We start from the raw sequence: 121,970 nt of genomic DNA, 5'->3' as shown, positions 1-121,970 counted from the left end.
CGGGAAGAATCAGAGCTCACACTGTGACCTCAAACACACAGGTGAGGCCAAGGCTGAAGGGGCAGCATCCCAGTCAGTCCCAGCCCAGGAGCCAGCCCCACAGCAACCCTCTGGGGCAGATCCAGAGGGGCAGGGCCACGAGGCCCAGCTTTATGCCAGCAACTTTCCTGGCAGACTCACCAGTCGCACTGTCACCCACCCCTGAGAACAACAGCAGGTCCCCTTCGCTGTTCTAACCCTCTCCCAGGGGTCTGGCCCAGAATAGGCTGGGAAGCTTCGAGTCAACTCATTTATTTCCAAACCCCTGGGTGCCCCCGGCTGAGAAAGCCACTTTTCCATGGTGCAGTGTTGCCAGGTTTAACGGGGCTGTCCCTCCGCTCACCAGTGCCCTGGGGTGAGTGTCACAGTCCTCCCGGGGCTCGGGCTTTTAATAGGCGGCTTAAGTGTGCTGGGTAATTCCAGCCCAGCCTGAGCTGCCTCTCACCTCCTTGTGACCCTAGCGGGGGCTTCCCCAGGGGCACCGTGCCCTTTGCTGATTCCAGCTGAACGAGGTCAAAGATGCCTGAGAGGTTGATTTTAAACATATGTAAACTTTGACACAATTTACTTAATTGAATTGGCATGGAGTCTGAGTCCCCTTTCTGGGTTTGGTTGGGAGACAGACATATTTTCTGCTTGTTAGGATCCTAGAACCCATCAGAATATTTCAGGAAGTTTTAGACCTGGAGGAACCCAGGGATTTTGAAGGGACAAATTAAGCTCAGAGTCGTGGCCCTGTCTTCCTGCCTTCGAGTCCTGCCTTCTGTCTTCACACTGAAGCTTCCCAGCTCTTGTGCCCTGTGCCCATTTGCACAGGTGGGTGTTTAACTGAAAGCAGCTGAAAAGCAAAGACTAAATCTTTGCACCATCGTGTTTTCTTTCACCAGCTCAGGCGTTAAACTAGTCTCTGGGCAGCTGGGCTCTGTGGGCCACGCCCCTGGCACAACCCCCGTGGGGACGGGCGGGGTGGTGCTGAGAGCCTTGGGAACTTTCCGTCTCAAAAGTTTCCCACATGGTTACTTTTTTACAACAAAGGAAAGACAGTTTATTAGTAAGCTGGGCCTGTTGGCAGTGCCTGCAAGGAGGAGGCCGAATGGGGAACGAAGACTGTTTTGAGAGCCACGGTGGGTGTGAGCAGAGCCTTCCCTGTTGTTTGGTTGGCTGTGTGTTGGGGCCAGGACCTCTTCCACGCAAGATGCTCTTGGGGTGGGAATATAGCCTGTAAATATGGACAAGCTGCTTCCTCTCCCCCCTCCCCCCAACTTTCTCTCTCTTTCCCGTGAGAAGGAAGGACCAAAGACGTGTCTGAAAACATGAAACTGCTTAGGAATTCTTTGCTTGGGAATTTTTTGAGATTTTAGGAAAGTGGTCTTACAGACTCCACTTCTTTTGTTCTCTCTTTCCTGCTTCATTTCTTACCTCCTGAGCGAAGTGTTTCTCCATTCTTACGGTGCTTCGGAATCATCCAGTGAAATTTTTGAAAATACTGATGCCCGGGCCCCAGCCCTGGGGATTTTCGCTTCAGTCAATATGGGGTAGGGCCCAGGCAGCTTGCTTGCTTGCTTGCTTGCTTGCTTGCTTGCTTGCTTTTTCTTTCAGGCTTCACTGAGATATAATTGACATCTAACACTGTGTAAGTTTAAAGTGTGCAATTGTTACCGAACCAGGTACGTTTGGCTGATTCTCAGCCAGCTACACGCTGAGACGTGGTGGTTTGCAGCAGAGAAGGGGTTTATTGACCAGGCAGCCAAGCTAGGAGGGAGCACGTCTCAGATCTGCCTCTGGGAAGTCGGAGGCGAGGGGCTCGGGGTATTTAAGGGATAAAGATGCAGGGTGTCTGAGGTGTGGGGAGTGTGGGGAAAGGTGATTGGAGAGAAGAAAGAGTGAGGTGATTGTCATTCTTGGCAGGGGCAGCTAAGCTACAAGCTTTATCATGGGACACAAGTTCAGAAAACGGGGGCCTTAGCACGATCTGAGAATGGAGCGTTTGGCCTTCTGACGTCAAAAGGTCACTGACCGGACACTCACGCATGCCCAGTGGGAGGATCGGTGGTCCCAACCCATCTCAACCAGCTTGAGCCGGGCAGCAGCAGACTCCAAGTTCCTGAAAAACAACTTGGGCAAATATCTTATTGTTTCGCCTACATAATGCTTGGAGGACGTGCAAGTTTTTATAAAAACAATTACAGTGAGCTTGATCAGTGAAGGCGGGTTACAGTTTATAACGTGTTAAGCAAGCTAGAGTTTAATGGAGCTAAGTGATGACTAGTCCCAGTTTCACAATGTATTGTTTGATACATTTATATATTGCAAAATGATTACCACCATAGCATTAGCTACCACCTCCGTCCAGTCTCATAATTACTATTTCTTTTTTGTGTTGAGAACATGTTAGACCCACTGTCCTGGCAGCATTCATGTATATAATATAGAATTATTAGCTATAATCACTGTGCTGTACATTAGATTCTAAGAATTCATTATTATTATTATCATTATTATTAATGTTATTAATGTTATTGCTTTTTAGGGCTGCACCTGCGGCATATGGAGGTTCCCAGGCTAGGGGTCTAATCGGAGCTGTAGCTGCCGGCCTACGCCACAGCCACAGCAACGCAGGATCCGAGCCGCATCTGCAACCTACACCACAGCTCACGGCAACACCGGATCCTTAATCCACTGAACGAGGCCAGGGATCGAACCCTCCTCCTCACGGGTACTGGTCAGGTTCATTACCACTGAACCACGACGGGAACTCCACTTTCTTTCTTATGTCTGAAGAGCATTCCATAGTGTGTGTGTCTCACATCTGCTTTATTTTCTTTTCTCTCTTCGCTTTTCTCTTCAAGTGATTCTAATGGGTGGCCAAATTCTGAAACCACAGTAAAATCAGAGGTTTAGAAAGTGGCAATGTCTTTGGCCCTGCAGGCATCCAGCCTGCCAGTTCTCCCCATCGGGCACCTCTGGCGTGTCCTGGATTGGGGACAGAGACTGACTGAGGCCAGGCACTGGAGTCCAAGAGGCTGGACTCAAGTCCAGGCACTGTTACTTCCTGGTATGTGGCCTTGGAGCCATTTGTCAACCTCTCTGAACTTCCCTTATCAATCCAGTGCGTGTGTGTGCGTGCCTGCGTACGTGTGTGTGTGTGTGTGTGTGTGTGAGAGAGAGAGAGTGTGTAAGTGTGTGTTGTACATGTGGTAGGTGAGTGGGAGGAGGATGACAACACCAACTTTAACCGGGCTATTGTGACAATTAATGAGCTAATTCTTGCAAGTACTTAACATGAGGCCATGAGCCTAGGAAACCCTTGACAAAGGTTGGCCGTTATGGTTCTGGAGTCATTGCTCTAGGGGCAGCCGGGATCAGGGTTTGTGGGCTCTGCAGCTCTTGGAGTTGGAAGAGAGGGTGTACTTTGGCGATGGGTCGGGGCCGAGACCCACTGCTGGCCTGCGCTGAGCTCGTTTTAGAGGCTAGAGTGTGTGCTGCCCTCTGTGCTGGGAGGCCAGGGCTGTTCTCACCACTGGGGACCTGTCATCATACCAGTGACCTTCCGCCTTCTTCTTACCTGACACGTCCCTCACAGCCACCCCCGGCATCTCTCTCTCCCACCCCAGGAGAAATCTGGGAGCTCTCTTCTCCGTGCAGCCTCTTCCCTTCCCGCCACACCTCCTCTGACTCCCACCTGGGGGCAGAGTGGCTGGGAGGATCTTGGGGCACTTTCTGGCTGAAAGGTTTTCCTTACGTTATAACTTGGATCTGTCATTAAGGATGGGAAGGAGGGTCGCCTTCTCTCTCCTGGTGATGGAGGGAGGAAAATGCGCCCTGAGAATGGAAGACCAGGGAGGAGCCCGCTTCTTCTTTTTTTTTTTTTTTGTCTTTTTGTCTGTTGTTGTTTCTTGGGCTGCTCCCGCGGCATATGGAGGTTCCCAGGCTAGGGGTTGAATTGGAGCTGCAGCCACCGGCCTACACCAGAGCCATAGCAACGCGGGATCCGAGCCGCGTCTGCAACCTACACCACAGCTCACGGCAACGCCGGATCGTTAACCCACTGAGCAAGGGCAGGGACCGAACCCGCAACCTCATGGTTCCTAGTCGGATTCGTTAACCACTGCGCCACGACAGGAACTCCAGGAGCCAGCTTCTTAACGGAGTGACTGCCTTGTTCTGGTCTGTCATTCTCATAAGGGAGGTTTTGTTTCTCCCATTTCCTGGTGAGGAAACTGAACCTCAGAGGTGCTTGATAAGCCACCTCAGCTGGTGCCTGGGGATCACTGGGACTCCTATTAAAGTGTAGGCTTGGATTCAGCTGGTCTGGGCGGGGCCCAAAATGCCTCATCAGCCCCAGGTGACATGGATGCTGCTGGTCTGGCAGGGTCCACAGATTGGGGGCCAGGCCCTAGGACCTGGATAAGGAGTGGCTGAGCTTGGATCTGCACTCAGGTCTGTTTGACCCTAAAGCCCCTGATATGCTCCAGGGTTCTCTAGGGCTCCCAGGTACTTACCTCCCCTTGGGTCAATCTGAGCCACTTGAGAGGACCCACTAAAATCCCATGGTCTTTTGGAGGTAGTCTGGCTCCAGAGTTTTGCCCCTTAAATCTTCAGGGTGGAGAAGGTCTGCCTGGTCTGCTCTGATCTTCAGGGCCTGCCTGCTGCAGGCACTTGGCCGTCCAACCATGGCCTCTGCTGGGATAGGAGAATTGGAAATAAATGAAGACCAACCAGTTGAGAAATGCAAAGACTATTCAGAGCTTGCTGGAGCCAGGGAGTCAGCCACGATCACTCCCTGTTTCGGCAGGGACTCAAAGGCAGGGAGAGGAGTGGGAAAGGGGAAGGATTCAGGTATGCTGTGATCATTAGGGCTGTTGGCCTGGGAAAGGTGTAGACACAGGGTGGACCATGACCTGCTGGCACCTGCTAAAGTGAGGACCTCTGGGTCATACTCTAGACCTACTGAATGAGAACCCTGAATCATCCCTACACACCCTCAAGGTCAAAAGCCTGGGCCACAGGTGCAGGGCTCTCAGTGCTCGATAGGGTTCCAGGCTAGCCCAAACCTAGGAGTCAGCATCCCTCAGAGAGTATTTCCCACATGTGCTTGATGCAAACCTGTGCTTGGGGAAGAGGGAGGGAGACGGGAGGAGGGAGGGAGACGGGCCATGGGGTGCTTGTTAAAAATCAGATTCGTATTCTCACCTATAGATCTGTCCCTGGAGCAAAGAGCCTGGGTTTGGTCTGCCCAAGATCAGACAGGCTGGGGAAGCAGCGTTCTAACCATCTGTTCCCAGCTGGGCTCCAGGAGTCCCCTGGGCAGGCAGGCAGCATAGCATCACTGGGCACACAGATTGCTCGCTAGGTGGGTGTTTCTGAGACAGGAAGCATTCAGGGGGTCCAGTTTGGTCCGCATCTTTCCTGAGGCTTCCTCAGGAGGCTAATGTTGTTTCTTATCCTACCACCTGCTGTTTCCATTGAGAAGGCTCTAACATTTGAAGGTTTTGTTTTGCTTTAATCACTGCTTTATAATTACCTCTCTGTGGGTTGACAGCTGCTATTAGCGTCACCTTGGGTTCTCCTTGAGCATCTTTACATCCAGAAAGTGATCCAGCACTTGTGTGGCTGATGTCAGAAGCTGTTAACTAAACAAAAGCTTTAACAAGTCACCAGGATTTGTAAACGCAGCCAATCCTGTCCCCTTCCAAAGAAGAAAAAAAAGGTAGATAAATAAGTGTCATGAAGGAAATTTGTTTCCCAGGGTTTCTACTTCCTTTCTCTCCCATCCATTGATTTTAGCCTCTTTGGGACATTGGCAATAACACGTAGGCGCCACCTCTAGAATGAGGCTTTGCCTGCTCTTGCTGGGAGGGTTTATCTGGAAGTCCAATGCAGGGGGCATGGCAATGAGGGACAAATATTTTTTGGAGAAGGCTTTTCCTTTTCTTTTTTTTCCCTTAATACCAGGGGAGGTTTTATAGGCCTGGAGTGGGAGGAGGCAGGGGGGGTTGAGGTACATAGAGGGAATACTTATTTTTTAAAATTCTCTTGGAAATTTTGAGTTTCCATCCAAACTAGTTTAAGAGGGATGGCTGAAATTATAGCTGGACTTTGGATATGGAAAAATAAGTTCCTTTTTGTAAAACTTAACAGAAAACTGAGAATGTCTCCCAAGAAAGGTTGGGGGTTCTTTTTCTAGCCTTCCCCTGCCCAATAATCTAAATACAACTGCAGTAGGTGTTAGAACCAAGGTTGGCCGGAGGCTCGGGGACTTGATCTACCACTTGTTGGCCATGTGTCTTTGGAGGAAAATATTTGACATCTCTCAGCCTCCCCACGTCCCCCCACCGCCCCCCCTTTTATTTTGCTTTTTAGGGCCGCATCCGTGGCACATGGAGGTTCCCAGGCAAGGGGTCCAATCAGAGCTACAGCTGCCAGCCTACATCACAGCCACAGCAACATCAGATCTGAGCCAAGTCTTCGACCTACACCACAGCTCACGGCCACACCAGATTCCTAACCCACTGAGCAAGGCCAGGGATCAAACCCAAAACCTCATGGTTCCGAGTCGGATTCATTTCTGCTGTGCCACGATGGGAACGCCCCCCACCTCCTTTTTTTTTTAATGTGTAAAAGGCGTTGAAAAAAATCCTTGCTTTGTTTATCTCCTAGGATCTTTTCTTCCCAAAGATCTGATGAAACCAAGTAGATAATTGTATTTTGAAAAAGCAGAGTGTTATGCACAAAGAAAACGTATAATTATGATTAACTCTAGCCTTCTCCCGGTAGAACCTGCTATTCCCAAAGCACTCCAATCATTGCTACCAGCTGACTGACAGATCACTTATGACTCAACATGGGAATAAATGGGAGAGTCAAAAGCTTCGTTTGCTTTTTTCCCATTTGGTATGTGTGACAAATGTAGTTATGATTGCCAGCCACATGTGTTAAAGTCTTTTCACTTTGAAAGACACAGACTCCTTCCAAGAAGGACGTCAATGCTAGCTGTGTCTGACAGCTGTTTTTAACTCTCTCCAAGGATCAAAGCTCAGATCTAGAAGGAGGGGGACAGGATCCCGGGTTCTTTTCTTAATCAGAATCTTAAGGTGCAGAGATGGCAGAGATGAACATTAAACGCAAGGATGATGGAGGATTTATGACTTCGGTGCCCCCAGATGACTCCAAAGGATGGTTTAGGAGAGGCGGGTGTGCTGCCATCTTGCAGATGGCAGGATGAAGAGATTGGCATGGTTGTCACGGCCTGCTAGATGAAGAAACGAGCCCATGAAAGCCAGGTCCCAGGGCAGTTTGATGGAGGTGTCAGGCCCCCTGCCCAACCATCAGGAGCGGGAGAAACTCTGGCTCCATGGGCTGTGACCACATTCACCACCACCCCCCTTTCTCCTTCTGTCTATTTGGTCCTTTTTCCTCCAGTTCAGGGCTCTCAAGTGTGTGTGGGTTTTTGTTTGTTTGTTTGTTTGTTTGTTTGTTTGTTTTTTGTTTTTTCTATTTCTTGGGCCGCTCCTGCGGCATATGGAGGTTCCCAGGCTAGGGGTTGAATTGGAGCTGTAGCCACCGGCCTACGCCAGAGCCACAGCAACGCGGGATCCGAGCTGCGTCTGCAACCTACACCACAGCTCATGGCAACGCCGGATCGTTAACCCACTGAGCAAGGGCAGGGACCGAACCCGCCACCTCATGGTTCCTAGTCGGATTTGTTTACCACTGCGCCATGATGGGAACTCCTCTCATGTGTGTTTAGTGGCATTCCCTGGGTCCTATGAGTGCCGCCATTCCAGCCAGATTGTCAGCTTGGGAGCTAGACTTTGAGGGTGTTTGAAATCACAGCATGTGTAACCCAGGCCACCAGGGGGGTCGGATTCTACAACCACCTGTGGCAGGGCTCGCAGACTGTCGCAAAGTTACCTTCTGCCGTCTAGGGCGTGTGATCAAGCCAGCAGTGGCCAGGGTCCTCCATAAAATTGAATTAGAGTCCTGAGTGCATTAACTGTTTGCTCCTCTGCATGCACAATGCATCTTTAATTACATTTCATAAAAACGTCTGCCTGGATTGATAGAACTTTATTTAAACTTCGGGTAGGCACAGGGAGTAAAGCATAGGGAAGTATACCATGTCCTGGTAATACAGGCTCAGAACCCACTTACTTTATGGCCGTTCAACAGACTTCGATGGGGGCTACTTCAAAATATATTACCTTTGAAAAGCGTTGCTTTGGCGGAGAGAGTGGGTGCTGGCAGCCTGTACACGCTCAACCAGATGATCAATCGACACACATGTTGACACTTAATGCTTCGTGGCACCGGCTCCCCTGATATGTGTAAAACACGGGTTTATTTTAATAAAGAAGAGGATGTATTTCTTGCAATTCCTTTCATTCATGTTGTCGGATTTATTAGGCAAGGCTTCACAGCAACAAAACAAAACAAACAAAAAAAACCTCTTTGGTCTGTCTGCCCTGCATTTGGCTATCAACATGGATTATCTTTGGTTCTGAGCTGAGTTTAGGACGTGGGGAAGGAAAAAGATGCTGCTTGTAGGAAACAGCCGCACAGACCCAAGCTGCCAAGGGAAGTTCTAGTTCATCTCGAAGACGGTATTTCTGTTTGCAAAAGCTAGCAGTGTTCCCTCCGAATATTATATTTGCTTTTTCACTCCGTGAATCCTTTTGATGGAACTAGAAAATTGTGTTTTTTCCCCTGGGGCACAACTCTTTGCTGTGTTACTAATGTGTTGAATAAGGAATGGTTTGAGCACGTCCCTTTCTGCAGCTCTGGGGTCTCTGTGGGTGTGGAGGAGGTGGTGACACCCCCAGAAAGGAGGGGGCCCCATAAGAATATATTATACACCCCTTCAATTCATCACCTATGTGGCCTCCTTTTTGTCTTTCAAAAAAAATTTTTTTATTTATTTATTTTTGTCTTTTTAGCACTTCCTCCCCCCCCCCGCCAGCCCCCCAGCGTATGGAGGTTCCCAGGCTAGGGGTCCAATCAGAGCTACAGTTTCCAGCCTACACCACAGCCACAGCCACGTGGGATCCGAGCCGCCTCTGTGATCTACACCACAGGTCACGGCAACGCTGGGTCCTTAACCCACTGAGTGAGGCCAGGGATCAAACCTGTGTCCTCACGGATACCAGTCAGATTGGTTTCCGCTGCACCACAATGGGAACGCCTCCCTTTTGTTCTTATACCCAACATTTCTTCTTGGTTTCTAATGTGAAGAAAAAGTACAGACTCATGAGTCCTTAATGGGTTGGGTCTATTGGCTTAATTAATTGAAAAATACAAAACAAAACCCACAAAACCACCGGCTCTCCCTTCCCCCTTGAGTCCAGGAAGTGGATTGGGCCCAGTGAGGACAAGGTTCTTAGTGGGGGTAAGAGTTGACCCATCTGAGAAACTGTGGAGTTGGGCTGGCTGCTCATGGCCACCAGCAGTGTGCTCTCCACGGCAGAGGCAAAGTCGTGGGTTTGAGGAAAGGCCTGGTCTCTAGGAAGGTGAAACAGTGGATGCCGCTCAAGTGGTCCATTGTGGTGGATTTAATTTCTTTTGCACAGAGTCTAATTCACATGTCATTTGGGCTAAGTGTGGGAGTTGCAATGGCGGCCCCCCAAACACATCTTTGATTCATCTGTTCCTGGGCCAGCTCAGCACTGCTTCACCTTAAGCCTTCACTGCCTCCCCAGCCCCTTGGCCTTGGCAACCCCCCCCACCTCCCCCAGGAAGATGACTTGGGATTTTTGAAGCCTTTGAGCCCTTGGGCATCACGACAGAGACACCAGCTCATTGTCCCTGCTGCCTGGGCCTAGAGGTTCCTGGGTCTGTCATTGCATCCCATATGAGGATATACTGCAGGCAGCCCAGCCCTGTCCTGGCATGAGCAGGTGCTCAGTAAATGCAGACGGATGAGGAATCATGAAATGCTCCACGGCTGAGCAGGAATCAGGGAGCCCAGGATCCCTCCACAGGGGGTGGTGCTGGCTGCTGCTTACCAGCCTAGCTTGAGGGAGGGAGGAGAACCTCCTGCCAGGCACACTCACAGAGGCATCACTGGTTCACTCCAGACCCTTCTAGGGCACTCTCTCTGATGCTGACCCCCTTTGGGATGTAATCCGCTACCTACTTCTACCTCTCATCACCGTAGCTGGGTCCATTCAGCGCCCCCCACCCCCCACCAAACCAGCCTCAAAGCCTCAAATCTGTTTTTGTTTTTGTCTTTTTGCCTTTTCTAGGGCCACACCCTAGCATATGGAGGTTCCCAGGCTAGGGGTCTAGTAGGAGCTGTAGCTGCTGGCCTACACTACAGCCACAGCAACTCAGGATCCGAGCCGCATCTGAAACCTACACCACAGCTCAGGGCAACGCTGGATCCTTAACCCACTGAGCAAGGCCAGGGATCGAACCCTCAACCTCATGGTTCCTAGTCAGATTCGTCAACTGCTGAACCACGACGGGAGCTCCAAGCCTCAAATCTTTAAGACCAAGCCCTTTAAGGGTGGGGGTGGGGGGGCTGAAGACTCAGCCTCCCCTCCCATTCTTGTGGATCTGGCCCCCATTTCTGGATCCAGTCGCTAGACTTTTTGCCGTCCCTGGGATCATACCCCCACGTTGTACCCTGGTCTCATCAGCTGTGTCCCTGTCCAGGCTCCCAGCAGCTGGGCCTCTGCAGTGTCCCTTCAGACCTCCAGGAAGCCGGCCTCTAAGCTGGCACAGGGCAGGTCCCCTTTCTGACCAATTCTTCTCCCTCTGCGCTGGGCCTCTCTGCACTGCTGGCTTCCTGAATGCCAGCCTGCCAGCCCCCCCATCCCCACCCCTCGCTCCCCACGCTGCGAGTGTGCAGCCCAGCTCTATCTCAGACAAGTGTCCTAAGGCAGGCTGTTCTCACGCACTTACCTGGCTGGGTAGCTAGACTTCCTCCCATTTCCTGCAGCCCAGGTGGTTCTTGGGGCCCCCCTCCTGCCTGTGGGTGCCCGAGCTCTGCTCTGAGGGTTCGTGCCGTTACACAGCACACATGAGTGTGCATAGATCTTCCCAAGAGGGGGGCCAGTTGTGCCCCTTCTTGGTAGTTTAATCACCTGGTTTTTTGCCTTTGAAAAGATGGTCCCTGTCACCTCTGTTTGAATAACTGGACAAGTCAGTTATTACCTGTCCAGTTATTCATGACCTGACTTTGAGCCATGGCCTATTCCTCGGGGAGGCAGCTTAGTCCTCAGGGCTCAGTATGACATGTTCTTGAGTCATGATCCATTTCAACAAGAAAGGACTTGAAGTCTATAATTTCCCCAAATGTAAAAAATCAGCTTTGCAGCAGATCTGGAGGTTTGCCCCCTAGCTCTACCCTGTGGGTGAGAATTCTTGTCTTTTGACAACCCACTGAGCTGGCACTGAATCACCCAATTACTGCAAATTCTTTTCTAAATAGAAAGCACTCCACAGCCTCCAGTGGAAAAATTCCAAAATCTGCAGCAAATATCTAGCTCATTGAGAGAAGCAGGTTTTTGGCCCGAACGCCCGTTCTTCACTTCAATTTCAACTCCAGCAGAAGTTCTGCAGATGATCTGGGTATTGAGCTAGGAGAGACTGGTGTGTGTGTGTGTGTGTGTGTGTGTGTGTGTGTGTGCACGCCTGTGCCTTACCCACATGTCCTTCTGAGCTCCAGCCCCCACCCCAGAGGGTGCAGAGAATAGGCTGCCTTGTTTGGGAGACTTGGTGGTACCCACTCAGTCTGAGAGGCACGTGGATGCGTAGGGCAGAGCATTTGAGACACGCTTAGCTGGAGAGGAGCAGGGCTGCACTGATGGGCTGGAAATTTTGCTCTTAGGGCTTTGGAGCCGAGTTGGGAAAGGAGGAAGAGGGTGGGTGGAGTTTAATCCCACCCCAGGCTTCTTACCTCTGGAGCCATCAGCTTCTAAACAGAGCTCATGATGGGCATTTGAATGCTGTGTCACTATTTAACCTTAAAAAAAAAAAAAATACCCTAACGCTTTCCAACCATTTGTGCAAGTACGTACGCTTTAGGCAACTGGAGGCATGAAACAGTCAAGGGCAATGAAATATTTAAAAAAAAAAGTTATGAAAGACAATAGACGCCAGAGCCAGGCACCCCTGTTCGAGTTTGCTCTGCCCTTTTCCTGTCTGTGTGACCTCAGGCAAGACACTTGGGAGGCGGGGGGGGGGGGGGGGGGGGGGCCGCGAATGGGCGTGGGGCGCTGCTTTGGTTTTCTTTCCGCCAAACCCTGGAGGATGCGATCTGCTGTGTTCACTGTTGAAAGACTTAAATGGTTTCATGGAGCGCATCCCAGTAAAACACCTGGCTCGTCAAGCATTCGCCCTCTAAAGTAAGGCTAGTCCTTGACGGACTAAAGACTGTCGTAATAGGGTCCAAAGTTATAGTTCATCTTTGAACCCCCAAGGCAAACGGGGATCTAGGACTGAAAACACTGATGGTTTAAGACTTTAGCAGACCCTCTGGGCAGTGCCCCTTCCAGGCCTGTCCAGGACCCCTCAGGTGGGGTTGGCCCACCCTTTAAGGGGCTGCCTGATGCTTGGCTGTCACCCTTGTCTTCTGGGGTGACTGGCATCCGTGTGAGTCAGTTGGCCCGCCTGTCAGGCCACTTCCTTCTGCTGGGGCTTGTCCTGTGCGTGGCCAGCACCGGCCTCCCGTTGCAGCCCGTGGCCCAGCACGCAGAGGTCTGCGGGGGACGCTCCTCTGCCGCCGCCCTTTGGTTCCGGGGCACGGGGGCTGCTCCACGGCTCTGGGTCCTTGGGGCCCTCCTCACTGCCGCTGCGGAGAGAAAGCACAGGTGCCAGTCAGACCCCGTCTGGCCTTCCTTCTGGCCCAGTCCGGCTCCAGTCTGTCTCTCACTGGCCCTCCCTTCTTCTTTTTCTTCTTTTTTTTTTGCCTTTTAGGGCTGCACCGGTGGCATATGGAGGTTTCCAGGCTGGGGGTCTAATCAGAGCTGTAGCCACAGGCCTACATCACAGCCACAGCAACGCCAGATCCAAGCCACATCTGCAACCTACACCACAGCTCAGGGCAATGCCGGGTCCTTAACCCACTGATAGAGGCCAGGGATCAAACTCACAACCTCATGGTTCCTAGTCGGGTTTGTTTCTGCTGCGCCACGATGGGAACTCCTGGCCCTCCCTTCTATGATGCCCACAGGCCCAGTGGAAGCTTGGTGCCAGGCCTCTGCCTTTCTGAATCAGCTTTGCTGTTGGTGCTCTCCTTGGGTGTGCCTGCCGTGGCCGGGCACCCCGGGGGCCAAGCGCCTGGCATTTCAGAGGACAGGCTGAGTCCTGTTCCTTCTTGAGGTGCCCAGATCCTGCTGCTTTGAGCTAAGCAGCTCCTGCAGGAACTTGGAAGCCAGGCCTTTGCTTTGTTTTTGGTTTTAAAGCATTTCTTCGTCTTCAATAAAGCACTCGCTGAGCCAGTTGAATTAAAAACAACACCAATAATAACAGCCCCAAACCCCCTGCCTTGCTCAGCTGCCATCCTTTGTCCTGAATGGAATAAAAGGAACACTGCTTGGCCCGGACCTGGCCTGTGGCTGCAACAGAGCTCCCCCAGCTGCTGAGCGCCACAGGGAGAGGGGCTCTGAACAGAGGGGGGCACCCAGTGTGCCCCGAGGGTGCAGGTTGGAAGGTAGTCACGAGCATGGAGCAAGCCTGGGCCAGATGGGGACCCGATCAGAGAGCCACCCCAGCTATGGTCAGCCAGGCTAGCCTCATGACAACCACGTGGAGGGAGGCATCTGGCTGTCTGGGTTCAAGTCCTGGCCCTTCCACGAACATCCGTGTGACCTGGAGCACGTTAATTAAACTCTCTGTTTCCCAGTTTCCTTTTTTGTAATCGGGAGATAGTTAGTAATAGTACTTATCTCATAGGACACTCAGAGGTATCAATATGGGATGAAGCATGGAGAACACGAGCCAGCACATGATAGGTGTCTGATAAATGGTCAGCTGTCCCTGGGCTGTTCTGTGGCGTGAATAGGAAGTCACAGCTACAAGGGACACGAGGGACCAGCCTGTCATAAGGCAGGTGGGCCCCTGAGGCTTGGAGCCTCTCCATCAGTCCGCTCGGGACTGGGCCCAGCTCCCCACATGCACAGACCAGAAGCCCTTCTCTCTGCTATGACAGCACCTTCTTGACTGTGCGGAGCGTGCCAGCTCTGTGTGTTTAAGCTTAGGTGGGATGTCCAACCAGTGGCGGACAAGTTTAAGTTTGCATCCTGATAAGATCAGAGCGGCAGGAATGCGGGAGGGGTGAGGTGGAGTGGGCATGACCACTGGTCTCCATACATGATTTTCAGGCTGCCCACCCTGTTCCTTAGAGCCAGTCTCATCCATGTCAGCCTCTGGCCCATCAAAAATCCCTGCACAGAGTTCCTGTCATGGCTCAGTGGTTAATGAATCCAACTAGGAACCACAAGGTTGCGGGTTCGATCCCTGGCCTTGCTCAGTGGGTTAAGGATCTGGCATTGCTGTGGCTGTGGTGTAGGCCGGCGGCTACGGCTCCGATTAGACCCCTAGCCTGGGAATCTCCATATGCCGCGGGAGCGGCCCTAGAAAAGGCAAAAAGACAAAAAAAAAAAAATCCCTGCAGGACCCAGCGACTTGTGGGCCAAGCCCTCCCCCACCCCTTATTTTTTTTTTCTCCCTGTTCCCCTTTGAGCAGCAGGAGGCATATGCAGAATATACTTCGTGACCCGTTGCTGCTCCCGGATTGGAGCAGCTGGCAGGAATGGGAAGGGCAGGCCTGCAGTGTCCGTGGAGGCTCACACTGAGATCAGACACATGATATGGTTCTAGAACTGTGTCTTCCTCAAAGACCCAACCAGTTCGCACATCTGCATGAGGCTCAAGCCGGGAGGTTGATTTTTTTTGGTTGCCCTATGGCTGTGGTTCCACCTGTTCCCAGACCTACTGGGGGTGGGGGGCGGCAGTGGTGGCAGGCTGCCCATGTCTCCTGATCCAGGAAACAGGGTTGGGGGGCTGGCCCAGTCCTGGCAAAGACTAAAAGCACTGTATTTAGGAGAGCAAATCTGGGCACACTGAGACCTGGCTAGAGACTGGCGCCTGTACCAGGGGATTCAGGACGTAACTGTTGAGGCTCAGTAACTGAGCTTCCTGGGGCGGGGCGGGGGGGGGGGGTTGTCTGAGGACCACACCTCATCCCAGGGCCCTGAGATCAGGAAGATATCTACACCCTTTTTTCTTAAAAAAAAAAAAAGGGACTCATGCCCAGCATGGGAGGGCTACAAGGCTCACACCAGATATGGGTCAGGTTATCTTGCCAGCCTGACTTGCCTGCAAGATATGGTGGGGGTGGCTGCCTCTGCAAGTGTCTGCTTGGGGCAACAGCTGGTTCTGAGCCATTTCTGGCTCTCTGGCACTGGCTTGCTGTCTTGCTGCATGATCTTGGGGGCACCGTGCTCACTTCCCTGGCATTGTTTCCCAGGGAAAATGCTTCTCATCTACAGCATGGCAACTGCCCGCTGCTCTTCCAGCCGGCGCGCTTCTGCTCCCAGATGCCGCCTTTACAGGGCTGGGTGGGGAGCCCGGAGGTGTGTCTGGAATGAGCCTTTTCCCATCACATCTATCATGTGCTCACAATTTCTCAGCCTGGCGCAGCTTTGAGCTGTGGTCTGACCAGGACCCAGGGGAACAGGTGTGAGTCCTTCTGTGACCTGCCACGTGGCCTTGGGAAGGCTCCTGTTTATGACTCCTCCCCCCACTTGCAAGTTACAATTCCCCCTCCCCCCACCCCATCTCTGAGTCTTGAGATTCAGGACATAAAACAACCTTTTAGGCTGCCCTAGTCCAAGGAGAAGCCTGAGAGAATGGCATTATTTTCTCCTTGAACAATTTTATGTCACTTTATTATTGCTCCTGCTGTTTTAAAATGTTAGTGTTTTTAATTAACGCCATTTTATTGTCCCTGTTCTTTCAAGCTCTTCTCCTGAAGGGCACAGTTTTAGAAATCTAATAACTGAATAAGAGGCTAGCGTGAGGAATAATACATTAACATTTATAGAGGTTCTCGGATGAAAGGCACTGTGCTGTAGGAAGCTCATTTTCGATTTAAGAAAAGAGCAATGTTACATTAAGATTCGTGCAAAAATAATCAATATTTCATTTCTTTCAAGTGGCTGGGGAAGTTTATATAACTATAATAATGCACAACTTTCCCGAGATAATATCTTTATTTAAAATTGACTGCCGAGCACTTTGTAAAAAATTACCATTTATGCCTCCACAGATTGTGAAGTCTGTAACACGCATCGCTCCGGCAGAAATTAACTTCTGATTTACACATCTGTGGGCAGCTCGACGAGAGCTAGGACTGGTGTGGGTTGAGCTGTGTCTGATCTGATATCAAGACACAGTGATAAGAGGTCCTCTATCACCGACCTCAGATTTACATTTTTCTCTCCATGCCGCAAAAAGATGCCTCTCCCAGCGTATTCTGTAAAATAACCACTTCGGCGTCTGAGCCCTTTCAATGCCCAGGCCATGGCTCTACTTTAAGTCCTACCCCACTGCAGTTGTGTGTGCAGGTCTGTCTGCATGGTCCGAGCCGAGGACGTGCAAATCAGCCGCCCTTCATGAGAAAGGTGTACTAGGAGCTCAGCCGGCCGAGGGCAGGTGGGGCAGCCCTTCTGCCTGGATTCTGCTGCTCAGAGCTCAGGAAGGCAGAGGTGGAGATGAGGCTGGATTGGAGAAGTGGGGGCAGACCCTCAGGAGTTTGGGGGAGCCAAACCTTTATATTTAATATCTCTAGGACCAGCCATTCTCAAGACAAGTCCCTTGGTGACTCCAAACCCTTGGGGAGGCATCCATGGGGTCAAAATTACTTTCCTACTGCTACTAAAATATTGTTGGCCTTTTTTGGCTCATTCTTTCATGAATGTAGAGCGGAGGTTTCTGGCCTACATGACGTGTGCTATTACAACAGATTGAAGCCCACATACTAAAGAGATTTGCAAAACTGTAAGAGAGTGCCACTCCTTTCGCTAAATTCTTTGCTGTTATGGAAAATACAGTTACTTTTCATTAGAATACATTAATTTGTGTTTACATAGAATGGGGTCATTTTCGTTATTTTTAATCAATAACTATTTTTCACATCTCTCAATTTTAATTTGTAATAGACTAAAAAGCAATAGATACACATACACAAAGTCTCCTCGGGGGGAGGGTCTCAATAATGCTGAAGAATTTAAAGAAGTCTAGGGACCAAAAAGTTTGAGCCCCTTCCTCTAAGATGCTGGTCTATTGCCATAAACCAGAAAGGACAGAAATTCGTCGGCTAGCTTCAGACAGGGTGACATGGCACTCACTTTTGGGGGCTAAGCCACCTTATTTCCATCTCCCCACCTGTACATCAAGGGCCTGTGTGGTTGGACTAACCTGATTGCCTTACACTTTCATTTGAACACAGCAGAGCCTCTTTCAATCAAATCTTTCTTGGGAACCTGAAATGTGTAACAGAACAAAGTTGGGGGCGTGGTGGCAGGGAGGCGTGACATCCTTAGACCCCTCTTCCAGCTGCTTTTCTCTTGGAGCACAGGTTAAAAACTACTGACCCAGATGATTCTATAGGCCCATCAGCTCCCCCAGTAACTGCGGCTCTGGCCCGAGGACTCCCCTTACCTGCTCTGACCAAGCGGGGCATCACACATGTTGCTGGTGGTGCCTGGGACAGGCAGGAGAAGGCGGACGCCTGGCCGGCGGTCAGAATCTGTCCTTCTGACGAAAGGCTGAGGGTTGAGGGCCCCCAGAGCCGTCCCTCGCTGTGAGTCCGCCCTCAGCCGTGGCCCCGAGCTGCTCCTCCAGCCTCCCGTGGGGTTCCCCCGAGGGACCGCAGCTTCAGGTGGCAGTGATGGTGGGGCGAGGGGTGGGTGCTCTATTGAGAACGGTGATTTAGTTTCAAACAGAGAGGAGGTGGCTGGGCAGAAAATGGAATACGAGTTCCCAGATGCTTTGGCCGTGGCTGCCTGATTGTCTTCAGGATCTCCTGTTTCCTTGGGCCCCTGACTGGGAGATGCTGGGGGAGATGGGGAGGGGCCCGAGGCAGGGGAGCTGGCTTCTGTGCACTGGGCAGGGGGGCTGGAGACCTTGGGCTGGGCGGGTGGGCTTGCTGGGGGCGGGCTGGGCGGCTTGTGCTGGGGGGGAGGGGAAGCTCGTTTTTTCATTGTTGGGGGGCTCAGCACCCTGGGGCTCACCGGAGGGCTGAGTGGTGGGCTAGGGGACCCGTGCACACTGGGGACACTTGGCTGGGTGGGTCTGTGAGAGGAGGGCAGGCTTGCATGCCTCCTGTCCACTCTGGGTGTCCAGTGTGCTCTTGTGGGAGAGGTCTTTCTGACCAGGGTGGGGCTTCTCTCTTGGTTCTGCCTTGGGGCCTCGGGAGAATGCAGTCCTCGCATTGGTCGGGCCGGGCTGGGTTCCGAGGTCCTGCTCGGTCCGGATGTGTGGCTGGAATGGTGCCAGTGCATGGCCTTCCGGGGATGCTTGGAGAGGCTCGTGGTCCTGTCTGCTCGTACCTGGCTCTGAGCCCTGTCTCCCTGCACCTCTGGGTGTCTGTTGGCTGCCGTCGGGGGGTTGAGGTCCAGGGCGAGCTTTCCGGGACCGCAGCCGCTCTTGCTGCTCCCCATCTCTGCGCTGCGGGCCCTGGGGAGGGTGGCCATGCTCTTGCTGGGCAGCAGGTCAGTGGGGCTCATGGAGGCTCTTAGCTTTGGGGAAGCCCACATTCTCCGGGCAGGGCCAGCCCCTCCCAGCCCTGGCACGTGGGTCCCTTCAAGGCAGCTCTCTGCCAGCTTGCTGCTTTCTGGGGGCTCCAGAGAGGTAAATGATTTGTCCATCAGGATTTCCAGAGGCGGTGGAGGGAGCAGCTCTGGGTTGTCCTCTGTCCCACAGTCGAGGTCCTCAGTCTCGGAGGCTTCTGCTGTGAGCAGAGGTGGAAAGATGGGCGCGAAGGGCCTCCAGCCTGAGCCCATCCTGAGAGATTCTCCACCTGCTGCTGGAGAAATTCGGGGCTTTGGATACAAAGGGGCAAGCCCCCTGTAAATGGGGAACCTGGGAGGCATGGTGGGGACTCCCCACTTCCTGAGGTAGGGGCTCAGCCTAGCATCCTTGGCATCCCCCGGTGTTCTCAGACTCTCCGTGGGACTAAAAGTTTCAATGAGTTTCTTGACTGAGGCTCTGGGGGGACAGCTCCTGACCTTCCAGTCCCTGGCTTCAAGGGCCTCACAGGCCCTCTCCCCGGATGGGGCGGCCCTTGGAAGCCCCTCAGCTTTTCTCTGCCGGGGCTCTTCCCCCTCAGAGTGGGGACAGCATTTCTGCAGGATGCTTTTGTCCTGACTTGGCAAAATGCTGAAGTTCTTGGTGAGGGATGCCTTCAGCTTGCTGATGGTGTTGCTCGGGGTGACCCTGCAGTGGGTGTCTGGCCTCAGTGCTGCTGCGCGGGGCGTCAGAACCTGTTCCCGGCTCTGCACCTGCTGTCCTGAGTCCAGGGCGTAAAATGCCTCCAGCCTCCGGCTGAGCTCTCTCTGGACCCCCCGCAGCTCCTGGAGGGTGGGGTCCTCCATGTGGCTCTTAAGACACCCCTCGGACTGGGACCTCCTGTGCCTCGAGGGGGCCCTCCGGCTGCCGCTGGCGGTGCTAGGTCTCGGTGGCACTGTCGCCTTCTCTTCTTCCTCTGTCCAGTCCTGGTGCCCAGAGGGCACAGGGACGAACTTGATCCTTTCACTGATTGCCTGCTTCATCTTCAGAATCATCTCCTGGGCCTGGGGGCTCCTCAGCCTCCGGGGGTGTGGCTGAAATGGGCTTTGGGCACCGGCAGGTGAAGATCGAGGCCTTGGAGGGGGAGTGTTTTCCTGCCACTCACGTGGACTCAGGCAGCTCCCTTCCTCTTCCTCTTCCTCCTCCTCTGGGCTGCTGTCCTCACCTCCACTGAGGGGAGGAGTGTCCATCCACCGGGAGCCTCTAGGAAAGTGTGCTTCCCCGGAAATCCCTGCCCCAAGGGAATCGGGTGCGACAGTTTGGCCATTGCCCCAAGGCCTGGAGGTGGTATTTTCTGGGCCTGTGCTGGAGGCCCAGGGGCTCCCGGATCCACCCTGTACAGCTGGCTGAACCTTTGCTATAGGGGGCCTTGAGAGTGGACAGTCCTGGGGTCCATCTGAACCCATCTGGAATGGACTTGGCTGCCAGACGTGTCCTGACAGCCTGGCCTCTGCTGTGGGTAAAATCACTGGCTTCCATTCTGCAGGCTCTGGCACCAAGTCCCAGCTGGCTTGCTTGCCCAGCTTGTCCGCCAGCTGCACGGACTCATTGTCAGCACCAATGCCACTGTCCTCGGAGCACAGGGGTAGGCCCTGCGCTTCAGGGTCGCTGTGGCCACTCGCCAAGCTCTCCAATCGTCCCAGAGCCCTCAGGAGGCGTTCCTCCACAGCCCTCTTCGTGCTCAGCTTGCTCCCCAGGTGGCCTGTGGCGGCGTGGAGGTAGCTGCCGGAGCCCTCCAGGAGGCTCCCGGTGAGCGAGGCCACCGGGCCACTGAGCGCCTGCAGCTTGCTGACTGTGTACTGCAGGAGCTGCTGCAGCAGATCGGGCTGCCCCTGGGGCTCACCTTTCCTCCACGGCCAAGCCAGATCCTCTCGAACTTCCTGGAGGAGCTCTTCTCCATCCTTGGAGATCTCCCCCAGGAGCTGGTTGACTTCCTCAAAACACAGCAACAGGAAGCCGACCATGGGCTGCAGCAGCTCCTGGGTCTGGGTGGCACGATGGGTGATGCTCAGAATTGCTTCATATTTGGAGAGGCAGGAGTCCAGATAGGTGTAAGCGTGCTGGTGGGCTTTCACCAGGGGCTCGGGGAAGTCCACTTTGCACTCCGATTCATGGAGTGGAAGGAGGGTTTGGCAGCAATGGTCCCGTGTGCCCGACCTGTGACATTGGGTCCTCTTCTCCCCTTGGGAAGTCTCCTGGGTATTACTTTCTTCGCTCTCCTCCCCAGAAAAGGCTGCCTCTTGTGACCCATGCAAGCTCTGTCTCCCGAGTGCGATGCCCGTAGCCTTGTAGCTTTGTGGTTTGTGAAGCTGCGATGGAGAGAAGTTGTTCTCTGGGATCAGTCCTTCCATGTTTTTCCTTTTGCCTGAAGTGGGATCCCTGGGGAGCTGGCAAAGACTTTCCGTGATGGTCTGGGTCCACCTTGGACTTGGCTGCTCTGCTGCTGGCCTCTGTCCCTGGGAAAAGTCCCCTCCAGAGTCATAGCAGGTGGAGCTTTGAATCAGCAAAGGGATGGCGCACCTTTCCCTGGCCCCCTGATGTCCTGGCAAAATTGCTTTGGGCTTTTTAAAAAGCTGGATGCCGCTCTTGGCAACACTGTTAACAATGTCACTGTGGGAAGGAGCACATCCCATGATGTCAGCTGGCAGTCATCTCCCACCTGCAACTCTCACGGTTTTCAGAGAATCATATTTCACATAAGAACAAAAGGCAGTCTTACAAGTCCACCCAGGCAGTTTCCAGGCCAGAAGCCTTCAAAGTCCAAGGTGCACCATCCTAAACTTGGAACCAGCTTTCTTGACTTCCTCGCTCCCACCGTGTAGAGGCAGGGATGCTGCCGTGCTGCTGGCATCTAAGTTTTCACCCCTCTCCTGCTAGTGAGCAACAGGGCAATTCTAAAGGACTTCAGTCTCCTGGATTCCGTGGATTACGGGGCCTGCATTTTGCTCGTGTCCCGACAGATGCGCATGGCAAGTGGAACTTTAAGCCTATTAGGTTAATCATGCCCTCGCCGGGCAGCACTCAGTGTGTTCTAATATAGAACTTCTCAGCTTTTACTATCTTGGGAAGCGGATTATTTTTGCACGTGCTTATGCTTTTAATTCTGTTCAAACGCCTGCCATACGAAACCTAGAGAAATGAGCCATAATTGCAAAAGGCTCTGGAAGAGACAAGAGACGTGAGGGCTTGCCGATGACAGATCCTGGAAGAGAAGTGACCTTCACCGTTTAATAAGGGCAAACCAGCTGTGTCCTCCATCCTGCTATTATGCAGAAGACACCCCCCTGCCCCCCAAAACTCACCATAGATGGAAACGGAAGAGATACATTGTTGTTTGTGTGGCTTATAAAAATACCCGCTCCTTGGCTCTAGTGGCTGGAGAACATCTCTAAATAAGACAGGGGACAAAGGAGGCAAGGTGGCTTTCCTTTATACTGGAAAAGGGAGCTAGATTGCAAGGAGCTTTGGAGGAGAAAGCAGAAAAACACTGCCATGTAAAACTCAAGGCCAGTCACAATGGACCATAGGGGCTCAAGGAGAAAATAGTCCCCCAGGAAGAGGCTTTTTATTCAACTTTTTAAATAGGAAAATCAACTAAAACCAGGTAATGGAGAGCCATCAGGGGTAGAACTCAAGGGAAAAATGTATTTTCCTTTTCAGGCACAGCTTCTGCTCAATTTGAGTGCGGTGCTCTTGTCCATGGCTGAGGTGGCAGCTGCCTATTTAAAAACTCCGTTTAAACTTTCTTTGCTGGGAGTTACCGTCATGGTGCAGTGGTTAACGACTCCGACTAGGAACCATGAGGTTGCAGGTTCGATCCCTGGCCTTGCTCAGTGGGTTAAGGATCCGGTGTTGCCATGAGTTGTGGTGTAGGTTGCAGACTCGGCTCGGATCCCGAGTTGCTGTGGCTCTGGCATAGGTGGGTGGCTACAGCTCCGATTCGACCCCTAGCCTGGGAACCTCCATATGCCGCAGGAGCAGCCCAAGAAATGGCAAAAAAGACCAAAAAAAAAAAAAAAAAAGAAAACCTTTCTTTGCCGTCAGTAAAATCTAGACAGCTGGGGTTTGGAGTAGGGAGACTTGGGTCTAAATACTGACTTCTTTTTCTTTTAGTTGGGGGAACTTCTACAAGTTATTTAACTTCCTTGGAGCAGAACTCATCTTTGAAATGGGGATAGTGGTACCTATTTCATGGCGTGCTTGTGGAATTAAGGCAATTACTACTGGGTAAATGCTTGGCTCAGTGCCTGGCAAGTGGTAGGTACTCAAAAAAAAAAAAAAAAAAGAATTCCTCATTCTTTCCCTGTGACACCTAAGCCACTTATAATAATAAGAGTCACAAGAAAATTCACTAGTTTGTCTAGCGCCAAGCCCTAATCCTTTCCTGAACTGTCTGGAAATAACTGTCCACTGATTGGCTGGGTGCCCTGGATCAGGTTTTTGCCCTTCTGGGTCTGTGCAGATGGCCCTCTGCTTGGCACACTGCTGCCTTGGGGTTTTTCTAAGCCCTCATCATGTCATTTCTCTGTTCCTAAACATGCAATAATTCCCACCAACTGCAGGAGGAAGAGAGACTTTTATTTAACCATTGCAGATTTTGGGAGTATTTTGCTGGTGGACAATGTTGACTTTTCCTAATAGAAAATTCCATCAAGCATCTCCTGAAGTTGCTGAGAATCGAGCTCTATTCTGGCTTTGCAGTTTTCATTTTCTCTTACTGTGCCCTGAACAACCAACGAAAATAACACTGTTGGCTTTAGGACTTTGGGATCCCTCTTCTGCGGAGAGCAAGCTGGCTACCAGGTTTTGCAAAGCCGAGGTGCCTATCATAGCCCTCTGCCCCCGAGTGCATAATTAATCAAGTTCTCTGATCTGTTTTTTTGAAGCAGGACTCATGGGAAACACAAAGCTTTCTCAGTGCCTGGAGGCGAACGTTGTAAGGCATCAGAAAGTTGTTTCATTTGTCAGAGCGCTGGGCTGGTCCGGTAAACAAGCACGCCACGTGGGAAGATGCTTCTCTCTGCCATTTCACACAGTGCAAAGCTCATCAGAAGGGGTCTTGGTGTAAGTTCTTCTCCTCTAGGGATTTGTGTCCTGGCTTGAATCATCTTTATGAAAACTTTTGCTCTAAGTGGCTAAAATTATTTCCAAACCAATGATGGAAATCAAAGTACTTGCCTGGAGGATCAGCTGTCAGCTAGCTCTGTGACTTAGAGACTTAGAGACTGGTTTTCTTAACTATTCCAAATAATTTAGGAGACTCTTTATTCATTGCCTCTCATTTTTCATTAAGACTCATTTTTGTTTTTCTTTCTTTTCAATTAGTGTTTCTTCAAAAAAAAAAAAAAAAGAATCAGAATTACTTTGAGTGGGAATATAAAAGGACCCAACTACTTTGGAAAAGTGACTTACAGTTAAACATGCACCCACTTTTTCTTTTAACAAAATTTTTTTTTTCAGTAAAAGGAATTTTAAAAAAAATTTTACTGACGTATAGTTGAATTCTTTTTTTTTTTTTTTCTTTTTATGGCCACACCTAGAGCATATGGAAATTCCCAGGCTAGTGGTCAAATTGGAGCTGTAGCTGCAGGTCTATATCACAGTCTCAGCGACACTGGATCTGAGCCACATCTGTGACCTAGGTCTCAGCTTGCAGCAATACTGGATCCTGAACCCACTGAGGGAGGCCAGAGATTGAACCTCCATCCTCACAGACACTATGTTGAGTTCTTAACTTGCTGAGCCACAGCGGAAACTCTAGCACCCATTTCTTTTTTTTTTTTTGGCTGGGGCAAAGAAGGGTGACTTTACTCAGAAAGCCAGGAGACCAAGGAGATGGTAGATTAGTAATTAAAAAAAACCCAAAAAACAGAAAAAAATCTTCGGCACTCACATTTTGGCCCATCAATTCTACTCCTAAGTATTTATCTAAGAGTGTTCAGCGCATAGATCCACAAAGGGAACTGGTACGAGAATATTCCTATCAGCTTTATTCATAATAGCCTCAAATTGGAAACAATCCAAATGTCTATCAATAGAGAAATAAATAAATTTGGCAGTGGACTACTTCCCAGCAATAAAAGAAACAAACTATTGAACTAGGTAACAATATACATTTTGAAATTTCACTCAGCATGCTGAGGGAAAGAAACCAGACATGACAGAATATATACAGAATAATTCCATTTACAGCAAGTTCAAGAACATGCCAACCTCATCTACAGAACTCAGAGAAGTGGCTGCCTCTGGCAAGGGTTATTAACAGGATACAGGCATGAGGGAAGTTCTTGGAGGAATGGAAACGTCCTCTGTCTTGACCTGGGTTCTTGGTCTTGGGAAAGGGTCCCTGTATTAGTTGTCTACTGCGGTATAACAAATAACCCCCACGTGTGGCAGCTTAAAACAACTAGCATTACTTCATTATGAAACATTAAGTTTCCGTGGGTCAGGAATTTGCGAGCAGTTCTCTGGATTGTTCTGGCTAAAGGTCTTTCTTGAGGTTGCAGGGAAGACATAGATCTTGTTGCCATTATTTGAACGATTGGCTGGGGCTGGTTGACTTGCTTCCGAGGTAGCTCATGGATGTGACGGTGGACAGAAGGCCTCGGTTCCTTGCTGGATGTTTGCAGGAGGCCTCAGTTCCTCACGAAGGGGGATCTTTCCATAGGGCTGCTTGAGTGTCTTCACGGCATGGCAGCTGGCTTCCCCCAGAGTGAAAAGCCCAAGAGAGAGTAAGGAGGAGGCCACTCTGTCCTAATGTCGGAAGCCAAACCCCTTCACTTGCTTCGTATTCTATTCTTTAGAAATCAGTCCGTAAGTATAGTTCATGCTCAAGGAGAGAAAAACTAGGCTCCACATTCAAAAGGTCACTAACATTTTTATTTTAAAGATCTGGACACACCATAGGTCAAACCACGACATCCAAAACATAACTATGTACAGTAGACATTAGCTTCCTAAGGGCTCGCCCTTGTCCTTCACCATGTTAAGTAAATTCCACCCCACTTTTTTCCCATGTGGTCCTGGAACTAATGGGTCAGCAAAAGATGGTTCTCATGTGGCATCGATTTTCAGCCAAGACTGAAGGTCATAAGCAATCTGTAAAAACACCTATTCCTCAAGTTCTAGCAGCATCACCAGTGAGCTCTCCTGAAACATCAAAGTTAAGAAAGATTTCCCACTAGCCAAGGCCTAGGGCACAGCTGGTCCTTCAGATCTGAAGGGATGCTCTTTGCAACACTGTTCCCTGCCCTAGATGTGAGACGTGAGCCAGCAAGGAACCACTGTGGTGAGCTGGCAGGAAAAGGGAGCTAATGGTTGTGTTCCAGACAGAGTGGATTAAGTACACATATATCATTTCACTAGCTTGCCTTCCCTGCTTGGCTGAAGGGAACCACGAACAAATTAATCGGGCTGCTGCTAGTACCTTAGAGCAATCCATCCGGAGTGACAGGCAGTTCTATCAGAAGCCAGCATGTGGTATGCAGGTGTCTGCTCTAAGGGACTTCTCATTTGGTGATCATATTAGAAACCCCTGTTTGTTTTCATTAGTTTTTGTTATGTATTTCTTGTTGTTTGAATCAGGAGTCACACAGGCCTCTCACTGAACCTATGGAGGTTGACTGCTTAACTCTTTGATGTACCTTTGCAGAAGCACCAACATAAGTGTCATCTCTACTATGTAGCCTATATTTGGCATTACGGTATCTTAAACATAGTCTCCAAATGTGGCAAAGCTTTATCCAGTTTGGGGATTTTTTTTTTTTTGATGTGTGTTATTATTGATCTTGTTTTGCATGATAAGAGAAGTTACTTTATTAAAATAGATTGAATTCTTAGCTATAAATGAGGTGTTTACCCCCAGGGTACGCTAACTGCTGTAATAAGCAACCCCCAAATCTCAGTGGCTTAGCACATGAAGAGTTATTATTGTTCGCATGACACCAAGTGTAGACGTTCTTAGCTGGGTTGCTGCCTTAAACAGCTCTCCTCCAAGTGGTAACTCAGGGATCCAGGTCCTTCCTTTTGAATCACTGACACATCAATACATGACTGCCAAGGCAGAAGGGGAAGAGAGGAGGGGGAAGGTATATCAGATATCCAACTTCTCTGCTCAGAGTTGACAGATCCATCATTTCTGTTCACATTTTCCTGTCCAGGACTGGTCACACGGCCCCACTTAGATGTACAAGGGCTGGGATATGTAATCGGTTCCTTACAGGACAGCTACTTTCCAGCAACATCTCTCTACCCTGGAGGGAACCTCAGTTTTTGTGGGCCAGTTTTCTCCTTCTCAGATGAGGAAACTGAGGTTGAAATTGTTAGATAATCTGTTCAAGTCACATAACCAGCCCGTAGCTGATCTGGGATTTGAACCTTTGTCTCTCTGCCTCCAAAGCCAGTATCATATATTTGTGAGGGTAAGACAGCCATATTTCCAGCTTCTCTTGGACTTGGCAGTTCGACTCATGTTGGCTTTCTCAGCCACTTGCTCAGAACTGGCCCCCATCAGGAGGAGGGCTGCAGGAACATGAGACATGACTTTGGCTCTGCTGTGCCACTTCCAGGTTGCCCTTCTGAACCATCTCTGTCCCTGACTAAACCCTTTGGATCGATGCCTTTGTTAGAGGATCATTGGTTTAAATTTTGTCTCTGGGTGGAGACGTTCAGATAATCCTTAGCCCTGAATTCTAGATCCTCCCCCAAGCTCCCAAGCTCCCAATCTCTGCCATCTCTGCCCTCAGCCCAGACTCCTGGGTCTCTGGCCCTCAGCGAGCTCACCTCCCAGGATTCCCTCCAGCCAGCGTGGAGGTTGGGGCCAGGGAACTGAATATGTAAATAGCTTCATATTAATTACCAATCAATACCTCTAATTGGTAAAGTAAAGTTCTATTCCCAGAGATATTTTAAAGTGAGATGTTGATTTCAGCAAGTATGTTTACATTATACATGTGTTATAATTTTTGTTTGTATTCATTTCTACCCTTTCACTTGTACACATATTTTACAAGCTGCTAATCATATTGGCATGCCATTGCATTGTCCTCATTAGCTTAAACATATTGTAAAGATTTCCATGTTACACTGTTTCACCACATTTCAGGAGAAAATAGTGATGTGCATACTCAAGGTAACAACCTCTTACCTTAACAAAAAGATAAAATAGCAACGAGTCCATACCTATAAAACAATGCACAGTTCATGAATTTGCTAACTCTTCTCTCCTGAGACAGACGTTTCTCAGAGCAAAATCCACTACAGAAATGCATATAGACCTAACCCCACACACCCACCCCGTGGCATAGGAAGATGGAGAAAAAGGTGACCAAAACACAGGATTATTTGAGAAGCTGCTATCTGCGACAAACATTTTACTGAAGTGACAAAGCTAGGACATAGACCTGGCTGACTCTTTTTTTTTTTTTTTGTCTTTTTAGGGCTGTATCCCTGACATATGGAGGTTCCCAGGCTAGGGGTCAAATCAGAGCTGCAGCTGCTGGTTTACACCACAGCTCACAGCAACGCAGGATCCTTAACCCACGGAGCAAGGCCAGGGATCGAACTTATGTCCTCCTGGATACTGGTCAGATTTGTTTCCACTGAGCCACAATGGGATCTCCTGGCTGCCTCTCCTGACCTTTCTACAGGCTCAGACTCTCTGCTGTGACAACCTCAAAATGAGAAGGTGGATGAGTTCCCTTGTGGCCCAGCCGGTTTAAGGATCCAGCATGGTTGCTGCAGCAGCTCAGGTCGCTGCTGTGGTACAGGTTCCATCCCTGGCCTGGGAACTTCCATATGCAGGTATGGCCAAAAAAAAAAAAAAAAAATGAGGGTGTTGAAGTGGGTAGATGATTTTCAACCTCTGCGCTCGGGAGCCTATGAGGGGACTGAGGAACGGCTCAACTTTAGCCAAACACCCCTACTTTTCTCTCTGTTTAATATATTGGGCTTTCCTGTAAAATAATTTGTGAAGAGATTTAGTAAAGATCTACGGGGACTTTGGTCAGTGCCCAGCTCTGGGCCACCCCAATCCCTGTGCCATTGCATAGATGATTTCCAAGGTCCCTTCTGACTCCAAAAACCTTGTCATTAAGCCTGTGGTTTGGCAATATTTTGGCCTTAAGAGGAAACAATGTATTTTTCTTCAGAGCAGTCATGTAGAAGTCTGATTGTCATCCCCTCCTTACAAGTAAATATCAGGGGACTCTCAGACCCTGTGATAGGGAATTCTCACTTGCCCCCAGTGGTCCGGATTGACTTATTTCAGCTCAAATCACATAGACATCAATCTGATTACACACTACCTCCATGCTCTTCTAATCTTTTCTTTTCTTTTCTTTTCTTTTCTCTTTTTGGTTTTTTTGGCTGTGCCCACGGCATGTAAAAGTTTCTGGGTCAGGGATCAAACCTACACCATAGCAGTGACAATGCCAGATCCTTCACCCTGAGCCACATGGGAACTCTGCCTCCACCTTTTCTTCTTGCAGCAGGTATTCATCATAATATTTTTTTTTAATCTAAAAAAGAGTTGACTGGGAATTCCTGTAGTGGTGCAGCAGAAAGTAGTCCAGCTAGTATCCATGAGGATGTGGTTTCCATCCCTGGCCTTGCTCAGTGGGTTGGGGATCCGGCATTGCCGGGAGTTGTGGTATAGGTCACGGGCACAGCTCAGATCCTGTGTTGCTGTGGCTGTGGTGTAGACCAGCAGCTGTAGCTCTGATGCCACTGTAGCCTGGGAAATTTCACATGCTGTGGGTACAGCCCTAAAAAAAAAAAAAAAAAAAAAAAAGAAAAGGAAAGGAAAAAAAAAGGAGTTTACTGTTTTTCCTTAATATGAAGACAAATCATGTACACAGGTAAAACTAAACTAAAATGTGAATAGTCTTTTTTTTTTTTTTTGGTCTTTTTAGGGCTGAACCCGCAGCATAGGAGGTTCCCAGGCTAGGGGCTGAATCAGAGGTATAGCTGCCGGCCTACACCACAGCCACAGCAACCCCAGATCCAAGCCGCCTCTGTGACCTACACCACAGTTCACGGCAATGCCAGATCCTTACCCCACTGAGTGAGGCCAGGGATCGAACCTGTGTCCTCATGGATGCCCGTCAGATTAGCTTCCACTGAGTCACGACGGGAACTCCAGAATGTGAATAGTCTTAATGACTTAGAGGTGATGATGATGGTGATGGTGACAATGACGATGACGATATTTACAGTCACGTGTGCGCCAGGCTCTGTTGCGAGCACTTTCCGTGTCTTCATTAATTATACCACATGTAGCTCATTCTGCGGGAGGAGCAGGTTGTGAAACGAAACATCCATAAGTGGAATTAACATTATTATTAGACAAAATCCCACACCAGGAAGAGAGGAAAAGTTATATTAAGTCTAGTTTTGTTGTTGTTGTTTATTTTTTTTCTGGAAGCTAGTCAGTGAGGTCATTGTAAAGAAGACTCTGAAGGAGTTCCCATCATGGCTCAGGGGTTAATGAATCGACTAGGAACCATGAGGTTGTGGGTTCGATCCCTGGCCTCTCTCAGTGGGTTAAGGATCCTGCGTTGCTGTGGCTGTGGCGTAGGCCAGCGGCTACAGCTCTGAATCGACCCCTAGCCTGGGAACCTCCATATGCCGCAGGTGTGGCCCTAAAAAAGACAAAAAGACAAAAAAAAAAAAAAAGGACTCTGCAATGAAAAGTCCTCCATGCACTGGCTGAAGGAAGTCCTTTCCTTTCTTCATTTCTGCCCTTCCCTCCACTTCCCAAGCCCAAGAAAAATTGCTAGCTCATTGCCTTTGACCTCTAGGTCTCAGTCTCTCCATCTGTAACACGGGAAAGATGAGATGGTGAGAGGAAGGGCTCCTGGCCTTGGAGTCAGAACACAGCACGAAGGGCAGGAGTTAATCGAGAATTCTTCCCGAACTTAAAGCTCACGTGTTATTGGAAGGGCCCATGGAAATACTGTGTTAACATCTGTGTAGACTGTGGGACAGCTTGCTGGTTTCAAGTAGGGAAATAACAGTAGCGTCTAATACTTGATTTTTGACTGATCATTTACCTGCGTATTTACTTTTAAACATATGTCGCCTGGGCTTTGGAAAGATCTTGGCTATTAGTTTTATCAACGTGTCAAAATGGACTCTTCCCTTGCTGTTTTTTTTTTGGTTTTGGGTGTGTGTGGCACATTTGGAGAAAGACATCAGGTGATGATGTGAATTTGTGGTGGAATATGGGTGAGAATTGAGTTTCACAATTTCTCATTGGGAGCAAAGCAAGATGAGAGAGACTAGCTAAGCGTCTTTGTAATGTTGTAGCCAACGCTGCACTTTCCTTATATTTAAATACTGTAACATTTTTGGAGAGTTCAACAAAATTGCCCTTGGACTGAAGAGCAGATAGCAGATTCAGTTCTTTTTTAAATGCTGACATCCATAAGAAGGGTTTGTCTGTGCTGACGGAGGGATGGAACACCAGCCACTTATAACCTTATCTGGGAAATTTCATTCCTGCTCACAACTTTTTTGAATACATGCCTTTTATAAATTTAGGATTCCTAAGGCAAAAATAGCCTCCAGTAAGAAATAAAATACTTGAATTGAATCAGCTGGAACTTTAATCTTGGACTTCTTCTAGCCTCCAGAACTGTGAGAGAATTAATTTCTGTTGCTTAAGCCACTCACTCTATGGTATTTTTGTTATGATAGCCCGAGAAGAGTGAGACAGATAGTATTTTTTAAGAGTGGCATATTTATTTATTTTAGAAGCAAAAATGTTTAAACAGAAACTTGTATATTAAAGTTCATAGCAGCACTACTCACTACAGATATAAGTGGAAACAACTCAAATGTCCATCAGCTGATGAAGGGATAGACAAAATATGGTATATCCATACAATGGAATATTATTCAGCCATAAAAATGAAGTATTGTTACACACTACAACATGGTTGAATCTTGGAGACATTATGCTAAGTGAAAAATCTAGATGCAAAAGGCCATATATGATTCCATTTATACAAAATATCCCAAACAGGCAAATCTAGAGGACTAGAAAGCAGAATAATAGTTGTCAGGGGCTGGAACGACAGGAGAATGGGAGTGACTGCTTACTGGCTAAAGGGTTTCCTTTTGTGATAATGAAAAATTTCTGAAACTAGATATTAGTGATGGTTGCAAAATACTGTGAATGTACTAAATGCCACTGAATAGTGCATTTTAAAATGGTCAAAATGGTAAATGCTATGTGAATTTTACCACAATAAAGGTGCAATATAAGCAATGTTAACATTTGGAAAATACAGAAAAGCTCAAAGGGAAATAAAAATGAATATCTATTCATCTCTCTCTCTCTCTTTATTTATCTATCCTGTTTCATTAAAGACAGGTTCTTGCTGTACCTACAATTTGGAACCAGTTTTTCTCTTACTTTATCATAAATTTGTACTGTTATCATCAAATATTCTTTGCAGAATATTTAATGGCTACACACTATTCCATTAAATAGAGGAATGATAATTTCTTTGGCCAGATTCTTATTATTAAACGTTTAGATTATTTCTAGTTAAACAATACTAAAATATCCTTGTAAGTCAATCTTTGCTCACATTTGTGATTATTTTCTCAGGACAAATTCTGAGAGGTGGAGTTGCTTAACCAAAGAATATAAACTTAAAAGAAATTAATTGACTTAATTTTTTAGAACAGTTTTAATTTGATCTAAAAATTGAGCAGAGAGTTCCCATATAGCCCCTGCTCCACCACTCGCTTTCCCCTATTATTAGCCTCTCACTTAGTGCGCTACCTTTGTTGCAGTTAATGAGCCAGTATTGATGTATGATCATTAACTAAAGTCCTTACTTGGTTCAAATTTCCTGAGTTTTTACCTAATGCTGTTTTTCTTTTTTCCTTTTTATTATTATTTGTTTGTGTTGTTTTTTCTTTGGCTTTTTAGGGCCACACCTGCGGTGTATGGAAGTTCCCAGGCTAGGGGTCAAATATGAACTGTGTCTGCCAGCCTACACCACAGCTACAGCAACGTCAGATCCGAGCCGCATCTGGGACCCACACCGCAGCTCACGGCAACACAGGATCCTTAACCCACTGAGCGAGGCCAGGGATCAAACCTGCATCCTCATGGACACTAGCGGGGTTTGTAACTCGTTGAGCCACAGTGGGAACTCCCCCAATGCTGTTTTTCGGTTTCAGGATCCCATCCAGAGCATCATATCACATTTAGTCACCACAACATCTTCGGTTCCTCTTGGCTGTGACCATTTCTCAGACCTGCCTTGTTTTGGTGACCTCGACAGTTTTGAGAAGTCCTGGTCCTCCAGTCAGATGTCGCTCAGTTGGGTTTTGTCTGATGTTTTCCTCATGATTAGATTGGAGTTATAGGTTTTTGAGAGGAAAATCACGGAGGTGTCGTTTTTATTATATCATATCAAGAGTATATACCATCAACCGGATGTTGCTTTTTTTTTTGTCTTTTGTCTTTTTAAAGCCATCCCCGCTGCATAAGGAGATTCCCAGGCTAGGGGCTGAATTGGAGCTATAGCTGCCAGCCTACACCACAGCCACAGCAATGCGGGAGTGGAGCTGCATCTGCGACCTACCCCACAGTTCACAGCAACGCCGGATCCTTAACCCACTGAGCAAGGCCAAGGATCGAACTCATAACCTCACGGTTGCTAGTCAGGTTTGCTAACTCCTGAGCCACGACGGGAACTCCTCCATCAACCTGATTTGGGACTGTTGATGTTGACCTTGATGTTCAGGATCATGATACTGGGTTGACCTGGATGATGCAGTGTTTGTCGGGTTTCTCAAGTGTAAAGTTATTCCCCACACCTTTCAACTCTTTGGAAGTACTCTGAGCAGCCCCTTAGGGGGAAGGGAGTTATACTCCCCCTGAATATAAAGATTTTTAAGGCTTTTGGTATAACTTGTGAAATTATTCTCCAGAAATATCATATCAGTTTGCATTCTCATCAGCAGTATGAATACTTATCTAGTTTACTACAAACTTGCCAGTGTAGGATATTATCCTTAAAAATATTGGCTGATTTTATTTTATTTTATTTATTTTTAATTTTTTTGTGTTTTTGCTATTTCTTGAGCCGCTCCCGCGGCATATGGAGGTTCCCAGGCTAGGGGTCAAATCGGAGCTGGAGCCACAGGCCTACGCCAGAGCCACAACAACGCGGGATCCGAGCCGCGTCTGCAACCTACACCACAGCTCACGGCAACGCTGGATCATTAACCCACTGAGCAAGGGCAGGGACCGAACCCGCAACCTCATGGTTCCTAGTCAGATCTGTTAACCACTGCACCATGACGGGAACTCCATGGCATCTCATTTTAATTCACATTTATGAGTTTATTAGAGAGTTGGTGTATTTTAAAGATTATATGCTTTGTTGACAATTTGCATATTTTCTTTCAGGGATTACTTGTATACCTTCTCTATTCATTTTTTTTAAATGAAGTGTTTATCTTTGTTTTGTTAATTTAAAAAACATTAACATATTGCCTGGTTGTGTAAGTTGCTATATTGCCAGTGGATTTTATTTTCTTTTAGCCTTTTAATTTTGTTTACGGTATTTTGTGGGGTATGGAAGTTTTCATTTCAGATAATCAACTCTATCAGTGTTTTTCTTTATAATTTCTATCTTTGTTGTCACATTAGAAGTGCTAAATTTCTACTTTTAAAATATCTGAACAAATTTATTTCAGGCAGTTACTACTACCACCATTACTATTACTAGGAAGCTATTATTTTTATTTTATTTCATTATTATTATTATTTTTTTGTCTTTTCTTGAGCTGCTCCCACGGAGCATATGGAGATTCCCAGGCTAGGGGTCGAATCGGAGCTGTAGCCATCGGCCTACACCAGAGCCACAACAACATGGGATCCGAGCCGCATCTGCGACCCACACTACAGCTCACGGCAACGCCAGATCCTTAACCCACTGAGCAAGGCCAGGGATCAAACCTTCAACCTCATGGTTCCTAGGCAGATTTGTTAACCACTGTGCCATGACGGGAACTCTAGAAGCTATTATTTTTAAAGTCAAGTTCCCATGAAATAGGAGAACATGGCTTGACGAAATTGAGCTTTGTCTCTGAAACAGCTAATGATGGACGCATTTCAACATGAGTAACTGGGAGTTCCCATTGTGGCACAGTGGAAACAAATCCGACTACTATCCATGAGGATGTGGGTCTTGCTCATTGGGTCAGGGATCTGGCATTGCCATGAGCTGTGGTATAGGTGGCAGATGAGGCTCTGATCTGGCATTGCTGTGGCTGTGTTGTAGGTCAGGAGCTATAGCTCTGATTCAACCCCCAGCCTGGGAACCTCCACATGGCACCAGTGCAGCCCTAAAAAGCAAAAATGTTGACTGGGGATTGGAGATAGAGTCTCCCTCTTTCCTACCTCCTCCAATAGTTAAACATTACCTCCTGAGCTAGGAATGGGGAAGAGTCTGGAGAGAAGCTGCAGGGTTATGTGCAAGTGTGGGACTCTCTGTGCCCCACCTCTGATCTCAAGGCCTCATCTGGAGAGTCCTGAGAGAAGAAGGGCTTGTGTCTCTTCTTGGACCGCAGCCCGCAAGCCACGGGGAGAAGTGTCTCATGTCCCCATGGCAGAGCAGGAATAGTGTTTCGTGTCACACTTGGCAGAGCAGGAATGGTGGGGTGGCACATCTGGTACAAGAGGAGACGGATGCCTGGCCCAGTTTCCCCCAGCTCAGAGTGGCCTAAGAGGACACCTGCAATGTCCTACAGGCTTCCATGCCTATAGGAAGCAAATTTAGCCCAGAAAGGGAGAGTGCCAGGGGGCTGGTCCAAGACGAGGTGTGAAAACCAGGTGAGGCTGGAGCCACCCTCTAAATGGACAGAATTAATGAGAACCCTCTTGCATCCCACAGACCACCCAGGGGAGCACGATTAAGAGTAGGAAGTGGGTTCATTGGCTGAGCCCTTGAGGGCTCAGATCAGTGCCAGGGAAGAGAAGGGGGCGGGCAGGATAAAAGAGCGGACGTTCTCAACCTCATTGTGACTGAATTATAAACTTGAATTGACTAAGAAATGACTGAATTTGAATGAATTTATTTGAGAGGGACTAGATTAAATTTTCTCTGCTTTGAAGGCAGAGTGGAGGCTCAAGGCAGAAATTACACTCAATTATAGGAAAATAGAGGAAATTACGTTTTTACACACTTGAGTCAGTGACTGTGAAATTTGTGCTGGCTCCAGTAATTACAGGCAGCCAGGTGTCAAGAAAATCTCAAGAACAGACCAAGGAATCATTTGGGACTGGTCTTCCACATTATTACCTGATCTGTGGCTGCAGCTCAGAAGGTCAACACTGTGTTTTATCCTCAGAAATCATTCAAATTTCTGTTTGAAAGGTTCTCTGCATATTAGAAAGCAGAGCTAATGCTTGCTGGTGGAATAAGGACATTGTATTGAAGTTCTAGGGGGTCCAGTGCAGACAGTACTCCTATGATTATAAAAGGGGAAGTCTGAAAGTGCAAGTTGTTCTGCATATCTTTTGTTTGCTTCCTTCAGCCCCCCTGCCAAGCCTCTCCACCCTTCTTGATGCCCTGGGGGCAGGACCACAGGGCTGGCTTCCTTGAGGGGCACTGGCGGGAACTTGGAGGGAGGGGAACTTGTTGGGTACCGATTCACCCATCTCCCCTGAAAAGAGTCTCTTTGGCGTCCCAGGCTTCTTCCTTGCTATGAAGGGACGGGCCAGGCCCCATTCATGATTTCTTATCCTCTGCCATTGCTGCTGGCTGCCTAAGAGGTAGGATGAGGGTCATAGTTAATGGCCTCTGGCCCTTTAAATCTGGTATCCATAGCACCACAGGCAATGTCATTATTATGTATTTGCTGCCTGCAGGGGAGCAGGCTGGTGCACCCAAAGGAGGACTCCACCACGGGGAGGCAAGTCAGAGCCTGCCACCACCACGCGGGCTTCCTCTAATTGGAATCTGCACATGGGCCCAAAGGAGCCCATTATGAAAGCACCTATTTCCATACACTCCCAACCAACACAAACAATTTGTGCTCTTGCCAAGGGAGACCCATGAGAAATTGAAATTTTTTTTTCTGGGTGACATTGAGAAGACGAGACGACCGTGACATGTTTGGGTAAGTTTCATCATGAAATGAATCTCGAGCCCACCTAGGCTGCTGGTGAAATCTCATTTCTGTTAAGGCACAGGTGAGCAGCCTGGACAAACATACTATTATTGTAGACAAACTAACATGAGTTTCAGTAATTGGACATATACGGGGTCGGGGGGGAGCAATTTGGGCATGTTTTACAGAAATGCATCCTTTCCTATATAACAGCATCAAAAATCAAAAAGTCAGCTCAGTGCGAAAAACCTGGAGTACTAAAGATGCCTCCCCATCCACTTTTTTGTTTTCCTTTTTACAACTGATAAACCGGTATTGATGCATTCTTTTTAACTAAAGTCCATAGTTTGCATTAGAGTTCATTCTTCCTGTTGTTCAGTCTGTGGGCTTTGACAAATGCATGAGGCCATGTATTCACCATTATAATGGCACAAAGAATAATTTTACCCTCCCCCAAAAGTCCCCATGCTTCATCTATTTATCCTTCCCTCCTCTCCAGCCACTGTCTTCTTACTGCTAAGGGATAAGCAAAGAGGGCATTAAATACCCTGTTTTTGTTTGTTTGTTTTTTGTTTTTTTTCTCGGTCTGAGTTAGCTTATTTCAGGAGGCCTCTTTAGAGTTACATGTGATTGCTTATTCAGGTCACCAATAATGACACTGCAGGGATTCAAAAATGTTTTCATGGCAAAAGTACATATTCACATTCAGAACTTGAGTTGCTGCCTTCTCCACAGACACTGGCTTCCTTCGTAATGTGTCTCCATATCCAAGGCCTCCTCCCAGTTCCTGCAGCCAGCAGCTGAGTTCAGGCCACCTTACTGTCAGGATGGCCAGATTCTCAATCTCCTTGGCTATATAGTCCCTCTCATGGTGACCGGGGTTCAAAATATTGAATCTATTCTTTTTCTTTCATAGAGTCTCATGGATTCTTTCTGGGAAGCATCTCTTCCTTTTGCTTCCCACCCCATTCTAGGACCCCAGCACCTTACCTCTAACTCTCCTATATATTCTGCATCAAATCTAGGCTTTTTAGCCTGGATCTCAAAGTGTTTGCTCTAAAAACTTCAAGAACATCCCATGCTTTGCTCCTGTCTTTGGTCTACTGCTGCTCATGTTTATCTGTTGGCCTGACATCTTTTTCTTCCCTCTTTCTCTAAAGAACAATTTAAGTTCTAGCTCCTCTATGGAGAGTTGCCATTTTAAGCCAATAAGATACCCAGCTATCCGGTTAAATTTGAATGTCAGATGATGAATAAAAAATAATTTTTAAAAACACAGTATGTGCTTATACTAAAAAGATTACTTGTTTATCTAAAAATCAAACTGAATCAGGCAATCAGCATTTTGTCTGTTGACTCTATCATTACAGAAACTTTTCTTAATGATCCAGTTATCTCTTATCCATTTTTTTTTTGTTGTTTCACAAACATGTACCTCAGTCATTATATGCTATCTTGCATTATTGATTTTATATACATAGAATTAACACATTGATCAGTTATTCACTATTAGGCACAGTGTTTAGTTCTTTTCCTACAGTAACATCAGATTCTTAGAAGAAATATGTGATAAAGTAGATCCTACTTTGATACCCACTTTATAAATGAGGAAGCTGAGTCTTTGAGGTTGTTTTATTTTTTCAAGATCCCAAAGCTAATTAAATTTAAACTTCTATCGGTCTGTGGCATGACAGACTTGTTCCACTAACCCTGGCACCGTTTTGGTTTTAAAACTAAAAGTCCCATATCCTGGGAACCCTCTTGATTCCAGGCAAACCCTACATGTCTGTCTTCAAAGCCTAGGATTCTATCCTACTTCTTATTTTCTTAGGCATTTAGGTTTTTTCTCCGTTCAGTTAGGCTATCATTTCCCTAAGGATAGGGCAGTATCTAATGGTATCTATGATACTTAGAATTATTTAGTACATGCTTGGCAAATGAGCACCAGGAGTTCCCCTCACAGGCCACACCTCTTTTCTTGGGCCTCTTTGGATTGCAGGAGCTGAGGACCCTGTGGACACATGTGCTTGGGGATCACCAGTCGCAGGTAGAGCTGAGACCTGAGCCTGTCAAGGCCAGCAGCCTTTGCAGTACAAGTACAGTGTCCATGATGTCTCTGGCCAATCTTTGCAAAGATGCTAGGCTACTGTTTTTAGCACCAATGCCTCTACACTGGTGAAAATGTAGCTTTTTTTTTTTTTTTGGAGTTCCCATCATGGCGCAGTAGTTAACGAATCTGACTAGGAACCATGAGGTTGCAGGTTCGATCCCTGGCCTTGCTCAGTGGGTTAAGGATCTGGTGTTGCCGTGAGCTGTGGTGTAGGTCGCAGACGCAGCTCGGATCCCGCATTGCTGTGGCTCTGGTATAGGCCTGTGGCTACGGCTCTGATTAGACCCCTAGCCCGGGAACCTCCATATGCCGCAGGAGCGGCCCAAGAAATGGCAAAAAGACAAAAAAAAAAAAAAGGAAAATGTAGCTTTTCTCTACACACATCTGTAGCTGACAAGCTGAAACTTGAGAGACTCCTTGCATTGAAGTCTGAATTAGGGCATGGGTGAGGCTGGAGAAATAGAAACTATGGTGCCAAGAAGAGTGGAGTGCCATGTGGTGGGCAGCAAACACATCAGCACCTTCCTGGATGGACAGCACCCAAGGAATCCCAGGAGCTGGTGCTTTTGGTTTTGTTTTTTGCTGGGACAGCTTTTGTGCAGTGGGCACATATCCAAAAATTTAATATGTTGTTTCATTATTATGTAATAATCAAGTAGTTAAAATGATGATTTGCAGGTGTTATCATTATGCTACTAAGTGATTGGTGAGACCTGATCAGAAAGGCAGAAACAGTAGGTTTCTATCCCCTAAGGGCATCTGTATAACTTGTCTCAAGCTCATTTTGAATGCAGGTCATTATTGAGCAACATTAAATATACAAACTAAGCTGTCTGTGGAGAAATCGTTTGTAAAAATCATTTGCTGTTTAAAAAATCTATTGAAAGAGAGTTCCTGCTTTGATGCAGTGGAAACGAATCCGACTAGTGTCCATGAGAATGCGGGTTCCATCCCTGGCCTCAATCAGTGGGTCGCGGATGGAGCTGTGATAGTAGGTTGCAGATGCAGCTCAGAACCTGAGGTGCTGTGGCTGTGGCGTAGTCTGGCAGCTGAAGCTCAGATTCCACCCCTAGCCTGGGAATTTCCATATGTTGCAGGTATGGCCCTGAAAAGCAAAAAACAAAACAAAACAAAAACTCTGTTGAAATTGCATCTATAAATGCTATAACTCTCAAGGTAACTTCATTTTTAGGTGCCAACTTTCACTTCAAAAGGCTTGAATTTTTAAATATGCTTTTGTTTCAGGCTTTTTATCTTTATTTTTATCTTTATTCTTTTTATGGCTACTCTTGTGGCATGTGGAAGTTCTTGGGCTAGGGGCAGCTGCTGGCCTAGACCACAGCCACAGCCATGCCAAATCTGAGCCATATCTGTGATCTACACCGCAGCTCATGGGCCACTGCTGTGACAACACCAGATCCTTAACCCGCTGAGCCCCACGAGAACTCCTTTGGTTGCCTTTTTAAGGGTTGTGGTTGAGATTATCTTGCTGATAATGAAGGTATTGCATAACACATTTTGATGGGCCTTGAACAGACAGACTGTAACTTCTTGGGTTGAGCCCCATGTGAGTCTAAAAACACAGCTCACATTTAGTTTTACTTTAACTGTTCCTGCTGTTGCAAATATGGTTAAATGTGGAATGTTCGAGCCGATCTTATTATCAATGCTGTTTTTGTCACAAGGGAGGCTTTCTCATGACTCGGAATCAGCTAATGGGTCTGTCAGTGGCTTTCTTTGTTAGCTGAGTCACTTGATCCGTTGCTGACAAGGTGCAGCCTGCTCTCTTCCCACTCTTGAGAAGCTCCAGTGGGTCTGACATTCTCTCAACCCCTAATCAAGATGTTATTAAAGCAGCTGATGATTTACAGTGAACAAAGATGAAACTGTGTTGGTTTTGTAAACAGCTGCTGGAAAGACAACTTGATGGAGCTGTAGTGATACATGAATGCCTCCCACTTTCGAGTGTGTGCATGCACGAGATACAAAGGCAGCTTCTGTGCTAAATTCCTTGGACATAATAGTCTATCTTTACTGAGACCGAAATCTTAAAGAACCAGGCCAATTCAATCACCAAATATTTATTAAATTTGTACTATGTGCCAGATACTGTTTTAGGTACTGAGGAAATAACAGTGACAGAAGCAGACTAAAACTCCTGCCCTCCGGGAGCTCATTAATTTATTTATTTATACTTTTTAAAGCCACACCTGTGGCATACAGAAGTTACCAGGCTAGGGGTCAAATTGGAGCTGCAGCTGCAGGCCTTCACCACAGCCACAGCAATGCCAGATTTGAGCTGCATCTGTGATCTACACTGTAGCCTGTGGCAACACCAGATCCTTAACCTGCTGAGCGAGGCCAGGGGTTGAACCTGCATCCTTATGGATACTAGTTGGGTTCTTTTTTTTTGCTTTATTAAGGCCACACTCTTGGCATATGGAGGTTCTCAGGCTAGGGGTCAAATCGCAAATCAGAGCCATCTATGCTGGCCTACACCACAGCTCATGGCAACACTGGATTCCCAGCCCACTGAGCAAGGCCAGGGGTTAAACCCGCATCTTCATGGATACTAATCAGATTCATTTCCACTGTGCCTCAAAGGGAACTCCACTAGTCAGGTTCTTAACCTGCTGAGTCACAACGGGTGCTCTTGGAGCTTCTTCTTTAAAAAATCTATTAAGGAAATACAAAAAAATTTTCAAATTTACACAGAAGGAGAAAGAATAATATTCCGATTGCTCAGCTGTAATAATTAACAATATTTTGTCATTCTCTCATCTTCTATCCCTACCACTACACACTTTTTAAAAAATGGAGCATTTTAGGGAGTTCCTGTCGTGATGCAGCAGAAATGAATCTGACTAGTAACCATGAGGTTGCAGGTTTGATCTCTGGCCTCACTCAGTGGGTTAAGGATCCGGTGTTGCTGTGAGCTGTAGGTCACAGACACAGGTCAGACCTGGCGTTGCTATGGCTGTGGTGTAGGCCAGTGGCTACAGCTCTGATTAAACTCCTAGCCTGGGAACCTCCATATGCTGCAGGTGTGGCCCTAAAAAGAGAGAAAAAAAAATGGAGCATTTTAAAGCAAATCCCAGATATTGAACATTTTATCATAAATACTTCAGTATGAATTGCTAAGAGATAAAGATTTTTAATAAAAACAAAATCATGTCATAATCATACCTAACAAAATCAACAAAAATTTCTTGATATTATTTAATATCCAATTTGGATTAACTTTCTCCCAGGTGTCTCAAGAGGTTTTTGTTTTGTTTTGTTACATTTCTTTGTTTGAGTCCAGATTCAAACAAGGTTTACACATGATAGGTTATAGAGATAGCTCTTATGTCTCCTTTGATCTATACCAGCTAATTTTTTGGAATTGGGCTCTTTGCTCTGTAGACGTTCCCACACTTTGGATTTGGCCGACTGCATCCTTCTGGTGCTGTTTATGATAGTCCTTTATGCCTCACATTTTTTTTTAATAGAATGATAGTTCTATCCAGAGGCTTGATCAGAGTCACTTTCAGTGGGGGGGGTGCATGGCATTAGACCTAACATCCTAATGGAGACTGGCCTGATGCTGTTTTTGTGCACTTTTGATAGTTTCTGGAGGTGTCTTGATGGACCCAAATTATGAAGAACCTTAGCTCTTGTACAACAGCGGCCCTTTTGAGTCTGATGTCATGAAACATTCCCTTTGTTCCTGCTCCTTTTATATAGGCCTGTTAAGAAGACTCTTAAAAGTAGTTATGTCACGTGGTGTTGGGAGAGCTGGGGGAAGCAGTGCCCCACACAGAAAAAAGGGTGGTTTTGAAAAATTCACTTGTTAATGTCTTTTGGGAAGCCAGCTAACAAAAGAGAGACTAAACTTAGAGAATAGAATGAATCTAAATGAGACCAGTTCGAATTAGAATTAGCCTTTAGGGTTTAGGTACCTTGGGAAAGATATCCAGGGGATTTGTATGTGCAGCCAGGAGTGAGACGCACAGACTCAGATTCAAGAAGTCCTGTGAGGTCTTCTGTTTGTGGTCTGTTTCAGCAGGCAGTCCTCACTGGAAGTCCTGAGAAAGAAAAGGAGATAGGCTAGAGGATGGCAAGCCCAAGTTGCATCTGTAGGAAGTTCCTGAGATCTCCAGTGGCTATTGATTTGTACGATTTCAGCGGTATTGATAAATTTCTTTATCAATACAGTGTGTCATGACCTTTAAAAAAAAAGAATGAGGAAGGATGAGTTCCCTGGTGGCCTCGTGGTCAAGGACTCGATATTGTCCCTGCTGTGGCTCAGGTCACTGCTGTAGCTTACGTTTGATCCCTGGTTTGAACTTTTGCAGTCCACCAGCAAGGCAAAAAAAAAAAAAAAAAAAGAATGAAGAAGGATATTTTGGTTTGTGGAATCCAGGAATATGAAAGAAGAGAAGGATGACTCTATGAGCCAACAGAAGACTAGAAATGCTATTTACTGACCTGGGAAGCTTACGGGGAAGGGTTCTATTTCGAACATGCTATATTCAAGGTGCCTATTTTATGCTTTAGATTTTGATGTTGAGTAGGCAGTTGGATATATGTCTAAAAGCTCTGGGTTGGGCTTAGTAATTTGGGGTTCATGAAAATAGAGGTAGTATTTAGAGCCATGGATGAGATCACCTAGTCAATGAGAAATTGGCTTCCTGGAAGCCTCATGAAGAAGATTCCTATAGGACCATTGCAAGAGTTTCTCTGAGGTATATCTACAAAGGTGATTGCTGAGTTATAAAGCAGGCTGATATTTTTTTCACTAAATATTACCAGCCTGCTCTCCAGAATATATTTAGCATTTTAAATTCCCACCAGCAGTGCATGAGGATTCCCATTTCCCCATATCTCTGCCAGCTCTGGGGATTATCTTTCTGACTTTTGTCAGGCTATGGGTAAAGCTGTGCTGTGTTGGAGTTGATTCATGAGAGCTGACAGAGCACACTTCTTCCCAATTTCTTGTTCTGTGACCTCACACTGGTAACTTGAAATCAGTAGGGGGTGAGAGTACCCATACCGTAGAAACCGGCAAACACAACCAGGACCCTCCCCCCTTCCCCCAATTTTTAAAAAAATATATACCAGCACACCAGTGGCCATAGGCAGTATTAAACCGTCCTTCCATTCTCTCATTACTAGAGAGTTTGAGCACCACTTTTACGTTGGCTTGTCATTTGGGGTTCCCTTCAGCAAATTGCTTTTCCTACATTTTTCTCCTTTTATATTAGGTTTTTTTTTTTTTACTTTTTTGTTAACTTGCAAAATTACTTACATATTTTGGATATGAATCCCTAGCTGCTTTTGAACATCTGCTCTCTCTTAATTTGTCAGCTGTCTGTTACCTTTTCCCATGGTTGTCTTCATTGAAGAGAAAATTTCACTGTAAAATAGTCAAATCCCAGTATCTTAAGGTTTGTACTCTTGTGGTCTTGTTTTATGAAGGACATCTCTACTCCATATTCATAAAAATTTTCTCCTACATTTTCTTTTCAAATGTAGGTCCTGAAGCCATCTGGAGTTCACTTTGAATATGGTAAGCATGGGGCATCCAACTTTATTTTTTCTTCCTAAACTAAGCTAGCTTCCTCCAAACCATCCTCTAAATAATTTATATTTTTCCCCTTGATTTGTAGCCCCACATTAACATATATTAAAATTCCATGGGTCTGCTTTTTGGGCTGCACCTGCAGCATGTGGAAGCTCCTGGGCTAGGGGTTGAATAGGAGCTGCAGCTGAGGTCTATGCCGCAGCCACAGCAACAGCGGATCAGAGCCACATCTGTGACCTATGCCACAGCTCTTGGCAATGCTGGATACTTAACCCACTGAGCAGGGCCAGAGATGAAACCTGCATCCTTACGGACACTAGGTCAAGTTCTTAACCTGCTGAACCACAATGGGAACTCCTCCATGGGTCTGCTTCTGAGTGTTCTATTCTTTGTGACTATTCTGTTTGCTCCCATACTACTAGCATGCTATTTTTATCACTATGTAGTAGTGACATAATATCTGGCAGGGTAGGTTTCCTCTCTCTGCTCTTGCTTTTCAAAACTGACTTAACTATTTACACTTTTATTTTTCCATTTTGTAACTTTATTGAAGTTCCTTAAAATTTGAGTTCTTGCTGAAGTTTGGGTTGGCATAACATTGAGGGTTGGCGTAACATTTAGAGATTAAATGGACATTTTTACAATGTCAAGGCATCCTATACATAATATATCTTCATTTATCTGATCTTCTTTTATGTCTTTAAATAGAACTTTAAAATTTTCTCCAGAAAGTTCTTACAAGTTGTTAGGTTAATCTTTAGATACTATGCTTTAGAGTTTTACTGATACCGTGAATGGTCTCTTACTGTCTATTTTATTTCTTGGTTCCTTACTGCTGATGTAGAGGAAATGATGGCTTTTTAGAAATCAGTCTTGTACTTGGCAACCTTGTTGTACTCACCTATAACTTCCAGTAGTTGATTCTGTTGGGGTTTTTATGCTATTGATCATATTACCTATACACATGATAAGATTTTAGGGATTCTACCCAGTGCTCTGATAGTCTGTTTAATTACCTCTGTTGTTGGGCTCTGATCTGGCACCCCAGTTCTAACAGCTGGATGTCTCTTGTACACTCACTTTTTGGAAATGAGCCCTTGTCTCCACCTCTCCCCTGGTGAGTCATATCCTACTCAATGCCCTAGTCCATGTAAGAGCAGTGACACTGTCTTTTGATTATTTCCCCTAACACTCTTCTCATGGATTGGGTCCTATTAGCCACTGAGAGTCCTTCCTGATGCTGACCTTCTGATTATTGTTCTGAATTTCTCAATGATCCCTGCTGCTCAATGCAGCATTTCTTCCTTTCTTCCTTCCTTCCTTCCTTCCTTCCTTCCTGCTTTCTTTTCTCTTTCCTTCTTTCTTTCTTTCTTTCTTTCCCTCTTTCTTTCTTTCTTTCTTTCTTTCTTTCTTTCTTTCTTTCTTTCTTTCTTTCCCTCTTTCCCTCTTTCTTTCTTTCTTTCTTTCTTTCCTTCCTTCTTTCTTCTTTCTTTCTTTCTTTCTTTTTCTATCTTCCTTCTTTCCTTTCCTCTTTCTTTCTTCCTTCCTCCCTCCTTCCTTTCTTTCTTCCTTTCTTTCCTTCCTTTCTTTCTTTCTTTCTTTCTTTCTTTCTTTCTTTCTTTCTTTCTTTCTTTCTTTCTTTCTTTCTTCCTCTCTCTCTCTTCCTTTCCTTTCCTTTCTTTCCTTCCTTTCTTTGCTTTTTAGGGCCACACTCGTGGCATATGGAGGTTCCCAGGCAGGGGGTCGAATCAGGGCTACAGCTGCCAGCCTATGCCAAGCCACAGCAATGCTGGATCTGAGTAGAGTTTGCAGCCTACACAACAGCTCACGGCAATGCTGGATCCTTAACCAGCTGAGCAAGGCCAGGGATTGAACCCCCAACCTCACGGTTCTAGTCGGATTTGTTTCTGCTGTGCCACAACAGGAACTCCTCAATGCAACATTTCTATGTCTTGAATGCCCCAAAGGACACCCTGTGTAGATAATGCAAAATAGTGGATCCACATAGGCCTTCATATTAGACAGACTTGTGTTTGAATTTGATTTCGCTCCCAGAGTACACTGAGCAAGTTCCACAGCCTCCTGGAGTTGGTTTCTTTATTGGTAAAGTGAAGATAAGTGAGATCCCATAGGTGGGAATCATACAGCAGTCAGGCAGTAATGCCTCCAGCTCTGCACTGGTCAGTCACCTCCTGGGTCTCTGGTTTATTGCTACATTGTCCAGCAGCCTTGTTTTGCCTTCAGATAAAATTGAATCTCAGGAGTTCCCGTCGTGGCGCAGTGGTTAATGAATCCGACTAGGAACCATGAGGTTGCGGGATCGATCCTTGCCCTTGCTCAGTGGGTTAAGGATCTGGCGTTGCCGTGAGCTGTGGTGTGGGTTGCAGACGCGGCTCGGATCCCACGTTGCTGTGGCTCTGGTGTAGGCCGGCAGCTACAGCTCCGATTGGACCCCTAGCCTGGGAACCTCCATGTGCCACGGGAGCGGCCCAAGGAATGGCAAAAAGACAAAAAAAAAAAAAATTGAATCTCAGCAGCTGCATCTGGGCCATTTCTCCATGTGCCTTCCTACCCCAATGGATGGTTCATATTCCAAGTTCTGGCTCCATATCATTGCCCAGTCCAACTCTTGGTTTGAGGATTGCTTAAGCTATGGGGTATTCCAAGAAGCATGACTCATATGAGTGCTTGCATTCTTGATGATGGTCTGGGGAGTAACTTCAGATTTTTGAGTAAAGGCAACCAGGTGAGTGGGAGTTTCTCTTCCTGATGGCTTGGTATACTGGGAATTTGCCAATGTGCTGTATGGTGTTTGGGTGTAGCAGAAAAAGCCAGTGGACTGGCGGGTTCTAACAGAGACTTTGACTATAGTGAAGAACAACTCAGCTCACCACACCCTGTCACCAACTAACAGTGGTATCTCAGAAGGATAATTTAAATCAGCAATAAAAGTGAACTGTATATGTGGAAAGTTTGCCAGGAGCAACTTCTGTCATATGTAGCTCTTTATGAGTTTCTGTGGCTCACTGACAATAGGGCTTATTTGCAATTGCTTAACACCAACCAAGGGCAGATGATCTTTCTTTGTTTAACCAATTAAAGAGGTGGGTGGGGTCAGACAAGAACCAGGTGTGATGGGAGCAGAGAGAGGGAGGAGGAAGCATCTGTGTCACATTACCAGCCCTGAAATATGCTGAACCTGCAGGGACAGAGAAACTGGCAGCTGACCAGGGACAGTGGGATGGGCATGGTGTTTAAATATTGCTTAAGTGCTATAAGTCTTAGCTGACAGTATGCCCCACCCAACTCAACAATGCAATATGACTGTTGCAAACTAGCATTTTGATATTTTGAGCTATGCTAATAGAAGCATAGGACTGACTGAGAAAGAGGTGGCAGTCTCTGTCCTCTCTGCCCTTGATAGGACACACCATTCATTCTTGTGCATCAATTTAAGAGAGCTCTAGACAAGCTGGATTGCAGCATAGAGTCCCTTAAAATGCTGGTGAGTGGGATCTTATACAAGGAGCAGCCTAAAGGACTGAGAATGCTTGTCCTGGATCCCTTGGAGTTGGACACGATCTGGAAGTTCTCAGGGTAGAAAGAGAACCCAATAAGGTGGAGATGCAGGGGGCGGTACTTTAGCTCCCAAGGTAGGAAGAACTTTTCAACTTGAAAATCTTCTTTGAAGATATCTTTTATCTTCAAAGATAAAATGGTTGCTTTCAAAGGAGGTAAATTCCTGGTTACTTGGAGGTGCTTCATGACCCACCATCACTTGGCTGGGAGAATACTTTAAGGCAGGATTCAAGCTACTGGAGGGAGGGCCTTTCCTAGTGCCTAGAATCAACGATTCTAACAGGAAAAGGTGCACCTCTGCTCTTGAAGAGTTGTGGTAGACATGAATTCATTCAACATTTGCCCTTGCCAGGCACTGTGTGTGGTGAGAGTAGAAGTACAGTGTCCTAGTTGGTATGTCAGAGCCAGAACAAAAACGCCTGAGCATGGTTATGGTGTAATACTACTGGCTCAGTGTTACAAACCTCAGTCCTGGGGAAACAATGGCCTCACTCAGTCCCTTCATTAAGGGGACTCATTAAGTGCCGAGTAACACCTTTCCCTCCATGGGATGGGCGAACTGGGATGTCAGCCTTCATCCCCATTTTCTGGTTCTCAGGGGATGGAGAAGGGGACCAGGAGAGAAGCAAGGGGAAATAAACTTCTGGGCTGACTACTCATGCATCCTCTTTGGCATCTACACTAACACCCTTGCGTGTAATTATCCAACTTGGATATAGCCTCGATTAGGCTTACAGCAAGACCTGCAAACAGATAATTGACTGGTCCATGCACAGGGCTATATACTGGCGAGCCCCCAAAACGTAAGACATAAGGCTTGCCCCTAAGAAGTTGTTGGAGCGATTCTAGCTCAGGGATGTGAAACAGGAAGAAGGCAGGCAGGCAGAGTAGGCTAGCTAAGGGCTTTAATGAAGGAGCATCTGTGCAGCGTGCCATGGGCTGCCTCCCCAAGCATGGCCTAGGGCCAGGCAGGGTTCCGCTGAAAGCCTGCTTCGGGCTGCGGTGAAAATATCGCAGGGGCACCCTTTCCTCGCGAGGTTAACGCATGAAACCCACCAAATCTTCCTAACCTCGAGGCCCAGATTCCTAACTTTCGATCTGCGGAGCAGCTGGGTGGGCGCCGGCAAGAGCCAGCGAGCGCCAACGCGCGCTCCCCGCGCATCCCCGACTTCCTCGGCGCGTGCGCGGGGCCGGGGCCTGCGTGCCGCCGGGGCGCCTGCACTGCGCGCGCGCGCGCGCCGTTCCCGCGTGGGGCCCGGCTCTGGCGCGCGCGGCGCAGAGGCGGCAGGCGGGAGGGGCCATTCGAGGTCGGGGAGCGGCGCCGTGGGAGGCCCAGCGGCCGGCTACCGGAGACAGGCGCTGGGCCGCGGAGCGCGCCTCTTGGGCTTCTCTCCCCGCTCCTGCGTTCCCCGTCCGCCGCCCCGAGAGGACCCGAGGAGGCAGGTGGGACGGGAGCGCGCCGGGGCTCCGGGCCGGCCGGCGGGGGCGCAGGTGCCGGAGGAGGGGCGGTTGGCAGTTCGGGGAGGGCGGCGCGGAGGCGCCGGGGGCCCTGGGACCCCACGGGTCGACTGCAGTGGGCGCAGGTGTCGCCGGCTCCTGAAGGCCTCCCTGGGGCGGGGGCGGGGTTGGGGTTGGCGCGGCCCACAGCCGGGGAGGTGGGTTTCAGGTTTCCGTTCCTCATCTCGGGTTTAGTTTAAGGGAGGAGATGCTGTCAGGTGTGTGGGAGCGGGCGGACCCCACCCGGGAGTGAGTTCTGGCCCCAGCTCCGCCGCCTCAGCCTTGACCGCCCCGGCGCCCTGGGAGAGCCTCGCGTCCGCAGTGATGGGCAGCGTGCTGGCCCTGGCCCTTTCCGGAGTTTTCCTGAAAGGGGCCTCTTCACATCTTTCATGCCTCTCCTTGTAGATTAAACTGTTTGAGGTACCTTTTGCCGGTGGCGATTCAAAGCCAAGCCAAGTGATTCTGCTTCCAGTCTTGCTTCGTCGAGATTCCTTAATTCTCAATCACAGGAAGGGAAGTTGGGGGAAAACACTTGGGCTGAGACTGTTAAGAGACGCGGGTTAGACCTCATTCGTGGGTTAGACTGATGGGTTTAGAATGTCAGTTTTCTTTTGAATTAGATGTCAGGTTGTTCATTAATCCAGAGACTATGTAGGCAATTTGGATTTAAACTCCGAGACAATGTTTTGATATGTATCAGAGGTACATAAGGTAATGCCTGCCATGTGTTCCCAGCTAGACTGGGGTTCACATTGTAGCAATATCATAGTATGAATTGGTGCCTTTTAAACGTGTCAGTTAAAAAAACACCCTTCTTCTTGGAAACATTCACCAAATAATCATACTTCACTTTCACATTGACATTTGTTATTTATCAATCTTCTGGACAATTTAAAGTCATCTACATGGCAGAAGATCACAGGGGTGCAGGACGTGTAGCAACTATGGAGGGAAAGCATAGAATTGAAATTGGCAAAAGTGTAGCTTTTGGCATTTTTATGATGCAGAGACATCCTGGTTCCATCCTATTTTGCTAATATAAATGTGCATTTAAAAATATTTAACGTTCCACCAAACTCAGGGACATAGAGAACAGACTTGTGGTTGCCCAAGGGGAGGGAGAGAGTGTGGGATGAACTGGGAGTTTGGGGTTAGTGGATGCAAACTATTGCATTTGGTTGAGTTTGGGGTTAGTAGATGCAAACTATAAGCAATGAGGTCCTGCTGTATAGCACAGGGAACTATATCCAGTTATTTGCGATAGAACGTGATGGAAGATAATATGAGCAAAAGAATGTATATACGTATAACTGGGTCACTTTGCTGTACAGCAGAAATTGACAGAACATTGTAAAGCAACTATAATAAAATAATATAATAAAAGTTAAAATAATTTCTATCTTCTTAAAAAAAATACTTAATGTTTCCTATGGACTACCTGGGCTGTAAGATTGAATCTTGAAATGGAATGAATATGTTTATTTCTGTTTTATAGAAGATTTGGTACATGGTGTGTTCTTTATAGGATTTTATTTCAGATATTTCAGATTTACCAGAAACAGTCCTACCAGCAAGACTTTTAGAAAAATTATATTTATGAAGTATCTTTCATCTAGTGAGCTCCACGTAATAGAATCAACTTAACTCTATCCCTGAGTAAATCTGTGAACATCTGGTTACTTTGAGGCTTACTGTTCCCTTAATTATGTATAATTAAGTATGCTACCATGGACTTGCTTAGTTTGTTAGCCTAAGCTTCTTGTTTCAGGCATTTGTATATTGTTTTCTCATCTGGAATTTGAGCCATGCTGTTTACCTTCAGTTATGGTCAATAGAACTTTCTCTGATAAGGGGATGGTTCTTTCTGCAGTGTCCAATATGGTAGCCACTAGCCACATGTGGCTTTTTAGCACTTATATGGGGCTAGAGCAATGGAGGAACTGAATGTTGAATTTAATTTAAATAGCCACATGTGGCTAGTAGCTACCTGGTTGGGCGTTGCATCTTTAAATTATTCCTGCAGGAAACCTCCACTAGCCCCCTTGAACCCAGTAGTTATTTCATTTGTATAGTAATTACAGCTTTCTTGTAGGAATCCTGATCTTGGCTGTAGTCTACTTGAGGGCAAGGGCATGTCCTTTTTGCTACGCCAGTCTAAGACTTAGTAAGGAATATGCGATAAGTAATTGTGGAATGACTAAATTAACTCCTTGGGACAGGTATCTTATATTCTCTCTAGGGCCTAGAGCTAACTGTCAAATACTGTAAATACCTGCTTGGTGGTTGAACAGATTTCATATAGCTAACAAATAAATAGGTTATTGGAGATATGTTTAAAATGCTTATTTTGGTTAGATTATGGTGGGTTTTTGTTTTTGTTTTTGTTTTTTTCTTCCCAGTATCTCATGAAAATAAACACCCATACTCCAGGAAATTGAATGAAAGAGCCTCTTGTTTCCAACTCATGTGGACATAGCTTAGCTCTCCTGTTAGATGAGTAGTTCAAGGAGTTACTGGGCCTATCCACTTACCACTGTTCTGTGTTAGGACATTGACTAGGAATCTCTGAAAAACCATTAAATATTAGAGTCACGTTACAAGTTGCATTTACTTAGAGCTGGGGTGATAGGATTCCTGTGTAAATCAAAATTTGAGGGTTTTAATTCCTGTTATTGCATCTATTATCTATTGTTGGTTATTTAGGGCCTTTTTTTTTTTTTTTTTAATCTTAGGCTGACTTCACATAATTCATTATCACCAGTTAACCATAGTAGGATTTGAAATAGAAGTATGTACTCAATCCATCTCATCTCTAGGTTTGACCAAGTTTCCCAAACCTTTAGATCCAAAAATTGCTTTTAGGAAAGTATTCATTCTAAAGCTATATAAAGTTTGCAGAGGTATATAGTTTTAAGTGAGACAGAGGTAGAATGTTGGGTTTTTCATGGAAAAAAGGCAATGGGACTAGGGAAAATGCATGAAGAAGAAAATACAAAGACTGTTCACTACATTGTTGAGGTAATATAGTAGCTTCCATGGGCTTGAAATATCTAACATGTGAAATGAAATTTGTTACATCTTATTGAATGAATCATCTTTCCACCTTGAATCTAGGATTTGAATATTTACTAAATATGTGTAAGACACTAATCTAGCTCCTGTGGCAAGTGATAGTTGTGTAAGATGCAGTTCCTATTTTTAAGAATTCACCAGTCTACAAGGAAATGAAAGGTATACTCTGAAGACCATTTTAAAAAATATTTTTGAATGAGAAACCCCACTCTTTGAAGGGAGGTTTTGAAAGGTGGCTTCCTCCTAACCAACTAACCAACTCAGATAGATAACCACCTAATCATTTTGCTACAAAGTTAAGAGTATAAAAAAACATGACTGAGTCCCAAAGTGTGAATGTAATCTTGTGGTTTTTTTTTTTTTTTTGTGCCACACCCATGGCATATGGAAGTTCCCAGGCTAGGGGTTGAATCAGAACTGTAGCTGCTGGCCCATGCCACAGCCACAGCAACTCGGGATCCGAGCTGTGTTTGCGACCTACCCCACAGCTCATGGCAACCCTGGATCCTTAACCCACTGAGCAGGGCCAGGCATCAAACCTGCATCCTCATAGATACTAGTTGGGTTCGTTACCTCTGAGCCATGACAGAAACTCCCAGTGTAGTCTGCTTTAAAAAAAAAAAAATCAGTGGTTTCCCAGTGATCATGGAATTAAGTGGCTTGGTGTTTGGTCAGGTATATAAGGCATTACTGGGGCGAGTCCTAAAAAACCATTGATGGGCTCCACTTCTAAATCGCTGCCTCTGTTTCTGCCTGCTCATCTTTCAGGACCTATCTTAGGTGATGCCTTTTTCAATGTACCACTTTTTTTTTTTGCCTGTGCCCACAGCATGTGAAGGTTCCCAGGCCAGGGATTAAACTCATGCCACAGCAGTAGCCAGAGCCACAGCAGTGACAATGCTGGATCCTTCACCCTCTGAGCCACCAGGGAACTCCTCACTGCACCATTTCTGATTCTCAAGAGCTCTCTAGCAAATGTTCCTTGTACTTAGGTTATGGAACATATCTCATACTGTTTTGTCGTTTTTAGTTATTATTATTATTTTATTCACCTTAACTGACTGTAAGCTACTTCACAATCATCGACCATCTGTTACTCATATTTGTATTCTCTGAAACATCTAGAATAGTGTAATGTCTTATACATATTAATATTTATTAAACTTTATCTCTGTTCCTTGACTTTAAAGGATGCTTCATACCCTGCATAGAATATTTTGCCTAAATTTACTGCCAAGTAAAGTAGAGCCTTGTCAACAAGTAGAAATCCTGACCGGCTTTGAATACTGAGAAGCTCTAGTATTGAAGGAGGGCTGTATTTGTGGTTATGTGCTACTTTTTGGAGTTGTTAGTATCTGAGGACGCTCACCATACTGTATGACAACAATCTTTCATATGTGACAAGGGGAATGTCAATCTGATTCAAAGTATTGGGTGGCAAGTAATTTCAGCATCCAAGAAACCTCGACTGCCTTTAACACAGTAACACTAGATTAAGTTATTTAATATATAATATAATGTGTCTGTGTCAACATGTACCTGAAGAGAAAAAAGAAATCATCTTACTCTTTACTAGTTCCTACTAGTATTCAGAAAATATATGAATCTAGTTGGGAACAAAGCACTTAGCTAGAGAGGTGACTCTTTCCTTGAAGCAGCGGGATGATGGTAGGTAAATGCGGTGGTTAAAGATGATGGATATAGAGTTGGTTAACCAAGTGTAATAGAACACACATTGAGTAATAGCATGGCATTTTCTGCTCGGGTGAGCTCTCAGATAACCATCTTCACTTATTCTATTCTTTCTAGTGAAATAATCTAAAATCATTTTTATTTCGTTTTATAATATAGATTTCTGCTTATATTTCAAACAGATGTATTGATTCATAATATTTCACACTTCAAAGATTTGGTACAAAAGAAACCGGAAGGATTTTAGCTTCATCGTTCAGTTGTACTTACACCTTTTCTGCTTTTGGTGTCATTTCTGATATGTGGGCTAGTGTATAGCTGCGTATAATTTAGAGTAACTTTATTCTGAGTGCTCATGTTTTCTGGGAAAAACAAAAAAAAAAGGTAAGATAAGTGCTGTGGTTTAGAAGGCATGGGCCTTCCGTCTGCTGCTAGGAGAGATGGAACAGATCCTCTACCTTGTTGAGACGTGGAACAGTGTCAGTGAGCTCATTGATTTAGATCCGTAGGAATGATATGAGATGTGATCTGCTATCAGTAAAGTGTTCTGGGATGTAGAAAATAATGAGAACATTCTAAACTAGACTATTTTCATGTGATGAGCACATGACATGAGCTATTGGGTGATAGATGATAGAACCTTTGTCAGATCCTGTTAGAAGTTAGAGATCCATCTGCAGGGATATGTCCTCATTTGTTACTGTGAGTAAAGGGAACATCACCCATTTGGGTTAGCTCAGCATTTTTTTTTGTCTTTTTGTCTTATTTTTTTGTTTGTTTTTTTGTTTTTTTGTTGTTGTTGCTATTTCTTGGGCCGCCTCCTCGGCATATGGAGGTTCCCAGGCTAGGGGTCGAATCGGAGCTGTAGCCACCGGCCTACGCCAGAGCCACAGCAACTCGGGATCCGAGCCGCGTCTGCAACCTACACCACAGCTCACGGCAACGCTGGATCCTTAACCCACTGAGCAAGGGCAGGGACCGAACCCGCAACCTCATGGTTCCTAGTCGGATTCGTTAACCACTGCGCCACGACGGGAACTCCAGCTCAGCATTTTTAATTGTTTTCTCATATTATTGGGGACTGTATAATATTTTTATTACTACTGAGCTTTGTCTAAAAAGATTACATGTGCTGCTGACCCTGAGAAACAGTGTGAAGCAATGTGTACTTTCTAACAAAGACTGATTAAAGGAAGTTTTTTTCCCCCTTCCTCTTTAAAAGAGATTCTTGAAGGTTGAAGTTCAAAATATCAATATGTTAGTTTTTTTTTTTTAATGTAGGCTTTTTTTGATTGAAGGCAATCATTCTAAGTTGCATACTAATATAATAGATATATTTTCCCCCCCTCTCATTAAAGGTGGCTTTCTAGAAGATGACCATAGAGGACCTTCCAGATTTTCCATTAGAAGGAAATTCTCTGATTGGAAGATACCCATTTTTATTTCAAGGTTCCGATACACCAGTTATTTTTTCCATTTCTGCAGCACCAATGCCTTCAGACTGTGGTAGGTTATGTAGCTGTGTTTATTTTCTATGAACTGGTAACTTGACTTCTGTCTTATACCTTTTTATATTTTTAATTTTTATAAAACCATTTGTTTTGGTTTTTGTAAAATTGCTAAAGTTTTCCTTTTTCAGGAATACAGTTGCTTATTGCTCTTTCTGCCTTTTAAGCCAAATGCTTTATTTCGACTGTCAGCACTTTTATTATGTGAAAGTGTTCATTTTAAGCACCATGGTGGATTCAGAGGATCTTATTTTTAGAATGCAGTGGTGCTTAGACATCTAGCATTCTTCTGCTATTGATGTATTTATTTTGGTTAAATGCGCTGACTCGCTTAAAAAGCCATGTACTGAAAAAAAAAAAAAAAAAAGACATCAAAGCAGTGTGAGCTAGCCATCTCGAAAGGCCCTGCTGTCTCTGAAATGCTAGGATTCTAATTAACCAACCAAATAATCACTGCTGAAATGGCCCAAACTTGGGTGGCAGTGTAATGACAAGTGATGTGTTTTAATACACAAGCAAGCCTAATTTGGATCCTGTCTCATTTGTCTCCCATTGTAATTATCAGTGTGTACACAAAGTATAGTAAAACAAAATTTAAAAAGCCATTTACTTTAGGCAGAGAGGTTGAGCTCTTTCCCTGGAATATGGAGTGAAATCGATTCATATTTAAATTGGCTCATTTAAATATCATTGTAAAATGTAAGTTTAGGGCTATTCTGGTTTTTAATCTATTTAGACTTATTTCCTCAGGACCAAGTTTTGTAAGATAGTTGGTAAAGGAATAAAGGAAAACCAGGAGATAAATTTGATAGATTTGTTGTATTTCTAGTTTGGTTAAGAGTTTTTGAAGTAAAATATCGGGTCACCATTTCACATTGTCTTTGGAGAGAGAGATAATGCAAGTTTTAAATGTTGGCGAATGTAAAATGATTGGGATTGTGAATTTGTCCTTTTAGTCATATCCATTCTCGTAACTACTCGTCTCCAAGTATGCTGTTTTTATGTGTTCAGACTCTAGCTGCTTGCCTTGCAGTCATCAAATGTATTACGTAATACCTGTGCCTAGTCCTGGGAGTTTTTTGCAGCTTTTACAAAAACTGACTGCATTTATTTTCCGATAAAACAAAATCAATTATGTGGGAGAAACAGTGAAAAGTGCTTTGTACCTTGCTTATGGCACTTACCTTGCTCTGTCCTGAGTCATAATTATCTTATTTCCTTTTCCAGACTATAGCTCTTGGGACGGGGTAGCAATCATATTTTGTTTTTGTTTGTCTCATTGGGCTCATGTAGTCATGTGTTGATATTAGTTGGTCCGTCAGCGTTTGTTGCATACATTGAATGAAAATGATAACGAATATTGATCCATTCGTATAACTGATATTAAACATTGCCTGTATTCTTAGATGTATAGATTTTTAGAATCTGCGTGGACCTATAGTTCAACTTTCCCTGCTCATTTCCCAGTATAGAAATTCTGTTTTTAGGATCTCTGACAGATTACCATTCAGCCACTTGGATATCTTCAATAGTCCATTTCATTGTTAAAAATTATAGTTGTGATAAAATTGTTTTTGTATATGGACTCAAAGTATGTCTCCTTGAAACTTCGGCCAGCTGGTTTGATATATGGAACAAATACTTTTTTACATGCTAGTCTTCAGATATTTGAAGATAATTGTTATGTTTGAAATCAGTGTGTACTTTTTTAGGTTGTCTACTTCTGGTTCCTTCACCAGTCCCTCATTGTCAGGTTTTTAGACCCTTTTCATTCTCGTTGTTTAAAAAGTGAACTCCAGAGTTGTTTGTCTTGAGTAAGTATTTTTTTGAGGGCCTGATAGGTACTAGGTACTGTCCCAGATTTGGGGGAATCGCACGGTAACCAAGACCGTAATTCTAGTAGGGAAAACAGACATTAAGGAAACACATGAATAAACAAAACCTAAGTATTAAGATTATAATGAATTCTGTGGAGAAAAGAAACAGGGTGCTCTGACGGAGGATAATGGAGCACAGCGGCTGTTTGAGATGGGCCGGTCATCTGGAGAATCTGGTCAACCTGGAGAGACGTGTTCCAGGCAGAAAAAAACGGGAAGTCAAAGGCCCAGAGTTGGGGACCAACTTTGGTGTATCTGAGGAGATAATGGAAGGCTCTTGTGGCTGAGAAGCAAAGTGGCTGAAGGGCAGGATGGCAGGAGATGACGTTGAAGGCGGAGAGGAAGGCAGGGCCAGACCAGGCAGGATCCTTGAGGCCTCGTCAAAGAATGTGCATTTTATCCTAAGTGTAATGGGAGCCATTGAAAGTGAGACTGAGACTGAGATTAAAACCAAGAAACAAAGAAAAAGAAACCAACCCACACAAACCAGAGCCGGACGTGCTGCTCAGTGCTGGCCGTCAAGGTTGTTACCCTGCAAGACTATGCAAAGATTTTTGGAGTCTTTTGCTTTAAATACTGTCAGAGTCCACTGACACAGAACATGCATTACATGTATTAACACCTCCCCCCAAATGCATTGTTATTATTTTTTTTCTTTTTTGGCTGCCCAGCAGCATATGGAGTTCCCAGGCCAGATATCAGATTTGAGTCACAGTTGCAGCCTATGCTGCAACTGCAGCAACACTGGATCCTTAACTCGTTGTGCCGGGCCAGGGATAGAACCTGTGTCCCAGCGCTCTTGAGATGCCATTGCCAATCCCATTGTGTCACAGTGGGAAATCTGCATTGTTATATTTGCATAAACGGTGAAGTTATCTCTTAAAGAGGTTTAAGTAATAATAATAATAAATCTTATTTACCCATGTAGTTACCACTTCTAATGTTATTCATTCTTTTGTGAAGACCAGATTTTCGTTTGATAGCATTTTCCTTCTCCCTGAAGGGCTTTCTTTAACATTTCTTGTAGTGCAGATCTTTGGTGAGAATCTTTTCAGCTTTTATATGTCTGAAAACATCTTTATGTCATCTCTTTTGAAAAATATGTTTGTTAGATACAGAATTCTAGGTTGATTTTTTTTTTCTTTCAGTGCTCAAAGATGTTGCTCCATGTTCCCTCTTGCATTGTTTTTGATGAGAAATCTGTCATTTTTGTTTCTCTGTATGTAATGTCTTCTCCCCCCTGTAATGTTTTAAAAGAAACTGCAGCTTCTTTTAAGATTTTCTGTTTATCATTGGTTTTGAGTAATTTTACTGTGATGTGCACTGGTATAATTTTCTTTGTGTCCTTGAGGCTTGGGATCTGTTAAGCTTCTTGGGTCTGTGGGTTTCAGTTTTCATTGTTTGGGTAATCATCATTTCTTCAAATATCTTCTCTCCCTCTCCTCCCTTTTCAGATACTCTGATTACACAAATATTAGACCTCTTGACGTTTTCCCACAGCTCACTGATGGCTTTTTTCACATTAAAAAATTCTTTTCAGAGTTCTTCTGTGGGGCAGTGTGTTGAGGATCCAGCATTGTCACTGCAGCAGCTCGGGTTGCTGCTGTAGCATGGGTTTGGTTTGATCCCTGGCCCAGGAACTTCCACATACCATGGGTGCAGCCAGAAAAAATTATTTTCCTCTCTGTGTTTCATTGTGGGTAGTTGCTGTTGCTATGTTGTCAGGTTCATTAACCTTTTCTTCTGTGGTGTCTAACGGCTGATGATCTCATCCAGTATAGTTTTCATCTCAGGTGTAGGTTTCATCTTTAAAGTATGATTTGGGTCTTTTTAATATTATTGATGTTTCTGCTAAACTGTGAGCTTTTGGAATACAGTTGTAATGGCTGTTTTAATATCCTTTTCTGTTAGTTGTAATATTTGTGTAAACTCTAGGTCTGTTTTGATTGATTATTCCCCTAATGATGGGTCATGTTTTCCCTTCACATGCCTAGTAATCTTTGATTGGATGCCAGACATTATGAATTTTATCTGTTGGGTGCTGGATATTTTTCTATTCCTGTAAATAGTCTTGAGCTTTGTTCTGGGATTCAGTTGAGGTCTTGGAATTAGTCTGACCCTTTCAGATCTTGTTTTTATGATTTGTTAGGTGATTCTGGAGCAGTGCTAATCTGGGGCTAATTATTCCTCATTATTGAGTACTCTACCCAAAGCCTGGTGAATTTTTTTCCAGTCTTTTTGGTGGGAATAGGCGCTGTTCTAGGCCCTATGTGTGTCAGTGGACACTAATCCCTCCAGTCGTTTTGGACGGTTCTTCCCTTACTGTAGGTTTTTCATCACAAGCATATGTTACATACTCAAGGGGCACTCTCCACAGATCTTTGGGGTTCTCTTGCTTTGCATTGCTCTCCTCTCTGACACACTGTGTTGTGAACTCTAGCTGCCCTATTTCCTTGGGCTCTCAGCTTTGTCCCCTCAACCCAGTGAGTCTGATGGGCTTTTTCTTGGTTTCCCTCTCTCTGTGCTGAAATGTAGAAAGTTCCAAGGCAGGAGCCTGAGAACACTTGTAAGACCCATTTGTTTGTAACCTGTCTCTTATGGATTGCTGTCTTTCATTGCCTGGTGCCCAGTGTCTTGCAAACCTCATTTCATCTCTTTCCTTTTTCTTTCCTTTTCCACTCCTTTCTTTCCTCCTTTTTCTCTTTCTTTCTTTCTTTCTTTCTGTCTCTCTCTCTCCCTTTCTTGTTTCAAATAGAAGAACAAATATGATTTCTGTTACTCTATCTTGATTTGAAGTGGGGCATCCTCCCCATCTACCCCCACCCATTTTTTTTTTTTTGATTAAAACTTTTTTTTCCTGCATGGAGGCTTAAAATTTGGATGTAGTTAGACTTGCCATAGTATAGCATAGAGGTTAAGATTATAGGTCAGTCTGGTTTTAATCCTGACTCATCTACTTACCAGTGTGTGATCTTGGGCAAATTATATCTTTTCTCTATCCCTTTGTTTCTCCTTTAATAGAATGAGAACAATAATTGTACCTACCTCATATGGTTATTACGAGTATTAAGTTAGGTAATATATGTAAAGTGCATGGAACAGTTCCTGGCACACATTAAATGCTGTAACATATTATCATTAGTATTTAAATGAATAGTCTATTATTTTCCATTTCCTCCATGTGTAATTACTAAAGCAGTATTTTACGCTTTAGTATTTATTGGGCTAGTGTTCCCCCAACCCCCACTCCAGTCATTATTCTTCTTAGTTAAAATGTTCTTGCTTACTTCTCATACATTTACTTTCTAGATCTTTGCTTCTAAAAGCATGGCCCTTAATCTAGTAGCATTGGCATCTCTGAGAGCTTGTTAGAATGCAGTCCTCAGCCGCACTTGAGATTTGCTGGATCAGAAACTACATCCCAACAAGATCCCTAGCTGATTCCTCGTTGCATTAATGTTTGAGAAGCTCTGGTACAGATGAACAGTGGAATAATTTTGCCTACCACAAATGACATTTTGATTGATTAGAACTGGAATTATTTTAAATAATTGTTCTTGGGAAAATTGACAGCTTTAAATATTTTATCTTCTAATCCAGGAACACAATGTATCTCTTTCCATTTAAGTCACTCCCCCTTCAGTTTTCTTTAAATAAGCCATACAGATTTATTGGTGCTTTTGTCATTACCATGTTCTTTTTTCATTGTATTCTATTTTTTTAAAATAGGAAATCATTAAAAAAATGCAAAAAATACAGTGATAGCAGACATACATGTCACACATATCCACCATCAGAAAGAATAAATACTATTATATCGTCTTATTTCCTTTAGATTCTTTTTTTAATTATGAGAATTAAAATCTTAAGTTGAAATTCCCTCTGTTTGCTTTTCTGATTCCATTCCCTTTGTTCCCCAGAGGCAACCACATCTTATATTTAGTGTGAATATTCCAGATCGTTTAACTATACATTTATTACAAATATGAGCACCCATAAATAAGATATAGTATTGTTTTGTGTATTTGTAATCTTATATAAATGATAGATGTTGTATATTATTCTTCAGCTTATTTTTTTGATCAATATATTTTTTGAGACCCGTTCTTATCAATTCATGACGTAGACACCTAATTCACTATTTCACTGAGTCCATTCTATGGATATACCACATTCCATCCATTCTTCTGTAGATATTTCAGTTTCCCCTTTATTTTGCTATTATAATCAATCCTGGGATAAGCATTCTTATGAAAGTCACCTGTAGACACATGCATAAGAGTCTGTTTAGACATATATTTAGAAATTCCTCTACTAGAAATGCCCAATACTTAAAAAAGTAACTGACCCATAAATATGTATTGAATGAGTGAATCAATAGACCGGAAAAAAAAAAAAAATCCAGTCGACTGCTTTATGTAAGAAACACGCCCAAATCTATGTTCAAGAAGTCAGTGTCTGTGCTGGGTACCTGTTCTTTTTTGACTCTTCTGTACATAGAGGACCATTTTGTTGTCTTCAGATTCTGTATGGTTTTCCTTCTAGTTTTAGTCTTTCTGATTCTCTACTGAGGAACTCCTCTACATTTATACATGCCCTTGGTTTTGTGCTTCTCCTGTCTTCTGTCAGATATTCTGATTCTAAAAGTAAGAGTTGTGTGTACATGGTATAATTTTGGAAAATAGATAAAAATTCAAAGAATAAAATTAAAAACCCCACATGAAGCCTGCTACTCATGTGTGCTGTTAAAATCTGCACTCAGTAGTGAATTCTCTTAGGGAGGAGTGTAGCCGAGGAAAGAAGGGGTAGGCCTTTGAGCAGACCTGGTTTTCTACCCCAAATTTGCCACTTACTAGCTGTGGCTTTGAGCAAGTATTTTGTAGTCTGAGCTTTGGTTTCCTCATCTGCAAAATGATAATAAACACCTGCCAGGTAAGGTATCTGTGAGTACTTGTTTGATAAATTGTAATTATCCAGCAACTGCTGCTTCTCTAATGCTGTTCTTCTGTAGATGCTGCTGCTGGTTTTTTAGATTCCCTACCTTCTTTTAGATTGTTCGAGATAGTAGAATCTGATTTCCTTTTTTTCTCTAGCCATAGGGGGATCTGTTTTCTCTGAATCTGAGGATGTTTTAAGATATTTTAAACTCATGTTTAATTTTATCTAGTCTTGCATGTTTTTACTAATACATTTTCCAAAGTAACCCAGTCACTTTGTCCTGAGGCTTTATTTCTGCCTTGCCAGATATTGCTTCCTTCTTGCAGGTACACAGCAGCTCCCCTCAGCCTCCTTCAATGGGTGGAGAGTAACGCCTACTTATTGTAGAAAATTAGGAAAACACAGAGAAGTAAAAAGATATTTTCATTACATACTATTCTAGTACACTGTTGATGTGTTGGCATATTTCTTTCTATTATGTATGTTTTAGTCATGGATGTGAATCTGCTGTTCATGATATATTTATGTTTTGAGAGGTGAAAATGTGACAAGTTAGTTTTCTGTGCTTTAGAAAAAGTTAGTGGAGGAGCTCCCGTCGTGGCTCAGTGGTTAACGAATCCGACTAGGAACCATGAAGTTGCAGGTTCAATCCCTGGCCTTGCTCAGTGGGTTAAGGATCCAGTGAGCTGTGGTGTAGGTTGCAGACATGGCTCGGATCCCGCGTTGCTGTGGCTCTGGTGTAGGCCAGTGGCTACAGCTCTGATTAGATCCCTAGCCTGGGAACCTCCATATGCCATGGGATCGGCCCAAGAAATGGCAAAAAGACCAAAAAAAAAAAAAAAAAGAAAGAAAGAAAGAAAGAAAGTTAGTGGAAAGTTCAGGCTTAAAGATCAGCATGCTCAGATTTTTGTTTCATTTGTGTGAAGATATAGTATCTTGCATGGAAATCTCATTGTCATGGCAGCTCAGGAATGTCTCATACTTTTTGGTGATTCTGACTTTGGTTCTGAGATTTGCTTAAGGTAAACCTGCTTTTTCAAGCATATAAAAATAGTTGTGACCTTTGAGCCCTGGTCTTATTATTTATTATTTTTAACATACTTATTTGGGAATTTTAAATAAGTTTAACTCAACATCTTTTTTTATTTCAAACAGAGTTTTCTTTCTTTGATCCTAATGATACATCATGCCAGGAAATTCTCTTTGATCCCAAGACTTCTGTATCCGAATTATTTGCCATTTTAAGACAATGGGTTCCTCAGGTTCAGCAAAACATTGACGTTATTGGAAATGAGGTAAGGAATTCTTATATTTTAAGTTTTGTATTGTTAGGATTGTTAATTTTATATGTGTATATATATATATATCCCCCCCATCTGAATGAAAAGGTGGTGATAAAGGGGAAACTTTCAAGATTCTGATGTTTGTTCTTTGTATTTCCACGTTTTTCATGGAGCAGTGACTTAGTACATTCTTTCCATCACCCCTTATGCTCCTCAATTCCTTGCACCTTGAGTTCTGGCATTTTGACTCTTGGTGGGAGCAGGCGTCTTTCAAATTTCCTTTATTTGTACAAATTAATTTTGTAAACTTTAAAAAATACTTTTGTGAGGGGTTCTGATTACTGTCATGTTTATCTGTACCGTTTGGGTGGCTTGGTAAAGATCTAGGCTTAAATACAATTTAAAAATATGTGGCTTTTGAAAGAGGGATTAAAGAATAATGCTGGGTTCCTTGACCAGTATGCTGTCAAGTTGTAAGAAGAGAGGATTATGGGTTTTTTTTTTTTTTCAAATATCATTTCTCCCCTTAGGAAATTTGCTTGTCCTTTGAGATGTTAAGGAACATATTTTCGGTGCCAGATTACTTTGGAATATTCTTGAAGAATTTCCTTCAGTCTGGTGACAAGTTTGGTTTTCATTATTGTTGTTGGATACAGGTTTAAAATTTATCTTTAAGAGAAGCTAGTTCTGTCTACTCGTTTTATGGAGAACTAATTCAGATAAGATAGACTCACTTGGTCTGAAATCAGTAGGCTTCGTGCTGTAATTATATCTTTCTTGGTTTCCTCAGATTCTTAAGAGAGGTTGCAATGTGAATGACAGAGATGGGTTGACAGATATGACTCTTTTACATTATACTTGCAAATCTGGAGCTCATGGTATTGGTACGTATATGGTGAATCTGTTGATGGCTTCAGGCATCTATACTTGTGCTTGTATAAGCTGTGTTTATGTCAACCAGCGTCTCTGGGAGGGCACCTAGCTGATGATAATAATATTCCCTGAATAGGTGAGAATTCAGTTACGTCCTCCACACACCCTGTTCCCTTTTCTCAAGGGGGTCCTTATAGTCTTCTGATACCTCCCACCTTTCCTGGCACAGGCTTTATGCCTGCCCGCTTGCGAGGTGAGAGTAATCGGTAACACCTAGAATCTTCCTGAGAGTTTACAGCAAGGTTTTACAATCCATGCTCTGTTTTCTAGGCTTCCCAATCCCTACAGACCCCAGTCTTTAGGTGTAAGGTCTGTTTCTTCATACGTATGTGCATAATCCCCCAAATGGGTATTCTCCTGTGCTTTACTGTTTTTATGCTTGTCTTACTCAGCTGTATATTGTGAACATCTCTCCCTATTTCTGATAAAGTAAACTATTGGTGGTGGAGGACTCTTTTTTTTTTTTCTTCTGCGATCCATCATGGATAGATACTTTTATAAAATTAAATAAAAATGGGTTTATAATAGAAAAGTGAAATAAAGACACAAAATACAAGCCAAAATGTTTTTCAAAAGCATAAAATTATATTCCAGTTAATATATTCAGAAGAAAAGATTGTGTAGGGAAAAAGAACAGAGTTGTAAAAGGTAGAAATTACAGTTTAGGACCGGCAGTGGCCCACAGAGCACAATCTGAGTAGCGCTGGTCTTAGCGCGCTGTTTTTCGTGGTTCTATAGTATTCTCTTATGTGAATGTCTCATAATTTATTTAACCAGTGTCTTATTATTGTACTTGAGGGTTGTTTGAGAATGTTATTCATAATAAAAAGTGCTGTGATGATCATCTCTATGGCTAAGCGTTAATTTATATCCCTGAGTATGATTATTTTCTTAGAATAAATTCCTTGTTCAGTAACCTTTTTGAGGTATGAGTGTATATTCAGCATTCTGTTTGCATCAGCTTTTTAAATGAGGTAGTAGATGACCATCCATTGGAACTTAAAATTTGTACTGAAGAAAAATAATCTAGAAAACCTTCTCTAGGTGATGTCGATACTGCTGTAAAATTCGCAACTCAGCTTATTGATCTGGGAGCAGATGTTAGTTTGCGAAGTCGCTGGACAAATATGAATGCTTTGCATTATGCTGCTTATTTTGATGTCCCCGAGCTTATAAGAGTGATTTTGAAGACATCTAAACCAAAAGGCAAGTACTAGAAGATCGCCAGTAGATGTTATTAATTGAACACTTTATGGCATAAAAATTATAATTCAAAGAAATTTTTACTCCTAATCAATCTTGTTCCCTGTGATCTCCAACCCCACTTTATTTTTCAAAAACAGTTTAAATTTTCTTTATTGAAGATTAATTACTATCCTTTCACAGAAGACTTAGTACAAAGGGATAAAAAATGAAATGTTCTTTGGGTTTTTATATCTCTGCAAATTTCCCAGTATAACATGGATTTTATGAACTGTAATTGAATCTGTGTAAAATTCTTTTGTCTTATTTGGGTAGCCAGAAATAGAGCGATAAAACCTTCAGAACTAAGCATTGAAATCATAAAGAATATTTATTTTATGTGGCATTCAGTTCTGAAATTCTGTGATGCCAGTAAAGGATAAGTTTTCATTTTTTTCTTCCTATCTTGATGATGCTGTCCTAAAATTGAACATCATAATGTCTAGATCACAGTCCTAGTATGTTAACTTTCTCTCTGCGTCCTCCCAGTAGGGCAGTTTTCTTTTGAGAAAAAAATGAGGGCAGGTGCAGTAGTATTACTTCAAGTTAAAGGCTGTTTGCAATGTTTTCTGCATTCGTAGAAGATGTATTTTAGAGATTCAGGAGATGAATTTCCTGGAATGCTTGTTTCTAACCTCTGTTTCGTATACGAGTCCATTTCCTCTTTACCTTTTTACTTTTGCACTTTGTAGAAGAAGTTAGGAAGAAAGCCTCTCTTGGTGGTGCAGTGTCTTTAATACCTCAAGGGAGTTTGTCCTGAGCATGTCTTGGTTTGCTTGCAGTTGTCGATAGGTCATGAGGGGTGTTGGAGCTGTCTTTTGATTAAGGTAGGATTAGCAGAACCAGAGGTATATTAATTAAACCCTTGTTGTAGAAAACATTCAATGTGGGATTCCTAAATCTGGAGGATTTCCTGTGTCTGTGTATATAGCATCATGACGATTTGTTGAAAATATTAAAATATCCTTAGAATTTCAAGAGTCCATTCGTATTGTGAAGTCCAAAATTATTTGTTGAAGAAAGTATTGTGAATGAATACAATAGGTAAGCATGTAGTGTATGTTTAATTACTCTTTAACTTATTCCTGGTTTGAGAATTCTCCATTGTTTTTACCTACTGTTTTTTTCTGTAAAGAGGCAGAGAGTAAATATTTCAGGTTTTGTGGACCACGTGGTCTCTGTTGCAATTACTTGACAGTTGTGGCACGAAAGTAGCCACAGAGAGTATGTGAATGAATGTGTGTGGCTGTGTTCTAAGAAAACAGTTTTATTTACAAAAACAGACAATGGGTTGAATTTGGCCATAGGCCACAGTTTGCTAGTCCCTGACCTAAGCCCTATTACATTATAGCTGTCATGGCAAATATGCAGCAGGTTTAATGAGAGGTTTAAGATGGTGACTTTTGCAAATGTGAATTGCTGCCATTAATTGCTTCTAATATAGTTTAGTTTGTGATGGTTGGAAAATTCATGGTAATATCAGTCCATTTGATAGTGAAATTTTATTGTACTAAGAAAAGAATTAGCTGACCAGATCCTAATATAATGATTTTGTTCTACTGTGAGGATAGTCTTTCTAGTGAGTTGGTTTAAGTCTCACAAATGACTAGTAACCGCCCCGCCCCCCCCAAATAAACCCAGCTCGTCTCTTTTTACATTATAATAACTTGACTTAAAATTTTTATTAATGACACTTGCAATGTTTAATTGCAGATGTGGATGCCACTTGCAGTGACTTTAATTTTGGAACAGCTCTGCATATTGCTGCATATAACTTGTGTGCGGGTACTGTGAAATGCTTATTGGAGCATGGAGCAAATCCTGCATTTAGGGTAAGAGGTTAAATTAAAAGTGAAAAACATTAAAAGAATTAAAACATCTAACATTATCTCCCAGGAAAAGAGTTGAATCTGGATCTTGTTGTAGCATTGGTACATGAGCAAATAATTCGTTTTTTTGTGCTTCATGCAAAGAGTAGTAATGATAAAGTTTTATCTCAAATAAATTTAAGGCATAGCAGTGAATTTCAGTCCTTTTATATTGATAAGCTCTACAGAACTTACTTTCATTCAGCTCTTTAAGTGTCACCTTTGAGTTTAAAAGTATCTTTCATTTAGGCTTTTGGTATATTTATAAATCCTTAGCTGTTAAATAAAAATGCATGTATTAAAGTTATATTTCTGTATCAGTTTTAAATTCTTTTGGAGGTAAGCTTTATTTTAGACAATGTAGAAACTCATGTTTAAGGATGGAGTAAACCTTTAAAATCAATTTAACGGAAAAAATTACCTTTTAATGGTAATGTCACACATTGACAAAGTTAACACAGAGGATTAGGTTTCCTAGTCTTTGAATCCTTTGGTATTTTCTTGTCTTCACAAAAGTCGCTCTCAGTGTCCCTTTCTGTTACCTTGATAACCGTGACTCGTTCTGGCAGGGATGCTTCGTTAGGTCTGTGCCTTCCCTCGAAGGGGCAGGGCTGCGCCCTGTTAGAAAAAGCCGTTTCCCTTCCCCTTTTCCTTCCCCCTCCCTGCTTTCTTGTTTTCTCTCCCCTCTACTTCACCACTCTTCTTCCTGTTTAACTCCATTCATTGTTTAATTAACCCCTCTTTTCCTCCCTCCCCACCTCCCTCCTTCCTTCCTTCATGCCTTATTGTTTATTGGGCACTGGGAGAATACAACAATAAATCAATCTCTGTCCTCAGACACAACATAGTTTGGAGGCTGGAGTTCCCTTTATGGCTAAGCAGTTATCAAACCTGACTAATATCCATGAGAACCCAGGTTCAATCCCTGGCCTCTCTCAGTGGGTTAAGGATCTGGCGTTGCTGTGGCTCTGGTGTAGGCTGGCAGCTGTAGCTCTGATTAGACCCCCAGCCTGGGAACCTCCATGTGCTGCAGGTGTGGCCCCTCCAAAAAACCAAAACCAAAAACAAAATATTTCTTTAAAAGTAGATGTAACTGGTCAATAAAAATATAATTAAATAGGAGTACCTGTTGTGGCTCAGTGGTAGCTATACTAGTATCTATGAGGATGTGGGTTTGATCCCTGGCTTTGCTCAGTGGGTCAAAGATCCAGTATTGCTGTGGCTGTGGTGTAGGCCTGCAGCTGCAGCTCTGATTCAACCCCTAGCCTGGGAAACTTCACATGCCACAGGTGCGGCCCTAAAAAGCAAGAAAAAAAAAAAAGAAAGAGAATATAGTTTAGATGATGGACAAGAAAGCAGTCAACTTGATTGTGCTGTGTTCAGTTCAGAGTATTAGGATGGGGGACAGGAAGGGGGTCACATGGGAGGGATGTCCAGCAAAGCCTTGGGAAGGCGTCCTGGCAAAGGTGAGATTGAGAACTTAAACACAGGTAAAATTAATCAGGTACGGGAGGGAGCTGGGACAGGATGTTAGGCAGAGAGATTAGGCACAAAGGCTAGAAAATGATAATTCAGTTTGGCCGGAGTGTGAAGGTGATCTGGGTTTGTTTTTGCTAGTACCGCTGTTGACAAAACCCCATGAGTGGAGAGAATATTTTGAATCCAGTAGGATGCAGCTCGGTATGTCACTGAGGTAAATTACCAATTCAGGTCCAAAACAATGACGAGATGGCCAAGTTTTGGAGGTTAATACTTAAAAAAAAAAAAGTGGTTAACGTGGGTCGGCAGCAGACATTGGAACAAACACTAACAGCTTAACACTTTCGAAGAAAGTGAAATTCTTTAATCGTGAATAAGTCTTCTTATATTAACATGACATCATTGTTACTTTTTATTATTTAGTATTTTTTAAACAAAAGTTTTAGTTGCTAAATTTTGTATAGGGATTAATAGTGTGACTTATTCTAGAAAGGTGAGGACTTAACAAAAATCATAAGTGAAAAATTTATTTACTGTTAATATAGCTTACCACTTATCAGAGCAGGTTTGTTGATTTAAAAAGAAGCTCCCCCCCCCTTTTCAAGAGTATGTATTAGTGCTACAGATATTTTCATTATATTTTATATTTTTCTGTGAAATCTGGCATCAGAATAGTTTATCATCATCCCAGAAATTTGATTGTGTGTCTTCCTGCCATATTTTTTTTTGTCTTTAACTTGTAGGAGAGTTTATTACTAAGTATCATATGACTGAATGCCTGCATTTTTAATTCAAAAAATTTTAAATTATAATTGATTTACAATGTCCTGTCAATTTCTGCTGTACAGCAAAGTGACCCAGTTATATATATATTCTTTTTCTCATATTACATTCTATTATGTTCTGTTACAAGTAATTGGATATAGTTCCCTGTGCTATGTATAGTAGGACCTCATTGCTTATCCATTCTCAGTGTAATAGTTTGCATCTACTAATCCTGCCATATTTTTTCTTAGGACCAAACTGACTTGAATTTTTTTTTTTTTTGTCATTTCTTGGGCCGCTCCCATGGCATATGGAGGTTCCCAGGCTAGGGGTTGAATCAGAGCTGTAGCCACTGGCTTACACCAGAGCCACAGCAACGTGGGATTGGAGCCAAGTCTTCGACCTACACCACAGCTCACGGCAACGCCGGATCCTTAACCCACTGAGCAAGGCCAGGGATCGAACCTGCAACCTCATGGTTCCTAGTCAGATTCGTTAACCACTGAGCCACAACAGGAACTCCCAGACTTGAATTTTAAAACAAAAAATGTGAGGCACTTGCAAACTAAGTACAAAAGCCCCATTCTTTTATGCATATAGATCACTTAAGGATAATTATCAGAGCAAAAGAAAAGGGGAAAAGATTTCTGAGCAAAAGGATCTTGATTCATCTTATTAAGAGAAGATTACAGTCTGGATTAAGTTTTTGGTTAGGAACATAGAAGAAAGAGAGCTTGTTTGAGGGAAGGGCAGCACATGAGAGTCCGGGGGTCCCAGGACATGGACGGCAGGGTCATTTCTGCAGCGACTGTGGAGATGACGTTGAGCGAGTCCCTCAGTCCTCGCTTCATTCTCCTATTGGCAAACTGGAAATGGCAGTGATATATATATATATATATATTTTGCAAATATTTTCTTTTATTTGGTTGTTTTCCTTTTTACTCTACTGTAGTACCTTTTTTTTATATAATTTTTTTTTCCCCACTGTACAGCAAGGGGGTCAGGTTATCCTTACATGTATACATTACAATTACATTTTTGCCCCACCCTTTCTTCTGTTGCAACATGAGTATCTAGACAAAGTTCTCAATGCTATTTGGCAGTGATATTTTACCCCTTTAGCTGGTCTCTCCTGCTACAATATAAACTCTTTAACAGGCAAGGATTTTCATCTGTTTTATCCACAAGCTTTTTCTTGATGTGAAAACCAAATGAGATGATTTATATGCTAGGATTTTGCTTATATGAATACCATGCAATCAGTGGGCGTGTGACTGACCTTTTTTTTTTCCCACTACAGGATAAATCCCAGCCCACGTGTTAGAAGTATTGAAACTATAGGTTCTGTTCCTGAGTCTGAGTCACTCCATGAGTGGGCAGGATGGGTGGAGGTCTCAGAGCCCCATCCAGTGGGTTGGCAGCTGTGGGGTGGTGGAGAGTCTGGGGTCTGGGGTGGGGAAGCCAGCCAGTCCTGTGACTTCTGTCTCCCAACTTGCCTTCTGCAAGCGTGAGGCCAGGCATGCTGTCCACTAACTTCCCCGAGCCTGGACCGAGTTCCCCACCAGCCAACTGTACGGTGTTCCTTCCTCTCCCGGGCCTCTGTCCCACTGCCTCTTAGCAGTGAGGCCTTCCCTGGCCCCTGTGCATGAATAGCCACCTCTGTCCCCATGTTCCCTCTTCTTCCCTGCCTTGCTCCTTTTGCCACTTTTTTACCCTTTCATGTATCATAGGTTTTGTGTGTAATTATAGTCTGCCTCTCTCACGAGGCTGTGTGCTTTTCGAGGTCAAGGCTTTTTGTTTTTCTCACTGTGTGTCTTTAGCACTTAGAATGTGTCTGGCAGGTAGTAGATATTTAGCAAATATTTTTGAATCAACGAATGACAGATGAATCTAACTTATTTTTTTTTTCCAAAAATGTTCTTGTATGACTGTGTAGAGCTCTAAGCCGACGTGAATTGAAGTTTTTCTTCTCTTTATTTGTAGAACGACAAAGGACAGATCCCTGCAGATGTTGTTCCAGACCCAGTTGAAATGCCCTTAGAAATGGCTGATGCTGCGGCAACTGCCAAAGAAATCAAGCAGATGCTGCTGGATGCGGTGCCTCTGTCATGCGGTCTCTCAAAGCCCTTGCTTCCGAATTATGATCGGGTTACCAGCAAGGCGATGCTGACGTCACTTGGCCTGAAGTTGGGGGATCGTGTTGTTATTGCAGGACAGAAGGTATAGTAAGTAGTCTCCAAAGCTGTGTCCAAGGTCATTTTGTGGCCTGTGTGTCAGGGGTGCATACAGTATGATTTCGAGGTTTTTTTTTTTTTTTTTTTTAAAGTCAAATATGTAGGTAGCAAGGTAATGGAAAATGTGAAACTTTGATGCATAGTTATTATAAAGTGTAATTTAAGGAGTTCCCATAATGACTCAGTGGAAACGAATCTAACTAGTATCCATGAGAACATAGTTTTGATTTCTGGCCTTGATCGGTGGGTTAAGGATCCGGTGATGCCATGAGCTGTGGTGTAGGTTGCAGATGCGGCTGGGATCCTATGTTGCTGTGGTGTGGTGTAGGCTGGTGGCTACAGCTCCAATTTGATTCCGAGCCTGGATATCTCTATATTCACAGGTGAGGCCCTAAAAGGCCAAAAAAAAAAAAGAAAAGAAAAGAAAAAGTGTAATTTAAGAGTATAAGCTATTTGAAGACATCTTTATTTGAGTGGGAGAAGAGTGCAGTTCAGTGGAGCTGCCCAGTGAATTCAGAGGCACTAGCTGGGAAACCATCCAGTCTGCAGGTTTTTTCTCGCAGCCTCGCAGCTCGCCTTCCGCCTCCTCCTCCCCCTCCCACCCCCAGGATGCTCAGTGGTGGTTCTCCTGTGACCACTGCTGCACGAAATGCAGCAACGGCCACCCTTGCCATTCCTGGGCGTTTGGCTTCTTGACCCCACCAACAGAGAAATCCTAGATAGGATTTTAACCTGGTAAGAAAAATGTATGTGGAAAAGAGAGCTCCCAACCCCTCCCCACCAAAGATGCTCCAACACCTCTTTCTCCAGAACCTCAGTTTCCAGAAGGCGTTCACGTGTTGCCATTCTCTCTTTGTCAATACTTCATGCCGGGGGGTGGGGGAGGTGCAGGGGGCTTGTTTTTCTCTTTTTGTTCAAATTTTGGGGCCAGTCAGGAGCTTGGTGTGGAGAATGGTACAGGGAATCCCTCCCTGCATGTGGGATTCCTGACGGAGCTCTGGCTAGATGTTTGGGTGGGTGGGATTGTGGGGAGGGTGATGCACTTTTCTTAGAAAACACTGAAATTTGGAAGTTTGATTTACCAAGAAAATTGCTTCAAAAGGAAGGTAAACTACAAATGGTTATGCTGAGAATGACATTTGCTAACTTCCACGAGGATGCATTCATGGACATTTGTTAGTTTTCTGTTGTCATATCTGTGGAACTAAATATCAAGAAATCATGAATGCATAGCCTTTTTCCCCTTGGGATTAATATTCAGCCTCTTTAATATTCCTGCCCTGTGTCCGAGAATGGACTCCTAAAAGATGTTGTTTTATTTTACTTCTTATTTTGAATAGTTTAAAGCTACACAAAAGGAGGAATACATGATGAACATGCATGTACCAGTCAGCAGGGCTTAACTTTGTCATCTCACAGGCAGTCTTGTTTCGTTTATGTTTTCTCTCAGTCTCTTGCCTGTCTTTTGATGCTTTTAGGTGTGTCTTTCACAGAGCAGACATTTTACATTTTGATGAAGTCCATTTAACCAAATTTTTCTCTTGCAGATTGTGAGTTTAGATATTTAAGAAATTTTTTATTATGCTTTCTTCTAGATGTTTATAGTTTTAGGTTTTATATTTAATTTTGAATTGATTTGGGGATAGAGTGAGAGGCAGAAATGGAGTTTGTGTTTTTAATTCTCTCTTTTTCTCTTGAATTGCCCTTGTACCTTCGTCAGTTTGCCCATGTGTGCACAGGTGCATTTCTGGATTTTATTCTGCTCTGTTGATCTAATGATTATCCTTTCTTCAGTACTGCACTGTCATGATTCCTGTAACTATATACTAAATCTTGCAATCTGATATCGTTAGGCTCTCAGGTTTTTTTCTTTCTTTTATAAATTCCCTTGCCTTTCCATGTACATTTTAGAATCAGGCTAAAGATTTTTGCGAAAAGCCCTGCTGCGATTTTTAAATGGGGTTGTGTTAAACATAGATGAATTGAGAAGGATTAACATCTTAAAAATATTGACTCTTTCAGCCTTAAACAGAATGTATCTCTCTATTTAGTAGGTATTTGGTTTATTTCATCAGAGTTTTACATTTTTTAAGCATATGGATATTGCTTATACTTTGTTAGATTTATACCTAAGTTTTTCATGTTATTTAGTGTTGTACATGGTGGTGTGTTTGAAATTTCATTTTCCAATGGTGCATTGCTAATATATAGAAATACAATTGATTTTTGTATATTGATTTTTGTATATCCTGTTGCCTTACTAAATTTATTGGGTCTATTGACCTTTTTTGTGGATTCTTTGTGATATCCTATATAAACAGTCATGGTGTCTGCAAATAGAGACAGTTTTATTTCTTTTCAATCTGTATGCATTTATTTTTCTTGCCTTATCTCATTGTCTCGGACTTTCAGTGTAATGAAAAATAGAAATGGTTAAGAGTCAACATCCTTGCCCTGTTTCCAATCTTAAAGGGAAAGTGCACAATCATTCATCAAGTGTGGTAATTGTTAGCTGTAGATTTTGGATAAATGTCTTTTATTAAGTTGAAGAAATTCCCATCTATCCCTAGTTTGCTGAGAGTTTTTCTGCATATGCCCAGAGAACAGGGTCCCCCTCTGCTCTCTTTAGTTTGTAGATATGATGAATCATCTTGATTAATTCTCAAATGTTGAATTAGCCCACCATTCTCATGATAAACCTCATTTAGTCATGATGTATTATCCTTTCTATGTATTGCTGAATTTGGTTTGCTATTATTTTGTTGAGTATTATTGTGTTTGTGTTCATAAGGGTCTTGTAATGTCTTTGGTTTTGATATCAAAATAAGGCTAGCTTCACAAAATGAGTTGGGAATGGATCTCTCCACTTTTATATTCTAGAGGATTTTGTGTGGGGCTAGTATTTTTTTTCCCTTAAATTCTTTTTTTTTTTTCACTTTTTTAGGGCTGCGCTCATGGTTCCTAGGCTGGGGGTCTAATTGGAGCTATAGCTGCCGACCTACGCTACAGCTACAGCAATGCCAGATCTGAGCCATGTCTGTGACTTACACCACAGCTCACAGCAATGCCAGATCCTTAACCCACAAAGCCAGGGATTGAACCTGTAACCTCATGGTTCCTAGTCGGATTTCTGATACACCCCAATGGGAACACCTCCCTTGAATTCTTTGGTAAAATTCACCAGTGAGGCCATACAGGTCTGGAGGGTGACTTTTTTTTTTTTTTTTTTGGTGTGTGTGTGGAAGATTTTTAACTGCAAGTTCAATTCAGATGTGAACTTTGACATTTTATGTCATTCAAGGAATAGGAACATTTTATCTTATCTGTCAAATTTGTAGGCACAGAGTTATTCATAGTATTTTCTTACTATGTCTTTAAATGACTGAGGCAATTTGATAATGTATCTCTATCATCCATGATGTTTATAATTTGTATCTTCTCTTTTTCCTCTTTGGTCTCCAGCTAAAAGCTTATTTATCCTTCCAAAGAACTAGTTTTTGGTTTCATTGATTTTTTTTTCTTTTGCTTTTCTGTTCTTAATTTCTTATCTTTATTATTTCTCTTTTTGCTTGCTTTGGGTCTTCACTTTATAGTTGCAGAAGGTGGAAGTTTATATCATTGACTTAAGACTTTTTTTTTCTTTTGGTCTTTTTTAGGGCCGCACTTGCGGCATTTGGAGGTTCCCAGGCTAGGGGTCTAATTGGAGCTGTTGCTACCGGCCTATGCCACAGCTACAGCAGTGCCATGACAGGAACTCCTTTGAGACCTGTTCTGATACAAGCATTTTATTGCTGTAAATTTCCTTCTAAGTACTGCTTTTGCTGCATCCCACAACTTTTGCATATTCTGTTATAATTTTAATTCAATTAAAAATATGTTATGATATCCCTCATGATTTTCCTCTTTTACCATGAGTTATTTAGAAGTATATTGTTTATGAGACACCAACATCAAATGCTTTCACTGACATGTGGAATCTGAAAAAAGGACAGACTGAACTTCTTTGCAGAACAGATGCTGACTCACAGACATTGAAAAACTTATGGTCTCCGGAGGAGGAGACAGTTTGGGGGGGTGGGGGGATGTGCCTGGGCTGTGGGATGGAAATCCTGTAAAATTGGATTGTTATGATCATTATACAACTACAGAGGTGATAAATTCATTTGAGTAATAAAAAAAGTATATTGTTTAATTTTCAAGTATTTACATATTTTTCCATATTTTTGTAAGTGATTTCTGGTTTAATTCCATTATGGTCTAGGTACATGTTGTGTATGATTTTTAGTATTTTGCATTTGTATTCTGCTGCTTTGGATGGAATGTTTTATAAACATCAAGTCAAATTGACTTATAGCTGGTCTTAGGTCTCAGTTTTTCTATATCCTTACTGGGTCTCTGCCTACTTGGCCTATTGATAATGGGGAGAGAGGTATGCTGAGGTCTCCAACAGTGATTGTGGATTTGTCCATTTCTCTTTTTAGTTCTATCAGTTTTCACTACATATATTTTGGAGCTTAGTTGTTAGGTGCATGGAGACTTAGGATTCTCTTGCCTTCTCGATTTATGACTCTTTTTATCATTATTTAATGTCTCTTTTTATCCCTGGAAATATTTTCTTGTTTTGAAATCTACTTTTAGAGAATGTTTTTGAAAGACTTCCATGACAAAGTTGCAAGAGGAGGACATTTTGAATTGCTAGTCATACTCAAAAGTTACTGTGATTTATATTTTCTTTAGGTTGGAACATTAAGATTTTGTGGAACAACTGAATTTGCAAATGGGCAATGGGCTGGCATTGAGTTGGATGAACCAGAAGGAAAAAACAATGGAAGTGTTGGCAAAGTCCAGTACTTTAAATGTGCCCCCAAATATGGTAAGGTAGATACTGTCTAATTTCATGAGAATTAATTTAAATTAAAAATTTTACTATTATTTTAAAATAAGACTTTTCCCCTGGTCGCTTATGTACTAAAAGAAGGGACTGCCCTTTTTCTTACTGTGAGCAGTATTTTGGTTGGGAGTGGTGGGTGTCTTATTGGTAGTACACCCAGCTCTATAGATCTTCCTAAGTCCTGCTTATTGGGGTGTCATGACTGAAGGAGGGATTTTATTCTTTGTTACTAAAATACAGAGCTGGAGGTTGAAAAACATGAAAAATTGGAAAAGCAAGTGAAGCCAACTTCATCGCTATGCTCCTCAGCTGGGGTGATGATTTCCAACAAATGTTTGTTTAATTTTATAGTCTCTTCTACACACACACACACACACACACACACACACACACACACACACACACGCCCACACCCTCATATACCCTGACACTTGATTTCAATTTGCTTTTGTCACTTACTGTGTTGTGACTATTTCCTTGCTGTGAAGTATTTTCATAGAACATTAGTTTCCCTGGTTGCACAGTATTTCATCTTGTAGCTCAACAGTGTGGTGTCACGTTGGAGAGTGTGGACTTTGGAGTCTGAATGCTTGGGTCTGAATCAGCTGCTCTACCTACCAGCTATGGGACCTTCTTTCTCTTCTTGTACCTCAGTTTTCTTTTATAAAATGAGGATAACAATTCATGTGAGAATTAAATGCGTTGATAAATTTATAAATCACCTAGAATAGTGCTTGGTTCCCTGTAAACACCCCCAAAATGTTAGCTATTTGCCAGCTGTTATAAATTTATCAAAATCACCAGTTTCCTTTTGTCATACACTTAAGATGGAGCCTCATTTTGGGGTCTGTTATTAAGAGTTTTGTTTATAAAAAATGCCCATTACATTGTTGCCGTGGCTGTGGCATAGGCTGGTAGCTGTAGCTCCGATTCGACCCCTGGACTGGGAGCTTCCATATGCTGCATCTGTGGCTAGTGTTTCGACTATCATCACAATTTAAAGTAGTGTTTAAACTGGTAAGGGTTTTTAAAAAAATAAACATATATTTAAGATATTAAGCCTTTATATTTATTACAGTTATTTCACCTAGTTTGTCATTTGCCTTTGAACTTAATTTGCAGTGTTTTTAGACATACAGTTTCATGCAGCTAAAAGACTTTTATAATTTCTTGTAATTGCTTTTATGCTAAAGCAGATATTTCTTCCTAACATGATGATTAGTTATAGGTTATGCATTTTATTCTTTTGAATGTTTTAATTTTAAATACTGTATTACTTATTAACTTGGAGTTTATTTGTGCAAGATTAAGAATTTAATTTTAATTTTCCTCTATTAGCTACTTTTGGCAACTGTCAAGCAGACTAAGGGCAAGATCAGAAACCATTAGCAACAACAGAGAGAGCAGATGTAAATCAGAGCCCTGGGAAGTGCTTAGATTGTAACAGAATGCATGTGGCCTCCCAAATCCCATCATCCCAAGGAGAGGCATGCTTGATTAGGACAAAGCTGGACACTCAAGGACCCTGCCTCCATCCCCCTTTACATACTTAAAGGCAAGTTGGGGGGCAAGGATCATTGTTGGCTTATATGAAAACAGAAATAGCTCTTCCTTGGTGGTCTGAGGCAGGTCTTTGCTAAACTAGCCAAGGTGGGGGGGCAGCAGAGGTGGGGAACCCCCTGATTAAGCAGAAGCCAAAGACTTTGTCTTGTCTCAGCAGCATTTTTTGGTTTTTATTTTTTTCCCTCTCTTTAAATCTGTCATTTTTCCTTTGGCTTGTTGTGCTTCCTTTATTATGAAGTAAGTTCTTATAAATGCTATAGTCTGTTTCAGGATTGTTTTGTTCCACTAGTTAGTTAGTTCTAGCACACATTAGATTTTTTTTTTTTTGCCATTTTTTGGGCCGCTCCCGCGGCATATGGAGGTTCCCAGGCTAGGGGTCGAATCGGAGCCATAGCCACTGGCCTACGCCAGAGCCACAGCAACGCAGGATCCGAGCCACTTCTGCGACCTACACCACAGCTCATGGCAACGCTGGATTGTTAACCCACTGAGCAAGGGCAGGGATCGAACCCGCAACCTCATGGTTCCTAGTCGGATTCGTTAACCACTGCGCCACGATGGGAACTCCCAGATTTTTTTTTTTAATTATAGAAGTTTTGTAATAATTTAAAAAATGTTTTTTTTAACAGCAGTTTTAGGTTCATAGCAAAATTGAGAGGGAGGTACAAAGATTTCCTGTGTACCTCCTGCCCTATACATGCATAGTGTCTCCTTTTATCAACATCCCTTCACCAGAGGGTACATTTCTTACAATTGATTAACCTACATGGACGCATCATAATCACTCAAAGTCCATAGTTTGCCTTAGGGTTCACTCTTTGGGTTGTGTATTCTCTAGGGGTAGACAAATGAGTAATGGTGTGCATCCATCATTATACTATCATACCGAGTATTTTCATTGCCCTAAAAATCCTCTGTGCTCCACCTTGTCATCCCTCTCCACCTTGGCCCCTGACAGACATTGATCATTTTAGTGTCTCCATAGTTATTATGCCTTTTCCGTAATGTCATATAGCTGGAATCATACAGTATATAGCCTTTTAAGATTGGCTTCTTTCACTTAGTAATTTGCGTTTAAGTTTCCACCATGTATTTTCATGGCTTGATAGATCATGTCTTTTTAACACTATTTGGTAGTGTATTCAATACTTGTTGTCTGGAGGTATCACAATTTTTCCATTCACCTACTAAAAGATATCTTGTTTTGGCAATTATGAAAATTTTATAATAATTTCTAATATTTGGTAATACTATTTTTATGTCTTTTAATAATTACCAAAGTGAATACATGTACCTAGTTTAGTAAGTCAAGTTTTATTGTAAGATTTATTAAAAACAACAACTAAACCCTCCTCTGGCTTTCCCTTCCTGACCCCAAGTCCTGCTCTTTATTTTTTTTTAATTTTTTTAAAATTTTATTTATTTTTTTAAATTACTCAAATGAATTTCTCACATCTGTAGTTGTATAATGATCATAACAATCTGATCTCACAGGATTTCCATCCCACAGCCCAAGCACATCCCCCCACCCCCCAAACTGTCTCCTCCTCCGGAGACCATAAGTTTTTCAATGTCTGTGAGTCAGCATCTGTTCTGCAAAGAAGTTCAGTCTGTCCTTTTTTCAGATTCCACATGTCAGTGAAAGCATTTGATGTTGGTGTCTCATTGTATGGCTGACTTCACTTAGCATGGTAGTTTCTAGGTCCATCCATGTTGCAAAAAATGCTGGTATTTTGTTCTTTTTTAATGGCTGAGTAATATTCCATTGTGTATATGTACCACATCTTCTTGATCCACTCTTCTGTTGATGGACATTTAGGTTGTTTCCATGTTTTGGCTATTGTAATGAACATTGGAGTACATGTGTCTTTGCGAGTCGTGGTTTTCTCTGGGTAGATGCCCAGGAGTGGGATTGCTGGATCAAATGGTAGTTCTATGTTTAGTTTTCTGAGGAATCTCCATACTGCTTTCCAAAGTGGTTGCAGCAATTTACAATCCCACCAACAGTATGCTAGTGTTCCTTTTTCTCCACACCCTCTCCAGCACTTTTTGTGTGTAGACTTTTTGATGTTGGCCATTCTGGCTGGTGTAAGGTGGTACCTCAGAGTGGTTTTGCCAAGTCCTGCTCTTTAGAGGCAAGAACTTTTTTGACTTCTTTAGCCATATCTTCTGTTTATATTCACATTTAAAATAATGTATCTATATGAATATTTCCAACTTTAGACATCTATCAACGTCATAATATGAAGAGAAAGATTTGGCATTCTTACTATTCTAAGTCAGTTTTTTTCCTTGCTTTACCTCTTTGTTTTGGTGGAGCACATCCTTCAGTAGCTTTTTGACAAAGGACTCATGGGAAGTAAATTTTTGAGACCTTCCATCCCAGAAATACGTTTATTTCCACCCTTATACTTTATATGATAGCTTAGTGGGATGAGTGTTAGGCTAGAATTCATACTCTCTCAGTATTTTGAGGGTGATATTCTATTGTCTAATGCAATTTGGCAAACTTTTTCTGTAAAGGGCCAGGTAGTAAATGTTTTAGGCTTTATGAGTCGTACAATCTCTTGTTGCAATTAGTCAGCCCTCCTGTTGTAATGAATAAGCAGTCATGAACAGTATATAAACAGTGGGTGTGGCTGTGTTCCAACAGAATACTACAAAAATAGGTGCTAGATATGACTCTGGGGCCATCATTTGCCAACTGTTATCCTGAGCTTCCATTGTTGCTGTCTAGAAGTTTCAAAGTCAGTCTTTCTTCTGCTTTTTTGACCTTTTCCCTACTTCTGGGAGCTTTTTTGGAAGTCTTAGTGTCTTTTCTCTTTTTTTATCGTTTTTTTTTTTTCTACAGAGTTTATACCATTTTTATTCCTTAAAATTTTAGTGGCATTTTGGGAGGAGTTAAACAAAATGGATCATGTTTATCTAGAAATGTATTTCTCTTCTGTTTAAAAATAATTCTTCCTTATGTATTTAGTTTTAGTTAAGCCTTATAATTATATGTCAAGATCTGAGGAGAGTCCCATCAGTACTTGATTCTGAACAAGAGAATCATGAGATTCTGAACAAGAGGGTTAGTCCATACATGGTGCATATTTTGAGCTTTGATTGTATCCAGTCATTGCTTTAAATTTAGTTTTAATTTTTAGTTAACCAAATGATTTAATTAAAAAAACAAGGAGAATGAGAGCTATAGAGTTCATTCATTGAACAACATTATTGTGGCGTTAATGACACAAATTTGAAAAATAATTCATACCTGATTGTTCTCATGTTTTGGTTTTTGATTTTTTTATAATCTTTCCTATATCCACACTTAGAACTTTTCACAGATATAATATAATCAGACATACAACTCAGTTTTTTTCCTGGATTTACTTTTCGTTTTTTTAATATTTTTATATAGCCTTTATTGTTTTACTTATTAATAGTGATATAATAGTTAATACATATAAATACAAGATTTATTCTATTGTCAAATAATTGTTTTCTCCTACTTATAATATTGCAATGAAGATGGATTTAGGATTCAGTCTTTTCCCCCTGTTGGGAACATTTTCTCCTAATTAATTTCCAAAAGTGCGATTAGGTCATAATAGCAAACTAGAAGTTATTTTCACTCTTGAACTCTGTCTTCTCCGTATAATATACAAATGTAACCTTGTTCACCCCACTTAAGTATTTCCTGATAATTAATGCATAAAGTAGATGAGGCCTGAATTTTTGCCTTCCAGTAAGATTTTACAAATTTGTATCCCACAGTATAAAATAATTTATTTCTTCAAACCCTTGGCAACACTGAATGTAATCATCAAGCTTGGTGCATGTGTGTGTGTGTGCGCGCGCGCATGTGTATTTGGCAAGGAAAAGAATTTAGAGAAAAAATAGAAAGTCAAAGAACATCTGATAGGCAGGAGACAGAAGGGAGGAAATATTGTGGATAAGTCCAAAGAGCTACGAAAATTGGGATGAAGTATCATAGAATCCGAGGGAGGAAAGAATTTCAAGATTAGCAGAAAAGCAGTGTAATATACACTTGTTAGCTATAAACAAAGCACTGGCTTTTTGTCGTCTTGAGCATTTCAACAAACTTATTTTAAAATAAGTTGTGTTAAGGTATTACACTTCAGTCATAATGTGTCTTTTTAAGGCTGGGTGTAAAGCCTAAGTGGAAGTGTGCAATATATATGTTATGATTTTATTTTTTTCTGCTTAAATGTCTTAGCCAAATACTCTTGGTATTTATAGTCCATATTCACTATTTCTAATGTCTATGTGTGTTTATTTATACTGGAATTATATGCCTGGATAAACTTCTTTTTTAATGGAATTTCATACTCCGAGCTGCAGCAAATAGGCAACCCCTCCCCTGCCCCATATGCTTCCCCTCCTGAACAGACACTCTATTGTTTCTTTTTTTTTTAATTAAAAAAAATTTTGTAGGTTCTATTGTATCATCTTTATTAGATTCCACATATTGACACTGTATTGTTTCTGATTGTCAGGAGCTGAGGCCTAGGCCTTGGGGAAGATTATATTTTATACTCAAAAAGATTGTTTTATATCCCTACTGTAATTAGGTACATTGGGGGATGCCGAGATGAGTAAGATTGAATTTTGTCTTCTGAAATCTGGAAGAGACAGATAAAACATGGACATAAAAAGCTATAATGTGGGGAAAAAATATGTCCTAAGGAGCTGTAGATAAAAAGTGACATGGAAGAATAGTTTTTATACTATATAGTGCACTATTATTTGCCAGTCGCTTAGTCAGAAATAATTGTAATGAAAGCTCCTACTTCTATCCATTTCTCTTTCCCCTGAATTTCAATCAGTGCCTGATTATGTTACGTGCTTCTTAAGTCATTGTGTGTATTGTTACTCTTGACAACTAGAGTATAAACTCTCTGAGGACAAGAACTACGTCTTGTTTTTCCTCTCTGTCACTACATGACACCTAATAGATACTAGGTGAAGAGTGCAAAAGAGCTTAAAGATTTATATTACTGAATGGTTGTCCTTGTCACTTTGTTTGAAATGCTTTTAATTGCTTAACACTAACCGAACTTCTGCCTTCTCCTTTAGGAATTTTTGCACCTCTTTCAAAGATTAGTAAAGCCAAAGATCGAAAGAAGAATATAGCACACACTCCCTCTGCAAAAGCGGGACCTCTCGTCAGGTCCCAGAAAATTGATGTGGCTCATGTGACATCGAAAATAAATACTGGTAGGTCAAATGAGAAAGTTAGATACCTTCTTCGCATTTTAATTTTATTTGTGGAATCTTTCTATTTAAACTGCTTCGCACTTATCGGTGGGCTGCCTGTGAAACCTGAATTTCATAAAGCCTGGTTTAGATTTTAATTCCTGACAACAGTATTTCAGATTCGTACCTTCCTTTTTCCCCTTCTCTCTCTGTACCTTTATCACCCTCTAATCTGACCTCAAAGCTAGATTAACACCTCAGATAAATACTTACACAGGACAACTAGCTTTATGTATCTCACCTATTCAAGAATGTTAGCAACTTTATCAGAAAAAGTCCAGCCTCTTGAAACTGGCCGCCAGAGTCGCTTCTCTGATGGGGTCTCTCACTGCTTCATGCTCGAGCTGTGCTGTGTCAAGTCTCACTGTCTTTGTGTATGTTGCCCTCACTCCTCCCTTCATACTTTGTCTCATCCTCTCTCAGGGCAATCCTGAACGTCTGTCTTTTGAGGGCCGAGCCATGGCCCACCTCTTTACCTCTTACTCACATCCTGTTTCTCCACGAACTCCTCCCAGTGACCCCAGCTCATTTTGATCTCTGCATCCTCTGACTTCATATTCTCTCTTACCCATATCACCCGGTTGCTATTTGTTATCTTGGGTTTTGTCCTCTGATTGCTTTATTTGGGCAGATCTTTAATTCTGTTAGCAAAATCTCAAAGTTTAAAGGTACTGTGAGAGTATTTTGTACTTTTGTATTCACTGTAGCACATAGCGCAAAATAGGTGTTTGATGAATACTTGCTCACGTATCGAGACCTGAAGCAGGAAGGTTTTCTACCATTATGAAAGGGTTTTGTCCAAGAACTTGGTTAGCCTTTCTACACTGTTCCATTGGCCTGTTTGAATATCCTTGGATCAATATTGCACTTCATAATTACTATGTTTTTGTTTTGTTTTTTTTTAAATGTATGTATTTTTCGGCCACACTCATGGCACGCAGAGGCTCTCAGGCCTAAGAGCAAACCTGAGCCACAGCAGTGACAGTGCCAAATCCTTAACTGTCACCAGGGAACTCTTGCAAAATAAATCTTTAGATCTAGTAGAGGAAAGCTTCCTACCTTATTCTTGAATAGTATCTTTCCTGTTTGGCTTATATAAATCATACTTCCATATAAATTTTAAAATAAGCTGTTAAGTTTCTTTAAAAAAAAATCTGTTGAGAGAAGAGTGGAGAGTTGAACAAAATAGGTGAAGAGGATTGAGATACACCAACTTCTAGCTGTAAGATCCTTTACAGTGATAGACTGTACAGCAGAGGGAATACAGTCAATAATATTGTAATAACTTTGTAGTGACAGGTGGTAGCTAGACTTACTGTGATCAGTTCATAATGGCTATGGATGCTGAATCACTATGCTGTACACCTGAAACTAATATAATATTGTATGTCAACTAAAAAAATAAAGAAGGTGATAAATATATACCTAGGGTAAGAAAATATTATTTTGAAAGGACAAACTGGAATTACATCTCAAAAAAAGGGCTTTTCACAAAATTAAAGTTATTTTTGTTCCTTAAGAGAAAGTTAACTTCTAGACAAATAAACAAATAGTCAAAAAATAGGATTTTTTGAAGTTTTAATTGGTATTACACTTAAACCTTAAATCAATTTGAGAAGAACTGACATCTTTATAATATCCTGTCTTTTAATTATAAGCTGGGGATATTGCTTTATTTACTTAAGTCCTTTAAAAATATCTCAGTAAGCAGTACCTGCTGTGGCTCAGTGAGTTAAGAATCCAACTGCAGCCTCTCAGGTCACTGTGGAGGCTTGGGTTCAATCCCTGGTCTGCCACAGCAGATTAAAGGATCTGGCATTGCCACAGCTGAGCCATAGGTCACAGCTACGGCTCAGGTTCAATCCCTGGCTTGAGAGCTTCCATATGCCGCAGGTGCAGCTATTAAAAAAAAAAAAAAAAACACTCAGTAAAATTTTATAATGTTCTCTATAGATATTTTGTACTTGTTTTATTAGCTCTATTCCCAGGTACTTTATCCTTTTGATGCTCTTGTAAATGGTATCCTTTTAACCTTAAACCCAGAAGCACACAGCAGATACGGAAAGAAAGCTCAAAGAGAAGCCCTTTATTTTTGGTCTGAGGAGCAGAAAAGGGGTCTCTTACTAGATAGAAAGTGGAAGAAATCCCGTTTCCTTTTTTTTTTTTTTTTGTCTTTTGCTGTTGTTGTTATTGCTGTTGTTGTTGTTGTTGCTATTTCTTGGGCCGCTCCCGCGGCATATGGAGGTTCCCAGGCTAGGGGTTGAATCGGAGCTGTAGCCACCAGCCTACGCCAGAGCCACAGCAACGCGGGATCCGAGCCGCGTCTGCAACCTTCACCACAGCTCACAGCAACGCCGGATCGTTAACCCACTAAGCAAGGGCAGGGACCGAACCCGCAACCCCATGGTTCCTAGTCGGATTCGTTAACCACTGCGCCACGACGGGAACTCCCCGTTTCCTTTTTTGATTACTTTGGCTCTTCCCCTACCCCCAGTCCCTAGGCAGCCCCGCATGCTGTAATAGCGGCAGGGCTGGCCAGGCACCTAAACCCCACGGGAAGGGAACCTTTATCTCTGGCCGCAGAAACTATGGTCCCAAGAACATGGATAGAATCATCATTCATTTTCCTTCTCTTTTCTCACTGCTTGACCCCATAGGTAGAGTCAGTATCAAAAGATTATACGACAGAGAAGGGAAATGAAAGCCTAGGCATCCTTCCCAGAATATCAGCAAGGAGTGCCCCTGGGAAGAGGAAAATGTCAGGGAGACCATGGTGAGAGGGAGCTCAAGAAAGTGACGTCAGAAGGGTGGGCTTACTCCCAGGTTAGGGTCTCCCGCACAGACCACTGCCCAGTTCTCAGCCTGACCGCTGGGTGGCACAACACAGGAGACAGGGCCCAAATAGGCTTTGGCAACTGTCCCCATAGGCTTTGTGATGTTGGAACCACAGTCACAGAAGGTAGGTAGGGACTTCCAGCCTGAACCGAACTGCCTGCTAACTGTTGAGTGCCTGCTCAAACAGAACAAAACTAATCAACATTCTCCGTAGGACTGAAATAAGATCCGGAGTCCTGTGAAGGGAATAGTCATAATGTACAGGAAACAATCCAAAATTACTCCAAATAGGAAAAACCAGGAAAATCTTGACATCTCTCAAGGAAAAAGACACAGTCAAAAGATACCCGCCCTGAGATGACACAGATGTTTATCAGATAAAGATTTTCAATGAGTGTATTATAACCCTCTAAGAATTAAGGATGAACAACTCTTGAGACAAATGGAAAATTTTGGCAGAGACATGAAGATATGAAAAAGAACCAAATGATGCTTGTGCACACACGCATATGCGCGCACACGCGCACACACACACACACACACACACACACACACAACTGAGGTCATCTGAGATCAGTGGATTGTACCACTGTCAGTATCCTACTTGTGTTATTATGCTATAGTTTTGTAAAACATCGCCTTTGGGGGAAACTGGGCAAAATGTACAAAGGATCTCCCAATACTGCTTTTTACCACTGCCTGTGAATCTCTAGTTATCTCAAAAAATTCAAATTAAAGACTCAAATGGATACTTTATACCTGGAGAATATAACTGAAAATAAGAAGTTTCCTCCGTGGGCTGCATTCACCAAGTCTCTCTCACCCAGCCCTCCATCCGGTTTCTGCTCTTGTGCTTCTGTCCTCCCTCCTGGCCAGTCTCTTCCTCGTCTAGTTTCCTTCCAGACCTCGATGTCCAGTAATGTTATCCACCTGCGACTCTTCATTCCAGCCCTTCTTTTCAAAGCCCCTTAGAAGCTTGTTCCTCACTGAAGGGCCACAGTTCCTTAGTTGGCACTGTCCTCCCCTAAGATTTTACTGTGACCCATCTTACTTCTCCCGCGTCCCCAAGCCAAGCTACTCCTCCTTCTTTGACCTTATCTTTAAGGCTTTTTTTTTTTCTTTTTGTCCATTCACAGTGCTTACCCTCAGTTCATTCTGACCATATTCTCTGAGAGAAGTCTATCTCAAGACCCCTATTAGAATGTGATCTTTTAAAAAAATACTTTGATATATTCTTTGCCATTGTGGTTCATTACAGGATACTGAATATAGTTCTCTGTGCTGTACAGTAGGACCTCGTTGTTTATCCATTGCATCTGTTAATCTCAGAGTCCCAATCCTTCCTTTTTCTTTACACCTTCTCCAGCAGTTGTTATTTGTAGACTTTTTAAGGATGGCCATTCTGATCTATGTGAAGTGGTCCCTCCTTGTCATTTGATTTGCATTTCTCTCATAATCAGTGACGATGAACTGGAATCTGATGGTCTCGATGAGACATTAATTTATCTTTATAGCCGTGATTATTGTCTCCTCTTTCTATGCTAGCGCTTGTATCAAACATGTCTTCATGTTTTAGTTATTCATGTCTTTTTTTTTTTTTTTTTGTCTTTTTGCTATTTCTTGGGCCGCTCCCGCGGCATATGGAGGTTCCCAGGCTAGGGGTCAAATCGGAGCTGTAGCCACCGGCCTATGCCAGAGCCACAGCAACGCGGGATCCGAGCCGCGTCTGCAACCTACACCACAGCTCACAGCAACGCCAGATCGTTAACCCACTGAGCAAGGGCAGGGACCGAACCCGCAACCCCATGGTTCCTAGTCGGATTCGTTAACCACTGCGCCACGACGGGAACTCCTAGTTATTCATGTCTTTACACCACACCAAATTGAAAAGATCTTCCTTTAGGGCTGGGACCATGGCTTGTGTCGTTTATGACACTCAGAGTGCCAAGCTCAGCTCTTCCCCCCAAATGCTTTGTGAGTAGAATTAGAATGGATGTTTGATGGAATTCAACACTGAGTGTAGTCCATTAGGCTTCTTATTGAAATAGTTTGGTTCTGTAGAATTGAAACAGAGGTCCTAATAAAGTAGAATATTATTCATGAACTCCTTTCTTTCTTTCTGTTTTTTTTTTTTTTTTGTCAGAGTAGGCTCTAGTGAGAGTTGGGGCGGTTATTTTCAGAATACCAGTGACAGAGAGGTATTACTGTCTGACTCTCACTTAAGTGAATAATTGCTGTAATGATTTGCACAAGTTTTTACTTGTCCAGTGTTCACTATCTACATAGGCAGTCTTCTATAATGAATTTGCCTGCACACACCAGTGAAACCATCAGTTTTTTGCACGTCTTAGCAAGTATGCAGCTGTCATAGCTGTATTAGGTTTGCTTTACCTGCTGGAATTGTGCAAACACACTATTGGGTTCATTAAGTATCAGACAGATAGATAGCTGTGTTTTAAATGCTTTATGTTATTTTGAGTTCCTCGGTGGATTTTTATTAGCACCATGCTCTAACCAGCTGAGCTAACTGACCATGTCTTAGTTGATTTTAAAATAGGTTTAAAAGATACTTTACAGGCCTGGGAACTTCCATGTACCATGGGTATAGCCAAAAAAAAAAAAAAAGAAGATATTTGAGTAATATTGCAGAAATTGGGGATTTCAGATGGGGTAGGAATACATTATTTTCTTTTTCCTTTAAATAATGAAATATTGGCCCCTCCCATATGTGAATTTATTACCCAACATGTTTTTAGAAGTGGATAAGATTTAGATAATGAGGGATGCCCGTACTTTTAAAAAACAAATACATTTTTATGTTTGACATTAAACAAAATTCTTTCTTGCTGAAAGTGTTTTGTTTCTGTGTCCTAGGATTAATGACTTCAAAAAAAGATAGTACTTCAGAATCAACACTTTCATTGCCTCCTGGTGAAGAATTGAAAACTGGAACAGAGAAAGATGGTATATAATTTATAACTTTTGTTCTCAAAATTTAATCTACTGGTAGAACTTCGAAGGAGTATAGTTAGGGCAGTTATTTTCAGAATACCAGTGACTGAGAGGTATTACTCTCTGACTCTCACTTAAGTGAATAATTGCTGTAATGATTTGCACAAGTTTTTACTTGTCCAATGTTCACTATCTACATAGGCAGTCTTCTATAGTGAATTTGCCTGCACACACCAGTGAAACCACCAGTTTTTTGGCTCAGAGGGTCAAGAACCAGACATAGTGTCCTTGAGGATGCAGGTTCAACCCCTGGCCTTGCTCAGTGGGTTAAGGATCCAGTGTTGCTGCAAACTGCAGTGTAGACCTGCCACTGCAGCTCCGATTCAGCCCCTAGTCCGGGAACTTCCATATGCCACAGATTCGGCCATAAAAAGAAATAGAATAGTGATATAGCTTATATTAGGCTAAATTTTAAAGTTTGAGGGTTTGGGATGGACATGCTATAAAAGTTGGTTGAGATGATTGTTGTACGCATGTAAATGTAATAAAATTCATTAAGTAATAAAAAAATAAAATTTGTAAGGAAAGAATCATTACAGTAAAAATTTACCCTTAAAAATCCCCTAAGCAACTCATAATAAGGTACATATATTTTTTCAATAAAATCTTTTGTTTTGATTCTTACATACACAACTAAATTAGAAAAGTATTGGACTAGGAGTTCCCACCATGGCTCAGTGGTTAACAAACCTGACTAGTATCCAGGGGGACATGGGTTTGATTCCAAGCCTTGCTCAGTGGGTTAAAGATCTGTCATTGCTGTGGTTGTGGCGTAGGCCTGCAGCTGTAGCTCCGATTTGACCCTCAGTCTGGAAACCTCCATAGGCCTCGGATGTGGCCCTACAAAGAAAAAAAGACCAAAAAAAAAAGTACTGAACTAGATTAAGAGAATAAAAGGAAATTCCATAGTGTAGGTGGCTAGATAAAAATATTTAAAGTTGTCTTTAGCTATCAAGTCATTGGGTGAATAGAGCATGAATAGAAAATTCAGAAGCATTCCTGCTTGCCTTTGGGTTAACACAAAACATGTTAATATTAAGTTTTTATGACCTTAAAACAATTAATAATGTTTTTATATAAATAAGATGTGATTCTATCAATGCATCTGAAGTAGAGGTGAGAGACCGTGGTGGTTGGACTCCAGAGAGCTGGTCGAAGTCAATCGCGTGGCAGCACTGCCCTGTGTAAGACTGTCATCAGATAGTGTGGATCCTTCGGATCCCTAAAGTCGCTTGGGTTATAAAACCTTGTGCATATGAACTATGGTATCTTTAGAAGAAGTCAGGCATTTAATTCAACACGGGAGAGTCTGCAATTGAGGAAGCTAAGTGGAGAGCTTCAGAAGGATTTCCCCGGAAAAGCCTCTCGTTGGTTCACTTGTCCTTGTCCTCCCTGTGACACGTTCTTTTCCTTCACCCGCTCTAGTTACCCTGCTGGGATCCGTCAGCAGCTCCTCCTCTGCATCTTCCTTGGAGCCCAAACAGAGCCAGCCCACGAAACTGAGTGCACGTGGCAATAACAAGAAGACAATGAGCAAAAGCCCTTCTGTCTCGTCTAGAGCCAGTGCTGGTATCTATGGCTTTTTCAACCAGGCTTTCTTGGTGTTTTTTATCTTGGTTTGTTTGTAAGTAGATTTGCTCTTTTTAAATGTGTAGAAGGAACCCTTTACTTCAGTCAGATTGAACTACTTGCCCTTCCCTGGCTCTCCCCACCCCGCCACCCCCACCCCTTGGTCAGCACCCTCGCATCTCTCTGCCTTTCTCCTCATGCTCTTGCTCTTTTCCTTGTCTGGACTGACTTCTTCTTTTCCTCATGTGTCTAAGGCTCCAGCCCCTGCAAGGTTCACATTAGAACTTTATGACTGATCCTCAGATACCTGGAAACTATACGGTCTGTTCTCTCTCTTTACTTACCTCTTTTCTAATCTAAACCTAATAATAATAACTAGTGTGCTAGGACATGTTATTTGCTATTTCAAGTACTATTAAAGGCATTTTATATACTTTATGTAAATAAACCTAAGGGGTAGGTACTGTAATGCTCACCCTCAGTTTATGAATGAGGGACCCGAGGCTTAGGGAGGTCTGGCATTGGAGAACCATGGCAGCTTCCAAGTGGCATCCCTGGGCTTCACCCACAGGTTGGTCTGATGTTTTTCTGCTGCTGCTGGGACCTGCCTCCATCCTGAGGACTTTCGCCCTTTCTCATGCTGCCCAGGGTCCCCAGACACCTCCTGGCCAGCTGGTAGAGAGCTGAACCACTGCCTCTCAGTACAAGTCCTGTCTGAGGCTGCTCCTGTGGTTTTGGGGACCACACTGTACCTTTAGCTCAGACAGAGCCTTTATCTTGTGGCTCCATACAGGACTTTACATTCATGTTCCTTTAACTTAATGTTCGAATTTTCGTCCCTCTGAGATTTGCATGTAGCTTTTCCACACACTTCCATGTCATCTTCTTATTTAAAAAGCATGCTTCTTCTATTTTTAGCCAAGTCATTGTTTACAACTGGGTAGGAGAGGTTGACAATGATAACCAGTTCTCTGTGAAACCTGCGTGCTGTCATTCAGCCCACCATTTCTTCGGTTAAGTGTAAGGCACAGGAAACAGTTTTTCTTGTTGAAATCAACATATATATATTGAATTTATGCAGTTTGCTTATTTGCCTGCACAGCAAACCTATCCAGAAAGGAAATGGAGCCATTGTGGGCATACCTTGTTTTTAATGAGCCTCATAATAATTACTAGATTCTTTTTCTGATACTTTTAATACTTATCCTGAACCATCATTTTATCATAGAAAATGTTCATGACAAGAGTTTTTTTTTTCTATTTAAGATACTTTATTATACGGGGGGAAAAACTCAAACAAATCCTTAGCAGAAACACTGACATAATAAACTTAAAAGTTGAGACTGGGAGTTCCTGCCATGGCTCAGCAGAAATGGATCTGACTGGCATTCATGAGGACGCAGGTTTAATCCCTGGCCTCTCTCAGTGGACTAAGGATCCGGCATTGCCATGAGCCGTGGTGCAGGTCGTAGATGCGGCTTGGATCTGGCGTTGCTGTGGCTGAGGTGTAGGCCGGCAGCTATACCTCCCATTCAGCCCCTAGCCTGGGAACCTCCATATGCCACGGGTGCAGCCCTAAAAAAAGAAAAAGGCAAAAAATAAAAATAAAGAAGTTGAGACTCTGAAAGTGGAGAACGTGGAAGTTTTGCTTGAATTGGTTACCGGGAATGTTTATTTTCTGAGTAGATTTCCCTTTCCCTGAAACTAGTTTCCCTTGAATGCTGTGAGGAACAGAGGAGAGTCCTTGCGGTGACGTCGCGGTTCTGTCTGTCCTCATTTTATTCACCTCTTAATAAGGCCGCCTTTATTTCGAATTTGGGCTTTTGATAGTGACTTGATTTTAACATTTGTGTGTGTGGGTACAGAATTGTCGTTTTCACCCCTCAAGTAAAGTAGTTCCAGTGTGCCTACATATTTAACCTTTTTTTTTTTCTTTTTGTAAATTGGGGGGTTGGTAGACTTAAATAATAGTGAAGATGAAGTGAGTTATCAATTCACGTGAGAAAGAGGATCTCTTTGAAGGGAGGGAGAGAGAATGGGAGACGTGTGAGAGAACGTCCCTGTGGGAGCCCCAGAGGCATCTCCTCTGGAGCGAGTGGCTGGCCCCGTCCCCTGTGGATCTGCGCGTGAGGGAGCCGCGGATGCCGAAGGCTGCCGTTATTGGGAAGTTGGGGCAAAGAATTCAGGAGAAAAAGGCCCAGAAAGAAGGGATTGAGGGAAGGGAGAGGGTGTGGAGGAAGCCTGTGAGCTCAGCCCCATTTTATCCCCTGTAGAACTTGCTCTCCTGGTCTGTCGTCTGCAAACAGCGTGGGGACGGGCGTGAGGGGTTCTGGTCACAGGGTCCGGGTTTTAAGCCAGGTGTGCCCCCTACTACCTGTGAACACCGTATCTTGGTTAATCCCTGAGTGTGCATCTGATCTATGGTTATAATTCTCAAGAAAAGCACTTTGTAAATTGTGAAGTGCTTGGGAAACCTAAGTTAGTTACCATGAGGGGCTAGGACTTTTCCGTACACACTGTATGCAGATCTTCTCCGTGGGTTTGTGGCTGTGGTTTTAATGTCTCTCTGTTGACAGTATCACTTACCCTCTATCCCACACCCTCTGCAGGGCTCCCTAGGCCTTCCCAGGTGACAGCCACTCGGATCTGTCACAGCCCACCTCGTCTCTGTTACAGTTGGATAGCTTTCTAGACAGCATCTCTCTAGGGCTTTTGATGTTCAATAGTGGCCTTTCAGGGTTTAGGTTTGAATCCAGGAGAGGAGGGAGTGGTTTTGCTGCTTCTTTTCTTTTTTCTTTTTCTTTCTTTCTTTTTCTTTTTTTTTTTTTTTTTAAGGGCCGTATCCATGGCATGTGGAAGTTCCCAGACTAGAGGTCAAATCAGAACTACAGCTGCCGGCCTACACCACAGCCACAGTGATGTGGGATCCAAGCTGCATCTGTTACCTACACCACAACTCACAGCAACACCAGATCCCCGACCCACTGAGCAAGGCCAGGATCGAACCTGCATCCTCATGGATACTAGTGGGATTGGTTTCTGTTGTGCCACAATGGGAACTCCCTGTTTCTAATAAGAAATCAATTTGGGGCAGTTGGACTCTTGCAGCAATTTCACTTTTGAGTGCATTTCTTTTTTTTTTTTTTTTTTGTCTTTTGTCTTTTTGCTATTTCTTGGGCCGCTCCAGTGGCATATGGAGGTTCCCCGGCTAGGGGTCTAATCGGAGCTGCAGCCACCGGCCTACACCAGAGCCACAGCAACATGGGATCCGAGCCGCGTCTGCAACCTACACCACAGCTCACGGCAACGCCGGATCGTTAACCCACTGAGCAAGGGCAGGGACCGAACCCGAAACCTCATGGTTCTTAGTCGGATTCGTTAACCACTGCGCCACGACGGGAACTCCTGAGTGCATTTCTATATGTACCGTTTACTCTGAGCCCCACTGACCTACTATGATTCTAGCATTTTACTATAACAGGAATTGGCAGCCCATGGGCCCAATCCAACCTATCACCTATTTTTGTAAATGAAGTTTTATTGGAACACGTGCCCCTTTTGTCTCTGTCTGCTGTTGAGTGGTTGTGACAGAGTAGTATGGCTTGCAAAGCCTAGAAGATTTACTCTGTAGTCCTTGACAGAAAAGATGTGCTGACCTCTGTTCTAGCAGAGGATGCCCCCAGGAGGTCGGGATTAAGCTGATACTTCGTCAGGAATCATGTATAAGTTCCCATGGCGATGACTGTCTCAGGAAACCCTTCAGATGTCTTTTGAACAGCTTGACCTCACATGTGTGATACAGGCTGTAGATGCTGTGTTTAAGGAAAGATAGCCCGTACTGAAATCTCCAACTAACAAGACTGTTTAGAATACATAGCAATTTTCTGGCTAATGTGCTTTTTGAGTTTCCCTTTGTTTTTTCTTTTTTCCTGCCCTGCCCCCTTCCCCCACCAACCCCAAACAGGTTTGAATTCCTCAGCAACATCTATAGCAAATAGTACAAGTTGTGAAGGAGAACTCCGCCTTGGAGATAGGGTGTTGGTGGTAGGCCAGAGAATTGGAACCATTAAGTTCTTTGGGACAACAAACTTTGCTCCAGGTAACTCATCTGTATATTCTTTGCCTAACTTGAATCCTTTGGAATACAAAAGGTCTAAAATGTTACGTGTAAATTAAATTGACTTACAGAGAATTCTCCATGAACAGTTCTTAAGAATGGCAGCTGTGGCACAGAAAAATGTAAAACGTTGATTAAAATGCAGACTCATTTGACTCAGGTTGACTGTTATTCATGAATTTTTCCTGCCAATTGTATTTTAAATTATCTAATGTTAAAATTAGTTATTACTCTCCAGTTCTGCTCTCATGGATTGCCAAGTGTGCTAAGTAACAGAGAAAACATTTTAGGATTAGATTTGTGCTAAGGATAATCATTAACAGGAGTAGATAATGAGTTTACTGCATATAGCTTTCACAGAGTGGCTTGGAGAAAAAAGCAAACAAAGGGGTTCAAAGGAAAATGAAAAAAGGTTTTGCATACCCTGGGACCTGAAAAATGCATGTTTGTGTATTTATATATTCCTTCCAATCTAGACTTAATGTTGTGCTTCCAAAAGCAAAGATTATGTATCTTTTGTATTTTCAGTGATTATAATTTCAAATAGAAGGCAGTTGAATAAATCCTGTTTGTATGTTTTAAATAGCAGTATGCTGTTTTGACACACGGTGGCATTGCAGCATTTTAGGAAAAGGTTACCTAGAACACTGACTTTTAAAATTTTTATTTATTTATTTATTTATTTATTTATTTATTTATTTATTTATTTTAAGTTTGTAGCATCCAGTCAAGAACTCTGGAGGATCTGAGATTTTAGCCCATCTGCAACCTAACATGTTAGATTGCTGCAGCCCCTTGGATGCTGGCAGAAGATGCTAGGCTCCTGGGTCAGAGACTGGCCCTCAGTGCTCTTAGCAGTCACAGTAGCCAGCGTGGCCTTATTTTCTTGTGTTTGTTTCCTGAGCCCCAGTTCCCAGAGGGTAAGAGAGAGAGGGCCTGCTGATAGCTGCACACCCAGTGGTTTATGCTGCAGGAGTGGAGCCCCGAGCTTAAGGAGTCTGAACTTTATACTAGACAGTATAAAGTCTTTTGTGTTGTGGGGAGACTGTCTCTGCCCTCCAAGGCTGTCCTCTCTGCAGACACCCATGAAAAGAGGGTCAGTGCCTCTGTCCTTGAGACATGCAGAAACATGGAGAATTTTCTCCCAAGGCATTCTTGTTTCTTTAGTGCTGTTTATAATTGCAGTCCAACTAATTGATTGGAAATATGTTACATATATTTTAGAAGTTTGTGTCTCTCTTAGGGCCCCAGGTAGTAATCGAGATTAGTTAGAATGTTCTTAATATAGTTCTTAAATAAAAGCCCAAAGGTAGGTTATTTTTCCATAGTTTCCTTTCTCTGATTATATAAAACAAGACTTGAATGGTTCAGTTCATTTGGATACAGTTAATTGTTTGGTTAATAGGTTGACTTTTTTTTTTTTTTTTTTGCCATCCTGCAGCATATGGAGTTCCTGGGCCAGGAATCAGATCCAAGCTGCAGTTGCAACCTAAGCCACAGCTATGGCAACACCAGGTCCTTAACCCAATGAACGAGGCCAGGGATCAAACCCTCATCCTCACAGATACTAGTTGGGTTCGTTACCACTGAGCCACAGTGGGGACTCCCCAAATTGCCATTTAGATGGGAAGATGTCTGTTCTTCACCACTGTCAGACAGGGCATGGTCACTATTGCTAACTCTTGCCATAATGTCTTCCTGTCGTGTGCTACACACTTTTAAGCGTTATATGGTGAATATGTATCAACGATATATGGTGTATTAAAATGGGAAAATGGGACAGTTATATAGGAAAGCATCAAAGGCAGAAGGAAGTAAAACTTGGAAAATTTTAACGGTGGCCTCAGAAATAACAGTGGCAGCCAGAGTAAAGACGTTCAGAGGTGGGATGACCTGTTTTCCGAGCTTCAGTTTGGCTGAGCAGTAGGCTTGTATACATCCCTCTGCTTGTGCACAGGAGGCCTGTTTAAGTATAAAAGACAGTCACATGCGTTGCATTAGTCTTTTCAACCCAAACTCCAGTGTTGACAATGGATCCAAGTGTCGTCTTTATGAACGTAAGGGGGAAAACATTAAGAACTCCTAGGTTGTCATTTCAGAGGTCATATAATTGACTCTTTGAACTATTAATCTGAGTAATAAGGTCCTCAATGCTGTATCTTTATTTTTTTATTCGATGCTCATTCTAAGAGACCAAATACAATTACTACCGCATTCTCCTTTTAAATAAAAAATGAATAGAAAAGAAATGAGGGGGTTAGTGGGTCCTTTTAACAGGTCTGGAAGCATGCTCATCCAGAGCCATTACTCTAGGAGTATATGTCCATTTACCTAATATTTACCACACTAAAAGTGACCTTACTGCTTTAATTTTATGCTCTCTAGAAAAGGAAATCCTATTACTCTCCTCAGATGGACCTTTTAAAATACTTAAAAGCCTTTTAGAAAATTCTTCCTATTAGCTACCCTAAATCTTTTCATTTAGGTTAAAAATGGCTTTTTTTTTTTTTTTTGTCCTGAGTAGTAGAAAAATGAAAGCGTCACCAGTGAAGTCTAGTCATGTTTCCCATATTATTTTTGTCCCTCTTTAATTATTTAAGAACTGTTTGTGGTATTCTAATATTAGGAGAGTAAAATGAAAAGCTTGCATATTCATTTTATGATTTATGCATCTCAGTATTATACTACTGTGCTCTCATTTTAAACAGACTATATTACCGAGTTAAGGGCAACTTCTTATTATAGCTTTTAGATATATTTTGGTCATATGCTATTTGTATAATAACTAATCCTTGCCAACTTTGTGTTTGTGCATTTTATCTTTCAACCTTAATGTGAAACTCTGCGATTATGCTTGTGAAATGATTTTCTGCTTCATTTTTCAATTTTTCAAAGTTTGTTTTATCATTTTATCATTTGAAAATTTAATGATCATGATGATCTTCCATCATTTGGGTTATTTGTGAGAATGTTAAACTATCTAGATTTTGGGTTTGTATAATAGCATAACAATTCTATTTTATTTTATTTTATTCTTTGGTCTTTTCTAGGGCTGCACCAGCAGCATACGCAGCGTATAGAGGTTCCCAGGCTAGGGGTCTAATCGGAGCTGTAGCTGCCGGCCTACGCCAGAGATGCAGCAACTCGGGATCGGAGCCATGTCTGCGACCTACACCACAGCTCATGGCAATGCCAGATCCTTAACCCACTAAGCAAGGCCAGGGATCGAACCCACAACCTCATGGTTCCTGGTGGGATTCGTTAACCACTGAGTCACTACAGGAACTCCTTTTTCTTTTCTTTTCTTTCTTTCCTTTTTCTTTTTTACTATTTTAGATAAAGTGAAGTTGCTTTTAAAATCCAGTGTTCTTATTCTAGGCTATTGGTATGGAATAGAGCTTGAGAAACCCCACGGCAAGAATGATGGTTCAGTTGGAGGTGTGCAGTATTTTAGTTGTTCCCCAAGATATGGAATATTTGCTCCCCCATCCAGGGTTCAAAGGTAAGAACAATGAAATTTATGTTCATTCACAAGAACTTTTTGTAATGCACAGTGGGTTTTAGTAGAGTCCCCAGTTTTTTGTTTTATAAAGATGTGCACTGACTCTAGCCCATGTCTTCTTTCAAGGGGTTAACCAACCACCTTCTTCAGAGGGAAGGCTCCTGGGAAGCTAAATTTGCTTTGCTGAGGATTTGGAATTTTAAAAGCCTCCTTTATTCCTCATTTGCAAACCCTATGAGTATGTGTAGGCTATTAGAAGTGGCGTTTGCAGCTAAGAACAGTGAGAGCAGCAAGCTTAATCTGTCATGCAAACAAAAGTAAAAATGCTCTCTGATTGCTTCAGTCACATCCTAACTACATTAAATTTCCTGCCAGCAGGCACCCCATTCATTCTCCTACAAACCTAATGGAACCAAAATGGCTTTTTCCTCTGATTTCTTTAGTTTTCAAAAATAGATAGGCAGTAGATCTTTGGGGGAAGTGAAGCTTCAAGGATTTATAGATAATATACCTCCTCGGAGTTTCCTCTGAGGAGAGGACACTTTTGTACCGGCTCAGTCTGGTTTTTAAAAAATAAGTTGAGCAGAAAGTAGTTCTCATGAAATTCCAGGTACCATTATGTGAAATGACTTCATGTGCTGAAAGTTGGCTTGGCATAACTTTCCAGTGGCGGGGAACTGAGATACTGATCTTTAAATAGGAAATAGCATGTATGGTGTAGTCACGTTCATGAGATCAGACCTACCATCTCAGGGAGGCCTGTCCCGTTCCCTTCCAGCTAGACTGTGTGACTAGCTCCTGGCAAGTTTAACAGTTTTTACATCCATTTTCTTTTCACTTTGTTTTTCTCATTGAACAGTTACATATAATTTTTGTGTTCATTTTCTTCTTTTATGATGTACTTAATATAATTCTCTTCTTATTATTTATGATTTGATAGCATTTAACATGTAATACTTTGCAGTTTAGAAAGTACCTTCACTTAAATGTTGTTTCATCTGATCCTGCTAAGTATTTGGTCAGGTAAGCTGGATGAGAATAATTACAGATAGTCCCTGGCTTATGATTGTTCAGCTCATGATTTCTTGGCTTTATGATGGTGCAAAAATCATCAATTGGTAGGAACTGTACGTTGAACTTTGAATTTTTGATTGTTTTCCCCGGGCTTGCAATACGCAGTCTGATATGCTGTCGTGCTTCTGGGCAGTGGCCTCGAGCCACGGCTCCCAGTCAGCTTCGTGGTTACAAGGGCGAACAACCCATACACTTAGGACCTTTCTGTACCCACACAGCGTGTTTTTCACTTTTAGTACGGTATTCAGTGAATTACAGGAGACATTCAACATTTTGCTGTAAAACGGGCTTTGTGGTAGATGGTCTTGCCCACCTGTAGGCGAACGTAAGTCTTCTGAGCACATACAAGGTGGGCAGGACTAACCTGTGATGTTCAGTGGGTTCGGAGATTTAAATATGTTTTCAGATGAAGATAGGTTTGTTGGGACGTAGCTGCATTGTAAGTTGAGGAGGATCTGTACACACATTTATTGAGCATTTAGTAAGTGACAAGCTGTGCACCACGTACTTCATTACTGTCCCCAGACCTGGCGGGTGTAAGGTATCATGATCATTCCAATTTTGCAGGTGAGGAAAAGTTGCAAGAGATATAGTGACTTTGCTAAGGCCGTATAGCTAGTATAGGGGATGGAACTTGCTCTCTATCATCTTAGGTTCACTAGCTGGTAGCGGTGGAGAGGGGGGAGTCTGTGAATTAAACTCACAACAGGCAGATGAACAGTCATACACTTTTATTAAATTTTAATTTTATGTGCAGGGAGGCATCACAGAAAGCAGTGAACGCCCAAAGGAATGGTGAGATTGGAGAATTGATAGACCATCCTAACAGGAGAAAGGAACGGGGAGAATGGCCACTAATGGGAGAGCAGGTGATGTTTAGGGAAGATCAGCGGGCACTTAGGAACGTGGATGGGGATGTCACAGTTTGCGACAGTGTCTGTCTGGGTGTGATGTTAACTCCCCGTCTTTCCTCCTGTGATGAGAGTCAGTCTTCCCTGCTTGATGAAACCCCTGGGGAGGGCATTTATGACAATTGAGTTCTTTTTTTTTTTTTGAAGATCTGTTTATGCAGATAAAGGGAATTCAGAGATAGCCCCTTCCTGCGTTGGTTGATTTTCAGATGTCTTCAGCTCAAAATAACCCTTGTGTCAGGGCTGCAAGTTCGGGCTGGGGTATTTTGCTCTCTCATGCTTGTTAATGGTGGAGCCAGACTTAGCCCAGGTTTGCAATTTTGTTGTCGTTTTCTCCTAACCCTTGCAGTTTGCCAGGGGGTTTTTGGTAGTTATTTTGTAAATGAAGAAAAAGAGGTCCTAGCTAATAGCACTTACATGTGTTGGCACTGTTTGAAGTGCTCTATGTGTTATTTACTCCCTGCAGCAGCCCTGTGTGTCAGGTACTGTAATGATCCCTGTTTCACAGGTGGGGAAAGTAAGGCACAGAGAGGTTAAGTGAGCTGTGTAATTGTGCACAGCTCCCTAGCTAGTGGGGATTTGAGCCCAGGTAGTCTAGAATCAGAATGTGTGCTCTTAACCATTACCCTATACTGGTTTAAAGAGGCTCAGTGACTTTCTTCAGGACCAATATCTTCTAGATTGATTTGGGAATGAAATCCATACTGAATCACCAGTCAGCCTTCTGGATTCTCATATTACTTTGAACAAATCTTCATTAACACATTGCTACAGCCTCTTAAAAGTTTTATTTGTCTCTTAGTCATGAGGACTGGAGTTCTTTGTTTCATGTTTAATGACTCAAAGAACATAGTTTGGCATGTTGTAGGCACAGTAAATATTGATTAAATCCCATTCAGTTTTTTTTTTTTTTTTTTTTTTATGCTGTAACAGCTTCCTTCTTTGTTACATTGTAAAGCCACTTTCTCTCTCCTGGCTTTATCTTCTTTTTCTTGCTTTGTTTATGGCACACATATTTTTTACTTTTTAATTTTTTTTGCCATCTATTTGGTCTTCCTTAAGGTGATTCATTTAAAAGCAGCCTCCTTGTCTTAGAAGAAGCAGGGCTCTCTCTCTAAATGAACTGCTGTCTCTATCCAGCTGTCTTCCTGTCATCTTCTGATTGTCTCATTCATCATCATCAAATACTATTAAGTGTCTTTTAGCACTTTGTGCTGTGCTAGGCATTCTATAAGCAAATAAAACAGACATGGTGCCTGATTTTGAGGAGTTTCTAATTTAAACCAGCTTTGGAGCTCTTTAAAGACACCACTGATCTTTAAGAAGGAAGAATTTTAAACTAGGGACTCTTGAGAACAGTCCGTCTCGTGGTGACCATCACAGCCTCACCTTACATTGCACTCCTCCGCAGATTGTAGCTGAGCTGTTTTTAACATTTCCATTAAAAAAAAAAAAATGTGCCTCCTGTCCCAGAGCCTTTACACAGGTTATTTCCTCTACTTGGATGGCTTTCTGCTGTCACTCAACTATCATCTATGTAGTTAATACTTTTTCTTCTGTTAATATATATATATATATATCAACCACTATTTCTTTAGAGAAATTTTGAGACTCCCTGACTTGATCGAATCATTATCTGTCTATCTATCTGTCTGTCTATTTTTTGCTCAAGTGGTTTTTATCAGCATAGTGGTAATTTTCTTATTTTTAGTTCATGCCATTAGGTACTTATTGCTAATGAACTGATCACTTCTAGAATTAAGTTCTCAACTCTCCATCACAACTTAATTCAAGTGTCTGTCCTCTTCATCAAGTCATATTCTTTGCTTTCATTAGTCTCTCATTGATTGCTGTATGTTATATAGTATGTAAAAATGATGCATGTGAATTACAAGATGAAATTGCAAATATTGCAAGAGTTGCAGGATTTCTTGATGGTAACAAGGTGTGCTGGCGCAAGTGATTGACAGAGTGAAGGCTTTAGGTCAGTAAACGATTGGAAGAAAATGAGAATGGCTTAGGATTGGCTTTTTAAACATAAAGAATGAATTGTATATATAAAAAAAAGACTTGTTGGGAAAGTGACCCTCATGATTGTGCTCAAAGTCAAGTATAAAATAAAAGATGTTGAATTGTATTAGGCGAACAGTTTTATCAGAAAAATCATATATATGCATAGCCTCAGCTGATATTTTTTAATATAAAAATGTGATGCTTTTACTATAATTGTAACATTTAAATCTGACAAATCTAACATTTGTTAAATTTAACACAAACTTTTCACATTTTTTTAGTTTCATCTTCGAAGATAAAGCTTCAAAGAAACAAAGTCATGCCCCTGTTTGCAATGAAATGAATTACTTTGAAATTGTCTTTTCTGTATTAATTATCCTCACACAACAAAGGCCTCTTCTGTCAAATTTTTGCCTGTTTCTGGTGCTAGATTGAAGTTCACTCCTGGCTCATAATAGATGCTCAGTAAATGTTTGCTGAATGAGTGAAATACGAAATAACCATTGGCTTTGAAACGCTCAGTTAGGTGCCCGTCTTAAATCTGAAGACCAGCTGCTTCTGATGACATTTGCTTTACGTGTTTTGTTCACAGAGTAACAGACTCCTTGGATACGCTTTCAGAAATTTCTTCAAATAAACAGAATCATTCTTATCCTGGTAAGATTACACAGTTTTATATTCCCAACCATTATTCCTTTGCTTTTATTCCTTGAAAAATTTTTATTGTGAAGTGTCTGTGTATACACAAGAGTGTGTGAAATATGTCTGTATAGTTTATGAACCATAAAGCAACATCTCTTACCCGTTCTATAGCTAAAGAAGATGATTACCGGTACGGACTGTAGAGACACTTGAATATTATCCCCCTGTCTCATCTGCCTCCCTTTTCATATACCCTGTCCTCGGCTTATGCTTCTTGAATTTTATGTTAGTTATTCCCTTGGTTTTCTTCATGTCTGTCCCCCATATGTCGATATGTCAATAAATAATATGTTTAGTTTTTCTTATTGTTCGCTATTTTGTTATTTAGTGTTCCATTAAAAGACATTGTTGATCCTATATTTGATGGATATTTGGGTTGCGTGTTGTTTTTAACTATTAGCAGCTATGCTGTTGTGCACATTTGCAGATGTTTGTCTAGGATTGCCAGGCACGGGCTGTCTGCATCTTCACCCTTCCTCAGTGTGTCAGAGCATTCACGCGGGCAGTGGATAAAGTCTCTGTTGCTCCTCCCCTCACCAACACTGGTCTTGTTTGATTCAGGAGTCTTTGCCCATCTGATGGATGTAACTGTTGTATCTCCTTGTGGTTTTACTGTGCATTTTTCAGATTACAAATGAGGTTGAGTCTATCTTCATGTTTATAGATCACATACATTTCTTCTCTTACGACATGCCTTTCCAAGTCTACTGCCCACTTTTCTTTTGGCTGGTTTGTTTTTATCTTGTGAGTATGTAGGTTTCTTTATATATTCTGGACACTAATATTTTGTTAGTTTTGTTTGTTGCAAATATCCTTCCGAGTTGTTAATTTGTCTCTTGCCCCCCCCCCCCAAAGCTCCTCCCTTTTTTGGCGTCTTTTGAGGAGCAGTTCTAATTTTTAAGTAGTCAAAATAGCAAGCCATTAAGTTTTTGTGTGTTTTATCTTAAGAAACCTTTTCCTAAAATAGCTACCATAAAGCTCATTTCCTACATTGCTTTCTAAAAGTTTTTATATTTTTGCTTTTCATATTTATCAATTTACCTGGAATTGATTTTGTATATAGTAAGGATCTGGTTTTATTTTTTTCCATATGGATAACCACCTATGAAAGAGTGATTTGTTTAATACCAATTCTTAAACATTTGTTAAAATTAATTTTATGGCCCATGGATTTTTGCCATTCTGATAGGTGTGTTTTTAGGTATCTTGTTTTAATCTGAAATTCTCTAATGACTTTTGAGGCCATATTGGTTTGCATAACAAAGCATAACAAAGTACCATGTGGGTGGCTTAAACAGCAGGAATTTATTTTCTCAGAATTCAGGAGGCTGGATGTCCAAGATCAAGACGTTGCAGGGCTGGTTTCTTCTAAGGCCTCTCTTGCTGCCTTGGAGATGGCTCTCTTCCTCCCAGTCTTCACAGGGTCTTTTCCTCTGTGTGTGTATGTGTCCTCTTCTCTTCTTGTAAGGACGTTGGTCATGTGGCTTAGGGCCCCACCCACCTGGTCTCATTTTAACATAGTTACCACTTTAAAGGCTCTGTCTCCAAATACAGTCATGTTCTGAGGAACTGGGGGTTGGAACAGCGACATCTGAATTTTAGTGGTGGGGGGACACACACAGTTCAGCCCATAACAGATGTAGAGGATCTTTGCATATGCTCATACGCTATCTCTGTGTCTTCTTTGGTGAGGTGTCCATTCATATCTTTTTCCTATTTTTAAAAGGTGTTTTTAAGTTTTAAGAGTGCTTTGTATATTTTAGATTCTGGACTTTTATTAGGATGTGTTTTGCAAATATTTTCTCTCAGTCTGTGGCTTGTCTTTTCATTGACTTAACAGTGTCTGTCACAGAGCAGAAGCTTTTTATTTTAATGAAGTTCAGGTTTATCAAATTTTTCTTTCATGACTTATGCTTTTGGTGCTGTATCTAAAATGTCATCACCAAACCCAAAGTCACTCTGATTTTCTCCTGTGTTATATCTTCTACAAGTTTTGTGTTTTTGCATTTTACATTTCTATCTATGATCCCCTGTAAGGTCTACGCCTAAATTCATTTTTTTTTTTTTTGCATGTGGCTGTTTAGTTGTTTGAGCATATTTGTTGAAAAGACTGTCCTTTCTCCATTGAATTGCTTTTGCTCTTTTGTCAAAGATCAGTTGACCATGTTTATGTGGGTCTATTTCTAGGCTCTCCATTTTGTTCTCTTGACTTATTTGTCTTCTCTTTTGCCAGTACCACACTGTCTTGATTACTGTAGCATTATAGAAATTCTTCAAGTTTAGTGGTGTTAGTATTCTGACTTTGATCTTCTTCCTCAGTATTGTGCTGGTTATCCTTGGCTTTTTGCATTTCCATATAAACTTTGCAAATGGTGTGTTGATGTCTACAAAATAATTTGCTGGGATTTTGATTGGGATTGCATTGAATGTGTCGATCAACCTGGGAAGAACTGACATCTTAACAGTATTGAATTTTCCTGTCAATTAACATGGAATAATATGTTTCCATTTATTCTGGTCTTTAATTTATTTCATCAGAGTTTTGTAATTTTCCTTATATAAACTTGGTACATGTTTTCTTAGATTTATACCTACATGTTTCATTTTTAGGTGTTAATGTAAGTGATACCGCTTTATAATAATTTAGGTGTTAATGTAAGTGATACTGCTTTATAATATTCCTTTTACCTTATATCAGCTTTCTTGTGGTTACGTATTTGCCTAAAAAATCTTTTTTAAGCCATTGCTTTAACCTTTCTATGTCCTTATATTTGGAATATTTTCTAAATAGAATATAACTGGATTTAGTTTTTTTAAATATGGTCTGATAATATTTTCCCTTTAACCTGAGAGTTTCACCTATTTATGTTCATTTTAATTACTAATATATTTGGATTTATTTGTTATGGTATTTGTTTTCTAATTTTGCAACCTTTTTGTACTTAAATGCTTTTCTTTCTTGACTTCGTTATGGCTATATTCCTGCCTCCCCCTTTTTTTTCCATTTCATTTTCTACTTGTATAAAAGTAACACTCTATGAATATGCTTCTTAGTAGTTACTCTAGGTACTTTGACATACATACTTCACAAAGTCTAAAGTTAATCATTATGTTTACTCTTTCCCAAATAATAGAAAATCCTTAGGAACTGAGTTACTCAGTTTCTATTTTATTTTTCCCACAAGTTTCACATTATTTTAATAGCTTTTGTATAATCAATATTTATTTAATGTGCTCACACTTATTTACCAATATCTTTAGTCATTAATCTTCAGAACTTCTACTTGAAGTAATTTTGTTTTCTACCTCATCTGTATTACTAAAAATTTCTTTTAGAGAGGGTTTGTCAAAAGCTCTGTTTTTGTCTGTCTTTTCTAATGATAGTTATACTGGGTAAAACTAAAAATTGGTAGAATTTTTAGTTTGAAAGATAATTTTCTCCCTGCACATTGACAATATAATTCTACTGTTTTCTGTCTTCTGTCAATTTTTTGAGAAGTCAGTTATTGTTTGTCTAATCCATACCATTTTATGTGGTTTACCTTCTCTTTTTTGACTACTTTTTTGTTTTTTTTTTCCCCCACACCCATGGTATGTGGAAGTTCCCAGGTCAGGGATTGAACCCACCACCACAGTGACGTGAGGCACAGCAGTGCCAATGCCTGGTCCTCAACTGCTAAGCCACCAGGAACTCCCTCTTTTTAACTGTTTTAAAGATCTTGTCTATTTCTTTATGTTCTACAGCTTTACTGTGATTGTGTCCAGATGGAGATTTCCCTTTGTTGGTTCCGTTTGGCATTTCGGGTCTTCCTGAATCTGGGAATTAGTATCTTTGAATAATTCTGTAAAATTCTTGCCCATATACTGAAAATATTTCTTTGTTGTCATTTTTTGAAACTCTGATGAGTAGTATAGTCTACTTTTCATTTTCCCATGCCTCTTCCATATTTTCCACAGCTTTGTCTCTCTGGACTGCGTGCTGGATATCTTTAGAGTTATCTTTCTGTTTCTTGATTCTTTCTTGAGAAAGAATATGTTTATTCTGCTGTCTCATCGGCTGCAGAGTTTTTTAATTACACATTCTTTATTTCTTTTTTATTCTGGTAAATCTAGTTGCAAGTTTTTGTCACTTATTTTTCCTCATATTTTCAAGTTTTTCTTTTATGCTATCAACCATTTCTTTTATCCTTACCTTTTATGTTTAATAATTTGATACCTGTGACATTTGTGGATCTGATTCTGCCATCTATTTCTGGCGAGCCTAACTTAGGGCACCTTCTTTCCTTATATGTTTTGTAATTGATTATTGTGAAATGCTTCTTTCACTTAGATTGAATGTATGGAGATTCTTTGAAGTCTAGGTTGATGCTTCCTGAGAAGATTATACAGGCATACACCTTCTTTGATTGTGCTTTCCTTTTTTGTGTGTGCTTCTCAGATATCGTATTCTTTTACAAATCGAAGGTCTGTGGCAACCCTGCCTTGAGCAAGTCTGTTGGCACCATTTTCCCAACAGCATTTGCTCACTTCATGTTTCTGGGTCACACATTGGTAATTCTCACTATCTTTCAAACTTTTTCATTTTTATTATGTTTGTCATGGTGGATCTGTGATCCGTGATCTTTGAAGTTACTACTATCATTGTTTGCGGCATTATGAACTGCGCCCATATAAAATGACAAGCTTAATAAACACTGTGTGTGTTCTGACTGCTCCACTGATGGCCATTCTCCCATCTCTCTTCCCATCCTCAAGCCTTCCTGTCCCCTGAAACACAATAATATTGAAAGTTGGCCAGTTAATAACCATATGATGGCCTCTGAGTGTTCAAGTGAAAGGAAGAGTCCCATGTCTCTCACTTTAAATCAAAAGCTAGAAATGATTAAACTTATCGAGGAAGGCATGTCTAAAGCCCTCTTGTGCCAAACTGTTCACCAAGTTGTAAATGCAAAGGAAAAGTTCTTGAGGGCAGTGAATGCACAGATGATAATAAACAGCCTTTTTGCTGATATGGAGACAGTTTTTCATGGTCTGGACAGAAGATCAAACCAGCAACAACAGTCCCTGAAGCCAAAGCCTAATCCAGAGCGAGACCCTAGTTCTCCAATTCTATGAAGGCTGAGAGAGGGGAGGAAGCTGTAGAAGAAAAGTTTGAAGCTAGTCGAGGTTGGTTCATGAGGTTTAAGAAAAGAAGCTCCATAACATAAAAGTGTAAAGTGAAGCAGCAAGTGCTGATATGGAAATTATCTGAAGATCTAGCTAAGATCATTCACGAAGATGGCTTCACAAAAAAATGGGTTTTCAGTGTAGATGAAACAGCCTTTCCCGCCCACCCACCCCCACCCCCTGGCTTTTTAGGGCCACACCTCTGGCTAGGAGTCAAATTGGAGCTATAGCTGCTGGCCTACGCCAGAGCCACAGCAACGTGGGATCTGAGCCACATCTGTGACCTACACCACAGCTCACAGCAACGCCAGATCCTTAACCCATTGAGCAAGGCTAGGGATTGAACCAGTGTCCTCATGGATGCTAGTCGGGTTTGTTACCACTGAGCCACATCAGGGACTCCCAAAACAGCCTTCCATTGGAAGAAGATGCCATCTAGGACTTTCATAGCTAGAGAAGACAAGTCCATGTGAGACTTCAAAGGACAGGCTGACTCTCTTGTTAGGGGCTCATGCAGCTGGTCACTTTAAGTGGAAGCCAGTGCTTAATCACCATTCTGAAAATCCTGGGACACTTAAGAGTTATGCTAAATTTTGGGGAGTTCCCGTCGTGGCGCAGTGGTTAACGAATCCGACTAGGAACCATGAGGTTGCGGGTTCGGTCCCTGCCCTTGCTCAGTGGGTTAACGATCCGGCGTTGCCGTGAGCTGTGGTGTAGGTTGCAGACCCGGCTCAGATCCCACGTTGCTGTGGCTCTGGCGTAGGCTGGTGGCTGCAGCTCTGATTCGACCCCTAGCCTGGGAACCTCCATATGCCGCAGGAGCGGCCCAAGAAATAGCAAAAAAGACCAAAAAAAAAAAAAAAAAGAATTATGCTAAATTTACTCACCTGTGCTCTGTAAATAGAACAATAAAGCCTGGACGACAGCACATGTACTTATAACATGGCTTACTGAATATTTTAGGCTTGCTGTTGAGACATACTGCTCAGAAAAAAAGATTCCATTCAAAATATGACTGCTTATTGACAATGTACCTGGTCACCCAAGAATTCTGATGGAGATGCACAATGAGATGAATGTTGCTTTATGTCTGCTAATGCAACATCCATTCTGCATGGATCAAAGAGTAATTTTAAGACTTCCAACTCTTAGTATTTACTTCTTTTTACTTTTAGTATTTACTTCTTAGTATTTACTTCTATTACTTCTTAGTATCTACTTCTTTCCAACTCTTAGTATTTACTTCGAGTAAGGCTGTGGCTGCCATAAATAGTGATTCTTCTGATGGATCTGGGCAAAGTCTTTTGAAAACCTTCTGGAAAGGATGTACCATTCTGGTACCATGCAGAACATTTGTGATTCATGGGGAGAGGGCAAAATACCAGCGTTAAAGGGAGCTTCCAAGATGTTGGTGCCAATCCTCATGGATGACTTTGAGGGGTTCACGACTTCATTGGAGGAAGTGACTACAGATGTGGTAGAAATAGTAAGAGAATTAGAAATGGAGCCTGAAAGGTGACTGAATTGCTGTAACCTCATGATAAAACTTGAACAGATGAGACGTTGCTTCTTATGGATGAGCATTAAAAAAAAAAAAAAAAAGTGGTTTCTTGAGATGGAATCTACTCCTGGTGAAGATGCTATGAAAATTGTTGAAATGACACAAAAAGAATTTGAATATTAGATAAACTTAGTTGATAAAGCAACAGCAGGGTTTGAGTGAATTGATTTCAATTTTGAAAGAAGTTCTACTGTGGGTAGAATGCTATTGAAGAGCATTGCATGCCGCACTGAGACATCATTCATGAAAGAGTCAGTCAGGAGTTACTGTTGTGGCTCAGCAGGTTAAGAACCCGACTAGTATCCATGAGGATGTGTGTTCAATCCCTGGCCTCACTCAGTGGGTTAAGGATCTGGCATTGCCATGAGCTGTGGTGTAGGTTACAGACGTGGCTCAGATCTGGTGTTGCTGTGGCTGTGGCATAGACCAGCAGCTGCAGCTGGGATTTGACTCCTAGCTTGGGGACTTCCATATGCCACAGGTGTAGCTGTAAAAAGAACAACAACAAAAAAAAAAGGAGTCAATCGGAGTTCCCGTCTTGGTGCAGTGGTTAACGAATCCGACTAGGAACCATGAGGTTCCCCTCACTCAGTGGGTTAAGGATCTGGCATTGCCATCAGCTGGGATGTGGGTCGCAGATGTGGCTCGGATCCCGCGTTGCTGTGGCTCTGCCGTAGGCCTCCGATTCGACACCTAGCCTGGGAACCTCCATATGCCGAGGGAACGGCTCAAGAAAAGGCAAAAAGAAAAAAAAAAAAAGGAGTCAATCAATGTGGCAAACTTCACTGGTGTCTTATTTTAAGAAATCACCACAGCCACACCAGTTTTTAGCAACCACTACCCAGATCAGTCAGCAGCGGTTGAGAAAAGCCCGTCCAGCAGCAAAAAGATTGTGACTCCCTGAAGACTCAGATGATGGAAAGCATTTTTTAACAAAGTTTTGTTTTGTTTTGTTTTTAGGGCCGCACCCACAGCATATGGAAGTTCCCAAGCTAGGGGTCGAGTTGGAGCTGCAGCCACCAGCCTTCGCCACAGCAGGATCCTTAATCCACTGGGTAAGGCCAGGGATTGAACCTGAGCCCTCATGGGCACTAGTCAGATTTGTTTCTGCTCCACCACAATAGGAACTCCCTAAAGCATTTTTAAATTAAGGTACATTGCTTCTTAGACTTAAAGCTATTGCATACTTAATAGATCACAGTATAGGATCAAAATAATTTTATATGCACTGGGAAACCAAAAAATGTGTGACTCATTTTGTTGAGATAATTGCTTTATTGTGGTGGTCTGGAACCAACCCTGCATTATCTCTGAGGTATGCCTGTATCTACTGCTGACAGTTGCCTAGAGGCACTGCCAACCCGGACTACTTTAATTTACATTCTCTGCAATGTTGTTGTTTTTATATTACACAGATAGAATGAATTTGGCTTATTATCACAGCTTTTCAGCAGAGAAAAATTTGCCTTCTGCACTTTAGGGTTGACCCGAGCCACTTTCCTTTGTCTTCATCCAAGCGGTATTTCATTTTATTTCTCATTTAACCTTACATTGAGGGTGCGCTTTTTGGGACCCTGTGCAGCCAGGGAGGGCAGTGCACTCCTGGGGTACAAGGTGGTATTGCTTTGGGGAGAACCTCTCATGGTTTTTCTTTCTGGTTTTGGTCTCTTTGAAATGGTGTCATTTGTGTGAGCTTAACAGTATTTTTTTAAAAAAAGAAATTATAGTCGTTTTAAATTACACTTGCTTCATTCAGGAGACTCATTCAGCACATCTGGTCTGCCATGACTGCCAGAACTGGAGATCCCATTCTTTTTTTAAAAACATCTTTTTAAAGATGTACCTTTTGTGAAGTCTTTTTTTATAACTCCGTCATTCGGGGATGCCAACAATCATAAGCCCTGAGATGTTTCCTTCAGTCTTTTAAATGATAGTGTTTTATAAGCCATTTTTATCCTTTTCTCTTTTTTCATATAACTTATTAAGATTATAATATTTGAGAGTGAAAAGATTCAGCTTTATCAATGTACAATTTGGTTTTGTTTGGTTTTCAGGAAAGTTTATAATAAAAACCTCCAAAAGTAATGCCACGATCTTAACTTATTCATGTGTGTGCCTAGTTTGATGAGAAAGGTAAGGTTAACCGTTGTCAAGAAATCTAAACTCCCGTTACCCTCTGTATGCACTTATTTGCTTTGCTTTCTATTTCCAGAGAAACCCTGGGTAAAATGGAATGTCTGCAGAAGAAACAATGAAAGATAACTTTTAACAAATACTGTGAATTTGTGATTTATTTTTTCCTCTTCTGACCTCAACTTTGATTTTTTAGGTTTTAGGAGAAGTTTCAGTACAACTTCTGCTTCCTCCCAAAAAGAGATTAACAGAAGAAATGCTTTTGCCAAGTGAGTATTATGAGGATTTATGAAAAACACCTTTCAAGATGAACATGACAGGATTCTATGAAGGAAGAAAAGTGGGATTTTGTATCTTTTACATTGCTTGGTAGAATTTTAACACTTAGGAGAAAAGGTGTGATGAGTCTATCAGTGAGAAGAGTTGTTCCTCCCTCCTTTGCAAGCTCGATTAAAAGTGTCACCAGTCACTAAAAGTAGTATACTGGATATTTTTTTCAAAGAGGTTTAGTAGGTAATAAAAGCTGGAGGAATTTATTTGTTGTGTTCTCATTGAATCGAGTGGATTGATTTGAAACTGTAATTTATTACTTAATTGAAAACTGATTTAATATTTTGGGCAGTACATGGAAGAAATGTCAGGCCTATTTGCTTACGGTAATCTTAACTATTATTTTAAAAAACACTCCCATTTTCTCTGGTAGAATTTATTGCTCAAAGGGCTTTAAAAAATTTTTTTATGGCTGTACCCTGGGCCTCCAGATATTCCTGGAGCAGGGATCAAGTCCACACCACAGCAGCGACCCAAGCCTCTGCAGTGATGATGCAGGATCCTTAACCCATAGAGCCACATGGGACTCCACCAAGGTTTTGTTGTTGTTGTTGTTCCTTTGTAGACAGAATTTCCTTTTCTCCTTTTCATTTATATTTATTTCCCCCAGGCCCACTTTACTCCCTGTAATAGTTTTCTGAGACTTGTAGAAACTTTATTACTTTTTCAGGAATATGAGGCACTTCTAGACTGATTGGATGAAGGAGTTCTTTTTTTTTTTTTTTAATTTTAAATCCTCCCAATTAATCCATGAACAGTGCCCTGGGGGGGGGGGTTTAGCTGAGTAGGGAAGTGCACTAGTGATGGGGCCCTAGAAGCCCCTAGACATCAGAGCCCATGCTCTAGAACTTGACAACAGACAGGTAGTTTGTGTGGTCACCCGGCATGAACTTATGCGGAGGCTCGCAAAGATCTGAAATTTCACTTGAGAACCCCTACAGGCCCTGAGGCACTGTGAGGTACTGTTTAGCAGGGTTGGGGGCGTCTTTGTTTTTTTCCCCTTCCTCAGAATCTTTACCAATTTTAAGATTTGAACATCGGTCTCCTCACTTAAGTAGGTGAAAAGAATTTAAGGGCAATTGGTTTATGCTCCAGTTTATCAAAGATATTTAAGAGTTCTTGGGCAGAATGGAAGAAGTGACTGAGAAGAAACAATCAGGATATAAAGGATTTTGAAGGGTGAGAGGTATCAAAATCAGAGATGTTGGTGAGTGATGAACATGAAACAGAGAAGCAGGGGAAGGAGAAAGATCTCAACAAGGTGAGGTGTTGACATGAGAAGGGAACAACCGGTACTTCTGTTGGTTTTCTTTGAAAAGAAAAATGAATGAAACTCTACTGATACTTTGCAAATTGACACTAGTACCTGTTTAAAAAAAGGAATAAACAGGGACTTCCCATTGCGGCTCAGTGGAAATGAACCTGACTAGCATCCATGAGGACGAGGTTTGATCCTGGCCTCGCTCAGTGGGTTAAGGATCCGGCATTGCCGTGAGCTGTGGTGTAGGTCGCAGAAATGGCTTGGATCTGGTATTGCTGTGGCTGTGGTGTAGGCTGGCAGCTGCAGCTCAGATTAGACCCCAAGCCTGGAAACCTCCGTAGGCCACAGGTAGAGCCCTAAAAAGACAAAAAAAAAAAAAAAAAAAGAAAAGAAATAAACATACTCAATTGAGGATATATAATCAACTTAAATTTTATTAATTTATTTTTTACTTATAAAATATGTGACCAAATGTTTGGTGATCAGTGTTAGAAGGAGCAAAAGAAAGATTTTAGGAGTTGCCAGGTCCTAGGAAACCTGTCGCTGATCTTAGGGGTAAGAGACATTTTTGTCATGGGGACGACCTTCTGCTGAGGGGACAAGGGTCACTGAATTCTGTGCTGATGTTCATCTGGAAGCGTGTTGTATTCTAAAGAATGTGGGTTGAAAAAAATGAGTTTCCATAACTGAGCATTTTCTTGTTTATTCATATGGAAATCAAAGATTCTTCCCGAAGACACAGGGAAAATCTAGTCAGCGATGAGGAGGATCCCTGGGGAAGAAACCTGTAGGACTTGGGCACAGGGCATGACTGCCCCGCGTGGGCGGAAGAGGACCGAGGAGAGGGAAGCAGCCGCCGGCCAGGGCAGAGGGGCCGCCCCGGATGGCGTGGTGAGGGGGTGCTGTGAGCGCTCTCCTTCAGAGGGAGAGGGGATGGAAGGGCTGGGAGCAGCTCTTCTGTCTTCCGAGTCTCAGGGTATCTAACACCGGACGAGCATGGGGGTAATAATGAAGACAGGGAGTCGTCGCAGGTGCCACCACCACCTGGTAGGCACGGGCTGCTCCCTCACACCCCTGGCGTCCAGCCTGCGTCCGTGGCCGCACCTCCTCCTCCTCCTCCTCCTCCCCTTAGCTCCGCCCTGTGTTTTTAGTGTCTGTGGAGCCAGCCTGTCCACACGAGGTATTTGGTCAGCTCAGGTTTGAATGTCTCCGGGCGGAACTGGGGATCCAGTCTGCCGCGGGTGCCGTCATGTCACCTCACGCATTTTCACTTCCTGCCCGGCCCCTAAAGCTTTTGAATTCTCAAATGCAGAGCCAGGTCCACACGGACTGGCCAGCATACAAAGGCCTGTCTGTTTTCCTGAATTTTCTCCTGCGGTAAAATCCTCATAAGTGACTAGCAGTTCACTAAACTCTGTGCTGTTAAAAAAAAAAAAAAAGTTTTAAAGTAACACATCGTCTATTTTGTTGCCTTGATTATGTCTCCTTCCGGTTTCTGTCTACTCATCTGTCAAGTTTACCCAAGTGTCACTTCCTCACTAAGGTGTCTTCCCGTGGACCTTAAGGGGAGATAGATTTCTCCCTCTTTTGTGCTCCTCCTGCACCCTCCACAGTCTTTATTGCACGATCTGTAACATTTTACAGATCACTTTGCATGCATGCCTGGAACCTAGCCCTGGACCTGTCATTTCATAGGTCATCAATTAATGTTTTTGAATGAGTAAACATAGCTCTCAGATATAGTGTAATTTCTAAATTTCTCACTTCCTGGGGTTTTTAAAGCTTTGACATAACTTGAATTAAATCCTTCTTATCGGAATGTTAGATCTTTACCAAAAGCATTAATTTTTAGCTTAGATTTTGCATTTCTTTATTCTTTCTTTCTTTGAAATTTTTTTGATTGTGAAAATGGATTGCACAAAATTTGAAAAATTATAATAAACTAAATGCAGACAGAGATTATAATTGTATCACTTAAGTGAGACTCACTATTGGCATTTTGTCATATTCTTTGCCAACTTTTTTCTAATGCGTGTATCTGAATTTTAAAGCAAAGTTTGAGGAATCATATTCCATATACCCTTTGAAAGAGTTTTCCCTTAAAATATCCTATATTCTTTAACAATTTTCCTCAGTGTGACTTTTGCAATGTTTTTAAAAACTGCTATGATGTGAAAACATTTTTCTGGCATAATAATACATGATAACTAATAATTTAACTAATAGGTGCCATACTTTTCAAATGTGTGTCTGTCTCCCTCCCTCCCCACCCATGTGTGTTCAGATAAATATCCAACTTTATTTTCTTCTAGTTTTCTTTCCAATTTGTGCATTTAACTCTTTGATCTATTGGGGATTTATTTAAACATGCAGTGAGTGGCAAGAATCATATTCTTTTTCTCCAAATAAATAACCAAGTTTTATAGCATTCCCAATTGGAATGTTTATTCCTGTCCCTCAGCTTTGAAGTTTTACTTCTTGTCATATATGAAATAATTGTATGTATTTTTCTAAAATGTCTTTCCTGTGTTGTTTAAAAGTATATTCTTATGCAGGGCCACATTGTTTTAATTACTGTAACTTTATAATTTAACGTAATGGCCTTGTAAATCTTTCCATATTATTATTTTTCAACCTTTTCTTAATGATTCGTACCCATTACGGGTGTGAGAGCCTGGCCTTTGTGCTTGGATGCCGTGGACGTGAGCCCAGCTCTCCTCTCTCTGACCTTAGGCAAATAGCTTAATTCTTCTTACCCTCAAATTCCCTTCAGTTAGAAGATAATATCTGCTTCACTGGTTTGGGTGGGGTTGGATGAGATAACGTATGTGAAGTGTTTGACACTTAGTGAGTGCTCGAGAAATGAAAGAGCCTGCCATTACGTGAAATGTGGAGTAATTTCATCAGGATGAAAAAAAATCACTTTTGGGAGGATTTATATATATACATATATACACACACACACACACACACACTGATATATATACACATACATATGTATGTGTCTGTGTTTCTATCCAGGAACAAAACTTTTTCACTTTGCTTTTGTGTACTCTAAAGATTTATACTTTTCTGACAGGTATTGTGTGTTTCTTTGTTAACTCTATCATTATATTTGTGCATTTGACATGGTAAATATTATTTTTCCATGACATTTTATAACCAGAATTGATCAGGTGTGGCAGAAGACAGGCTTTGGACCTCAGTTCTCCTGCCCATAGAATTCGAGGGCTCTTCTTTTCTCCAGAGTTGTCCATGGGAGGAAATGAGAATGTATTAAAATAACAGGAGTGAAATGAACTAGAAAACAAGCAGGACCCAGATTCTGCTCAGTCGGGGCCCCACACAGTTTTAGCAACAGGATCTTGTCCCCGTTCTGAGGTTGAGAAGAATGGGTGTCTCTTGGAGGAACAGTGGAATGGCTGGTGGGTGGAAAGTTCCACTGGAGTTGGCCTACGGATGACTGTTTGGGGAGGTCTCAGGTCATAGTGCAGCAGGGGGCTGGTCATGTTTCTGTTTGGGGTGAGATACAGGGTCGGCTACTTCCTGGGGATAGTGGAGGAAGCTCTGGGCAGTTTTGGCAGGAGGCCTTGGCTGGCCCCACGTGTGGCTTCCCAGGAGCTGTGTCATCAGGTCAGGCTGGTGGCAGGTGCTTGGAGGCAGTATGTCATATGTAATGCTTTGTTGTAGAGAAAAGGAGAGGGGTCCTGCTCCAGGCAGCAAGGGTGCACCCTAATGGTAGCGGGAAGGAGAGTGGTGAACCCTTTCATGTAAGTGGAGTTCATTTAGGGAGGTCTCTCTGTGTGTGTGTGTGTGTGTGTGTGTGCGCGCGCGCGCGCGTGTGTAGTTTCCAACATTGTTGCTTACCTGTTTTTAAAAATGGTTTTCAGGAGTTCCCGTCGTGGCGCAGTGGTTAACGAATCCAACTAGGAACCATGAGGTTGCGGGTTCGATCCCTGCCCTTGCTCAGTGGGTTAAGGATCCAGCGTGCTGTGAGCTGTGGTGTAGGTTGCAGACGCGGCTCGGATCCCGCGTTGCTGTGGCTCTGGCGTAGGCCGGTGGCTGCAGCTCCGATTCAACCCCTAGCCTGGGAACCTCCATATGCCGCGGGAGCGGCCCAAGAAATAGCAAAAAAAAAAAGACAAAAAAAAATGGTTTTCATGTAAAGAAATATTTGAAAGGTGAACAGAAGGTAATTTTAATTTACCACCACCAAAAGACTAGGTTGTTTTCGTTTTGCTTTATTACGTAGGTATAGGTGTGTTGTTTTCTAATTGCTATTTTGCGGAGGGCATGTGCATGTATAAATTGCTAGTGAAATCTTACATCCGTGTGAGGGTAGTGTTAACACCTTTTTGATGCTAAACAAAAGTGTATCCTAAGGTTGCTCTTTAGAATGAAAAACATCACGCTGTGACATCAAGGTCTCTCCTTTGGGAATGCGTCCGGCCGCCAGCAGGGCACATGGACCTGGCTCTCAAGCCTCAGAGTGTCTCTCCCGTTCCCTCTGCACAGGTCCAAGCCCGCGCTGCGCCGCAGCTGGAGCAGCAGCACCACGGGCGGCCTGGAGGGGCGCGTGAAGCTGCACGAGGGCTCCCAGGTCCTCCTCACCAGCTCCAACGAGATGGGCACCGTCAGGTACGTGGGCCCCACGGACTTTGCCTCCGGAATCTGGCTCGGACTGGAGCTTCGCAGCGCCAAGGGGAAGAATGACGGGGCCGTGGGAGACAAGCGCTACTTCACCTGCAAGCCCAACCACGGCGTCCTCGTCAGGCCGAGCCGGGTGACCTACCGCGGAATAAACGGGGCAAAGCTCGTGGACGAGAACTGCTGAGTTTAACTTCTGCCGTATCGAGTGAGCTCACGCACACGCTCAGACATAATATATACATATATAATATACACAGTATAAGATAAAGAGTCCATGACAGTTTATTTAGCCATTATTTAGAATTTCAAAACACGGTTATCTTCATAAAAACCATTACAACAATGCAGAGAGACTCCTTTAAAAAGCTAGAGGAACTGTGGGACGCACAGTCCTCTTAAACCAATTTCAAAATAAGCCTTTTTTTTTTAAATTTTTTTTAAAGCTTTAGACCCAAGAAAAATTCTGAGACTTGGGGCAAAATGTGCCATTAGGTGACTGGCCGATGTTGCTGACTCTGTCTCGTTTTTGCAGAGAAGGGTGGATTTTTCATGCGCCATAACGGTGAAGATTTTCACTAACTTTGGGGAACCTACGGTGTTCTCATGACCTTTCCTGTCAAGTGTTTTCAGAGCTTTCCTTTCTCTTTCTGTACCAACGAGTCGGTGAGCTGTCTGCCTGGGGCAAGTTTTCTGGTGGGGGTAAAGGTATTTGCCCCGAATGCCCCCCCTGCGGGCGCGTCACAGCCGGGAGGGGACCGGGCCCCAGCGGCTCCAGAGCTCAGCCTCCCGCCTGCCGCCAGTGGCCGAAGCTCCTCTTCTTACCCCGGGCACGGGCACGGACTGGTTGGCTATCCGAGCGGAGGCTAGAACAGGGTCTCCCGACCTTGGCTTGGGCTCTTTCCTCTCCACAGAGGGTGTCGTCTCAGATTTTTCTTCTGTTTTGGTGACTTCCTCATCCAGGTGGAAGTCAGAAACTCAGTTTCCAGGGTTATGAATTCGAGTCATGATTAGAACTTTTTGCACCTTATTGATTTAACTTCCTTACTGGACATAGCTATAAAACACACACATAGGAAGCACTTTGAAAAGAAAACATAATGCACTTTCCTCTTTGTGGAGAATTTGCCATCATCTCCTCCTGGGATATGAAACACATTAAAAACATTATATTTAGGACACAAGAGCAAATGAAGATGTGTTAAGAAGAATGTAGTAGTAATTTATTTAAATGTTTATGGGTTCTCAATTTTTTCTTTTATTATTCATAAAGCTGGTGTGTGTTTGCTATCATTGCTGTTCTCATATCTTTAATTGTTGCAGAATTCAGCCTGTTAAAAAGTTGCAGAACTGTACTATGTTGTTATTTTCTTTTTGAGCGCACGTTAACAAACTGAGCTTTGTCATAATAGAGCGATGTAATAATGCAGGCGGTTGTGCTGTGGGTATGTATTGAAGTTTATGCCTATATATATAAAGATTTATCTTTTATTATAGATATTTAGACTCTAAACCACCATAGAAATATCAGAACAGTTTGCTTTATAAGATTAAAGGCATCCTTCAGAATGGAGCTTGCTTTGTGCTTAGAAATAATACATTGAACTATTTTGCAGTATACTATTTAAAATCTAAACTCCGTTGCTTTGCTGCCTTTTTTAAAAAGTGTGAAATTTCAAATATTACTAGAGCTATTTTCCTGAAATACATTTGCAAAATAAGGCTGCTTTATAATTAAGGAATATTTTTGATTGAAGAAAATGACTGTACTGTGTTTCAAAAGTAAACTTATTTTATTATACAGTTTATTTCTTAAAAACTCTATTTATACGTTACCATGAAATCCATGACTACACTGAAGCTGGGGGTCCGTAATTCTTCCTGTTAAATATAAAACCCTGTAAGTTAGAAACAGTAATGCCAACAGTGAATTTATTTTGAGGTCAGAGAACCGCTTGTTCTCATGTTTAGATTAGAATCATTAAATCCATGTACTGTGTATGTCTACATACACTGTATGTCAAATGAGGTGTTTCCATTTGTGTTTTGCTTACGTCATTCAAAGATCACTTCTTGAGCATTAACAATAAAAAGGGACGCTGTTTTGGTTTGGAATGTTGTCATCGACCTGCCTGCAACTCTCCTTTTCTCAAGCACTCAGAGCACACATGCTTTTGTATTTAGCTTTTTTTTTTTTTTCTTACAGTGATGAGTTGGCTTTGTCTCATCCCTCTATGTAGAGTCTTAAAGGCACCCTGCTTCTATTCCGCAAATAAAGTGATGTTTTCAGGCACCCTCCTCTTGTATTGTTTTGATGGACAGAGAGCTATTTAAGGAAAAGAATGTCTTTCTGTGGTTTTCTAGAACTGCTTGTTTATTTAGGGGGGTATAGAACACTTTGCGTTTATAGATTAAAAAAGAATATATAAACAAGGATCTACATTCTACTAAAAGACTTTGTTTCTGTGTATTAAGGTAGTTTGGTGGGAGTATTTTTTTAAGAGCTTAAAACGTCTGCTACAGAATCTGAATCTGACCTGAGACCTTGCAGTCTTGGGGAGTCCCTTGCCCTGAATGGCCTCCCAGGCGCCTCAGCTGCTCTCACGGCTGATTTTTCTCCTTGGCATTTACCACCCCTCCATCAGGCGACACTTTTTCTCATTCCTTCTTCCTTCCCGCACTGGGCTGAGGGATGGATTTTGACAATGTTCACAGCTTCATCTCTGAGCCCTGGAATAACACTTGGCACCTCTACACGCCCTGGAAACGTTTGTGGAATAAACAGAGGCAGAGAGGCCCC

At 42.7% G+C, this 121,970-nt stretch overlaps 2 protein-coding genes across 4 annotated transcripts; one reads left to right on the top strand and one right to left on the bottom strand.

The window, feature by feature from the left end:
* Nucleotides 1-12,294: 12,294 nt before the first annotated feature.
* On the bottom strand, nt 12,295-21,487 carry PCARE (photoreceptor cilium actin regulator). The gene is made up of 2 exons (XM_047779232.1): nt 17,707-21,487; nt 12,295-12,832 (listed from the first exon to the last, which is right to left on the bottom strand). The coding sequence occupies exons 1-2, from the start codon at nt 21,465-21,467 to the stop codon at nt 12,655-12,657; spliced, it is 3,939 nt and encodes a 1,312-aa protein (XP_047635188.1). The 5' UTR covers nt 21,468-21,487; the 3' UTR covers nt 12,295-12,654.
* A 28,008-nt stretch (nt 21,488-49,495) lies between these two features.
* CLIP4 (CAP-Gly domain containing linker protein family member 4) lies at nt 49,496-121,463 on the top strand. Of its 3 annotated transcripts, none has more exons than XM_047782349.1 (16): nt 49,496-49,669; nt 55,850-55,997; nt 63,970-64,109; nt 64,888-64,981; nt 66,075-66,236; nt 67,986-68,104; nt 72,368-72,604; nt 77,356-77,491; nt 84,158-84,298; nt 90,047-90,136; nt 91,610-91,753; nt 95,718-95,852; nt 99,249-99,372; nt 103,963-104,027; nt 113,129-113,201; nt 119,039-121,463. In XM_047782349.1, exons 2-16 carry the CDS (start codon nt 55,865-55,867, stop codon nt 119,355-119,357), a joined length of 2,112 nt encoding a protein of 703 aa, XP_047638305.1. In that variant the 5' UTR covers nt 49,496-49,669; nt 55,850-55,864; the 3' UTR covers nt 119,358-121,463. The 3 variants fall into 3 exon arrangements, with proteins under 3 accessions (XP_047638305.1, XP_047638304.1, XP_047638306.1); XM_047782348.1 differs by having other exon boundaries at nt 49,496-49,673; XM_047782350.1 differs by lacking the exon at nt 90,047-90,136 and having other exon boundaries at nt 49,496-49,673.
* The last annotated feature ends 507 nt before the right edge of the window (nt 121,464-121,970 follow it).

Source organism: Phacochoerus africanus, chromosome 5, assembly GCF_016906955.1.
Source record: "Phacochoerus africanus isolate WHEZ1 chromosome 5, ROS_Pafr_v1, whole genome shotgun sequence".
Lineage (NCBI taxonomy): Eukaryota > Metazoa > Chordata > Mammalia > Artiodactyla > Suidae > Phacochoerus > Phacochoerus africanus.
Note: the sequence above shows the minus strand (reverse complement) of the source record. Positions and strands in the feature narration are given on the sequence as shown.

Coding starts and splice junctions, on each gene's coding strand:
- PCARE (XM_047779232.1), bottom strand. CDS start 21,467: ATGGGATGTGCTCCTTCCCACAGTGACATTGTTAACAGTGTTGCCAAG. Junction 12,833..17,706: donor GCCCCGCTTGGTCAGAGCAG/GTAAGGGGAGTC, acceptor TTCTCTCCGCAG/CGGCAGTGAGGAGGGCCCCA.
- CLIP4 (XM_047782349.1), top strand. CDS start 55,865: ATGACCATAGAGGACCTTCCAGATTTTCCATTAGAAGGAAATTCTCTG. Junction 64,110..64,887: donor TTGACGTTATTGGAAATGAG/GTAAGGAATTCT, acceptor TGGTTTCCTCAG/ATTCTTAAGAGAGGTTGCAA. Junction 68,105..72,367: donor GAGCAAATCCTGCATTTAGG/GTAAGAGGTTAA, acceptor CTTTATTTGTAG/AACGACAAAGGACAGATCCC.